The 122275-nt window shown below is 43.9% G+C and overlaps 3 protein-coding genes and 1 pseudogene across 4 annotated transcripts; all 4 read right to left on the bottom strand.

Annotated features, from left to right (window-relative positions):
- Nucleotides 1–1686: 1686 nt before the first annotated feature.
- On the bottom strand, nucleotides 1687–37370 carry LOC311125172 (exocyst complex component 6B-like; the record flags this gene model as incomplete). Its single annotated transcript, XM_084199227.1, has 4 exons — nucleotides 37278–37370; nucleotides 3106–3271; nucleotides 2693–2740; nucleotides 1687–1777 (listed from the first exon to the last, which is right to left on the bottom strand). Coding segments are annotated over exons 1-4 (394 nt in total), but the record flags the coding sequence as incomplete, so codon positions are not given.
- Nucleotides 37371–54699: 17329 nt separating this feature from the next.
- LOC311125169 lies at nucleotides 54700–70406 on the bottom strand (annotated as a pseudogene). Its single transcript has 4 exons — nucleotides 70205–70406; nucleotides 57902–58351; nucleotides 56272–57033; nucleotides 54700–55701 (listed from the first exon to the last, which is right to left on the bottom strand). The product of its transcript is annotated as an uncharacterized misc_RNA (transcript).
- A 30506-nt stretch (nucleotides 70407–100912) lies between these two features.
- Nucleotides 100913–102241, bottom strand: LOC311125171 (beta-1,3-galactosyl-O-glycosyl-glycoprotein beta-1,6-N-acetylglucosaminyltransferase 3-like; the record flags this gene model as incomplete). Its single annotated transcript, XM_084199226.1, has 1 exon — nucleotides 100913–102241. One exon carries the CDS (start codon nucleotides 102239–102241, stop codon nucleotides 100913–100915), a length of 1329 nt encoding a protein of 442 aa, XP_084055352.1.
- A 9261-nt stretch (nucleotides 102242–111502) lies between these two features.
- Nucleotides 111503–112831, bottom strand: LOC311125170 (beta-1,3-galactosyl-O-glycosyl-glycoprotein beta-1,6-N-acetylglucosaminyltransferase 3-like; the record flags this gene model as incomplete). The annotated part of the gene is made up of 1 exon (XM_084199225.1): nucleotides 111503–112831. One exon carries the CDS (start codon nucleotides 112829–112831, stop codon nucleotides 111503–111505), a length of 1329 nt encoding a protein of 442 aa, XP_084055351.1.
- Between the last annotated feature and the right edge of the window lie 9444 nt (nucleotides 112832–122275).

Genomic DNA, 122275 nt, shown 5'->3' with positions numbered 1-122275 from the left:
TTATCTGCTATGTAATGTAATGTGTTATAGTTTATCTGCTATGTGATGTGTTATAGTTATCTGCTATGTGATGTGTTATAGTTATCTGCTATGTGATGTGTTATAGTTATCTGCTATGTAATGTAATGTATTATAGTTATCTGCTATGTGATGTGTTATAGTTATCTGCTATGTAATGTGATGTGTTATAGTTATCTGCTATGTAATGTATTATAGTTATCTGCTATGTAATGTAATGTGTTATAGTTATCTGCTATGTAATGTGTTATAGTTATCTGCTATGTAATGTGATGTGTTATAGTTATCTGCTATGTAATGTAATGTGTTATAGTTATCTGCTATGTAATGTATTATAGTTATCTGCTATGTAATGTGTTATAGTTATCTGCTATGTAATGTGATGTGTTATAGTTATCTGCTATGTAATGTAATGTGTTATAGTTATCTGCTATGTAATGTGTTATAGTTATCTGCTATGTGATGTGTTATAGTTATCTGCTATGTAATGTAATGTATTATAGTTATCTGCTATGTAATGTAATGTGTTATAGTTATCTGCTATGTAATGTAATGTGTTATAGTTATCTGCTATGTAATGTAATGTGTTATAGTTATCTGCTATGTAATGTAATGTGTTATAGTTATCTGCTATGTAATGTAATGTGTTATAGTTATCTGCTATGTAATGTGTTATAGTTATCCTGCTATGTAATGTAATGTATTATAGTTATCTGCTATGTGATGTGTTATAGTTATCTGCTATGTGATGTAATGTGTTATAGTTATCTGCTATGTAATGTAATGTGTTATAGTTATCTGCTATGTAATGTAATGTGTTATAGTTATCTGCTATGTAATGTAATGTAATGTTATAGTTATCTGCTATGTAATGTAATGTTATAGTTATCTGCTATGTAATGTAATGTGTTATAGTTATCTGCTATGTAATGTAATGTGTTATAGTTATCTGCTATGTAATGTAATGTTATAGTTATCTGCTATGTAATGTAATGTGTTATAGTTATCTGCTATGTAATGTGTTATAGTTATCTGCTATGTAATGTGATGTATTATAGTTATCTGCTATGTAATGTGTTATAGTTATCTGCTATGTAATGTAATGTATTATAGTTATCTGCTATGTAATGTGTTATAGTTATCTGCTATGTGATGTGTTATAGTTATCTGCTATGTGATGTGTTATAGTTATCTGCTATGTAATGTAATGTATTAATAGTTATCTGCTATGTAATGTGTTATAGTTATCTGCTATGTGATGTGTTATAGTTATCTGCTATGTATGTAATGTATTATAGTTATCTGCTATGTAATGTAATGTGTTATAGTTATCTGCTATGTAATGTAATGTGTTATAGTTATCTGCTATGTAATGTAATGTGTTATAGTTATCTGCTATGTAATGTGTTATAGTTATCTGCTATGTAATGTAATGTATTATAGTTATCTGCTATGTAATGTGTTATAGTTATCTGCTATGTAATGTAATGTGTTATAGTTATCTGCTATGTAATGTGATGTGTTATAGTTATCTGCTATGTGATGTGTTATAGTATCTGCTATGTGATGTGTTATAGTTATCCAGATCCTTGTCCATGTGTGTGTGTGTGTGTGTGTGTGTGTGTGTGTGTGTTGTGTGTGTGTGTGCGTGTGTGTGCGTGTGTTTACCTGGTAGACAGTGTGTGAACTTGTCGATGGATGTGGCGATGTTTCTCTGTTGCAGGCGACACAGTCTCAACTCATCCATACAGGTCAGGAGCTAGAGAGGGAGAGGAGAGGGTGAGGGGAGGAGAGGGGAGGAGAGGGGAGGAGGAGAGCGGGGGAGAGAGAGAGATAGAGAGAGGAGAGGGTGAGGGGAGGAGGAGGAGAAGGAGAGCGGGAGGAGAGGAGGAGGAAGGAGAGGGTGAGGAAATGGAGAGGAGAGGAGAGGGTGAGGGAGATGGAGAGGAGAGGGTGAGGGGAGGAGAGCGGGAGGAGAGCGGGAGAGAGGGAGATGAGAGGAGAGGGTGAGGGAGGAGAGGAGGAGGAGAGCGGGAGGAGAGGGAGATGGAGAGGAGAGGGTGAGGGAGATGGAGAGGAGAGGGTGAGGGGAGGAGAGGAGGAGGAGAGCGGGAGGAGAGGGAGATGGAGAGGAGAGGGTGAGGGAGATGGAGAGGAGAGGGTGGAGGGGAGGAGAGGAGGAGGAGAGCGGAGGAGAGGGAGATGGAGAGGAGAGGGTGAGGGGAGGAGAGGAGAAGGAGAGCGGGAGGAGAGGGAGATAGAGAGGAGAGGGTGAGGGGAGGAGGAGGAGAAGGAGAGCGGGAGGAGAGGGAGATGGAGAGGAGAGGGTGAGGGAGATGAGAGGAGAGGGTGAGGGGAGGAGAGGAGGAGGAGAGCGGGAGGAGAGGGAGATGGAGAGGAGAGGGTGAGGGGAGGAAAGGAGAAGGAGAGCGGGAGGAGAGGGAGATGGAGAGGAGAGGAGAAGGAGAGCGGGAGGAGAGGGAGATGGAGAGGAGAGGGTGAGGGGAGGAGAGGAGAAGGAGAGCGGGAGGAGAGGGCGATGGAGAGGAGAGGATGAGGATTGGAGAAGCGAGGTGGAGAAAGAAGAGATTCATCTTGAAATTATATTAATCAAGTGTCAAATGATCTGTTTTGACAAGGATGTTGGTTATGATGTCATAGGATGATGTCATACCCCTTTCCCGTCGTCCTGGAGACGTTGATTGGTCTCGGTCACCTGACTCTGAAACAGAGGAAAACAACCAATCAGAGAGAATCCCACTCCCATTCTCTCCTCTCCTCTCTGCAACTTGCTCCTTTCTCCCGGTCTTCCTCCTCTCCTCCTATCCTCCTGGAGTCAACAAAGTCTCGAAGTATCGCACTCCTCCTCTTCCCTCATCCCACTCTCCTCTCCTCCTCTTCCCTCATCCCCCTCTTCCCTCATCCCCTCTTCCGTCATCCTCCTCTTCCCTCATCCTCCTCTTCCCTCATCCCACTCTCCTCTCCCCCTCTCCCTCATCCCACTCTCCTCTCCCCCTCTTCCCTCATCCTCCTCATCCCCCTCTCCTCTCCTCCTCTTCCCTCATCCCCCTCTCCTCTCCTCCTTACCTTGAGTTTCTGTGCCTCTCCCCTGACTTTGAGTAGTTCAGTGATGGAGTCAACGAAACCTTGGAAGTGGTGGTTACACATCTTCTCAATGTCTCTGTCATGGTTACGGATCCTCCCGTCCAGCTTGGCCATAAACAACCCCTGTTCCTGGCCATCATACACAGACCTGGAGAGAGGTCAAACAAGAAAAACACAATTTAGCAGACGCTTTTATCCAAAGAGATTTACAGTCTCAGGGAGACATTTTTTGTACCGGGTGTCCCCAAAGGGAATCAAAACACAAAACACCTGGCATTGCACCGGACTCTACAAACTGAGGCACGGAGGAGGGAACACTTTTAGCAATGATGAAAAATATATCTTGATGAAAAAACATACAGTATCTTGACCCACTCCCATGGCTTCTAATATGCACCATTACACCATCTATCCATCAGGTGGCACCATTACACCATCTACTATCTATCCAGTAGATAGCGCCATTACACCATCTATCCAGTAGATGGCACCATCACACCATCTATCCATCAGGTGGCACCATAACACTAAAGCGGGTCCAAAAAAACACTCTCTATATCCCGGTCTTGGTCCTAAGCCCTTGATGTTTGCAGTGGTGGATATGTATGGTCTGGATGGGAATAATCAGTGTAGTGGTGGATCTGTAGGGTCTGGATAGGTATAATCAGTGTAGTGGTGGATCTGTAGGGTCTGGATAGGTATAATCAGTGTAGTGGTGGATCTGTAAGGTCTGGATGGGTATAATCAGTGTAGTGGTGGATCTGTAGGGTCTAGATAGGTATAATCAGTGTAGTGGTGGATCTGTAGGGTCTGGATAGGTATAATCAGTGTAGTGGTGGATCTGTAGGTCTGGATAGGTATAATCAGTGTAGTGGTGGATCTGTAAGGTCTGGATAGGTATAATCAGTGTAGTGGTGGATCTGTAGGGTCTGGATAGGTATAATCAGTGTAGTGGTGGATCTGTAGGGTCTGGATAGGTATAATCAGTGTAGTGGTTGGATCTGTAGGTCTGGATAGGTATAATCAGTGTAGTGGTGGATCTGTAGGGTCTGGATAGGTATAATCAGTGTAGTGGTGGATCTGTAGGGTCTGGATAGGTATAATCAGTGTAGTGGTGGATCTGTAGGGTCTGGATAGGTATAATCAGTGTAGTGGTGGATCTGTAGGTCTGGATAGGTATAATCACTGTAGTGGTGGATCTGTAGGGTCTGGATAGGTATAATCAGTGTAGTGGTGGATCTGTATGGTCTGGATAGGTATAATCAGTGTAGTGGTGGATCTGTAAGGTCTGGATAGGTATAATCAGTGTAGTGGTGGATCTGTAGGGTCTGGATAGGTATAATCAGTGTAGTGGTGGATCTGTAGGGTCTGGATAGGTATAATCAGTGTAGTGGTGGATCTGTATGGTCTGGATAGGTATAATCAGTGTAGTGGTGGATCTGTAAGGTCTGGATAGGTATAATCAGTGTAGTGGTGGATCTGTAAGGTCTGGATAGGTATAATCAGTGTAGTGGTGGATCTGTAGGGTCTGGATAGGTATAATCAGTGTAGTGGTGGATCTGTAGGGTCTGGATAGGTATAATCAGTGTGAGTGGTGGATCTGTAAGGTCTGGATAGGTATAATCAGTGTAGTGGTGGATCTGTAAGGTCTGGATAGGTATAATCAGTGTAGTGGTGGATCTGTAAGGTCTGGATAGGTATAATCAGTGTAGTGGTGGATCTGTAGGGTCTGGATAGGTATAATCAGTGTAGTGGTGGATCTGAAAGGTCTGGATAGGTATAATCAGTGTAGTGGTGGATCTGTAGGGTCTGGATAGGTATAATCAGTGTAGTGGTGGATCTGTAGGGTCTGGATAGGTATAATCAGTGTAGTGGTGGATCTGTAGGGTCTGGATAGGTATAATCAGTGTAGTGGTGGATCTGTAGGGTCTGGATAGGTATAATCAGTGTAGTGGTGGATCTGTAAGGTCTGGATAGGTATAATCAGTGTAGTGGTGGATCTGTAAGGTCTGGATAGGTATAATCAGTGTAGTGGTGGATCTGTAGGGTCTGGATAGGTAATAATCAGTGTAGTGGTGGATCTGTAGGTCTGGATAGGTATAATCAGTGTAGTGGTGGATCTGTAGGGTCTGGATAGGTATAATCAGTGTAGTGGTGGATCTGTAGGGTCTGGATAGGTATAATCAGTGTAGTGGTGGATCTGTAGGGTCTGGATAGGTATAATCAGTGTAGTGGTGGATCTGTAGGGTCTGGATAGGTATAATCAGTGTAGTGGTGGATCTGTAAGGTCTGGATAGGTATAATCAGTGTAGTGGTGGATCTGTAGGTCTGGATAGGGTATAATCAGTGTAGTGGTGGATCTGTAGGGTCTGGGATAGGTATAATCAGTGTAGTCGTGGATCTGTAAGGTCTGGATAGGTATAATCGTGTAGTGGTGGAATCTGTAAGGGTCTGGATAGGTATAATCAGTGTAGTGGTGGATCTGTAGGGTCTGGATAGGTATAATCAGTGTAGTGGTGGATCTGTAGGGTCTGGATAGGTATAATCAGTGTAGTGGTGGATCTGTAGGGTCTGGATAGGTAATAATCAGTGTAGTGGTGGATCGTAGGGTCTGGATAGGTATAATCAGTGTAGTTGGTGGATCTGTAGGGTCTGGATAGGTATAATCAGTGTAGTGGTGGATCTGTAAGGTCTGGATAGGTATAATCAGTGTAGTGGTGGATTCTGTAGGGTCTGGATAGGTATAATCAGTGTAGTGGTGGATCTGTAGGGTCTGGATAGGTATAATCAGTTGGTGGATCTGTAGGGTCTGGATAGGTATAATCAGTGTAGTGGTGGATCTGTAGGGTCTGGATAGGTATAATCAGTGTAGTGGTGGATCTGTATGGTCTGGATAGGTATAATCAGTGTAGTGGTGGATCTGTAGGGTCTGGATAGGTATAATCAGTGTAGTGGTGGATCTGTAGGGTCTGGATAGGTATAATCAGTGTAGTGGTGGATCTGTAGGGTCTGGATAGGTATAATCAGTGTAGTGGTGGATCTGTAGGGTCTGGATAGGTATAATCAGTGTAGTGGTGGATCTGTAGGGTCTGGATAGGTATAATCAGTGTAGTGGTGGATCTGTAGGGTCTGGATAGGTATAATCAGTGTAGTGGTGGATCTGTAAGGTCTGGATAGGTATAATCAGTGTAGTGGTGGATCTGTAGGGTCTGGATAGGTATAATCAGTGTAGTGGTGGATCTGTAGGGTCTGGATAGGTATAATCAGTGTAGTGGTGGATCTGTAGGGTCTGGATAGGTATAATCAGTGTAGTGGTGGATCTGTAGGGTCTGGATAGGTATAATCAGTGTAGTGGTGGATCTGTATGGTCTGGATAGGTATAATCAGTGTAGTGGTGGATCTGTAGGGTCTGGATAGGTATAATCAGTGTAGTGGTGGATCTGTAGGGTCTGGATAGGTATAATCAGTGTAGTGGTGGATCTGTAGGGTCTGGATAGGTATAATCAGTGTAGTGGTGGATCTGTAGGGTCTGGATAGGTATAATCAGTGTAGTGGTGGATCTGTAAGGTCTGGATAGGTATAATCAGTGTAGTGGTGGATCTGTAGGGTCTGGATAGGTATAATCAGTGTAGTGGTGGATCTGTAAGGTCTGGATAGGTATAATCAGTGTAGTGGTGGATCTGTAAGGTCTGGATAGGTATAATCAGTGTAGTGGTGGATCTGTAAGGTCTGGATAGGTATAATCAGTGTAGTGGTGGATCTGTAAGGTCTGGATAGGTATAATCAGTGTAGTGGTGGATCTGTAAGGTCTGGATAGGTATAATCAGTGTAGTGGTGGATCTGTAAGGTCTGGATAGGTATAATCAGTGTAGTGGTGGATCTGTAAGGTCTGGATAGGTATAATCAGTGTAGTGGTGGATCTGTAAGGTCTGGATAGGTATAATCAGTGTAGTGGTGGATCTGTAGGGTCTGGATAGGTATAATCAGTGTAGTGGTGGATCTGTAAGGTCTGGATGGGTATAATCAGTGTAGTGGTGGATCTGTAAGGTCTGGATAGGTATAATCAGTGTAGTGGTGGATCTGTAGGGTCTGGATAGGTATAATCAGTGTAGTGGTGGATCTGTAGGGTCTGGATAGGTATAATCAGTGTAGTGGTGGATCTGTAAGGTCTGGATGGGTATAATCAGTGTAGTGGTGGATCTGTAAGGTCTGGATAGGTATAATCAGTGTAGTGGTGGATCTGTAGGGTCTGGATAGGTATAATCAGTGTAGTGGTGGATCTGTAGGGTCTGGATAGGTATAATCAGTGTAGTGGTGGATCTGTAGGGTCTGGATAGGTATAATCAGTGTAGTGGTGGATCTGTAGGGTCTGGATAGGTATAATCAGTGTAGTGGTGGATCTGTAGGGTCTGGATAGGTATAATCAGTGTAGTGGTGGATCTGTAGGGTCTGGATAGGTATAATCAGTGTAGTGGTGGATCTGTAAGGTCTGGATAGGTATAATCAGTGTAGTGGTGGATCTGTAAGGTCTGGATAGGTATAATCAGTGTAGTGGTGGATCTGTAGGGTCTGGATAGGTATAATCAGTGTAGTGGTGGATCTGTAAGGTCTGGATAGGTATAATCAGTGTAGTGGTGGATCTGTAAGGTCTGGATAGGTATAATCAGTGTAGTGGTGGATCTGTAAGGTCTGGATAGGTATAATCAGTGTAGTGGTGGATCTGTAAGGTCTGGATAGGTATAATCAGTGTAGTGGTGGATCTGTAGGGTCTGGATAGGTATAATCAGTGTAGTGGTGGATCTGTAGGGTCTGGATAGGTATAATCAGTGTAGTGGTGGATCTGTAGGGTCTGGATAGGTATAATCAGTGTAGTGGTGGATCTGTAAGGTCTGGATAGGTATAATCAGTGTAGTGGTGGATCTGTAGGGTCTGGATAGGTATAATCAGTGTAGTGGTGGATCTGTATGGTCTGGATAGGTATAATCAGTGTAGTGGTGGATCTGTAGGGTCTGGATAGGTATAATCAGTGTAGTGGTGGATCTGTAGGGTCTGGATAGGTATAATCAGTGTAGTGGTGGATCTGTATGGTCTGGATAGGTATAATCAGTGTAGTGGTGGATCTGTAGGGTCTGGATAGGTATAATCAGTGTAGTGGTGGATCTGTAAGGTCTGGATAGGTATAATCAGTGTAGTGATGGATCTGTAGGGTCTGGATAGGTATAATCAGTGTAGTGGTGGATCTGTAGGGTCTGGATAGGTATAATCAGTGTAGTGGTGGATCTGTATGGTCTGGATAGGTATAATCAGTGTAGTGGTGGATCTGTAAGGTCTGGATAGGTATAATCAGTGTAGTGGTGGATCTGTAGGGTCTGGATAGGTATAATCAGTGTAGTGGTGGATCTGTAGGGTCTGGATAGGTATAATCAGTGTAGTGGTGGATCTGTAAGGTCTGGATAGGTATAATCAGTGTAGTGGTGGATCTGTAGGGTCTGGATAGGTATAATCAGTGTAGTGGTGGATATGTAGGGTCTGGATAGGTATAATCAGTGTAGTGGTGGATCTGTAAGGTCTGGATAGGTATAATCAGTGTAGTGGTGGATCTGTAGGGTCTGGATAGGTATAATCAGTGTAGTGGTGGATCTGTAGGGTCTGGATAGGTATAATCAGTGTAGTGGTGGATCTGTAAGGTCTGGATAGGTATAATCAGTGTAGTGGTGGATCTGTAGGGTCTGGATAGGTATAATCAGTGTAGTGGTGGATCTGTATGGTCTGGATAGGTATAATCAGTGTAGTGGTGGATCTGTAGGGTCTGGATAGGTATAATCAGTGTAGTGGTGGATCTGTAGGGTCTGGATAGGTATAATCAGTGTAGTGGTGGATCTGTATGGTCTGGATAGGTATAATCAGTGTAGTGGTGGATCTGTAGGGTCTGGATAGGTATAATCAGTGTAGTGGTGGATCTGTAAGGTCTGGATAGGTATAATCAGTGTAGTGGTGGATCTGTAGGGTCTGGATAGGTATAATCAGTGTAGTGGTGGATCTGTAGGGTCTGGATAGGTATAATCAGTGTAGTGGTGGATCTGTATGGTCTGGATAGGTATAATCAGTGTAGTGGTGGATCTGTAAGGTCTGGATAGGTATAATCAGTGTAGTGGTGGATCTGTAGGGTCTGGATAGGTATAATCAGTGTAGTGGTGGATCTGTAGGGTCTGGATAGGTATAATCAGTGTAGTGGTGGAGCTTCCACTATATAGATTCCACCTTACAGAGCTGCAAACATTGAAGTGTTAAGGCCAAGGGAAGGTATCATATTGGGACACTGAGGGGGGAATCACTTCACAAAAACACACGTGTATACAAATCAATCACACGTGTTCACACACACACACACACACACACACACACCAGTGGCGGTCGGTGCCGTTTAAGATGAGGGAGGACAATTACATTATTCTATGAGCATGGCCTTATTTCTATTACAGCGTATTGGATGACTGTCATTCATATTCCATTCACCCAGTTCAATGTAACATCGATAGGTTTAGGCTACTACATGATACTCAAATTTGCCCCTATACCCATCATGAGGTTGCTACAACCTAGTCTACAAATTAAAGTTTACAACGCAGGTGCACAGGCCGAGAGAGAAATTGGAGTAATCCGTTTGACAGACAGTGACCCCGTTTAGTTCCGTTTAACAACAGAATTGGCGGAATAAATACACCCCAAATCACCTGCACACACAGTTTACTGTCATAGCAGCCAAAACAAAAGGCATCATCACGTCTACAGAGCCGTCTATGACCAGGCGAAAACTTCATACCATAACCGCTACACACAGCCAACGTCGTTGTCACCATATTAGTTAACGTCACAGTCAACATAGCCACAAGAACTAACGCATTAGTAAACCCACAATCCAATCCCATGTGTACATTCACGCAGTAGTGTACAGCAAGCAGTTTAGTAGTTACACAGGCGGGAACCAGAGGCAATACATTTATAAAACCGAAAGCTTACCTTGAGTTGGGAGTGTTGGATATCCTTAGCCGGCTAGCTAACATAAACATAATTTCTACTCTGAGTCAGGTTGTCGAGTAGGCTAAATTAGCTGCATTAGCTAGCGTGAAACTGAAGGGAAAAAAATGAAAACTCTTCCGCTTTAAAACAGCAAAATGATCTGTGGCCAAGAGGGCCTCTAATATTTTCCGCTAAATGTTTTATTCATTTTGGAGTAGAATTTTTCCTTTAAAAAAAAAGACACCATAAGTAACATTTTCACAGTCGTTGTACAACAACAACAAAAATCACGGGGGTGCATGCCCCCGGAACCCCATGGCAAAAGTAAACACTGGTTGTAACACACCACCTTCCTGTGGTTGAGGAAATGCCCGGCGAGTACAATGGAGAGGGTCTGACGCAATTACAACTTCCTCCTACACACACACACACACACAAAGGCAGTTCTAAATGCAGTACCTTTTGTATAATATCAGAAGGTGTGTATGTGTACAGTGAGGGAAAAAGTATTTGATCCCCTGCTGATTTTGTACGTTTGCCCACTGACAAAGACATTAAATCAGTCTATAATTTTTATGGTAGGTTTATTTGAACAGTGAGAGACAGAATAACAACAACAAAAATCCAGAAATACGCATGTCAAAAATGTTATAAATTGATTTGCATTTTAATGAGGGAAATAAGTATTTGACCCCCTCTGCAAAACATGACTTAGTACTTGGTGGCAAAACCCTTGTTGGCAATCACAGAGGTCAGACGTTTCTTGTAGTTGGCCACCAGGTTTGCACACATCTCAGGAGGGATTTTGTCCCACTCCTCTTTGCAGATCTTCTCCAAGTCATTAAGGTTTCAAGCCTGACGTTTGGCAACTCGAACCTTCAGCTCCCTCCACAGATTTTCTATGGGATTAAGGTCTGGAGACTGGCTAGGCCACTCCAGGACCTTAATGTGCTTCTTCTTGAGCCACTCCTTTGTTGCCTTGGCTGTGTGTTTTGGGTCATTGTCATGCTGGAATACCCATCCACAACCCTTTTTCAATGTCCTGGCTGAGGGAAGGAGGTTCTCACCCAAGATTTGACGGTACATGGCCCCGTCCATTGTCCCTTTGATGCGGTGAAGTTGTCCTGTCCCCTTAGCAGAAAAACACCCCCAAAGCATAATGTTTCCACCTCCATGTTTGACGGTGGGGATGGTGTTCTTGGGGTCATAGGCAGCATTCCTCCTCCTCCAAACACAGCGAGTTGAGTTGATGCCAAAGAGCTTGATTTTGGTCTCATCTGACCACAACACGTTCTCCTCTGAATCATTCAGAAGTTCATTGGCAAACTTCAGACGGGCATGTATATGTGCTTTCTTGAGCAGGGGGACCTTGCGGGAGCTGCAGGATTTCAGTCCTTCACGGCGTAGTGTGTTACCAATTATTTTCTTGGTGACTATGGTCCCAGCTGCCTTGAGATCATTGACAAGATCCTCCCGTGTAGTTCTGGACTGATTCCTCACCGTTCTCATGATCATTGCAACTCCACGAGGTGAGATCTTGCATGGAGCCCAAGGCCGAGGGAGATTGACAGTTCTTTTGTGTTTCTTCCATTTGCAAATAATCGCACCAACTGTTGTCACCTTCTCACCAAGCTGCTTGGCGATGGTCTTGTAGCCCATTCCAGCCTTGTGTAGGTCTACAATCTTGTCCCTGACATCCTTGGAGAGCTCTTTGGTCTTGGCCATGGTGGAGAGTTTGGAATCTGATTGATTGATTGCTTCTGTGGACAGGTGTCTTTTATACAGGTAACAAACTGAGATTAGGAGCACTCCATTTAAGAGTGTGCTCCTAATCTCAGCTCGTTACCTGTATAAAAGACACCTGGGAGCCAGAAATCTTTCTGATTGAAAGGGGGTAAAATACTTATTTCCCTCATTAAAATGCAAATCAATTTATAACATTTTTGACATGCCTTTTTCTGGATTTTGTTGTTGTTATTCTGTCTCTCACTGTTCAAATAAACCTACCATAAAAATTATAGACTGATCATTTCTTTGTCAGTGGGCAAACGTACAAAATGAGCAGGGGGTCAAATACTTTTTTCCCCTCACTGTATATGTGTTCCCCACTAGCGTTCAGAATCAAATAGCACCTGAGCAAGGCAAAGGAGAAAACCTGGCCTACTCTAAGTGCTAGGGAAAACACAGCACTCTAGTTAAACTACAAGGTCTCCTGCTGCAGACCTAGCCTAAATGACTTAATTATCCCTGTAGAAAAGACAAGAGAGGCAGAGATGAGACGGACCACAGTCAACATTCCATTCATCTCCTACTAGACCCACACCATGACATCATCACCGCTCCACTCCAGTCCGGACTTTACATTGAACTTAGGTCGAGACCTAAGGCAAGGCACTGTGCGGATTAGCTCATCTTGACCACAGAGTAGGAGTGCTGGCCTAGGATCAAGTTGCCCTCCTGTCCAAGTAATCTTACCTATTGTGATCTGTAAAGCAAAACTGATCGAAGATCAGCACTCCTACTCAGACGCGATACATATTGCCCCTGTTCTCCACAGCTCCTTCTAGCTGTTCTCTGAATCCTACTGAGATACATATTGCCCCTGTTCTCCACAGCTCCTTCTAGCTGTTCTCTGAATCCTACTGAGATACATATTGCCCCTGTTCTCCACAGCTCCTTCTAGCTGTTCTCTGAATCCTACTGAGATACATATTGCCCCTGTTCTCCACAGCTCCTTCTAGCTGTTCTCTGAATCCTACTGAGATACATATTGCCCCTGTTCTCCACAGCTCCTTCTAGCTGTTCTCTGAATCCTACTGAGATACATATTGCCCCTGTTCTCCACAGCTCCTTCTAGCTGTTCTCTGAATCCTACTGAGATACATATTGCCCCTGTTCTCCACAGCTCCTTCTAGCTGTTCTCTGAATCCTACTGAGATACATATTGCCCCTGTTCTCCACAGCTCCTTCCAGCTGTTCTCTGAATCCTACTGAGATACATATTGCCCCTGTTCTCCACAGCTCCTTCTAGCTGTTCTCTGAATCCTACTGAGATACATATTGCCCCTGTTCTCCACAGCTCCTTCTAGCTGTTCTCTGAATCCTACTGAGATACATATTGCCCCTGTTCTCCACAGCTCCTTCTAGCTGTTCTCTGAATCCTACTGAGATACATATTGCCCCTGTTCTCCACAGCTCCTTCTAGCTGTTCTCTGAATCCTACTGAGATACATATTGCCCCTGTTCTCCACAGCTCCTTCTAGCTGTTCTCTGAATCCTACTGAGATACATATTGCCCCTGTTCTCCACAGCTCCTTCTAGCTGTTCTCTGAATCCTACTGAGATACATATTGCCCCTGTTCTCCACAGCTCCTTCTAGCTGTTCTCTGAATCCTACTGAGATACATATTGCCCCTGTTCTCCACAGCTCCTTCTAGCTGTTCTCTGAATCCTACTGAGCTGCTTTTAGCAACCTGGGTGTATTTACATACGCTAGCGTTGCTTTATATTGTATTGGGTTACACAAAAACAGTCAGTGGGAAGCCAGAAGTTAAATACAATTCCATTTCAACTTATTGTAACGGTGGGTAGGACGGTTGGTCATTACGACAGGGGGAATTTGAGACAAAATATCTAAAAGGATCGTATTATTAAACAGTCTATTGCAGATCCACTTCCTCTCTGCTAACCTCGTCAAACTAAAAGTCCCCCACAAATTATTCCTATCATGTCCACATATGGCGCACGTGCAATACTTTTATTTCTCCATTCAACACATACACACACGTTGTATCTCATATTTCATGACACTTCCCATGCTAGTGAAACACACACACACACACACACACACACACACACACACACAGAGCGAGAGAGAGCACGTACACACACAAACATAAGCATGCATTCGCTCATAGATAGCTTGGTGCCTGGCACAGCATAGTACAGTGTTAGATGGGAGTAGCTATGTTGACATGAACTAGAAGGCAGAAACAAGCAGGCGCTCACAATAACAAGAACATGTATCCCTTCGTTACCTTACCACTGCGGCTGTGAGAAACATGCGGCGCTAAATGACAATAATAACAATCATGTGGTTTAAATGGAGTACATCGGAGAACAGCCCCACAGCTGGGTCCAACCTATACTGAACAAAAATATAAACGCAATGTAATTGTGTTAGTTGTCCTTAGCTTACGCCTGCCCATACCATAACCCCACAGCCACCATGGGACACTCTGTTCACAACGTTGACATCAGCAAACCGCTCGCCCCCACACGACGCCATACACACGTGGTCTGCGGTTGTGAGTCCAGGTTGGACGTACTGCCAAATTCTCTAAAATGATGTTCAGGCGGCTTATGGTAGAGAAATTAACATTCAATTCTCCGGCAATAGCTCTGGTGGACATTGCTGCAGTCAGCATGCCAATTGCACGCTCCCTTAAAAACTTAAGACATCTGTGGCATTGTGTTGTGTGACAAAACTGCACATTTTAGAGCACCTGTGTAATGATCATGCCGTTTAATCAGCTTCTTGATGTGCCACACCTGTCAGGTGGATGGATTATTTTAGCAAAGGAGAAATGCTCACTGACAGGTGATGTAAACAAATTAGTGCACAACATTTTGAGAGAAATAAGCTTTTTTGTGCGTATGGAACATTTCTGGGATCTTTTATTTCAGCTCATGAAACATAGGGACCAACACTTTACAGTTTATATTTTTGTTCAGTAATAATACACCAGCTGGACAAACAAGCTATCAGTATGGAGAGAGGAGGGAGAGACAACACACTCCGTAGCTGTAGAACCTGTTGGTCCCTTGAGCTGCATCGAGTCGGAGTTCCAATTCAACTGAGTGATGGGGTAGTACCCTTTTCAGCCCTCTAAGTTGGCCCTCCAAACGAAGTGAATCGACGTGCAGACTTCCTATCACAACTCCCATAATGCACTGCGACCCCAAGGCTCTAAAAGCTGCTCCAGGCAGATGGCTGACAGAAATACTAGAACGGAAACAGATGTCAGTAATTATAACTTCACAACGATCCATGCAAAACAATGTACAGTTAAAAGAGGAATATGTCAGTTAATGTAGGGGCGGCAGCTTAGTGGTTAAGATGGTTGTGCCAGTAACCGAAAGGTCGCTGGTTCTAATCCCCAAGCCGACTAGGTGAAAAATCTGTCGATGTGCCCTTGAGCAAGGCACTTTACCCTAATTGCTCCTGTAAGTCGCTCTGGATAAGAGTGACTAAAATGACTAAAATGTAAATGTAGAGACAAATGATTATGCATTTTTTGGAGTTGTACAGTTAATTTACAAAAATCGCTATTTAACAAGCTAGCTGACTAGACAACATTGGTCAACTAGCTATACAGTAAACCAGGCTGTCATCTTGTGAAACGTTAGCTAGCTAAAGCATGTATTGCAAATTGAATGTACAATTTTGTAACATTGTAAACTATTTTCTTGCTTATTGTGTAGTGGAGGATATAGTGATATAAACATTTAAATCAGTTGTCATTGTTCTTTATGGGGTGGGATCCTTAAAGTTAAGAAAAATCTAACCGAAAAAGTGTATTTGTTTTAGATTCTCCCCCCCCCCTCCCCTCCACAAAATGTAAAATCACCCCCCCCCCCCCCCCCCCACCCAAATTTTAGATAGGCCTAGTGCAGGGTTCTGACTGTCTGTCTGGTGGCTGACCTGCCTATACTGATAGATATACCTAGTGCAGGGTTCTGACTGTCTGTCTGGTGGCTGACCTGCCTATACTGATAGATAGGCCTAGTGCACGGTTCTGTCTGTCTGGTGGCTGACCTGCCTATACTGATAGATAGACCTAGTGCACGGTTCTGACTGTCTGTCTGGTGGCTGACCTGCCTATACTGATAGATATGCCTAGTGCACGGTTCTGACTGTCTGTCTGGTGGCTGACCTGCCTATACTGATAGATAGGCCTAGTGCACGGTTCTGTCTGTCTGGTGGCTGACCTGCCTATACTGATAGATAGACCTAGTGCACGGTTCTGACTGTCTGTCTGGTGGCTGACCTGCCTATACTGATAGATATGCCTAGTGCACGGTTCTGTCTGTCTGGTGGCTGACCTGCCTATACTGATAGATATGCCTAGTGCACGGATCTGTCTGTCTGGTGGCTGACCTGCCTATACTGATAGATAGACCTAGTGCACGGTTCTGACTGTCTGGTGACCGACCTGCCTATACTGATAGATAGACCTAGTGCACGGTTCTGACTGTCTGGTGGCTGATCTGCCTATACGGATATAGGCCTAATGCACGGTTCTGACTGTCTGGTGGCTGACCTGCCTATACTGATAGATAGGCCTAGTGCACGGTTCTGACTGTCTGGTGGCTGACCTGCCTATACTGATAGATAGACCTAGTGCAGGGTTCTGTCTGTCTGGTGGCTGACCTGCCTATACTGATAGATATGCCTAGTGCACGGTTCTGACTGTCTGTCTGGTGGCTGACCTGCCTATACTGATAGATAGGCCTAGTGCAGGGTTCTGACTGTCTGTCTGGTGGCTGACCTGCCTATACTGATAGATATGCCTAGTGCACGGTTCTGACTGTCTGTCTGGTGGCTGACCTGCCTATACTGATAGATAGGCCTAGTGCACGGTTCTGACTGTCTGTCTGGTGGCTGACCTGCCTATACTGATAGATATGCCTAGTGCACGGTTCTGACTGTCTGTCTGGTGGCTGACCTGCCTATACTGATAGATAGGCCTAGTGCAGGGTTCTGACTGTCTGTCTGGTGGCTGACCTGCCTATACTGATAGATAGGCCTAGTGCACGGTTCTGACTGTCTGTCTGGTGGCTGACCTGCCTATACTGATAGATATGCCTAGTGCACGGTTCTGTCTGTCTGGTGGCTGACCTGCCTATACTGATAGATATGCCTAGTGCACGGTTCTGTCTGTCTGGTGGCTGACCTGCCTATACTGATAGATAGACCTAGTGCACGGTTCTGACTGTCTGGTGACCGACCTGCCTATACTGATAGATAGACCTAGTGCACGGTTCTGACTGTCTGGTGGCTGACCTGCCTATACTGATAGATAGACCTAGTGCAGGGTTCTGTCTGTCTGGTGGCTGACCTGCCTATACTGATAGATAGGCCTAGTGCACGGTTCTGACTGTGTCTGGTGGCTGACCTGCCTATACTGATAGATAGGCCTAGTGCACGGTTCTGTCTGTCTGGTGGCTGATCTGCCTATACTGATAGATAGGCATAGTGTACGGTTCTGTCTGTCTGGTGGCTGACCTGCCTATACTGATAGATAGGCCTAGTGCAGGGTTCTGTCTGTCTGGTGGCTGACCTGCCTATACTGATAGATAGGCCTAGTGCACGGTTCTGACTGTCTGGTGGCTGACCTGCCTATACTGATAGATATGCCTAGTGCACGGTTCTGACTGTCTGTCTGGTGGCTGACCTGCCTATACTGATAGATAGACCTAGTGCAGGGTTCTGACTGTCTGTCTGGTGGCTGACCTGCCTATACTGATAGATAGGCCTAGTGCACGGTTCTGACTGTCTGGTGGCTGATCTGCCTATACTGATAGATAGGCCTAGTGCACGGTTCTGTCTGTCTGGTGGCTGATCTGCCTATACTGATAGATAGGCCTAGTGCACGGTTCTGTCTGTCTGGTGGCTGACCTGCCTATACTGATAGATAGGCCTAGTGCACGGTTCTGTCTGTCTGGTGGCTGATCTGCCTATACTGATAGATAGGCCTAGTGCACGGTTCTGTCTGTCTGGTGGCTGATCTGCCTATACTGATAGATAGGCCTAGTGCACGGTTCTGTCTGTCTGGTGGCTGACCTGCCTATACTGATAGATAGGCCTAGTGCACGGTTCTGTCTGTCTGGTGGCTGACCTGCCTATACTGATAGATAGGCCTAGTGCACGGTTCTGTCTGTCTGGTGGCTGACCTGCCTATACTGATAGATAGGCCTAGTGCACGGTTCTGTCTGTCTGGTGGCTGACCTGCCTATACTGATAGATAGGCCTAGTGCATGGTTCTGTCTGTCTGGTGGCTGACCTGCCTATACTGATAGATAGGCCTAGTGCCCGGTTCTGACTGTGGCTGACCTGACCGTCTGTCTGGTTGCTGACATGCCCCCTAAGGGGGGTATTGGGATTGAGCCTTAGCGTTTAGAGTGGTTTAAAACAAAATAGCTACCAGACTAAGTGTTTGTTTATATACATAATGATGCACCCAAAACACATTCCTGCAGATAGAGATAACAGACAAACAGAGAGGGAGGGAGGGAGTGATAGGAGCCGGCGGAGGAGGCCGAGTCCAGGAGACACGGATCAGAGAGCATCTTGGGACACCCCATGGTGCCGTGCCCTAGAATCTAGAGGATTCACTGTCTAGGAACAACTATTTGTAAAAGTACTAGAGGCCACAACACAATATCATATCCATCGTGGGACTGTCACTGTACCATCGTGACACAGTAGGGGATATTGGTCAAGAGTTTACATTTTTTGTCATTTTAGCAGACGCTCTTATCCAGAGGGGGCCTCTACTGTCTCTTCTTAGGCCCTAGAGCAAGGCATTTTTCATACTGGAATCGAACCCACAGCCCTGGCGTTGCAAACGCCGCGCTCTACCAACTGAGCTACATCCCTGCTGGCCATTCCCTCCCCTATCCTGGACAACGCTGGGCCAATTGTGCACCGCCCCATGTTTAACTATAGATTAATCTATAAGGATAATGAATATTTGTTATAAAGAAAAATCGGGGGCACCAGTCCATTACTGGACAATGATATGGTATTGTACGAAGGCCTGACATATGCGTTATCTTAACAATAACACAAAAATAGTAATAATTGATTCATCTGAAGATATATCTGATGAGCCTAATATCAGATTTGTGAATTGGTAGCGTTTTCTAGAGCTTGTCTTGTATCAGAGAAACACAACAGGTCAAATACAAAAGCTGAATAATAAAAAAAAAAGAGTCAAATGAATCAATGGTTGCAGGATGAATGATAATTGCATATGACCAATACAGGAGAAAATTATTGTTTATTATTGTTTACCAGCAAATTGTTAGAGGGCGATATTCTTAATTTGGATGGAGCAACATTTACACACTCAATACTATTCCTTAACAGGTCACACAGGGGCACACCACGAAGGAATGGAGGAAACATTGTGAATGTGAAAAGCGTTGTGGAAATCTGTTGCAGCTCAAGTTGACAACAAAACCCACAATGCAATGCTCTCTATGGGCTTGATAGCTAGTAGGTAACTTTGACAATAATGTCAAAGTCAATATCAGCATGTGAAGTAGCTATACTAGTTAGCTGTAAAATCGCCTAAACAAACTGCACTATCAATGTAGGAGTCTACACTCTCACCATGTTCAACCTGCAGATCGATGTGCCTCGCAGAGTGGAGTCTGACATTCACAACGGCACCATGCAACGCACCCTGGACTGAAGAGGCAGACAAACAGGAGGAATGTGTTGGACTCTCTGTTAAAATTACACATTTCTCAAGGTAGGAATAACGCTAAAAATATGATCAATGGCTCATTGGAGAGAAAACAACCACCTGCGTTATGACAATCGGCCAGTATTGAAATCTGACATGTATGATAGACGTTTTCACGATCTAAAAGTCGTATTCCTATTAACTTCCAGTGTAGTGGGAGCAGCGTTATCGCAGTGCCTACTTGAACGGTAATAGCTCAGGAGATACACATGAAAACATGTAATGACCCCGGAAACCGATAGATTTGATGCACAAAAACAATATAAAACATTCAAAATGGGTGAATCTTTACTTTAAGTTTCGTTTTTTTTTGCATCTTTTGCTTTCAGTTTTGTACACCAGCTTCAAAAACAGCTGAAAACACAATATTATTTGGTCATGGAAAATATATTTCACAGCGGTTTAGATGGTACAACGATTCTCTACACTGCACTTGCTTGTTTTGTCACAAATTGAAATGAGGTGAACTATTAAGAATTTCTAGCAACCACGAAATGGCGGAGCGATTTCTGCATAGTGCATCTTCAGTGTTAAAGTTATGCAGTTCCTTAACCTAAAAGAGCGACAACATTACACATCATGCCAGTGCAAGAGAGAAAAGGGCAATTAGCTGTATAGTTACAGAAGTCAATAGATGGAATGGGGGTCTCTGGTCAGATGACAGCACTATCTGACGGTGAGTCGGCTTCACGCAAGGAGACTCAGAAAGGCGCGCCGACGCCGGGTAGTCCAAGGCTGCGCAAGGTGGAACAGGGTCCAACGTCGGTTTGGCGAGGAATGATAGCGATCTAGACGGGATCAGTCGGATGCGAGCTGATGATCCGGATTCCTTAGCTCGGCTTCAAATGGAAAAACTCGCAAGAGTAAGTCTTTGGGTGGTTTGTCCAGAAGTCGTTTCGACAGTCACGTCTGTCAGACAGAACATTCACTGGAACTGAGGTGCGAAACATTCCATTTGAGGGAGGTGCTCAAAATGTCCCGCCAAACCATCTAACCATTTTACATTACATTTTACATTTACATTTACATTTTAGTCATTTAGCAGACGCTCTTAACCAGAGCGACTTACAGGAGCAATTAGGGTTAAGTGCCTTGCTCAAGGGCACATTAACGTCATTTAGCAGACGCTCTTAGCCAGAGCGACTCACAAATTGGTGCGTTCACCCTATAGCCAGTGGGATAACCACTTTACAATTTGGGGGGGGGGGGGGGGGGTTAGAAGGAATACTTTATCCTATCCCAGGTATTCCTTAAAGAGGTGGGGTTTCAAATGTCTCCGGAAGGTGGTGAGTGACTCCGCTGTCCTGGCGTCGTGAGGGAGCTTGTTCCACCATTGGGGTGCCAGAGCAGCAAACAGTTTTGACTGGGCTGAGCGGGAGCTGTGCTTCCGCAGAGGAAGGGGAGCCAGCAGGCCAGAGGTGGATGAACGCAATGTCCTCGTTTGGGTGTAGGGACTGATCAGAGCCTGAAGGTACAGAGGTGCCGTTCCCCTCACTGCTCCATAGGCAAGCACCATGGTCTTGTAGCGGATGCGAGCTTCAACTGGAAGCCAGTGGAGTGTGCGGAGGAGGGGGGTGACGTGAGAGAACTTGGGAAGGTTGAACACCAGACGGGCTGCGGCATTCTGGATGAGTTGTAGGGGTTTAATGGCACAGGCAGGGAGCCCAGCCAACAGCGAGTTGCAGTAGTCCAGACGGGAGATGACAAGTGCCTGGACCAGGACCTGCGCCGCTTCCTGTGTAAGGCAGGGTCGCACTCTCCGAATGTTGTAGAGCATGAACCTGCAGGAGCGGGTCACCGCCTTGATGTTGGCGGAGAACGACAGGGTGTTGTCCAGGGTCACGCCTAGGCTCTTCGCACTCTGGGAGGAGGACACAGCGGAGTTGTCAACCGTGATGGCGAGATCATGGAACGGGCAGTCCTTCCCCGGGAGGAAGAGCAGCTCCGTCTTGCCAGGGTTCAGCTTGAGGTGGTGATCCGTCATCCATACTGATATGTCTGCCAGACATGCAGAGATGCGATTCGCCACCTGGTTATCAGAAGGGGGAAAGGAGAAGATTAGTTGTGTATCGTCAGCGTAGCAATGATAGGAGAGACCATGTGAGGATATGACAGAGCCAAGTGACTTGGTGTATAGGGAGAAAAGGAGAGGGCCCAGAACCGATCCCTGGGGGACACCAGTGGTGAGAGCACGTGGTGCGGAGACAGCTTCCCGCCACGCCACTTGGTAGGAGCGACCGGTCAGGTAGGACGCAATCCAGGAGTGAGCCGCGCCGGAGATGCCCATCTCGGAGAGGGTGGAGAGGAGGATCTGATGGTTCACAGTATCAAAGGCAGCAGACAGGTCTAGAAGGACAAGAGCAGAGGAGAGAGAGTTAGCTTTAGCAGTGCGGAGAGTCTCCGTGACACAGAGAAGAGCAGTCTCAGTTGAATGACCAGTCCTGAAACCTGATTGGTTTGGATCAAGAAGGTCATTCTGAGAGAGATAGCAAGAGAGTTGGCTAAAGACGGCACGCTCAATAGTTTTGGAAAGAAAAGAAAGAAGGGATACTGGTCTGTAGTTGTTGACATCAGTGGGGTCGAGTGTTGGTTTTTTGAGGAGGGGAGCAACTCTCGCTCTCTTGAAGACGGAAGGGACATGGCCAGCGGTCAAGGATGAGTTGATCAGCGAGGTGAGGTAGGGGAGAAGGTCACCGGAGATGGTCTGGAGAAGGGAGGAGGGGATGGGGTCAAGCGGGCAGGTTGTTGGGCGGCCTGTAGTCACAAGTCGCAGGATTTTATCTGGAGAGAGAGGGGAGAAAGAAGTCAAAGCATAGGGTAGGGCAGTGTGAGCAGGACCAGCAGTGTTATTAGACTTAACAAACGAGGATCGGATGTCGTCAACCTTCTTTTCAAAGTGGTTGACGAAGTCATCCACAGAGAGAGAGGAGGGGGGGGGGGGGGGGGGGAGGATTCAGGAGGGAGGAAAATGTGGCAAAGAGCTTCCTAGGGTTAGAGGCAGATGCTTGGAATTTAGAGTGGTAGAAGGTGGCCTTAGCAGCAGAAACAGATGAAGAAAATGTAGAGAGGAGGGAGTGAAAAGATGCCAGGTCGGTAGGGAGTTTAGTTTTCTTCCATTTCCTCTCCGCTGCCCGGAGCTCTGTTCTGTGAGCTCGCAGTGAGTCATCAAGCCACGGAGCTGGGGGGGAGGACCGAGCCGGCCGGGAGGATAGGGGACACAGAGAGTCAAAGGATGCAGAAAGGGAGGAGAGGAGGGTTGAGGAGGCAGAATCAGGAGATTGGAGGGAGAAGGATTGAGCAGAGGGAAGAGATGATAGGATGGAAGAGGAGAGAGTAGTGGGAGAGAGAGAGCGAAGGTTGCGGCGGCGCATTACCATCTGTGTAGGGGCAGAGTGAGTAGTGTGGGAGGAGAGCGAGAGAGAAAAGGAAACAAAGTAGTGGTCGGAGACTTGGAGGGGAGTTGCAGTGAGATTAGTAGAGGAGCAGCATCTAGTGAAGATGAGGTCAAGCGTATTGCCTGCCTTGTGAGTAGGGGGGGACGGTGAGAGGGTGAGGTCAAAAGAGGAGAGGAGTGGAAAGAAGGAGGCAGAGAGAAATGAGTCAAACGTGGACATAGGGAGATTGAAATCCCCCAAAACTGTGAGGGGTGAGCCATCCTCAGGAAAGGAACTTATCAAGGCGTCAAGCTCGTTGATGAACTCTCCAAGGGAACCTGGAGGGCGATAGATGACAAGGATATTAAGCTTAAATGGGCTAGTGACTGTGACAGCATGGAATTCAAATGAGGAGATAGACAGATGGGTTAGGGGAAAAATTGAGAATGTCCACTTGGGAGAGATGAGGATTCCTGTACCACCACCCCTCTGACCAGATGCTCTCGGGGTATGCGAGAACACATGGTCAGACGAGGAGAGAGCAGTAGGAGTAGCCGTGTTTTCAGTGGTGATCCATGTTTCCGTCAGCGCCAGGAAGTCGAGGGACTGGAGGTTGGCATAGGCTGGGATGAAGTCAGCTTTGTTGGCAGCAGAACGGCAGTTCCAGAGGCTGCCTGCGACCTGGAACTCCAGGTGAGGGGTGCGAGCAGGGACCACCAGGTTGGAGAGGCAGCAGCCGCGCGGTGTTGTGCGTTGTTTGTGTAGCCTGTGCAGAGAGGAGAGAACAGGGATAGGCAGAGGCATAGTTGACAGGCTGTAGCAAATGGCTACAAAAATGCAGAGGAGATCGGAATGAAATGAGCTAAGCATCTGGGAGAGGAGAGAGGGGGGCCTCCCTCACCAAAAACTTCTACCTCAGAAACTAAAATTGTTTCACTGAACCACCCGAACAAAAACTCTCCCAACTTCCACCTTTAGAAATCAGAATTGTTGTGAACCACAGTTGTTCAATGTTTAAAGGAATAAACTCAAACCCACTTTATTCAGCTAGCCAACTATGACACCATAGCTGACTAGCATGCTAGCATCCAATAACACACAGTTTAACACACAGTTAAGCACCAATACTCACAACAAACCACCAATAGTGTGTTAACTAGCTAACCAGCATGCCAGCATCCAGTAACACACAGCCAAGCACAAACACTTGGTCACAGCAAACCACCAATAGTGTGATAACACACTAAACAGATCATTCGTGTCTGTGTCAAGTTCCTTTCATGACGCAGCAATGATTCAACATTGGCTAGCTAGGACAAGTATATTGTAATTAGCTACTACCGTACCGTTCGCTGGTCAACCCTGCTGATTGGTTCAAGCGCAAAAAAGGGGAAGAGAGTCATCCAAGCTGACCTCTGACCTCTCCTAGCACTGGCATGTTTGTGCCAATTGGAGAAATTAGGGATTTGTCAATAAGTGTCCATAGCATGTTCTTCATGTACCATACACTCACAGAAACAGTCCAATAGCGATTGTAGGCCTTGGTTAGGTTACACATTGCATGGTTACTTGTAATAAGTATATTTTACCTTGTAATAACATAGGAAAAACTCAATATCACACAGCATACTTTACACATTTTATGAGTCCTTCAGGTTTGATATGCTGTGTTTTAGACGACATATTGGTCCATTGTTGAATGAGTAGGCCTATTTTCTTAGAAAAAGGCTTGCCACCATCTGTGGTCAAGAGGTGGTATGTGGATCTGGACTTTTATTGTCCTGTCATATACTGGGGCAAAAAGCATTCCAGCTTGGGCTCTTCCGGTCTGTTTAGAATACGTGATATAGCCCTGGATTAGGATAGCAGGCTGATTGGTGCTATATCCTGGCCCTGCTGGTCTTCAAAAGGGGACTTCTTCTGGCCAACGGAGACAACCTGGGTTCCTGGTCTGAACGGGGTTGATAGGCCCCTGTCAAGAAAAACGTCACAAACTGCTAAACACTAGTCTACAACCCAATGATGTCCAAAACAGGTGACCTGTAATTGTGACATCATTAACATCTATCATGGTGACATCACGAACTGCCGAGCCATCTTTGTGACAAACTGCCAAGCCAAACTGCAGAGCCATCTTCGTGACATCACAAACTGCACAGCAATCTTTGTGACATCACAAACTGCAGAGCCATCTTTGTGATCATCAAACCTCCGAGCTATCATTATGACATCATCACAAACTGCTGAGTGATGATTGTGACATCACTAACAACAGCAGGGTTGAGTGTGTCAGTGTGACTTCATAGAAAAAGGTTTAACGGTGGGATTTGGACATCAGGACAGCTATCTAACTGGGGTCTATAAGGCTTTACCCCCACTACGCACCTCTCAACAGCTGTGTGTGTGTATGTATGTATGTGTGTCTCTCAACAGGGTTGTGCTAGTGGGAGGGGATCATCACTACGGTGCTACACTCTCCTGAGTCATCCCTCTGTACTTAGACAAACACCACTTATAGCCTTTATCCACGCTCACAACATGGAAGCTCAGCGCTATAAAAAAAAGTGCTGAGGGCTTTAACAGTGTTAGAGCAGTCCGCACGTGTGTGTATGGGAGACAGTGGTTAGGCGGCTCGGAGGGAGACACTAGCGTAGCTAGACAACATAATGATAATGTATCCTCACTGCTCTGTAATCACTATGCATATTACAGACTACCGTTCAACCACATACAGGCCAATACACCCATACTGATGCACGCGTGTTGGGTGGGGATCACAAATGGCTGGGGACGTAGGGGGGAAACAAATGGCTGGGGACGTAGTGGGAAACAAATGGCTGGGGACGTAGGGGGAAACAAATGGCTGGGGACGTAGTGGGAAACAAATGGCTGGGGACGTAGTGGGAAACAAATGGCTGGGGACGTAGGGGGAAACAAATGGCTGGGGACGTAGGGGGGAAACAAATGGCTGGGGACGTAGTGGGAAACAAATGGCTGGGGACGTAGGAGGGAACAAATGGCTGGGGACGTAGGAGGGAAACAAATGGCTGGGGACGTAGTGGGAAACAAATGGCTGGGGACGTAGTGGGAAACAAATGGCTGGGGACGTAGGGGGAAACAAATGGCTGGGGACGTAGTGGGGAAACAAATGGCTGGGGACGTAGGAGGGAACAAATGGCTGGGGACGTAGGGGGGAAACAAATGGCTGGGGACGTAGGGGGGAAACAAATGGCTGGGGACGTAGGGGGGAAACAAATGGCTGGGGACGTAGGGGGAAACAAATGGCTGGGGACGTAGTGGGAAACAAATGGCTGGGGACGTAGGGGGAAACAAATGGCTGGGGACGTAGTGGGAAACAAATGGCTGGGGACGTAGTGGGAAACAAATGGCTGGGGACGTAGTGGGGAAACAAATGGCTGGGGACGTAGGAGGGAACAAATGGCTGGGGACGTAGGGGGGAAACAAATGGCTGGGGACGTAGGGGGGAAACAAATGGCTGGGGACGTAGTGGGAAACAAATGGCTGGGGACGTAGGGGGGAACAAATGGCTGGGGACGTAGGGGGGAAACAAATGGCTGGGGACGTAGTGGGAAACAAATGGCTGGGGACGTAGGGGGAAACAAATGGCTGGGGACGTAGTGGGAAACAAATGGCTGGGGACGTAGTGGGAAACAAATGGCTGGGGACGTAGGGGGGAAACAAATGGCTGGGGACGTAGTGGGAAACAAATGGCTGGGGACGTAGGAGGGAACAAATGGCTGGGGACGTAGGGGGAAACAAATGGCTGGGGACGTAGTGGGAAACAAATGGCTGGGGACGTAGTGGGAAACAAATGGCTGGGGACGTAGTGGGAAACAAATGGCTGGGGACGTAGTGGGGAAACAAATGGCTGGGGACGTAGGAGGGAACAAATGGCTGGGGACGTAGGGGGGAAACAAATGGCTGGGGACGTAGGGGGGAAACAAATGGCTGGGGACGTAGTGGGAAACAAATGGCTGGGGACGTAGGGGGGAACAAATGGCTGGGGACGTAGGGGGGAAACAAATGGCTGGGGACGTAGGGGGGAAACAAATGGCTGGGGACGTAGGGGGGAACAAATGGCTGGGGACGTAGGGGGGAAACAAATGGCTGGGGACGTAGGGGGGAACAAATGGCTGGGGACGTAGGGGGGAACAAATGGCTGGGGACGTAGGGGGGAACAAATGGCTGGGGACGTAGGGGGAAACAAATGGCTGGGGACGTAGGAGGAAACAAATGGCTGGGGACGTAGGGGGGAACAAATGGCTGGGGACGTAGGGGGGAAACAAATGGCTGGGGACGTAGGGGGGAAACAAATGGCTGGGGACGTAGTGGGAAACAAATGGCTGGGGACGTAGGGGGGAACAAATGGCTGGGGACGTAGTGGGAAACAAATGGCTGGGGACGTAGGGGGGAACAAATGGCTGGGGACGTAGGAAGAAACAAATGGCTGGGGACGTAGGGGGGAACAAATGGCTGGGGACGTAGGGGGGAAACAAATGGCTGGGGACGTAGGGGGGAAACAAATGGCTGGGGACGTAGTGGGAAACAAATGGCTGGGGACGTAGGGGGGAACAAATGGCTGGGGACGTAGTGGGAAACAAATGGCTGGGGACGTAGTGGGAAACAAATGGCTGGGGACGTAGGGGGGAACAAATGGCTGGGGACGTAGGGGGAAACAAATGGCTGGGGACGTAGGGGGGAAACAAATGGCTGGGGACGTAGGGGGGAAACAAATGGCTGGGGACGTAGGGGGGAAACAAATGGCTGGGGACGTAGGAGGAAACAAATGGCTGGGGACGTAGGGGGGAAACAAATGGCTGGGGACGTAGGGGGGAAACAAATGGCTGGGGACGTAGGGGGGAAACAAATGGCTGGGGACGTAGGGGGAAACAAATGGCTGGGGACGTAGGGGGGAAACAAATGGCTGGGGACGTAGGGGGGAAACAAATGGCTGGGGACGTAGGAGGAAACAAATGGCTGGGGACGTAGTGGGAACAAATGGCTGGGGACGTAGGGGGAAACAAATGGCTGGGGACGTAGTGGGAAACAAATGGCTGGGGACGTAGGGGGGAACAAATGGCTGGGGACGTAGTGGGAAACAAATGGCTGGGGACGTAGTGGGAAACAAATGGCTGGGGACGTAGGGGGGAACAAATGGCTGGGGACGTAGTGGGAAACAAATGGCTGGGGACGTAGGGGGGAACAAATGGCTGGGGACGTAGGGGGGAACAAATGGCTGGGGACGTAGGGGGGAACAAATGGCTGGGGACGTAGGGGGGAACAAATGGCTGGGGACGTAGGGGGAAACAAATGGCTGGGGACGTAGGGGGGAAACAAATGGCTGGGGACGTAGGAGGGAAACAAATGGCTGGGGACGTAGGGGGGAAACAAATGGCTGGGGACGTAGGGGGGAACAAATGGCTGGGGACGTAGGGGGGAACAAATGGCTGGGGACGTAGTGGGAAACAAATGGCTGGGGACGTAGGGGGGAAACAAATGGCTGGGGACGTAGGGGGAAACAAATGGCTGGGGACGTAGGGGGAAACAAATGGCTGGGGACGTAGGGGGGAAACAAATGGCTGGGGACGTAGGGGGGAAACAAATGGCTGGGGACGTAGGAGGGAAACAAATGGCTGGGGACGTAGGGGGGAAACAAATGGCTGGGGACGTAGGGGGAAACAAATGGCTGGGGACGTAGTGGGAAACAAATGGCTGGGGACGTAGTGGGAAACAAATGGCTGGGGACGTAGGGGGGAACAAATGGCTGGGGACGTAGGGGGAAACAAATGGCTGGGGACGTAGGGGGGAAACAAATGGCTGGGGACGTAGTGGGAAACAAATGGCTGGGGACGTAGGGGGAAACAAATGGCTGGGGACGTAGTGGGAAACAAATGGCTGGGGACGTAGGGGGGAACAAATGGCTGGGGACGTAGGGGGAAACAAATGGCTGGGGACGTAGGGGGGAAACAAATGGCTGGGGACGTAGTGGGAAACAAATGGCTGGGGACGTAGGGGGAAACAAATGGCTGGGGACGTAGTGGGAAACAAATGGCTGGGGACGTAGTGGGGAAACAAATGGCTGGGGACGTAGGGGGGAACAAATGGCTGGGGACGTAGGGGGGAACAAATGGCTGGGGACGTAGGGGGAAACAAATGGCTGGGGACGTAGGGGGGAACAAATGGCTGGGGACGTAGTGGGAAACAAATGGCTGGGGACGTAGTGGGGAAACAAATGGCTGGGGACGTAGGGGGGAACAAATGGCTGGGGACGTAGGGGGGAACAAATGGCTGGGGACGTAGGGGGGAACAAATGGCTGGGGACGTAGGGGGGAACAAATGGCTGGGGACGTAGGGGGGAACAAATGGCTGGGGACGTAGGGGGGAACAAATGGCTGGGGACGTAGTGGGAAACAAATGGCTGGGGACGTAGGGGGGAACAAATGGCTGGGGACGTAGGGGGGAACAAATGGCTGGGGACGTAGGGGGGAACAAATGGCTGGGGACGTAGGAGGGAACAAATGGCTGGGGACGTAGGAGGGAAACAAATGGCTGGGGACGTAGGGGGGAAACAAATGGCTGGGGACGTAGGGGGGAACAAATGGCTGGGGACGTAGTGGGAAACAAATGGCTGGGGACGTAGGGGGGAACAAATGGCTGGGGACGTAGGGGGGAACAAATGGCTGGGGACGTAGGGGGGAACAAATGGCTGGGGACGTAGGAGGGAACAAATGGCTGGGGACGTAGGAGGGAAACAAATGGCTGGGGACGTAGGGGGGAAACAAATGGCTGGGGACGTAGGGGGGGAAACAAATGGCTGGGGACGTAGGGGGAAACAAATGGCTGGGGACGTAGGGGGAAACAAATGGCTGGGGACGTAGGGGGAAACAAATGGCTGGGGACGTAGGGGGAAACAAATGGCTGGGGACGTAGGAGGGAACAAATGGCTGGGGACGTAGGGGGGAACAAATGGCTGGGGACGTAGGAGGGAACAAATGGCTGGGGACGTAGGGGGGAACAAATGGCTGGGGACGTAGGGGGAAACAAATGGCTGGGGACGTAAGGGGAAACAAATGGCTGGGGACGTAGGGGGGAAACAAATGGCTGGGGACGTAGGAGGGAAACAAATGGCTGGGGACGTAGTGGGGAACAAATGGCTGGGGACGTAGTGGGAAACAAATGGCTGGGGACGTAGTGGGGAACAAATGGCTGGGGACGTAGTGGGGAAACAAATGGCTGGGGACGTAGGGGGGAAACAAATGGCTGGGGACGTAGTGGGGAAACAAATGGCTGGGGACGTAGGGGGGGAAACAAATGGCTGGGGACGTAGTGGGGAAACAAATGGCTGGGGACGTAGGGGGGGAAACAAATGGTTGGGGACGTAGTGGGGAAACAAATGGCTGGGGACGTAGGGGGAAAACAAATGGCTGGGGACGTAGGGGGGGAAACAAATGGCTGGGGACGTAGTGGGGAAACAAGTATTTCCTCAACAGTATTGTATGCAGGTTAATTGCTGTTGACTGTGAAGAGCTAAGAACTTCCTCTACGACCATGAGAGAGAGAGGGTCGAGAGAGAGGGTCGAGAGAGAGAGAGAGAGAGAGAGAGAGAGAGAGAGAGAGAGAGAGAGAGAGAGAGAGAGAGAGAGAGAGAGAGAGAGAGAGAGAGAGAGAGAGAGAGAGAGAGAGAGAGGGTCGAGAGAGGGAGAGAGGGTCGAGAGAGAGAGGGTCGAGAGAGAGAGAGAGACCCAGGGGCCCCCGGAAAGCAACACAATTAGACCCAACCAAATCATGAGAAAACAAAAAGATAATTACTTGACACATTGGAAAGAATCAACAACAAAAAAACAGAGCAAACTAGAATGTTATTTGGCCCTAAACAGAGAGTACACAGTGGCAGAATACCTGACCACTGTGACTGACCCAAAATTAAGGACATCTTTGACTATGTACAGACTCAGTGATCATAGCCTTGCTATTGAGAAAGGCTGCTGTAGGCAGACCTGGCTCTCAAGAGAAGACAGGCTATGTGCACACTGCCCACAAAATGAGGTGGAAACTGAGCTGCACTTCCTAACCTCCTGCCAAATCTATGACCAAATGTATGAGACATTAACTTCCCTCAGATTACACAGACCCACAAAGAATTTGAAAACAACTCCCTTTTCTATTGGGTGAAATACCACAGTGTGCCATCACAGCAGCAAGATTTGTAACCTGTTGCCACAAGAAAAGGGCAACCAGTGAAGAACAAACACCATTGTAATTACAACCTATATTTATGTTGATTTATTTTCCTTTTTGTAACTACTTGCACATCATTATAACACTGGTTGAGAGAGTGTGCAAAGCTGTCATCAAGGCCAAGGGTGGCTATTTGAAGAATCTCAAATATATTTTGATTTGTTTAACACTTTTTTTGGTTACTACATGATTCCATATGTGTTATTTCATAGTTTTGATGTCTTCACTATTATTCCACAATGTAAAAAATTGTAAAAATATACTTTTGACTGGTAGTATATATATATATATATATACTACCAGTCAAAAGTATATTTTTACAATTTTTTACATTGTGGAATAATAGTGAAGACATCAAAACTATGAAATAACACATATGGAATCATGTAGTAACCAAAAAAAGTGTTAAACAAATCAAAATATATTTGAGATTCTTCAAATAGCCACCCTTGGCCTTGATGACAGCTTTGCACACTCTCTCAACCAGTGTTATAATGATGTGCAAAAGTATATATATACACACACATATACACACACACACACACACACACACACACACAGTATGTCACAAAAGTGAGTACACCCCTCACATTTTTGTAAATATGAGTATATCTTTTCATGTGACAACACTGAAGAAATGACACTTTGCTACAATGTAAAGTAGTGAGTGTCCAGCTTGTATAACAGTGTACATTTGCTGTCCCCTCAAAATAACACAACACACAGCCGTTAATGTCTAAACCGTTGGCAACAAAAGTGAGTACACCCCTAAGTGAAAATGTCCAAATTGGGCCCAATTAGCCATTTTCCCTGCCCGGTGTCATGTGACTCGTTAGTGTTACAAGGTCTCAGGTGTGAATGGGGAGCAGGTGTGTTCAATTTGGTGTCATCGCTCTCACACTGGTCACTGGAAGTTCAACATGGCACCTCATGGCAAAGAACTCTGAGGATCTGAAAAAAAGAATTGTTGCTCTACATAAAGATGGCCTGGGCTCTAAGAAGATTGCCAAGAACCATGAACGCCAACATGTACGGTGACATACTGAAGCAGAGCATGATCCCCTCCCTTCGGAGACTGGGCCGCAGGGCAGTATTCCAACATGATAACGACCCCAAACACACCTCCAAGACGACCACTGCCTTGCTAAAGAAGCTGAGGGTAAAGGTGATGGACTGGCCAAGCATGTCTCCAGACCTAAACCCTATTGAGTATATGTGGGGCATCCTCAAACGGAAGGTGGAGGAGTGCAAGGTCTCTAACATCCACCAGCTCCGTGATGTCGTCATGGAGGAGTGGAAGAGGACTCCAGTGGCAACCTGTGAAGCTCTGGTGAACTCCATGCCCAAGAGGGTTAAGGCAGTGCTGGGAAAAGATGGTGGCCACACAAAATAGACACTTTGGGCCCAATTTGGACAGCGGTTGCCAGCGGTTTAGACATTAATGGCTGTGTGTTGTGTTATTTTGAGGGGACAGCAAATGTACACTGTTACACAAGCTGTACACTCACTACTTTACATTGTAGCAAAGTGTAATTTCTTCAGTGTTGTCACATGAAAAGATATACTCAAATATTTACAAAAATGTGAGGGGTGTACTCACTTTTGTGAGATACTGTATATATAAATGCTCGACTAAAACAATCTCGACCAACAGCCTAACGACCATACGATCGACCAGTCTACTAATTGGGGTCAGCCCTAGACCAGACACACACACACACAGACCAGACACACACACACACACACACACACACACAAACACACACCAAGATCACCATGAGCAATGCCAAGCGTCGGCTGTAGTGGTGTAAAGCTTGCGGCATATTGGACTCTGGAGCAGTGGAAACGCGTTCTCTGGAGTGATGAATCAAGCTTCACCATTTGGCAGTCTGACAGACAAATCTGGGTTTGGCGGATGCCAAGAGAACGCTACTTGCCCCAATGCATAGTGCCAACTATAAAGTTTGGTGGAGGAGGAAAAATGGTCTGGGGCTGTTTTTCATGGTTCTGGCTAGGCCCCTTAGTTCCAGTGAAGGGAAATCTGCTACAGCATACAATGACATTCTATACGATTCTGGGCTTCCAACTTCGTACCAACATTTTTGGGGAAGGCCCTTTCCTGTTTCAGCATGACAATGCCCCCACGCACAAAGCGAGATCCATACAGAAATGGTTTGTCGAGATCGGTGTGGAAGAACTTGACTGGCCTGCACAGAGCCCTGACTTCAACCCCATCGAACACCTTTGGGATGAATTGGAACGCCGACTGGGAGCCAGGCCTAATCGCCCAACATCAGCACTCAACCTCACTAATGCTTTTGTGGCTGAATGGAAGCAAGTCCCCGCAGCAATGTTCCAACATCTAATGGAAAGCATTCCCAGAAGAGTGGAGGCTGTTATAGCAGCAAAGGAGGGGGGGGGGGGGGGACCAACACCATATGAATGCCCATGATTTTCTGAATGAGGTGTTTGACAAGCAGGTGTCCACATACTTTTGGTAATGTAGTGTATGAGCATTAGCTCAGCTATGGACACACACACACACACCTCCTTCAAAATGACATGATATGATACTGATAAAGGAATGTACGACGACCAAAGCCTTCAGGAAACGACCAATTGCCAAGACGACTATACTTCCCCTGGAGAAAAAACAAGGAAGTGCAATGACTGAGGATCATATGTAACAACAACCTTAGGCTGCATCTAAAATGGCCTCAGCCCAGGCCCTATGTAACCTCATTCACAAAACATGGGGATGTGAAACTGGCATTACAGATCCATTCCCACCACTCCCTGTTGGATCGAGGATCCAAAATGACCTCACAGTTTCCCCAGAGCAAGCACATAGTCAATACAGCATTGTGCAACTGTAGCTATGTAGCCAGGTGACTCACACAGGGAGTGGCACTCCTAGTTTATTATATGTAAAGGAATAATAGCTTTGAGTAGAGTTAGTAAACACTGGATTGTAGTTCAGTGGTACATGACACTGCCTGAAAGCTGTGTTTTTGGATAGTTGTGTTCTGTTGTTGTTGCTGTTGTGTTTTGAGTGTAGCTAGCTAGGGAGCTTGGTCCGTGGATCAACTGGGATTCATACCAAGACCTGGGGAAATGGATTGGAAAGCAAAGTGTGCACATACAGCCCTTTACAGAGCTCAAGATTCTCTCGACATCATAGCTATGATGAGCCAGCAATTACAATACAATGACACACAAGTTGACTAGTAGGGATGTAACGATTCACATCGCTCCCCAATTCAAATGTTCAAAAGCTCAGACACACCGGTAGGATTGTCAAACGTTTGCCTGCAGACAATACTCAGCACCTCTGAACAGGGTCGACAGTCAATCTCCTTTGTGTTCACACAGCAAAGACCTTGAAAGTCGTCAGCCACTCATCCTTGTTAAAAATACTCCGAACCAGAAGGTGGCAGTAGCGTTGTTTGGCAATGCATGGTTGTGCGTATTGCTTATGGTCTAGATTCCAAGCTATCTGCGTTAATGTTGCCATTTTCTAGAAAGGCCTTGTTGATACTAGCCAGATGGCCACAGCTAGATAACTACCTAGCTTAGAAAGTTCAATTCTGTGGGACATCCTTTTTTATGAAACCCGCAAATTCGGTTTGTTCATACATAGCAGGTTACAAAGTAGAGCTTCGTAGCTACATTTTGGTGTATGGGTTGTCAGGGACTGGTCTAAATTCACGTGTCGCCACCCATTTTTCACGACGAGATGCTAGCTAGCTGTGTGAGGGAGTGTTTGTTGGCTTGACGCTGTTCGCTGAGGCAACGCTCCGGGAGAGAGGCAGCGCTCCGGGAGAGAGGCAGCGCTCCGGGAGAGAGGCAGCGCTCCGGGAGAGAGGCAGCGCTCCGGGAGAGAGGCAGCGCTCCGGGAGAGAGGCAGCGCTCCGGGAGAGAGGCAACGCTCCGGGAGAGAGGCAGCGCTCCGGGAGAGAGGCAGCGCTCCGGGAGAGAGGCAACGCTCCGGGAGAGAGGCAGCGCTCCGGGAGAGAGGCAGCGCTCCGGGAGAGAGGCAGCGCTCCGGGAGAGAGGCAACGCTCCAGGAGAGAGAGGCAGCGCTCCGGGAGAGAGGCAGCGCTCCGGGAGAGAGAGGCAGCGCTCCGGGAGAGAGGCAACGCTCCAGGAGAGAGAGGCAGCGCTCCGGGAGAGAGGCAGCGCTCCAGGAGAGAGGCAACGCTCCGGGAGAGAGGCAGCGCCGCTCTGAAGTGGCTGTAATGGTGCTGCAGCGAATTTCGTGAACGATCGTTTTTATTATTTGAAGTGTAAAACTACCAGAATTCAGCGGCTACAGTCCTATAAAAATAGAGCTAAATAGCAGTGAATTGAAAATGTGTCCCATCCATCTTGCTGTGCAGCTGGCAGCTTACCACTACCGTAGAAGTAAGCTATGTTATTAGACTAGTAGTGTAGCCTTCTGTGTTACAGTTTAGATTTAGTGAGAAGTGTGTGTGTGTCTGTGTTAGGCTATGTGATGTGTGTATGCAGGTGGCACGGCACAGGTTTGGGCAGGTTATTTGGCACTCTAGGCCTAATCAGTTAGGCTACTGAATACAACGTAACTGTGATATATAGCCTAACTGTTACTAACATGTAAATAGTTAACCTGCTTTATGTTACGTAATCCCAATTATATATATATATATATATACACTCTGTTATAACCCCTGGTGTGTGTGCATGGATGGCACCTTACTCCGTAGTGTAAACATTCTTCATTGTTAAAGCATACAGCACTTTACACTTTATGTATTCTATTTTCTTATTTACTTATGTATATAACCTGTTACCAATGCTGCTACTGCTCCTCATGTTTAATGTACACTTATGACCATATATGTCGCCCTTGCTGCACTGAGTACAATATTAATGCACCTACATATGAGAGAGAGAGACATGTTGCTGTGTGTATGGGGAAGGGGCTCTATTTTTTAGACATATAGTGTGTATGTGTGCCATTCAGAGGGTGAATGGGCAAGACAGAAGATTTAAGTGCCTTTGAACAGGGTATGGTAGTAGGTGACAGGCGCACCTGTTTGTGTCAAGAACTGCAACGCTGCTGGGTTTTTCACACTGAACAGTTTCCCGAAGTGATTGGAACGTTGCAATTCACTAACTAATTTGCGTAAAGTAGTTTCATTCTAATTTAATAAATGGTTTCAAACGCTCAGTATTGCATAAACCATAAATATGTGTTAATAATATGGCCACCCTACCTTCAGATATTGGACAAAACGTGCTGAATTGAAGAATCCAGACAGGTGATTTGGTGTCATTATTGACTAGGGATTAAGGTTGACCTGTCCGCGACCTTTTTTGATCACTAGAAAATAAGATACTGTATCTCAGCAATGGTAAATCCTCCTATCCTCGTGAAATAAAGTGTTCTGTGTTCCTCAGAAGCTTTTCCATAACATGAATACAAAATATAACACCAGAACCACATTTTCATTTTGACCCCAAACACCCTAATAATACATTGTGACGTGTTAGAAGTTGTTTTGGCAGTTCGTCAGTTTTGTCGTCACTTTGGCTAACTAACGTTAGCTAGCTGCTAACTACTTAACACAGCTAATCGGATGTCAGTGTTACTCCCTATTTTGAAAATATTAACTGAAAACATATGTTCATTATCCCTGTAATTTAGGCTTTGGCCAGAATAACAATTGTGTTTGTGATTAAGCTAGTCAACACAACTAGCTAACGTTAGCTAGCTAGCTACAGTGCTAGCTTCTTCAACAAGTTTGAACCGGCTAGCAACACTGGTCCCGAAGGAGATGCTAGCTAACTTCACCAACTGCAATGCTAACTTCACGTTAGCTAGCCGAAGAGAGGGAGAGATCGACTCTAGTCGCTGTCAACTGTTCCCCAGTAACGGGAAAATACCTTTACACAAAGCGGCGGAAATGTAATAATACGTCCCGAGTACCGGACTCTTTCTTACCGGAGTGTCGGCCCGATACAGTTCGTGTCTGTGCTCTCTATCTCCCGTAGGATGCGTTCGTGTTCCGCTGCTATTTCAACGCTCGCCATGTTTCCATATCCCACCGTAGAACACACACACACTACAGGGGCGTATTCATTACGGAAACCGTTCACCGAAGCCAACAGCAAAACGAGATTTTCTATTGGACAAATTCAGGTAGGTCCCTCCCCGTTTCGTTCCGCTTTCTTCTGTTTAAGAAACGTTTTGCGGCGGAATGAATATACGCACCCCAGGACAGAGAAGAAACGCCGTTCCTTGTGTCACCTAAAAATAAAAAATAAACGCAGATAGATACTCCTTTGATATATCTCTGTATACACTCCAATATGTTTTAATCATTATTTTGTTACACCTTGGTCTGATAAGGTGTTTGTTAAATTGAGGGAGAAAGGGCTGGACACAATTGAAGACTCATACATAGACAAGCAATTTGCATACTTTAACCAGTTAAAGAGCACATTTGAACTGTCTAATAATAATTATTTTTTTATCCATGTTTTACAAGTCACATTTCCATATTCTGACCATAAACTTGTCTTTGGTGGCAGTAGCACTCCTCCTATCGTCCATTATGCATGGTGTATTGGATTTAAGTGAGGTAACGGCAATGTTCCGTTCCCTTCCCTTTGCAAATTCATTGATAATGAATGCTGCCAATCAATAAAGTTGGAGTTTGGAAAGTGACACTTCCACTTCGCGTTTTTTTAAACCACGGCCGGTGGCAGGTGGGCGTGCGTGAGAGGAAGAAGCGAAGCGAGAGGGATAACTGGGCCCAAAACCTGTCTTCTCCAGCAGGTGTCATTTTTTTCGCTCACTAAACGAGGAGTTTATGTAGGAGGTGAATGTCGGATTTGGTTAACACAAAATGTAATGGCTTATTTGCTACTTGTGGCTTATTTGATCAAATATACGTTTTGTAATGATTTGGTTGTTATGAGTGTACTGATATAGATCCCTTTCTGGGTGTACAAACAAATAAATAAATAAAAAAAACATTGCAGCAAGTTGGTGGCAGAACAAGAGTTCTTATAGCAAAAAAAAGCCTCTTTTGACATGTTGCTTATGAGTGCATTTCACACTACTTTTGGATTATAATTGGATGTTAAGGCTCGTATGAACGTCCTGCTTAATATAATGTTTGTGTCATCATCGCAAATTAACTGCATTATACTTTAGAAACACTTAAACTTCAACCAGTAAAATGGCTCGTTGGCTAGCTTTTGCTACAGCCTATATCAATGTGCGTTAGCATTCTAGCTAACAACTGCTGCATCCAAAATAGTTATTTTGCAAAGATCACAACCAAATACAATACCGGTCAAAAGTTTTAGAACACCTACTCATTCAAGGATTTTTCTTTATTTTTACTATTTTCTACATTGTAGAATAATAGTGAAGACATCAAAACTATGAAATAACACATATGGAATCATGTAGTAACCAAAAAAGGTGTTAAACAAATGGAGATTCTTCAAATAGCCACCCTTTGCCTTGATGACAGCTTTGCACACTCTTGCCTCAACATACGACACCTTCTGCACTACTCTGGCTCTGGCCACCTCAACCTGCCGCTCTCGCACCGGACACTTCCGATCCCCAGCAACATGGGCACCCCTAGAGTTGACACACACAACTTTATCCACCGAAACTAAACAATCCTCTGTCCCATGGCCTCCTGCACACTTCCCACATCTTGGAATCTCCCTCCTACACACTGCTGCAACATGACTGTAAGCGTGGCACCTGAAACACCACAGTGGATTCGGCACAAAAGCTCTGACAGGATAACTGATATATCCTAACATGACTTTGTCAGGTAAAGACTCTGATTCAAAACTATAAAAAAAAGGACAGACTGTGACACCTCTGTTTCACCACGCTCCCCACCGGGTCTGAATCGCGCCAAATCGACAGGCGTTACTTCCCCTTCAATGGCTCCACCTCTACACTTAACGCTACCCCAGAAATCTCTCCTTCCAATGGTGCCCTGTTCCTAAGAGTAAATCAAGAAAAATATATTGACCCGAGTTGCGTGGCACGGAGCACCCTCTCCCTCTGGGCGGAAGAAACACAAACAAACAAGTCCACTTCGGGTTATGTTCACCCATTTAACGGTACCCAACCTGATATCACATATGGACCAGCCAAAAGGCCTGGATCCACTTTCTCCAAGAATCTCACTCCCACCGGGCCAAACTCATCTTTATCATAACCATGTCCATCGATGCAAGGCTCGGGTTCCACGCTTCTCACCACACCTTCCACCTCAATTAAATCTTCCTCATTCCCTTCTATTCCACCTCCAGAACTTGTTCTGGTGGACGTCTCACTCCGTTTGTACTTGACCCCAGTCTTCTTTCGACACACCATCTCCCTTTTTATCGGCATCTTCATCAAATTCAATCTCTGCTTTCCACTTCGACCTCTTCTTCTTCTTCTTTTTCCTCCTCCATTCCTCCTCCTCCTCCCTGTCCCAATATTCCTCTTCTCCCGGCTTTGCTAGCGGCCCAGTAGCATTCCAACGTAACTCCATCTCATAATTGTCCTGCTCACCTCGGGAAACGTGTCTTCTCTGTGTGCGGACATTTTGAGAGGGTGAGCAGTGGCACAACTCCCAACCTTTTTTTTTATTTTATCTTGCCTCCTCCCCGACTACCTTCCATTTTTTTGAAGACATTTATTTTATTGTTAGAGCGGCTACTAGAATATCTGGTCAATATAATGGATAATCTGTGGTGAGGTTCAACGTGCAAAGCGTTGGAAGAAAACAACAGCAGAAGCATGGAGGTAAAACAACTGTCTAAAGCAGGGGTGTCAAACTCATTTTAGCTCAGGGGCCACATGGAGGAAAATCTATTCCCAAGTGGGCCGGACCGTAAAAATCATGGTATATATAACTTAAAAACAACAACTTCAGATTGTTTTCTTTGTTTTAATACGATCAACATACAACATAAAGCTGGAGCCTGAGGACAGTGTGTCCAAAATAGTACAAGCACAACATCACTATTAATCATAAAACACGTCAAGTTTATTTGAAAATTCTAAAGAAAAAGAACACACAAACACACAATGCCTCAGTGATTAACAGAACTGTTTCACAGATCACAGAACTATATCAGGGTGTCATTTCTCAGGCAGAAATGTAGATAAAAATAATGAAATCCTGTTCCCCAAACAAGTGCAAGAACCACAGAGTCAAGAATAGGTTAAATATACAAATAAAATAAAATCAATTAAAAACAATAGCACATCAACATAAAAACATATAAACATAAAGCTGGAGCCTGAGGACAGTGTCCAAAAGCACAACATCACTATTAATCATAAAACACCTCAAGTAATTTGAAAGTTCTGAGGACAAAGAACACACAAACACACAATGCCTCAGTGATTCACAGAAGTACATCACAGATCACAGAACTATATCAGGGTGTCATTTCTCAGGCAGAAATGTAGATAAAAATAATGAAATCCTGTTCCCCAAACAAGTGCAAGAACCACAGAGTCAAGAATAGGTTAAATATACAAATAAAATAAAATCAATTAAAAACAATAGCACATCAACATAAAAACATATAAACATAAATCTGAAAGCGTTGCTCAAACTCCCGTAACAGTCCAGTTATTTTATATTTGAACCGCTTCATGTCTGCCACATGTTGGGTCGCGCACACATTTTTCAGACAGGGGAAGTGAGCTGCATCACCACCGGCAAGTTGCGTCTCCCACAATGACAGCTTCAACTTGAAAGAACGTATGCTGTCATAATACTGCGTGACAACTTTGTTGCGCCCTTGCAGCTGTTTGTTCAAGTTATTCAGGTGCTCTGTAACATCCACCATAAATGCAAGGTCCGGCATCCATTCTGCGGAATGAAATTCTAACACTGGTTTGCCCTTTTCTTCCATGAACTGTTCAATTTCTTCTCGTAAATCAAAGAAACGCCTCAGCACAGCACCTCGGCTTAACCATCTTACCTCAGTGTGGTATGGCAGGCCATAGATGTGGTCTTTCTCTCTGAGAAGGCTGTCAAACTGACGGTGATTCAGGCTTCTGGATCGGATGAAATTAACAGTTTGGATGACCACCTTCATGACGTTATCCATCTTTAATGACTTGCAACACAAAGCCTCCTGGTGCAAAATACAGTGAAAAGTCAAAAAATCACGTCCTCCATTTGCAGATTACACTTTCTCTCTGAACTTTGTCACAACGCCTGCTTTTTTCCCGATCATTGAGGGCGCACCATCTGTAGCCAGGCTGACAGCGCGGGACCAGTCCACTCCGACCCTGTCCAGCGCCCCAACGAGTGCGGTAAAAATATCAGCTGCTGTCGTTGTATCTGTCATTGGCACCAACTCCACGAACTCCTCGGTGACGGTCAATGTGTCATCAACTCCGCGGATGAAAAAATGGCCAGTTGTGCAACATCTGTAATGTCCGTGCTTTCATCAATTGCAACCGAAAACGCAATAAATGACTTTACTTTTTGCTTCAACTGGCTGTCCAAATCCACTGAAAGATCGGAAATCCTGTCTGCAACTGTGTTTCTTGTCAGGCTGATATTTGCAAAAGACTGCCGCTTTTCAGGGCACACAATCTCCGCTGCCTTCATCATGCATGTTTTTACAAATTCACCCTCACTAAATGGTTTTGAAGCCACTGCGATTTCATTAGCAATGAGGTAGCTAGCTTTCACTGCAGCGTCACTGATGTCTCGGCTGTGAGTAAACACAGACTGCTGTTTCTTCAGACCCGCCAACAGTTCATTCACCTTCTCTCATCTCCGCTGTCCTTGAAAGTTGTCATATTTGTCGGCATGAAGACTCACATAGTGGCGATGAAGGTTATATTCTTTCAGCACTGCAACATGCTCTGAACACACCAAACATACAGCTTTCTCATTCAATTCCGTGAATAAATAGGATGACAATTTTTCTTGGAACACTCTGCACTCTGCGTCCACTTTTCTCTTTTTTGACAGAGACATATTGGGGCAATGAGGGTGCCAAAGCACATAATGTTAAAAGTAGAAGCCGTAATAAATATTGCGGGCAAAACAAAGTAGCTCATTGGCTGCACGTGCTTGACCTACTTGCTCTGCCTCGCTATAAACAGTTTGTTTGCTTAACACAATTGCTATTGCGCCATCCAGTCGACGCAATTGGAACAGCAGTTTATTTTATTGAAAAATTGCAGCGCATTTTTATACTTTAAAAAAATAAAATAATAATCATCATCATCTCGCGGGCCGGATTAAACCCGTTTGCGGGCCTGATCCGGCCCGCGGGCCGTACGTTTGACACCCCTGGTCTAAAGAATCTCTAAACCCACTTCAAAAATGTACACATTAACTACCTGTTTCAATAGAAAGTCACGAAATGCTGCAAATACATTGTCTTGGGATGCTTTTGACCTGAGTAGCCTGCAGAACTGTTGGCCATTCATGTGTGCATGTAAGACGCCTGTTCTTTTGTCATTAGTGGAAATGGACAAATTTAGCTAACGAGAGGCTCAGGCCTTCAATCTTTGGTGACTTGTTTTGGACAGTTTTAAATTATATTGTTTTATACAGTATTACATTATCTTGTTTTGTACAGAATTGTATTATATTGTGACTGTGATTTTCTGACTATTAGAACGGTCTTGTTTTTTACAGTATTAAATGCAGTGGAGGTTGAAATGAAAAAAAAATGAAAAAAAGATATGCAAACATTTTCCTTAAAGTATTTGTTTTGAGACTACTAATGTTACGGTCCCCACAACAAAAGAAAAATACTTAAATACATGGAATTTTGTCCATGAAATACTATAGAATTCCATTCATTCCTATGGAGGACTGCTCCTACTGGGGAGTGGCAATATGGCCGACCGGTGGATTCAAAGCCTCTGATTGGCTACAGCTCTCCTATGGTGAACTAATATTTATTATGATTAACTAGTATTTATTCAGCAATTTTTTTCATAGCCTTTCGTACAGCTAGGCTACTACTACTCCTACCATGGATGACATCTGAGGTAAACAGTTTTTCTATTTTTTTTTTACTTAACACTTTTTTTTTTTTTTGCAGAAAAGCAGGTTGATTTTGTTTAGTTAATTTCTTTTTGATAGTTTGGATGATATTTTATTTATTTTTACCCACATTATTTCATTTTTTTGGCATCTTCTTATCCAACCGCACAGTAAGGGAACGCACATCCGATTGTTGCGAACGCCATTATACCATAGAAGAAGAAGTATTAAAGGTGATCGTCAATCAGTATTGCAAGCCATGAGGCTGCTGGTTTTGTTTGGTGTTTTCACTTTGAACCTTTAGTTTAGGCGTGCCTGTTTGTACTTTCCTTTCTTGTATTTATAGTTATTTTATTACCATCTGAACAAATAATAATCAGCTTGAGCTCACCAACCCAAAGGAGTCAAGACTGAGCTGGCCCTGGACCAAGGTAAGGTTGCTGTCTCCCTGGACCAAGTTAAGGTTGCTGTCTCCCTGGACCAAGTTAAGGTTGCTGTCTCCCTGGACCAAGTTAAGGTAGCTGTCTCCCTGGACCAAGTTAAGGTAGCTGTCTCCCTGGACCAAGTTAAGGTTGCTGTCTCCCTGGACCAAGGTAAAAAAAATAATAATAAATGTGGAGTGGAGCTTATAGTTATGTTTTTAGCAAGTATTTATGAAACTACCTATAAAAAAAAGCCTTTTACACACAAAATGATATTGGTGAATAAAAAAATAGTGGTTAGATTAATCCTGAAAGCTGCCATATTCAGTTGTTCAATCCAGGAAATATTGGAAAAGGGGTAAAAGTAAACGATTAGTGGTTGAACAATAGTCCTGTAAATCTACTCTAATCCTCATTGATCATGGAACTGTGATGACATCATGGAACTGTGATGACATCATGGAACTGTGATGACATCATGGAACTGTGATGACAACGGGTCCAGTCCTCGTGAACCAGGTTTAAACTGCTGTGTTCGGTCTGTGTTCCACCATAATTTGCAAAAAAATTCATAAAAAATCCTACAATGTGATTTTCTGGATTATTTTTTCTCATTTTGTCTGTCGTAGTTGACGTGTACCTATGATGAAAATTACAGGCCTCTCTCATCTTTTTAAGTGGGAGAACTTGCACAATTGGTGGCTGACTAAATACTTTTTTTCCCCCCACTGTAAACTATCTGGACTTGTGGATCATTAAAGATCCTAAAACTCAAAGATGGTGGATAAATGCAGATAGTTCACTCAGATGCCAACCGCCGATAAACCCCACTGAAGAAGAAGAAGAAGAAGAAGAAGAAGAAGAAGAAGAAGAAGAAGAAGAAGAAGAAGAAGAAGAAGAAGAAGAAGAAGAAGAAGAAGAAGAAGAAGAAGAAGAAGAAGAAGAAGAAGAAGAAGAAGAAGAAGAAGAAGAAGAAGAAGAAGAAGAAGAAGAAGAAGAAGAAGAAGAAGAAGAAGAAGAAGAAGAAGAAGAAGAAGAAGAAGAAGAAGAAGAAGAAGAAGAAGAAGAAGAAGAAGAAGAAGAAGAAGAAGAAGAAGAGCAGCATTTGTTTGTTGGATGCAGATAGTTCACTCAGGCCGTTTATCATTGAAAATAAAATAGTCAGTTCCGTTCTACTTAACAAGGTGGGTCTCCCATAGACACCAATGCAATAGAGTACCACTGTATGAGTAATAATACCCATAAAACCTAGCGGTCAAACAAGGAAATGGTTCCTGGCAGCTGCTTTACAAGTGGGATGCACTGTTGAGAGCTACATCCCGAGGGGTTTGTGCTGATTGTACGGAGATTGTGACAGCCGGTTAAATGGCGTCCCTTGACAAGGCAAGAACTAGATGTATGTCAGGAGAAGTGTAGTATTATTTTACATTTTTTTTACATTTACGTCATTTAGCTGACGCTCTTATCCAGAGCGACTTACAGTTAGTGCATACATTATTATTTTCATACTGGCCCCCCGTGGGAAACGAACCCACAACCCTGGCGTTGCAAACGCCATGCTCTATCAACTGAGCTACCTCCCTGCCTGCCATTCCCTCCCCTACCCTGGACGACGCTGGGCCAATTGTGCGCCGCCCCATTGGTCTCCCGGTTGCGGCCGGCTACAGCAGAGCCTGGATTCGAACCAGGATCTCTAGTGGCACAGCTAGCACTGCGATGCAGTGCCTTAGACCACTGCGCCACTCGGGAGGCTTTATTATCCTTATTATCATAAGGAGACGTATACTTGGAACAGGGAGGAGGAATGGAGGGGAAAAGAGAGGCAGAGGAGGTCTAAGAGAGAGAGAGGGAGGAAGATTGTGAGCTTGAGTCTGGAAAAAATGGCGGGGAAAAGGGAGAAGGTTTGTTAAAGAAGAACGGTAGAAAATGTAAGCAGAGTGAGCTGAAGACAGGAGGAGAAATGGAAGAGAATGAGGGTGAAGTATCGGAGGTGGTAGGTGTGGTGATGTATCGGAGGTGGAAGGTGTGGTGAAGTATCGGAGGTGGTAGGTGTGGTGAAGTATCGGAGGTGGTAGGTGTGGTGAAGTATCAGAGGTGGTAGGTGTGGTGAAGTATCGGAGGTGGTAGGTGTGGTGAAGTATCAGAGGTGGTAGGTGTGGTGAAGTATCGGAGGTGGTAGGTGTGGTGAAGTATCGGAGGTGGTAGGTGTGGTGAAGTATCGGAGGTGGTAGGTGTGGTGAAATATCGGAGGTGGTAGGTGTGGTGAAGTATCGGAGGTGGTAGGTGTGGTGAAGTACTCAGAGGTGGTAGGTGTGGTGAAGTACTCGGAGGTGGTAGGTGTGGTGAAGTACTCGGAGGTGGTAGGTGTGGTGAAGTATCGGAGGTGGTAGGTGTGGTGAAGTATCGGAGGTGGTAGGTGTGGTGAAATATCGGAGGTGGTAGGTGTGGTGAAGTACTCAGAGGTGGTAGGTGTGGTGAAGTATCGGAGGTGGTAGGTGTGGTGAAATATCGGAGGTGGTAGGTGTGGTGAAGTACTCAGAGGTGGTAGGTGTGGTGAAGTATCGGAGGTGGTAGGTGTGGTGAAATATCGGAGGTGGTAGGTGTGGTGAAGTACTCAGAGGTGGTAGGTGTGGTGAAATATCGGAGGTGGTAGGTGTGGTGAAGTACTCAGAGGTGGTAGGTGTGGTGAAGTATCGGAGGTGGTAGGTGTGGTGAAGTATCGGGGTTGGTAGGTGTGGTGAAGTATCAGAGGTGGTAGGTGTGGTGAAGTACTCGGAGGTGGTAGGTGTGGTGAAGTATCGGAGGTGGTAGGTGTGGTGAAGTATCGGAGGTGGTAGGTGTGGTGAAGTATCGGAGGTGGTAGGTGTGGTGAAATATCGGAGGTGGTAGGTGTGGTGAAGTACTCAGAGGTGGTAGGTGTGGTGAAGTATCGGAGGTGGTAGGTGCCAGTACAGAGGGATAGGCCAACAAGTGATATATGTTTCAGTAAGATTGGATTTGTGGCATTTATAGCAAATGGTTATCAACTGTACTGCAGGGATGGAACGTAAGTCGCAGAAAATAGAGGTTGTGGTGGCAGCTGCAGAGAGGTAATTGGGTGTGCGAGACTTGACGTCAGAAGAGTTACAGGGTGTGTTAAGTGGTGGTGTCCCATCCTTTCAGGCTGAAGTAGGAATACATAGATTTAAAATAGTGGAGTAGGTATTTTTCTTTTTTCTTTTCTTGTGAGTGTTAGATGGTATTTGTTGTATTTATTTCTTATTTATTTATTTAGTATTTTTTTTTCAAGCCAAGTATAAGGGAGTTATTCTCCAGTCCAGGAGGTGGCGGTAATGCAAACATTTATAGAAGAAGAAGGAAATGGTTCCAATCATTTTTCTACCATTCATTTTTCCCATAGGGGACACTTTAAATAAGGGCTTTGTTTCGTGTAGGCTTACCCTAGCAGCTAATTAGCTGCTAATGTGGCTATCATAAAGAACCACAAATGCCATGATGAGCTGGACAAGATTGCCGAATCAAGGCAAAGGTGAGAATCTCTGGATAAACTATCTATTGTTAGCTATATTTAGTAATAAATAAATTGACTAAATTCATTTAAATTGACAATTCTGTGAATGTTTGTAAGTTTTTTTAATTGACACAATACCTGTTAGCAAAGGTGTCCGCTAGAGAGCTTGCAGGGATTTGTAGTCTTGCATGATGTTTACTTTTATGCTAATTAGCATTTTCAAATCTGAGAGTAAATAGAACCGAATACATTGATAAAAGTCACCTTGTCTGAGAGAGATTTACATGGTTATCAAAACATCAGTATATATAGTAATACTACAGTATTTAGACCATAGTATACTACAGCATTTAGACCATAGTATACTACAGTATTTAGACCATAGTATACTACAGTATTTAGACCATAGTATACTACAGTATTTAGACCATCGTATACTATAGTATTTAGACCATAGTATACTACAGTATTTAGACCATAGTATACTACAGTATTTAAACCATAGTATACTACAGTATTTAGACCATAGTAATACTACAGTATTTAGACCATAGTAATACTACAGTATTTAAACCATTGTATACTATAGTATTTGGACCATAGTATACTACAGTATTTAGACCATCGTATACTATAGTATTTAGACCATAGTATACTACAGTATTTAGACCATCGTATACTATAGTATTTAGACCATAGTATACTACAGTATTTAGACCATAGTATACTACAGTATTTAGACCATAGTATACTACAATATTTAGACCATAGTAATAATACAGTATTTAGACCATAGTATACTACAGTATTTAGACCATAGTATACTACAGTATTTAGACCATCGTATACTATAGTATTTAGACCATAGTATACTACAGTATTTAGACCATAGTATACTACAATATTTAGACCATAGTAATACTACAGTATTTAGACCATAGTAATACTATAGTATTTAGACCATAGTATACTACAGTATTTAGACCATAGTAATACTATAGTATTTAGACCATAGTATACTACAGTATTTAGACCATAGTAATACTACAGTATTTAGACTATAGTAATACTATAGTATTTAGACCATAGTATACTACAGTATTTAGACCATAGTAATACTACAGTGTTTAGATCATAGTAATACTACAGTATTTAGACCATAGTAATACTATAGTATTTAGACTATATTAATACTATAGTATTTAGACTATAGTAATACTATAGTATTTAGACTATAGTAATACTATAGTATTTAGACTATAGTAATACTGTAGTATTTAGACCATAGTAATACTATAGTATTTAGACCATAGTAATACTATAGTATTTAGACCATAGTAATACTATAGTATTTAGACCATAGTAGTACTATAGTATTTAGACCATAGTAATACTATAGTATTTAGACCATAGTCATACTATAGTATTTAGACCATAGTCATACTATAGTATTTAGACCATAGTCATACTATAGTATTTAGACCATAGTCATACTATAGTATTTAGACCATAGTCATACTATAGTATTTAGACCATAGTAATACTATAGTATTTAGACTATAGTAATACTATAGTATTTAGACCATAGTAATACTATAGTATTTAGACCATAGTAATACTACAGTATTTAGACCATAGTAATACTACAGTATTTAGACCATAATAATACTACAGTATTTAGACCATAATAATACTACAGTATTTAGACCATAGTAATACTACAGTATTTAGACTATAGTAAGCACTACAGGATTGACGGGGAACCTCAGGAAATCCCCAGCATGAGCTCCCCAAGGAAAGCAAGTTCAAATCAAAACAGCTAGCAGCTGGCAGTAAAGCTAGCTAGCAGCTGGCAGTAAAGCTAGCTAGCAGCTGGCAGTAAAGCTAGCTAGCAGCTGGCAGTAAAGCTAGCTAGCAGCTGGCAGTAAAGCTAGCTAGCAGCTGGCAGTAAAGCTAGCTAGCAGTCCAATCGATCTAAAAGTAAGCACAGCACCATCAAGGGGGATACTGCAGAGTGTCGTGTAATATTCTACAGTATAGTACAACATTCTAAAGTACTGTATTTTACAGATAGAAAGATGAAACAAGTATTTATCCACAATCTGGTCCGAGTAAATCCGGTCCTGGAGTGTCATAACAAAAGGAAACCAAAATATTTAGGCTGACTCCATCTGGTGTCCAGGCAGAAATGGATTTGGGGTTCATGCAAACTTAATGACATCAAATCATTTGCATATTTTATACATTTCCAGAAATATTGTGTGGTGTCGAGACAACGATGCTGATTATGCTGTGATGACAAGAAATCCGCTGACACTGTCCTTGATTATAATGGTTTATTACATCAAAGATTACAGTATCAATTTACAGACTCCTGCAGAAATCCGGAGAACAACTGACCCAATCTCTAATATGTTATTCTCTCCGTCCTTTGTTCAAAACATGGTATTTATATCCTATGTAACATAAGATGGGTGGTTTTTGATAGACTAATCCCTGGCCTCTAAATATCCCCAAATGTCCTCTATTCCAAGAAGCCTATGTAGTAATGCTTTCCAGATGTTTCAGCAGAGTAGAGTTAATCTATCACACCATTTGCAAACGTCAGCAAAATCATACTTTCAGATACTACAATTGCAATACAAAAAAAGTATTGTATTTGTGTCTATATTCAACTGGTAAAAGTTGATTGCGATATGACTAAGATCCCTGTTAGGCTGTAGTGTCTGGTCTTAAGAAAGATCCCAGCCTTGTTTACAAGTTCAAACACTGGAATGTCAGATGAGATCCTCATTTTCAATATGAGCGTCATTATTTATATATAGCCTACACTTTCTCGTTCTTAACTTCTAAACACGAGTGGGACGGGTGTGGCTTCATGACAGTAGGCAGGTTTCCATTGACCCAGGTTTATTTTGACAAAAGCAATGTCGCAAATAAAATCATTGCGACATGTGTAATGGAAATAGCAGATATAGTAGGGAATTTCGAAAGACAAAAAATGTATTTGTTTCGACAGGTGGATTGTTATTTTGCCTAACTTTCCTTATTGCGACAAATGATGATGGAATCTTTAAAAAAATATACTTTTTAAGGTACTCTGGGCAAAAACTGGTTAAAACAACATTGTTTCTATGTCATTTCAACACAAGAAATCAATGTGAGACGTTGATTCAACGTGGAAAATCAACGTTTTTTTTATTTTTTTCATACAATTTTTCATCTATTATCCAACGAGATGGTGACATTTGTTGTTGATTTTCACGGTTAGTTGACAACTCAACCAAATGTATATCAAAACTAGATGTTGAACTGACGGTCTGTGCCCAGTGGAATGGCTCCAGCTGCATTTGCAAATAAATAATTTTTCTGCATGAAATCCATAGCCTAATATGTAAACGTAGGGTGACAGTTGAGCAATTGACAGTTAGCTGTGAGCAACGTAAACATAGACGGGAAGTTGACAATAATTACTTATTAATAGGCATTAATAAATTCTATTTCTATGGTTGCAGTCCTCAAAGATTGAATTGTATTGAATGAGATCCAATGATTTACTGCCCGTATGGCGGGGTGACGTTATTTTAGTTCTAAATGCCTTGGCTACTGCTTGCAAATGTAAAAAAAAAAATTCAAATGGCCTATAAAAAGAATGTTTCTTTGCAGGACAAGGATTGCCCTTGACTTCCAAGAATGCCTAAATTGCTTCGCATTGCTCTTTTGGTTGGCTGGCAAGTTTCACCATGCAATTATTTTAGATCTACAAGAGTGCAGATTTCACCATGGCACAGAACGTGGCGATATATTGGCGCATGAGAATTAGGCTATTAGAATATGGCAAATATTAATCAATGTTTGCATTCTATCCATGCTGGCTTTGCTAGGCCTACCTGAAACATGAAACTGATAGTTGGGAGGGCATACAGGCTGTTGGCAATTTATTAATGCGCAATTTGCCTAAATGGGTAATGGAAACACATCAACCACTTCATTTTTCTTCAACACTAGGTTGTTGCGATTTCTTTCTTCATTTAGGTGTGATGTCATTTCGTGAAGCTGTTTTTTTTATCCACACAAGATAGTTAAATGGAAACGCACCGCAGTAGTCAATTGTCACACCTCTTTTCTATGCCAATGCAGTTACACCTCCGACACCTCCCAAAACATCAGCTATGCGGGTGTCGGCTATTGCCGGTTAACCCTTGATCTGATAGAACCTTGGCCTGAGTGTTGGATGAAGATGGTATACTTCAATGAGTCGGCGGCGCAGGACATACTGCTCACCTCGGACCAGTCCCCGACACCGGGAAAAGAAAGAGATGGTGTAAGAGAGGCGGAAGTGACGAAACCATGTCTGAGAAAAAGAAAAAAAAAAACTCTACAAGATCTACGAGACCGCACTCAACGAGCTGTATATGTAGAGTGCATTCGGAAAGTATTCAGACCCCTTCACTTTTTCCACATTTTGTTACTTTACAGCCTTATTCTAAAATGGATTAAATGAAATTGTTTCCTCATGAATCTATGCTACACACAATACCCTATAATGACAAAGCGAAAACAGGTTTTTATAATTTTTTTTGCAAATGTATTAAAAAACAGAAATACTTTATTTACATAAGTATTCAGACCCTTCGCTATGAGACTCGAAATTGAGCTCAGGTGCATCCTGTTTCCATTGATCATCCTTGAGATGTTTCTACAAGTTGATTGGAGTCCACTTGTGGTAAATTCAATTGATTGGACATGATTTGGAACATTACACACCTGTCTATATAAGGTCCCACAGTTGACAGTGCATGTCAGAGCAAAAACCAAGTCATGAGGTCGAAGGAATTGTCCATAGAGCTCCAAGACAGGATTGTGTCGAGGCACAGATCTGGGGAAGGGTACCAAAAAACTTCTGCAGCATTGAAGGTCCCCAAGAACACAGTGGCCTCCATCATTCTTAAATGGAAGAAGTTTGGAACCACCAAGACTCTTCCTAGATCTGGCTGCCATGCCAAACTGAGCGATCGGGGGAGAAGGGTCTTGGTCAGGGAGGTGACCAAGAACCTGATGGTCACTCTGACAGAGCTCCAGAGTTGAACTCTTTGGTCTGAATGCCAAGCGTCACATCTGTAGAAAATGTGGCACCATTCCTACGGTGAAGCATGGTGGTGGCAGCATCATACTGTGGGGATGTTTTCCAGCGGCAGGGATTGGGAGACAAGTCAGGACCGAGGCAAAAGATGAACGGAGCATAGTACAGCGAGATCCTTGATGAAAACCTGCTCCAGAGTGCTCAGGACCTCAGACTGGGGCGAAGTTTTCACCTTTCAACAGGACAACGACCATAAGCACACAGCCAAGACAACGCAGGAGTGGCTTCGGGACAAGTCTCTGAATGTCCTTGAGTGGCCCAGCCAGAGCCCTTCAACCCGATCTAATATCTCTGAAAATTGCTGTGCAGCGACGCGCCCCATCCAACCTGACAGAGCTTGAGAGGATCTGCGGAGAAGAATGGGAGAAACTCCCCAAATACAGGTGTGCCAAGCTTGTAGTGTCATACCCAAGAACACTCAAGGCTGTAATCGCTGCCAAAGGTGCTTCAACAAAGTACTGAGTAAAGGGTCTGAATCCTTATGCAAATGTGATATTTCAGTGTTCAAAGCTCTCCCTCCTCACCATTCCTGCTTACAAGCAAAAACTCAAACATGAAGTACCAGCTCAATACGGAAGTGGTCCGATGAATCGGATGCTAAGCTACAGGACTGTTTTGCGAGCACATGACATTTTAGTCATTTAGCAGATGCTCTTATCCAGAGACACACGTTAGTTAATTCATCTTAAGATAGCTAGGTGAGACAACCACATATCACAGTCATAGTAAGTACACTTTTCCTTAATGAAGTAGCTATCAGCAAAGTCAGAGCTAGTAAGGGGGGGGAAAAAAGTGTGTAAGCTCGCAATGAGTCACTCAGCCACGGAGCAGGAGGGGAAGGCCGAGCCGGACAGGAAGAAAGAGGACAGTGCGAGTCATAGGATGCGGAAAAGGAGGAGAGTAGGGTCGAAGAGGCAGAATCGGGAGACAGGAGGTAGAATGATTTAGCAGTAGGGAGAAATGATAAGATAGAAGAGGACAGAGTAGTGGGAGAAAAGAGCAAAGATTGCGACGGTGCATGACCATCTGGGTAGAGTGGTTAGGGTTGGAGGAGAGGGAGACAGAAAAAGGAAACAAAGTAGTGATCAGAGACCTGGAGGGGGGTTGCAGTGAGATTAGTAGGAGAGCAGCCTCCAGTAAAGATGAGGTCAAGAGTATTGCCTGCCTTGTGAGTGGGAAAGGGTGAGGCCAAAAGAGGCAAGGAGGGGAAAGAAATTAATCAAAGACAGACGTCGGGAGGTTGAAGTCGCCCAGTACAAAGAGCAGGATGCCATCGTCAGGAAATTAGCTTATGAAGGTGTCAAGCTCATTGAGAAATTTCTCTAAGGGCACCTGGTGGGCGATAGATGATGACAATGTTAAGCTTGAGTGGACAAGTGACAGTGACTGCATGGAAAATCAAATGAGGAGACGGAGAGGTGAGTGAGGGAGGGAAAAATAGAAAAGTGGAGAAATGAGTAAAGCCCCGTGCCGCCACCGCGACGACCAGATGCTCTCAGACTACGAGTCAGATGCAGAGAGAGCAGCTGGAGTAGTATCTGGGGGGGATCCATGTCTCCGTCAGGGCCATAAAAAGTCTAGGGACTGAAGGGCAGCACAACAGGCTTAGAAGCTTCTGGGAGTCATCCAATGGCACTGGGGAGTTTACCACATCAGTCGCCGGCTTCATTATATTAAGTGCATCGACGATGTTGTCCCCACAAACCGTACGTACATATCAATACAGGACTAAGATCGAATCCTACTACACCGGCTCTGACGCTCGTCTGCACTGATACGGTCAATTGTGCAATATTTCAGAATGGGAAAGCAGGTTGGGATGGGTTTCTATTAGCACGTTAAAAGGGAAAATCTGCATTTGGTAGATCCATTTTATTGTTTTATTTTTTAAATTAATGATATACTCATTGCTTCTTGAAGAATATAACTTTTATAAATGCCTCACGAGCTCAGTTCAACGGTCATACCCCATCAGAACACAAAATATCATAAATCTGTCTGAATTTGAGTGTTTACATTTCTCCAACCCTATCCCTCAGCTGTTTAGCAAAACAGTGGCAGGGTACCCAATTTGTTGTTGTTTGAACTGCAAAGGAGTTTACTACAAAGCAGGATCAATGAGTTAGCCAGCTAACTTTGATAAGCAACCAGAAATAACTATTGATTTTCTGATTCATTAAGAAACCTACACTTAGATATTCGTTTTTGGTTGTTGAGTCAATTAGGCCATGACCCTTTCATGCTTATCTTTCTAAAACATTATTTCAGAATATTTTGGCAACTTAACTGGCTTACTTGCCAAATACTGCATTGTAGTACACCCCTCTAATTGCCCCTTTAATTAACAAAGCAGCTACAGGCAAATTAGATCCATTAGATCCATAGTTTGACATCTTGCAACCATCTATCGGTCTATGAATTTGAGTGCTTTACAATTCTCCAACCCCATCCCTTGTTTACCTGTTGTCTGAACTGCAGATTGCCCCTTTTCATGAACAAAGTAGCAACAGGGACATAGATAGATTAGATCATTAGCGTGACATTGGACTGAGCAGGATAAGGAGGACCAGTTAGAGTCCACAGGTGATCTTGGGTGTATCTCAATACTCCCTTAGTCCACTCTCTGTGTGTATCTCCATACTCTTAGTCTCTCGTGTCCTAATTTTCTTTCTTAATTCCTTTTTTGACCTGTTTTATTTCTTTGTGGTTATTTTTGACATGCCTCAGCAGATTCGTTTTCTGAGTGTATATTTTACCACAGACTGAGCAGCCATGACGTTTCTCTCCCGTGTGAGTCAGTTTGTGCTTGGTTAGGTTCCTCTTGACACTAAATATTTTCCCACAGTCACCACAGCTATATTGTTTCTCTCCAGTGTGAGTCAGTTTGTGCCTCCTTAGGACCCCCTTTTGACTGAAGCTTTTCCCACAGTCACCACAGCTAAATGGTTTCTCTCCTGTGTGAGTCAGAATATGCCTCCCTAGGACCCCCTTCTGAGTGAAGCTTTTCCCACAGTCACCACAGCTAAATGGTTTCTCTCCTGTGTGAGTCAGTATATGCTTATTTAGGTGGTCCTTCAGACTGAAGCTTTTCCCACAGTCACCACAGCTAAATGATTTCTCTCCTGTGTGAGTCAGTATGTGCCTCCCTAGGACCCCCTTCTGACTAAAGCTTTTCCCACAGTCAAAGCAGATAAATGGTTTCTCTCCTGTGTGAGTACGTATATGATTATTTAGGTGGGCCTTCTGACTGAAGCTTTTCCCACAGTCACCACAGCTAAATGGTTTCTCTCCTGTGTGAGTCATTATATGCACGGTTAAGTGCTTCTTCAGACTGAAGCTTTTCCCACAGTCACCACAGATAAATAGTTTCTCTCCTGTGTGAATCAGTATATGTGCCTTAAGGGACCCCTTCTGATTAAAGCTTTTACCACAGTCACCACAGATAAATGGTTTCTCTCCTGTGTGAGTCAGTATATGCACGGTTAAGTGTTCCTTGCGATAAAAGTTTTTCCCACAGTCACCACAGCTAAAAGGTTTCTCTCCTGTGTGAGTCCATATATGTTTGGTTAGGGACCCCTTGTGTCTGAAGCTTTTATCACAGTCATCACAGCTAAATGGTTTCTCTCCTGTGTGAATCAATATATGCCTCCCTAGGTCCCCCTTCTGATTGAAGCTTTTCCCACAGTAACCACAGCTAAATGGTTTCTCTCCAGTGTGAATCAGTTTATGCATTGTTAGGTTCGTCTTGATACTGAAGCTTTTCCCGCAGTCACCACAGCTGAATAATTTCTCCCCTGTGTGAGTCCGTATATGCATGGTTAGGTTCTCCTTGCGATTGAAGCTCTTCCCACAGTCACCACAGATAAATGATTTCTCTCCTGTGTGCATCCTGATGTGTCTGGACAGATATTTTTTTAGTTTGAAGGTCTTGCCACAAACAGGGCAGGTGAAGGGTTTCACACCGTGACAGAGTCTGACATGAGCCTTCAGTTTACAGGTGGAGTTGTAGCGTTTTTTGCAGAAGCAGCATTCAATGGGTCTCTTCTTGGGGAGAGTCACATGCCTCTGCAGGTCAGCTTTCAGAGCAAACGTTTCACCACAGTCACAGCAGTGGTGAGTTTTTATCGATGTGAGGCTGAGTTTGGAACACTGTTCCCCCATTGACGTGTTTGGATCCAATGGTGGGCTGCTGTCAAGTCCTACTGGGTCTCTGCTTATGGCTGAGCTGTGGCTGGAGGCATTGTTCTGATTATCTGGAGGGTCACAGGGAATGTCCAGACCCTTTAGGTGGGTCACAGTGCCAAAAGGTTTGACATCCACTGGTTTAGAGTCACTCTCTCTGTTCTCCACAGTCTGGGTTTGGGGAAGAGTCAAGGACTGAAGTGGGTCCTCCTGATCACATTCACTTTTCACACAGGGAGGCGTGAACATGGAGTCTTTGGTATCAAAGGGCCCTTGAAGCTGCTCTTCCTCCTGACTGGTCCTGAGTTCCTCCTGTTCCTCTTTAATCTGTGTGGGCTCTGGGTCCTCCTGCCCCAGACTGGGGCTCCACTCCTGCTCACAGTGCTGCTGCTCAGGGGGAACCTCCTCTTCAGAAACAGAGAGAGAGAGCTGCAGGGAGTCTGGAGGGAAGGAGAGCAGAGTAGAGGTTATCTATATAGCACATCATTAAATAGAACACTTGAATCATACACGTGAATTATGTGCAGATAGCTAGGTATTTACTCTCCTTCACTTGGGTTCTCATGCCTACAATGGAAGACACCACGGCCAACGTGTACAAAAGCCCAGCTGACTTTCTGTCTAACCGCTCTTTAATCCTTGCTTGCACAATGGTTTTGGAAACCTTAGAAACGTTACTTTCATATTTCCCCAAATAACTTTACAGACAAAAAAGAAACACTTACTGTACACAAATTTAAAGGTATTTTGCGTTGCACATTTACCTGAACTATGACACTTCCTGAGCTAACGTAAACAAGGGAGGGAACAACATATAGTCTTGTAGCTGTTACATCAAAACACCTCTGTGGAAATCGGTGGTAAAACAGCTAACAGTAAGTGTATCTTTTGTTTTTGTAAAGTTATTTAGGGAAAACTATGAAGTTGTGTGTCCGAGGTTTCCAAAACCTTATTGCAAACAAGGATCGATTGTTTCTAGAAAAAGCGTTTTCACACTTGACCAAATCATCGTCCTCAGCTAATCAAAATGGACGTTGAATAACTCCAATGGAGCACTGGAGTCTGAAGGGCAACAGAAGGACCAACTTTCTGGAAAATAGTTCAAATAGAATTTTATTCAACATTTGTCAATGGACAAATATGTGACACTGCTGTCCAAATAAGGGAATGCACGTCAGTGCTACTTTGATCCATTCACGGTAAAAGTATTTAAAAAAAGCTACTACTTAAAATTGTCTGAAAGCCTAAAAAGTGTAATCATTGGGTAGAACTCTAGCGAACTATCAGTAGATCTAATAACATACAAACCTATTCTACATAGTTGTATCTCCGGCGTGATCCGCAGCAGTCTCCGTAGCCGATCATTCTCCTCCTGGTACTCCACTACCGTTTTCTCAACTGCCCCGAAAATCTCCACAGCAGCAGACGTCTTTAAACATTCATTTAAATACACACCTAACGACTGTAGTTTAGACGTTTTCAGTGGACTGAGAGTTGGGTATTCAGCTAGTATGGCTTCTTGACATGGGTCCTCCTGATCACATTCACTTTTCACACAGGAAGGAGTGAACACGGAGTCTTTGGTATCAAATAGCACTTGAAGCTGCTCTTCCTCCTGACTGGTCCTGAGTTCCTCCTGTTCCTCTTTAATCTGTGTGGGCTCTGGGTCCTCCTGCCCCAGACTGGGGCTCCACTCCTGCTCACAGTGCTGCTGCTCAGGGGGAACCTCCTCTTCAGAGACAGAGAGCTGCAGGGAGTCTGGAGGGAAGGAGAGGAGGAGCAGAGGTTATCTATATAGCACAGCATTAAATAGAACACTTGAATCATACACATGAATTATAGAACTCTATGATCTATATAGCCAAGTGGACTCAAACCTCCAATGCCATAGATAAAGCTTGTGCCTGAGGTCGAGCAGAGGGTCCATTGAAAATACGACTATCACTATCACTATCGCTACCACTATCACTATCACCACCACTATCACTACCGCTATCACTACCACTATCGCTACCACTACCACTACCACTACCGCTACCACTATCGCTACCACTATCGCTACCACTATCACTACCGCTACCACTATCACTACCACTATCGCTACCACTACCACTATCGCTACCACTACCACTACCACTACCGCTACCACTATCGCTACCACTACCGCTATCGCTACCGCTACCACTATCGCTACCACTATCGCTACCACTATCGCTACCACTATCACTACCGCTACCACTATCACTACCACTATCGCTACCACTATTGCTACCACTACCACTACCGCTACCACTATCGCTATCACTATCACTACCGCTACCACTACCACTACCGCTACCACTACCACTACCGCTATCACTACCACTACCGCTACCACTACCACTATCACTACCACTACCACTATCGCTACCACTATCACTACCGCTACCACTATCACTACCACTATCGCTACCACTATTGCTACCACTACCACTACCGCTACCACTACCACTATCGCTATCACTACCGCTACCACTACCACTACCGCTACCACTATCGCTACCACTACCACTACCGCTATCACTACCACTACCGCTACCACTACCACTACCGCTACCACTATCGCTACCACTATCGCTACCACTATCGCTACCGCTACCACTATCACTACCACTATCGCTACCACTATTGCTACCACTACCGCTACCACTATCACTAACACTACCGCTACCACTACCACTATCACTACCGCTACCACTACCACTACCACTACCACTACCGCTACCACTACCACTACCCCACTATCACTACCGCTACCACTACCACTATCACTACCACTACCACTACCGCTACCACTACCACTACCATTACCACTATCACTATCACTATCACTATCACTACCGCTACCACTACCACTACCCCTCTATCACTACCACTACCGCTATCACTACCACTATAGCTATCACTATCACTACCGCTACCACTACCACTACCACTATCACTACCACTATCACTACCACTACCGCTATCACTACCACTACCGCTATCACTACCACTACCGCTATCACTACCACTATCACTATCGCTACCGCTATCACTACCGCTACCGCTACCGCTACCACTATCGCTACCGCTACCACTATCGCTACCGCTACCACTATCGCTACCGCTACCACTACCACTACCACTACAACTATCACTATCACTATCACTACCACTACCGCTATCACTACCACCACCACTACCACTATCACTACCACTATCACTATCACTACCACTACTACTACCACTATCACTATCACTACCGCTATCACTACCGCTATCGCTACCACTACCGCTACCACTATCGCTACCACTACCACTATCACTACCGCTACCACTATCACTATCACTACCACTACCACTACCGCTACCACTATCACTACCACTATCGCTACCACTATCGCTACCACCATCACTACCGCTACCACTATCACTACCACTATCGCTACCACTACCACTATCGCTACCACTACAACTACCACTATCGCTACCACTATCACTACCACTATCACTACCACTACCGCTACCACTATCGCTACCACTATCACTACCACTACCACTATCGCTACCACTATCACTACCACTATCACTACCGCTACCACTATCGCTACCACTATCACTACCACTACCAACCACCACTACCACTACCACTATCGCTACCACTATCACTACCACTACCACTATCACTACCACTATCACTACCGCTACCACTATCGCTACCACTATCACTACCACTACCACTACTACTACCAACCACCACTACCACTACCGCTACCACTATCGCTACCACTATCACTACCACTACCACCACCACTACCACTATCACTACCACTACCACCACCACCACCACTACCACTACCACTATCGCTACCACTATCACTACCACTACCACTACCACTACCACCACCACTACCACTACCACTACCACTACCACTATCACTACCACTACCACCACCACTACCTACCACTACCACTGCCACACTTCATTCCACCAGGGCCAGAAGCCAGCAACCAGGTCCAAGTGCTGTGCTGCCAAGCCTTGATAAGCACATCAGGTGCAGCCAATTTAGGTGATCGTCAATCAGTATTGCTGCTGGTTTTGTTTGGTGGCCATAAGGTCTTTTATTTTCACTTTGAACCTTTAGTTTAGGCGTGCCTGTTTGTACTTTCCTTTCTTGTATTTATAGTTATTTTCATCATCTGAACAAATAATAATCAGCTTGAGCTCGCCAACCCAAAGGAGTCAAGACTGAGCTGGCCCTGGACCAAGGTAAGGTAGCTGTCTCCCTGGACCAAGTTAAGGTTGCTGTCTCCCTGGACCAAGATAAGGTAGCGGTCTCCCTGGACCAAGGTAAGGTTGCTGTCTCCCTGGACCAAGGTAAGGTTGCTGTCTCCCTGGACCAAGGTAAGGTTGCTGTCTCCCTGGACCAAGGTAAGGTTGCTGTCTTCCTGGACCAAGTTAAGGTTGCTGTCTCCCTGGACCAAGTTAAGGTTGCCGTCTCCCTGGACCAAGTTAAGGTTGCTGTCTCCCTGGACCAAGTTAAGGTTGCTGTCTCCCTGGACCAAGGTAAGGTTGCTGTCTCCCTGGACCAAGGTAAGGTTGCTGTCTCCCTGGACCAAGGTAAGGTTGCTGTCTTCCTGGACCAAGGTAAGGTAGCTGTCTCCCTGGACCAAGTTAAGGTTGCTGTCTCCCTGGACCAAGATAAGGTTGCCGTCTCCCTGGACCAAGTTAAGGTTGCTGTCTCCCTGGACCAAGTTAAGGTTGCCGTCTCCCTGGACCAAGGTAAGGTTGCTGTCTCCCTGGACCAAAGTAAGGTTGCTGTCTCCCTGGACCAAGTTAAGGTTGCTGTCTCCCTTGTCACCTACGCTTACTTTTCACATTAATGCACACATTCATTCTGATTCCAGAACCATTAGGCAAGCCTAGAACCCCTAGACTTAGCGAGTACAGTGTTAAAAGTAGGCTGTCTAGACACTCCTGTAACACTTGATAATACTTGGGTTGATCCACCAATTGAGTACCTTTTGGGTACATTAACTTGGTCAAAAAAAAACAACGTTTATTTTACTTATTTTGTAATATTCTGTCAAAGAAAACGTTCTACTTAATAAAAATATGTTTTCCCATCTCGAGGTTAAATACAAAAATACTATAGTAAGGGCCTATTAAGTACCAAGTAACAAGGTTGACCGTAACATGGTTGACCGTCACATGGTTGACCGTCACATGGTTGACCGTAGCATGGTTGACCGTAACATGGTTGACCGTAACATGGTTGACCGTAACAAGGTTGACCGTAACATGGTTGACCGTAACATGGTTGACCGTAACATGGTTGACCGTAACATGGTTGACCGTAACAAGGTTGACCGTAACATGGTTGACCGTAACATGGTTGACCGTAACATGGTTGACCGTAACATGGTTGACCGTAACATGGTTAACGTAACATGGTTGACCGTAACATGGTTGACCGTAACATGGTTGACCGTAACATGGTTGACCGTAACATGGTTGACCGTAACAAGGTTGACCGTAACATGGTTGACCGTAACATGGTTGACCGTAACATGGTTGACCATAACATGGTTGACGATTTCATCCTAAAATCAGCCATGAATCCCCTTGTGATTCTGCAGGAGCTGTGTTGATTGTGGATCTATTCCGGGACAATGTGGACCGTCCGGACTTTCAACGTAACAACTGTTTGCTTGCAGAGGACTACAGGGGTGAAGTGGCCACTCTTAGCAAACAAGTAGCAAACTTCCACAAGCTACTGGGGAATCCATGCCCAACAAGTAGCGAACTTTCACAAGCTACTGGGGAATCCATGCCCAACAAGAAGCGAACTTCCACAAGCTACTGGGGAATCCATGCCCAACAAGAAGCGAACTTCCACAAGCTACTGGGGAATCCATGCCCAACAAGAAGCGAACTTCCACAAGCTACTGGGGAATCCATGCCCAACAAGTAGCGAACTTCCACAAGCTACTGGGGAATCCATGCCCAACAAGTAGCGAACTTCCACAAGCTACTGGGGAATCCATGCCCAACAAGAAGCGAACTTCCACAAGCTACTGGGGAATCCATGCCCAACAAGAAGCGAACTTCCACAAGCTACTGGGGAATCCATGCCCAACAAGAAGCGAACTTCCACAAGCTACTGGGGAATCCATTCCAGCCTACTTTCCCTTCTACTCCAGTAGCTGGAGGCCTCTCTGGCCTGGTGTGAGTGTCGCCGTCGTGTCGTCTCTCCACAGGCGACTGGCCGGTGCTCTGCAGGGATCCCTCCCCGAAGGGGTCTCCCTCTTCCCAGGAGAATGGAGTGTGTAGGTTGCTTCTGGATGACTTTAGTGGATGTTCCTATTCTTGACCCTACCAACCAGCCATGGAGGCACATCACCTACCATGAAAGTAGAAAGCAGCGGCCTTTGGCAATAGGGGCCTCCCTAGAGGCCTCCCCTACAGACTTCAAACAGCTTTGCCACCCTGGATTCAGAGGTTCTGGCGCCTTCATCCCTGGGGGCTTCCGCTTCGAGATCGGATCCGGAGGTACCTGCGCCTTCATCCTCTGTTCTGTCTCCTTCTACCTCGGGTTTAGATCTTCAGAGCACGACAATGGACCTCAGGATCTCGTCATGGTATCTCTGTGTATTCTAATTGCCATCGATAAAATGCAATTGTGTTCGTTGTCCGTAGCTTATGCCTGCCCATATCATAACCCCACAGCCACCATGCGGAACTCTGTTCACAACGTTGACATCAGCAAACCGCTCGCCCACACAACGCCATACATGTGGTCTGTGGTTGTGAGGCCGGTTGGACACACTGCCAAATTCTCTAAAACTACGTTGGAGGCAGCTTATGGTAGAGAAATGAACATTCAAGTCTCTGGCAACAGCTCTGGTGGACAATCCTGCAGTCAGCATGCCAATTACACGTTCCCTCAAAACTTGAGACATCTGTGGCATTGTGTTGTGTGACAAAACTGCACATTTTAGAGTGGCCTTTTATTGTCCCCAGAACAAGGAGCACCTGTGTAATGATCATGCTGTTCAATCAGCTTCTTTGTATGCCACACCTGTCATGTGGATGGATTATCTTGGCAAAGGAGAAATGCTCACTAACAGGGATGTAAAGTAATTTGTTCACAAAATTTGAAAGAAATTAGCTTGTTGTGCATATGGAACATTTCTGGGATCTTTTATTTCAGCTCATGAAACATGGGACCAACACTTTACATGTTGCGTTTATATTTTTGTTCAGTGTCAAGTTTGGTAGCGTCGATTCTCTCAACCTGTCCATGGTGTCTTCCCCGCGAGAATGTTATTTTTGCAATAAAATTATAATTTTGGAATTATGTTTACCGGTCAGTTTTTGTTCACTCTGGTAATCAATCCGCATCTATTTCCTTGACAACGTCCTCACTGGAAGACTCATACAGACATAGAATTAGGAATAGCATTTTAATAGGATTTCTGAATGATCAGTGCCCAGATTCACATAGACAACTTAAGAAGCTCGGGCCTCATTTATAAAACCGTTGTGTACATTTTACACTAAATATCTGCACACGATTCTACGGCTGCACACGTATACAAATATTGAGATTGATCAACTTGATGCTTGCCATACATACGCATGTTTCCCGTTATAAAAACTTTTGAGCGTGTGAGCGAGCATTATAACTGAAAAACTCCCATCATTCACCCTTTATGGTGACAATAACGCCCTTATTTTGCTGTATACTTTGGAAGTATTGGAATTAGGCCCGAGACAGTATCTAAAAGAAATGGCGAACTTGGAGGTGTTGGCAGAATGTTTTCTATTTGCAGTGACATTTTGCTGTAGCCTATTTGACCATTTGTGAAAGACAAACAATTGCACATTTTAGTGGGACCTGTAAACAGATTGTTTAAATTCAATAATGTTTTGCATTTACTTTACCCACACCTTTAATAATGCTGCACTGCCCGCGAATTCTGAAACATTTTCTACTCGGATTATTTTGTGTTACTACAGTAGGCTATACTTACAGTGGTTGCCTGTAACACTTCAATGCAAAATATCAACTGTCTGTTCAACTGTATGTTATAAACCGCACTCCCATTCGGAGAGCAAAAACGTAATCGTACCTAATAGGCCCAATTAAATGAGAGATGTGCATGGTCATTTGTTGTATGGCTACTTCGGCAAAAAGGTTGAGGAACTTATTATGCAATGGTTGTGATATACTCTGAGTGTACAAAACATTAAGAACACCTGGTCTTTCCATGACATACATTGGGCTTGCGAAAGTATTCACCCCCCCTTGGCATTTTTCCTACTTTGTTGCCTTACAACCTGGAATTAAAATGGATTTTTTGGGGGTTTGTATCATTTGATTTACACAACATGCCTACCACTTTGAAGATGCAAAATATTTTTTATTGTGAAACAAACAAGAAATAAGACAAAAAAAACTGAAAACTTGAGCGTGCATAACTATTCACCCCCCCCAAAGTCAATACTTTGTAGAGCCACCTTTTGCAGCAATTACAGCTGCAAGTCTCTTGGGGTATGTCTCTATAAGCTTGGCACATCTATCCACTGGGATTTTTGCCCATTCTTCAAGGCAAAACTGCTCCAGCTCCTTCGTTTTGGATGGGTTCTGCTGGTGTACAGCAATCTTTAAGTCATACCACAGATTCTCAATTGGATTGAGGTCTGGGCTTTGACTAGGCCATTCCAAGACATTGAAATGTTTCCCCTTAAACCACGCAAGTGTTGCTTTAGCAGTATGCTTAGGGTCATTGTCCTGCTGGAAGGTGAACCTCCGTCCCAGTCTCAAATCTCTGGAAGACTGAAACAGGTTTCCCTCAAGAATTTCCCTGTATTTAGCGCCATCCAGCATTCCTTCAATTCGGACCAGTTTCCCAGTCACTGCCGATGAAAAACATCCCCACAGCATGATGCTGCCACCACCATGCTTGTTGGATTTGTGCCAGACATAGCATTTTCCTTGATTTTACATTTTAGTCATTTAGCAGACGCTCTTATCCAGAGCGACTTACAGTTAGTGAGTGCATAAATTTTTCATACTGGCCCCCCATGGGAAACGAACCCACAACCCTGGCGTTGCAAGCGCCATGCTCTACCAACTGAACTACAGGGGATGGCCAAAAAGCTCAATTTTAGTCTCATCTGTCCAGAGTACCTTCTTCCATATGTTTGGGGAGTCTCCCACATGCCTTTTGGCGAACACCAAACATGTTTACTTATTTTTTTCTTTAGGCAATGGCTTTTTTCTGGCCACTCTTCCGTAAAGCCCAGCTCTGTGGAGTGTATGGCTTAAAGTGGTCCTATGGACAGATACTCCAATCTCCACTGTGGAGCTTTGCAGCTCCTTCAGGGTTATCTTTGGTCTCTTTGTTGCCTCTCTGATTAATGCCCTCATTGCCTGGTCTGTGAGTTTTGGTCGGCTGCCCTCTCTTGGCAGGTTTGTTGTGGTGCCATATTATTTATATTTTTTAATAATGGATTTAATGGTGCTCCATGGGATGTTCAAGGTTTCGGATATTTTTTTATAACCCAACCCTGATCTGTACTTCTCCACAACTTTGTCCCTGACCTGTTTGGAGAGCTCCTTGGTCTTCATGGTGCCGCTTGCTTGGTGGTGCCCCTTGCTTAGTGGTGTTGCAGACTCTGGGGCCTTTCAGAACAGGTGTATATATACTGAGATCATGTGACAGATCATGTGACACTTGTGGACTTTATTTAACTAATTATGTGAAGGTAATTGGTTGCACCAGATCTTATTTAGGGGTTTCATAGCAAAGGGGGTGAATACATATACACGCACCACTTTTCCGTTATTTATGTTTTAGAATTTTTTGAAACAAGTTATTTTTTTCATTTCACTTCACCAATTTTGACTATTTTGTGTATGTCCATTACATGAAATCCAAATAGAAATCCATTTAAATTACAGGTTGTAATGCAACAAAATAGGAAAAACATCAAGGGGGATGAATACTTTTGCAAGGCACTGTAGACTGACCAGGTGAATCCAGGTGAAAGCTATGATCCCTTATTGATGTCACTTGTTAAATCCACTTCAAATCAGCGTAGATGAAGGGGAGGAGAAAGGGTTAAAGAAGGATTTTTTTTTGTAGCTTTGATAAAACTGAGACATGGATTGTGTATTAGTGCCATTCAGAGGGGGACAAAAGAATAAAGTTCCTTTGAACGGGGTATGGTAGTAGGTGGCAAATGCAGCATTTGCTATAGCGGTCCAACCGTTTCAATTAATGGATTTGGACAATGCTAGCTAATTATGCTAACTCCAGGCTGAAGTAAACAATGTCTTATTGTGGATTCGGACACCGCAACCCAGGGTAAGGGGCATTTCACGCAAATATGATTTTATCCCTTTGATAAACTATCCCTGAAGGGTTCTACTTCCTCCTCTCTGCCACAACAAATGAATTCAGACACGGGCCTCATTACGAGAAGAAAAAAAATGCCATCATTGAGGCATTTAATCACCATTTTATTTCAACGGGCTCTCTCTTTGGAATAACGTCTAAGCCAATACTCACAATGATTGGGCTGGATGCCGATAAGGGAAAGTTGCTGAATGATCTGAGAAATGACAGTCAAAGCTTTTCTTTTAGGCTATTTACAGAAGAAGAAGTCCTGGATGCTTTGATAGCAATAGACAATAAGAAATCCCCAGGAGCCGACCAATTGGATCCAGGTCTGCTTCAGTGTGCAGCGCCCATCATTGTTGGCTCGATAACCCACTTTTTTTTTATTTAACATTGTTATCAGGAAGTATTCCTAAAGTATGGAAATCAGCTCTTGTGCTGTCACTCCATAAGGGCCGGGATAGTAGTGATCTTAATAATTATCACCCCATTTCAAGGCTTCCTTGTCTGGCTGAGATTCTTGAATCCTTGGTAAATGTACAACTTTGCTCCTTTTTTTAATCTGAGAAATGTATTTTGAATGTCAACCAATCAGCGTTTAGGCCTGGGCATAGCACTAGTACAGCAACCACTATAGTTTTTTAATGATTTTTGTCAATACTTTAGACACTAAAATGAAATGTGCTGCTTTGTTCATGGAGCTGTCAATAGCTTTTTGATACTGTTGATCATGCTCTGACACCTGCTCATGGTTTCGTGATAATCTTAGTGACAGAACTCAGGCCATCGTGATTGATGGGGTTAAGTCTGAATTTATTGACGCACAGAAAGGTGTTCTGCAGGACCTGTTCTTTTCACTATTTATATAAATGCTATTGGTCAATCTGTTAAAAAATTGTACATTTCAACTATATGCGGATGATACTATTTTGTACACAATTGCCCCGACCGCTGACCATCGAGAGCATCCTGACTGGTTGCATCACCGCCTGGTATGGCAACTGCTCGGCCTCCGACTGCAAGGCACTACAGAGGGTAGTGCGTACGGCCCAGTACATCACTGGGGCCAAGCTTCCTGCCATCCAGGACCTCTATACCAGGCGGTGTCAGAGGAAGACCCTAAAAATTGTCAAAGACTCCAGCCACCCTAGTCATAGACTGTTCTCTCTGCTACCGCACGGTAAGCGGTACCGGAGCGCCAAGTCTAGGTCCAAAAGGCTTCTCAACAGCTTCTACCCTCAAGCCATAAGACTCCTGAACTGCTAATCATGGCAACCCGGACAATTTGCACTGCCCCCCCCACACCACCCCATCCCCCTCTTTTTACGCTGTTTATTATTTATGCATAGTCACTTTAACTCTACCTACATGTACATATTACCTCAACTACCTCGACTAGCCGGTGTCCCCGCACATTGACTCTGCACCGGTACCCCCTGTATATAGCCTCCCTACTGTTATTTTATTTTACTGCTGCTCTTTAGTTAATTTTTTTAGCTTAACACTTTTTTAGTTAATTCTTTTACTTTGCATTGTTGGTTAAGGGCTTGTAAGCATTTCACTGTAATGTCTACACCTGTTGTATTCGGCGCATGTGGCAAATAAAATTTGATTTGATTTGACCTGGCTGTGACAATGCTACAGTCCGATTTTGCAGTCGTGCAGGAAGCCCTTACTGATTTTAAAAACGTGTACTTAGTTCTCGTCAGATTGTTTCAGATGGATTACATATTTACTCATCGGCTGGTTCTATAATTAAACAAGTCCCTGTATACAAATACCTTGGTATTTGGGTTGACAATGATTTATCGTAAAAAAAACAAAAAAACATACGAATGAGCTTGTTAAGAAACAGATCTTGTCTCTCTCTAGTTAGCAGGAAGCAGATTGCGCAGTCAACCCTTCTCCCTGTTATTTATGATTATGGTGATACTATTTATCAAAGTGCAGCTGCCTCTACTCTTAAACACTTCGATACCGTTTGTCATAGCTTTATCTTGGCCAGGTCGCAGTTGTAAATGAGAACTTGTTCTCAACTGGCTTACCTGGTTAAATAAAGGTGAAATTAAAATTAAAATAAAATAAAAAAATAGCACCCTTCGTTTTATTACAGTTTAATTACTCATCACTGTATTCTTTACCAAAAAATTGGCTGGACCTCTTTTGAAGTCATTTAGATCACATCATTACGCCCTTTTTGTTTACAACGCCCTGCTCCGCAAGCTTCCGACTTATCTAACATCACTGTTAAGATTTAAAATGACAAGGTACCAAACCTGTTCACAGGGTTGTTTAACTCTGGAGACTCCTTTGGTGTCTAGAGAATTAGGTAAATCTGCCTTTAATTTCCTTGCACTTTACGTGTGGAATGATCTACAATACACTTTAAAACTGGAGGAATTGGTGCCTCTAGGGCAGTGTTTCCCATCTCCAATCCTCAGCACACATTTTTGTTGTAACCCCGGACAAACTCACTTGATTCAACTAGTCAATTAATCATCAAGCCCTGGATGCATTGAATCAGGTGATTCTTGTAGCCCAAGCCCAATTTGTCCTTGGGCTACAAGGAAAAACATGTGTTGTTGGGGGTACTTGAGGACTGGAGTTGGGAAACACTGCTCTAGGGCATTTCAGAAGGTTGCTAGGATACCCCCCCCAAAAAAATAAATAAATAAATAAATAAATAAAACTTTCCTTAACCAACACTTGCACCGACGTCTGCATTGGCCTTGCAGCATTTACGGTGACATGGCCTCTGCAGAAGTCAGGGCATTCATCCTTCTTGGCTTCGCAGAGCTGTTGTCAAGCCTACCGTCAACTAATCATGTCAATGCGGAGCTATAAGGCGCTCTCCGCATTGCTACAACATTTGAGAGGTGCACGGCAATGCCATACAGAACTCAATTTAGCCTCTGGGGGGCTTCACAATTGCGTCACACCATTCATACGACGCCTCCAATCACATTTTCGGATCAAGCATAAATTGGCGCTTAGCCAGCCTTTTTTTGACATAACTGAGTGCAGATAAGCTGTATGCTATTTCAAAATCAGCTTTTCGTGACAAAGACAACTGTAAAAGTATATGTTTTTTTATTCTTAAATTGTTGAAATGGTGATCTCTTAAATGGTTAATTAATTGAGTAGCACTATAGCTAACTATCAGTAGATCTACATACGAACCTATCCGACATAGTTGTATCTCCGGTGTGATCCGCAGCATTCTCCGTAGCCGATCATTCTCCTCCTGGTACTCCACTACCGTTTTCTCAACTGCCCCGAAAATCTCCACATCAGACGCCGTTAAACGCTCATTTAAAAACACACTCAACGACTGTAGTTTAGACATTTTTCAATTGAATGAGAGCTGGGTAGACTATTTAGTTTAGTCAGTGTGTCTCTCTTCACTCTACAAAAGGAATGCAAAATCAAAACAAACTCGTCTCCAATCCCACTTCCGTGGTCTAGTGAAATTATTGCAGAAAACTCATTGGTTCTAGTGAGCAGCGCCGCCAGCTGGATGGGAGTTTACTGTGCAAGGCAGCCTACAGACCAGTAGGAAAGGAAAACGATGACTACATGTAGATAAACAGTGGTTATCATTACTATAGGATGATCTGGGAGAATCAATTATTCATCAGGAGTCAACTGTTTATCATTACTCCATACAAGATTAAATCAACATCATCAATGAGCAGCATTAGGTCAAAATTGATAAGAAACACCATTGGACAAATGCAAGACGTTTTCCTGAAAGCACATTTGAAATGTATCAATATTTGTTAAAGTATGAATAATCAGGGGTTTTACTAAAAGGTACAGACCAGTAATAATGGAATAGATAACTACATGAGGGGAAACAGTACTGGGGTGACTTTTTTGTTGTTGTTGCAATTGCAATTGTTGGGTTTCCCTGACGTGTTAGACACTGACTCCCCCCTGTGGCTAAATATGGAAGTCAGGATCACAACAAAATTAGTAATAATAATAATATGCCATTTAGCAGACGCTTTTATCCAAAGCGATTTACAGTCATGTGCGCATACATTTTTACGTATGGGTGGTCCCGGGGATCGAACCCACTACCCTGGCGTTACAAGCGCCGTGCTCTACCAATTGAGCTACAGAGGACCAGAGGAGTCTTTTCCAGACTTGATTTTCTCCAAGGCAGATTGTTCAAACAAATTTACAGGCAATAACTTTGTTTGAGAAATTGTTTTAAGCATTCTAAACCAGATTGAAGACGTTTTACAAGGTGCCAGATATCTCTGTATACACTCCAATATGTTTTAATCATTATTTTTGTTACACCTTGGTCTGATAAGTCGCTGTAAGTCGCTCTGGATAAGAGCGTCTGCTAAGTGACCAATTATTTATTTATTATTATAAGGTGTTTGTTGAATAGAGGGAGAAGGGGCTGGCCACAATTGAAGACCCATACACAGACAAGCAATTTGCATCATTTAACCATAATATTAAGCAATATTCCACTTTTTTGTTTTGAATTGTAAAGAACATACGTTATAACAAATAAAATAACAAATACATATGTGTGTGTGTATACAGCTCTGGAAAAAATTAAGAGACCACTGCAAAATTATCAGTTTCTCTGGTTTTACTATTTATAGGTATGTGTTTGGGTAAAAATAACATTTTTGTTTTATTCTATAAACTACTGACAACATTTCTCCCAAATTCCAAATAAAAATATTGTCATTTAGAGCATTTATTTGCAGAAAATGACAACTGGTCAAAATAAGACCTCGAATAATGCAAAGAAAATAAGTTCATGTTCATTTTTAAACAACACAATACTAATGTTTTAACTTAGGAAGAGTTCAGAAATCAATATTTGGTGGAATATCCCTGATTTTCAATCAGCTTTAATGCGTCTTGGCATGCTCTCCACCAGTCTTTCACATTGATGTTGGGTGACTTTATGCCACTCCTGGCGCAAAAATTCAAGCAGCTCGGCTTTGTTTGATGGCTTGTGACCATCCATCTTCCTCTTGATCACATACCACAAGTTTTCAAATGGGGTTCAGGTCTGGAGATTGGGCTGGCCATGACAGGGTCTTGATCTGGTGGTCCTCCATCCACACCTTGATTGACCTGGCTGTGTGGCGTGGCACATTGTCCTGCTGGAAAAACCAATCCTCAGAGTTGGGGAACAATGTCAGAGCAAAAGGAAGCAAGTTTTCTTCCAGGACAACCTTGTACGTGGCTTGATTCATGCATCCTTCACAAAGACAAATCTGCCCGATTCCAGCCTTGCTGAAGCACCCCCAGATCATCACCGATTCCCCACCAAATTTCACAGTGGGTGCGAGACACTGTGGCTTGTAGGCCTCTCCAGGTCTCCGTCTAACCATTACACGACCAGGTGTTGGGCAAAGCTGAAAATTGGACTCATCAGAGAAGATTACCTTATTCCAGTCCTCTATGGTCCAATCCTTATGGTCTTTTGCAAACCTCAGCCTGGCTTCTCTTTGCTTCTCATTGATGAAGGGCTTTTTTCTAGCTTTGCACGACTTCAGCCCTGCCCCTAGGAGCCTGTTTCGAACCGTCCTCGCCGTGCACTTCACCCCAGCTGCCGTTTGCCATTCTTTTTGTAGGTCACTTGATGTCATCTTACGGTTGTTGAGTGACATTCGAATGAGTTGGCGGTCATCCCGGTCAGTAGAGAGTCGTTTTCGCCCTCTGCCGGTCTGTAGCTTTGTTGTCCCCAATGTCTGCTGCTTGAACTTGTTCTTATGAACCGCCATCACTGAAATTTTAAGGATGGAAGCAACCTGACGCTCACTGTATCCCTCTGCCAGTAAAGACACAAATGAACCCTTCTTTTCCTCACTCAAAACATTCCCTTTCAACTCTTTTGGCATGGTCAATAGTTATTTTTTGATTAATTTTACTTTTGAGGTACTATTAGCACTGTTTTTGCCATCCAGCTGGTCCTATTGCAAGAGGATAGTGATGACCACAGCAGTGGTTTTTATACTTTTCCTCGTTAAATAAGATTTGGTTCAGGTGATCACCTAATCAGTACCTAATTCAGTAGAATGAGGTGTGCCTGTGTTGGAATTCAACAGACACTGGAATGGAATAGCTGTCATACATGTAGAGATGCTGATTTAAGAAACATTTGCAGTGGTCTCTTAACTTTTTCCAGAGCTGTATATCTCAGTGGAAGTCGGTGCCGTCTAAGGTAGGTAGCTTAGTGGTTAAGAGCGTTGTGCCAGTAACCGAAAAGTCGCTGGTTCTAATCCCCGCGCCGACTAGGTGAAAAATCTGTCGATGTGCCCTTGAGCAAGGCACTTAACCCTAATTGCTCATGTAAGTCGCTCTGGATAAGAGCGTCTGCTAAATGACTAAAATGTAAGATGAGGGAGGAAGATTTTGTTATTTTTTATGAGCGTGGCCTTATTTCTATTACAGCGTATTGGATGACTGTCATTCATATCCCATTCACCCAGTTCAATGTAACATCGATAGGTTTAGGCTACTACATGATACTGAAATGTTCCCTGTACCCATCATGAGGTTGCTACAACCTAGCCTAGGAATGAATGTTGACAACGTAGGTGCACAGGTCGAGAGAAATTAAAGTAATCAAGGGAACAGATATTGACACATTCAATACCGCCTTGCACACGCTTGCCTGCATCTAGCTGATCTAGGGCATCCCGGGGGTTTGTGGTATATGGCCAATATACCACGGCTAATGGCTGTATCCAGGCACTCCGCGTTGCATCGTGCATAAGTACAGCCCTTAGCCATGGTATATTGGCCATATACCATACCCTTGTGCCTTATTGCTTAATCATAGCAGTCAAACAAGTTAAATCAACATCCATTGATGGAAAATGATCTGGCGAGTTTAACCTCTACGGGATCGGTGGCCCGTATACGGGACGGTTGAGCTAACGTGCGCTAATGTGATTAGCATGACTGTTGTAAGTAACAGCAAACTTTCCAGGACATAGACATGTCTTATATGGGCAGAAAGCTTACATTATTGTTAATCTAACTGCACTGTCCAATTTACAGTAGCTATTACAGTGAAAAAATACCATCCTATTGTTTGAGGAGAGTGCACAACAACAAAAAACTTATCACGGCAACTGGTTTGATACATTCACCTCTGAAGGTAAATCATGTACTTACATTCAGTAATCTTGCTCTGATTTGTCATCCTGAGGGTCCCAGAGATAAAATGTAGCATAGTTTTGTTTGATAAAATCCATTTTTATATTCAAATGTAGGAACTGGGTTCTACAGTTTGAACCCTTGCTGTCTCTGGCTCCACACCCACCCCGCCCGGGGTATAAGCTAATGATCCATCATGTATGACATTCCTGGGAGTGTGTAAACTTACATTTTGTATTACCATATCATATTTGTATGTTCTCTATAGTTATGTACTTGAAAATGTATCAATTGACCAATTCGGCACATTTGGGCAGACTTGATTAAAAATAGTCCAGTATTGCAATGCTTCACTGGATCAATCTGAAACTTTGCACACACACACTGCTGCCATTTAGTGGCCAAAATCTAAATTGCGCCTAAACTGCAATATTATATTGTGGCCTTTCTCTTGCATTTCAAAGATGATGGAACAAACATTTTTTTGAAAAACACATGTTTTTTTTGTTTGTATTATCTTTTAATAATAATAATAATAATAATATGCCATTTAGCAGACGCTTTTATCCAAAGCGACTTACAGTCATGCGTGCATTCATTTTTGTGTATGGGGTGGTCCCGGGGATCGAACCCACTACCTTGGCGTTACAAGCGCCGTGCTCTACCAGTTGAGCTACAGAGGACCACTTTTAACAGATCTAATGTGTTATATTCTCCTACATTAATTTAACATTTCCACAAACTTCAAAGTGTTTCCTTTCAAATGGCATCAAGAATATGCAGATAGATTGTAACTTCCATCAATGTAATTGTCTGCATCACTTCCAATCCCCCATATGTTTTTTTTCTCTCGCACATACAGTGAGGGAAAAAAGTATTTGATCCCCTGCTGATTTTGTACGTTTGCCCACTGACAAAGACATGATCAGTCTATAATTTTAATGGTCGGTTTATTTGAACAGTGAGAGACAGAATAACAACAAAAAAATCCAGAAAAATGCATGTCAAACATTTTATAAATTGATTTGCATTTTAATGAGGGAAATAAGTATTTTATTCCTCTGCAAAATATGACTTAGTACTTGGTGGCAAAACCCTTGTTGGCAATCAGAGGTCAGACGTTTGTTGTAGTTGGCCACCAGGTTTGCACACATCTCAGGAGGGATTTTGTCCCACTCCTTTTTGCAGATCTTCTCCAAGTCATTAAGGTTTCGAGCCTGACGTTTGGCAACTCGAACCTTCAGCTCCCTCCACAGATTTTCTATGGGATTAAGGTCTGGAGACTGGCTAGGCCACTCCAGGACCTTAATGTGCTTCTTCTTGAGCCACTCCTTTGTTGCCTTGGCCATGTGTTTTGGGTCATTGTCATGCTGGAATACCCATCCACGACCCATTTTCAATGCCCTGGCTGAGAGAAGGAGGTTCTCACCCAAGATTTGACGGTACATGGCCCCATCCATCGTCCCTTTGATGCAGTGAAGTTGTCTTGTCCCCTTAGCAGAAAAACACCCCCAAAGCATAATGTTTTCACCTCCATGTTTGACAGTGGGGATGGTGTTCTTGGGGTCATAGGCAGCATTCCTCCTCCTCCAAACACGGCAAGTTGAGTTGATGCCAAAGAGCTCGATTTTGGTCTCATCTGACCACAACACTTTCACCCAGTTCTCCTCTAAATCATTCAGATGTTCATTGGCAAACTTCAGACGGGCCTGTTATGTGCTTTCTTGTGCAGCGGGACCTTGCGGGCGCTGCAGGATTTCAGTCCTTCACGGCGTAGTGTGTTAAAAATTGTTTTCTTGGTGACTATGGTCCTAGCTCCCTTGAGATCATTGACAATATCCTCCCGTGTAGTTCTGGGCTGATTCCTCACCGTTCTCATGATCATTGCAACTCCACGAGGTGAGATCTTGCATGGAGCCCCAGGCCGAGGGAGATTGACAGGTCTTTTGTGTCCATTTGCGAATAATCGCACCAACTGTTGTCACCTTCTCACCAAGCTGCTTGGCGATGGTCTTGTAGCCCATTCCAGCCTTGTGTAGGTCTACAATCTTGTCCCTGACATCCTTGGAGAGCTCCTTGGTCTTGGCCATGGTGGAGAGTTTGGAATCTGATTGATTGATTGCTTCTGTGGACAGGTGTCTTTTATACAGGTAACAAGCTGAGATTAGGAGCACTCCCTTTACGAGCTCGGGGTGTTTTTCTGCTAAGGGGACAGGACAACTTCACCGCATTAAAGGGACGATGGACGGGGCCATGTACCGTCAAATCTTGGGTGAGAACCTCCTTCCCTCAGCCAGGGCATTGAACATGGGTCGTGGATGGGTATTCCAGCATGAAAATGACCCAAAACACATGGCCAAGGCAACAAAGGAGTGGCTCAAGAAGAAGCACATTAAGGTCCTGGAGTGGCCTAGCCAGTCTCCAGACCTTCATCCCATAGAAAGTCTGTGGAGGGAGCTGAAGGTTCTAGTTGCCAAACATCAGCCTCGAAACCTTAATGACTTGGAGAAGATCTGCAAAGAGGAGTGGGACAAAATCCCTCCTGAGATGTGTGCAAACCTGGTGGCCAACTACAAGAAACGTCTGACCTCTATGATTGCCAACAAGGGTTTTGCCACCAAGTACTAAGTCATGTTTTGCAGAGGGGTCATATACTTATTTCCCTCATTAAAATACAAATCAATTTATAACATTTTTGACATGTGTTTTTCTGTTGTTATTCTATTGAAATAAACCTACCACAAAAATTATAGACTGATCATTTCTTTGTCAGTGGGCAAACGTACAAAATCAGCAGGGGATCAAATACTTTTTTCCCTCACTGTACCACGCTCCATCTTGTGTAGAGCCCCTAAAGGTCGACTTTGGGCACAAGAAACGGTCCAACTCTGCCTCTTTCTCAATTTTCAAACAGAAATGGGGTGTTTCATCGACGTGGCCACTGTAGCTAGCCAAGCTAGCCACTGTAGCTAGCCAGTAATTCATCCAGTATGTGTTGATGTGACGTAGCTAGTTCATTAGCTAAGCTAGCCACTGTAGCTAGCCAGTAATTCCTCCAGTATGTGTTGAAATGACGTAGCTAGTTCGTTAGCTAAGCTAGCCACTGTAGCTAGCCAGTAATTCCTCCAGTATGTGTTGATGTGACGTACCTAGTTCGTTAGCTAAGCTAGCCACTGTAGCTAGTCAGTAATTCCTCCAGTATGTGTTGAAATGACATAGCTAGTTCATTAGCTAAGCTAGCCACTGTAGCTAGCCAGTAATTCCTCCAGTATGTGTTGGTGTGACGTACCTAGTTCGTTAGCTAAGCTAGCCACTGTAGCTAGCCAGTAATTCCTCCAGTATGTGTTGAAATGACATAGCTAGTTCATTAGCTAAGCTAGCCACTGTAGCTAGCCAGTAATTCCTCCAGTATGTGTTGAAATGACGTAGCTAGTTCGTTAGCTAAGCTAGCCACTGTAGCTAGCCAGTAATTCCTCCAGTATGTGGTGATGTGACGTACCTAGTTCGTTAGCTAAGCTAGCCACTGTAGCTAGCCAGTAATTCCTCCAGCATGTGGTGATGTGACGTAGCTAATTCATTAGCTAAGCTAGCCGCTGTAGCTGGCCAGTAACTCCTGCCAGAAATGGCACTTATGTAGCCAAATATTATATTCATCTATTTTGGGGGGGGGGGTTTAAGCATTACATTACCTGGTATTATGGTGCATTGATCAGTTATACAGTTGAAATACGTTATTTTTGCGTTTTTTGCCCAAAGTCGGCCCTTAAGAACTATTCTCAGACAGGTCATCCTACATTCTCTCCTTATCTGACAACTCCAGACCATGTGGTCAACTCCATCCATCTCATGATAATGAGTGTTTTTTCAAAAATGGGACCGAAACCGAACCAACCTCAAAAAGCACTAATAGCCCAGACAAAGACACACACAGTTAATTGACAAAATCCACATATTCAGATGTCAACAGATATGCAGAGAGTCTCTCTCTCTCACTCTCACACTCACACTCACACTCACACTCACACTCACACTCACATCTTCAATTTAAGCCTACTAGATAGTGTGTCCTTCAGGCCTGGAGGGAAGCAAAAGTTATTCCCCTACCTAATAATATTAAAGTCCCCTTTACTGGCTCAAATACCCCAACAATCAGCATGTTACCAACCCTTGTGTGTTTGACCAGATACAATGCTATTTTACAGTAAACAAATTGACAACAGACTTTCAGCACGCTTATAGGGAAGGACATTCAACAAGCACAGCACTTATACAAATGACTGATGATTGGCTGAGAGAAATTGATGAAAAAAGATTGTGGGGGCTGATTTTGTTAGACTTCAGTGCGGCTTTTGACATTATCGATCATAGTCTGTTGCTGGAAAGACGTATGTGTTATGGCTTTACACCCCCTGCTATATTGTGGATAAAAAGTTACCTGTCTAACAGAACACAGAGGGTGTTCTTTAATGGAAGCCTCTCCAACAAAATCCAGGTTGAATCAGGAATTCCCCAGGGCAGCTGTCTAGGCCCCTTACTTTTTTCAATCTTTACTAACGACATGCGACTGGCTTTGAGTAAAGCCAGTGTGTCTATGTATGCAGATGACTCAACACTATACACATCAGCTAATACAGCAACTGAAATGACAGCAACACTCAACAAAGAGCTGCAGTTAGTTTCAGAATGGGTGGCAAGGAATAAGTTAGTCATAAATATTTCACAAAAAAAAAAGCTTTGTATTTGGGACAAATCATTCACTTAACCCTAAACCTCAACTAAATCTTGTAATGAATAATGTGGAAATTGAGCAAGTTGAGGAGACTAAACTGCTTGGAGTAACCCTGGATTGTAAATTGTCATGGTCAAAACATATTGATACAACAGTAGCTAGCAAGGGGAGAAGTCTGTCTATAATAAAGTGCTGCTCTGCATTCTTAACAGCACTATCAATAAGGTAGGTCCTACAGGCCCTAGTTTTGTTGCACCTGGACAGTCGTGTGGTCAGTTGCCACAAAGAGGGACTTAGGAAAATTGCAATTGGCTCAGAACAGGGCAGCACGGCTGGCCCTTGGATGTACACAGAGAGCTAACATTAATAATATGCATGTCAATCTCTCCTGGCTCAAAGTGGAGGAGAGATTGACTTCATCACTACTTGTATTTGTGAGAGGTATTGACATGTTGATTGCACCGAGCTGTCTGTTTGAACTACTGACACCCATGCATACCCCACAAGACATGCCACCAGAGGTCTCTTCACAGTCCCCAAGTCAAGAACAGACTATGGGAGGCACACAGTACTACATAGAGCCAAGACTACATGGAACTCTATTCCACATCAAGTAACTCATGTAAGCAGTAAAATTAGATTTAAAAACAGATAAAAATACACCTTATGGAACAGCGGGGACTGTGAAGCAACACAAACATAGACACAGACACATGCACACACACACACGATAACATACACACTATGCACACACGTACACATGGATTTTGTGTTGTAGATATGTGGTAGTAGAGTAGAGGCCTGAGGGCACACACTTAATATGTTGTGAAATCTGTTATGGATGTATTGTAATGTTTTAAAAAATGTATAAATGACTTAATTTTGCTGGACCCCGGGAAGAGTAGCTGCTGCCTTGGCAGGAACTAATGGGGATCCATAATAAATACAAATACAAATACACACAGAGAAAGTTCTGCCTCAGTCAACAGTAGCCATAAGAGTTAGATTAAATTACCCTGTAAAACGCAGCAGAGATGTTGACTTGTAAAGCTCCTCTGTGGCTGCAGAAGCCTAGTTCTGGGTTGACGACTACTATACTTACACAGTACACTGCACTTCCTTATGCAGTGGGTCCTACACCGCCATCTGGTGGTTGCTTGGTGCTATTACTGCACTGATACTAAGTTGAGCAATAGTTCAGAATGGGGAAGCAGGTCAAGAAAAGTTTAATTAGGAAAATGTTAAAAGGGGCATTCTGCATTTGGCACATCCATTATTTATTTATTTTACTTTTAAAATGACTTATACACTGAGTGTACAAAATATTAGGAACACCTTCCTAATATTGAGTTGCATCCCCTTTTGCCCTCAGAACAGCCTCAATTCGTCGGGGCATGGACTCTATAAAAGGTGTCGAAAGCATTCCACTGGGATGCTGGCCCATGTTGACTCCAATGCTTCCCGCGGTTGTGTCAAGCTGGATGTCCTTTGGGTGATGGACCACGTTTGGTATACTCAATGTAGACTACACAGAAACTCACCTTGATGGGAACTAACATGCTTACATAAAAAAGTATAGTGTTTATCTAAAAACTAATTGGACCAGGATGAGAGACAAAAATGTTGTCATGTGTCTGAGATATGTTGTTGTATTGTAAATAAATTATTCTAATTTAAAAAAATAAAAACCGAACTTGCTAAGATTGTTTTACTCCATGGGAACGTTTTGTGGCTTTAGTATAAAGTGTAAGCAATGTAATTGGTAACAAACACTTTATACTATAGCCACAAAACGTTCCCATTCTAACTGAAGCTTTCTCAGTCACCACAACTAAATGATTTCTCCCGTGTGTGAGTCAGTTTGTGCGTGGTTAAGGTCTCCTTGCCATTGAAGCTCTTCCCACAGTCACCACAACTAAATGATTTCTCCCGTGTGAATCTGTACATGTTTGCTTAGGGTCGACTTCTGATTGAATCTTTTCCTGCAGTCTCCACAGCTAAATGATTTACCTCCTGTGTGTGTCAGTTTATGCATGGTTAGGTCCTTTTTGAAACAGAAGCTTTTCCCTCAATTTTTACTTTAGTTTAGTCAACTCTCTGTTTTCTTTCTTCTACCAGTTTTCATCCTGTTTTCTTTCTTTGTGGACGGAATCCGCATGCTTCAGCAGATGATTCTTACGAGTGAATATTTTCCCACAGACTGAGCAGCCATGTTGTTTCTCTCCTGTATGAGTCAGTTTATGAGCGGTTAGGTTCCCCTTCTGACTGAAGCTTTTCCCACAGTCACCACAGCTAAAAGGTTTCTCTCCTGTGTGAGTCAGTTTATGCTTCCTTAGGTTCCCATTCTGACTGAAGCTTTTCCCACAGTCACCACAACTGAATGGTTTCTCTCCTGTGTGAACCAGTTTATGCTTCTGTAGGTCCCCTTTCTGAATGAAGCCTTTCCCACAGTCACCACAACTAAATGGTTTCTCTCCCGTGTGAGTCAATATGTGCAATGTTAGGTGTGCCTTGCGACTGAAGCTCTTCCCACAGTCACCACAGCTAAATGGTTTCTCTCCTTTGTGAATTGTCAAGTGTCTCGACAGAACTCCTTTGTGTTTGAAGGTCTTTCCACAAACAGGGCAGGTGAAGGGTTTCCCACTGTGACAGAGCCTGACATGGGCCTTCAGTTTACAGGAAGAGTTGTAGTGTTTTTTGCAGAAGCAGCATTCAATGGGTCTCTTCTTGAGGAGAGTCACATGCTTCTGCAGGTCAGCTTTCAGAGCAAAAGTTTCACCACAGTCACGGCAGTAGTGAGTTTTTATCGATGTGAGGCTGAGTTTGGAACACTGTTCCCCCATTGACGTGTTTGGATCCAATGGTGGACTGCTGTCAAGTCCTACTGGGTCTCTGCTTACGGCTGAGCTGTGGCTGGAAGCATTGTTCTGATTATCTGGAGGGTCACAGGGAATGTCCAGACCCTTTAGGTGGGTCACAGTGCCAAAAGGTTTGAGATCCACTGGTTTAGAGTCACTCTCTCTGTTCTCCACAGTCTGGGTTTGGGGAAGTGTCCAGGACTGAAGTGGGTCCTCCTGATCATATTCACTTTTCACACAGGAAGGAGTGAACATGGAGTCTTTGGTATCAAAGGGCCCTTGAAGCTGCTCTTCCTCCTCACAGTGCTGCTGCTCAGGGGGAACCTCCTCTTCAGAGACAGAGAGAGAGAGCTGCAGGGAGTCTGGAGGGAAGGGGAGGAGGAGCAGAGGTTACCTATACAGCCTTTAGACATCAGGGTTGGCGTCAATTCGAATTTAAGTCAGTAAATTCAAGAAGTAAATGGAAAATTCCAATTCGATAATACACTGCTAAAGCAATGACGTCACAAGCCATCAAAATGTAACCAAAACGAGCACTGGAGACAAGCAACTTTTTTTTCCTCTAACGCTATTTACCCATTGAAATGCACTGCAGCGTGCTGGTTTTCATTGCATTTCTCTTACTTTGAGATGAGCTAAAGCTGCTGCAAGAGGTAGAAAATGGTCTATAATGCCGGCCATGTTAATATTTGTCAGGACAGGAAGTAGCTAGCCATAATAAAGGTTTGTTTTTAGCCACCTAGCTACTAGCTAGTTTACATTTCTGTCACAGTTACTCAGCCAACAAAATGTTAATTTAAAAAAAAAAGAGCGTATTATTGACATAAAAAGTTAGCTGTCTAAACTAAGCTTAACTGCATTAGCCCAGTCTCTAGCTTTACCCAGGGCTAGTGATAGAGGCCGTCCATGTAAAAGGACCCCATGAGCACCAACACGTGAAGTTTATAGGAGCGTATCACCCAAATCATTTGGGTTCCTGGATCCTTTCGCAGCGTTATAAGGCTGCTTTTGAGACGATGACTTATCAATGACCCAAGCCCAGCTCAGCTAATCCCTGCCATTGTGACGCAGAGTTGTCATAATGCTTCAGCAAATGTACATTACACCAGTCTACAAAACAGCCCCGAGAATTCCAGGTGGGAGACAAGGTGCTGGTCTTAATCCCAACGGCAGAAAGTAAGTTCCTGGCAACACGGCACGGGCCGTACGAGGTGATCGAGAAGCTGGGACCCGTCAATTACTGCGGATGGCAGTGGGGGAGACGGAAACCCCAACAGATTTACCACGTGGACCTATTGAAGATGTGGCATGAAAGGACAGCCTTGGCCGTGTTATGGTCGGGACCAAGGATGCCAACGGTACCAGTGGTGGTCCCGAGCAATGAGGACCTCGACCCGGCCCAGAAGCAAACGCTCCGGGAGCTCGTCGATCGGAAACTGTTCAGGGGAAGGGACACAAACGATCGGGTCACCAGGTGGTTCTTGTCCCTTCAACGCTTCTCTTTTTCTGTCGTGCACAGGTCAGGGACGAAGCATGGGAACGCGAATGCCCTATCGAGAACGGAGACATACGTCACACTGACGACAGCCCCCTACCCAACAGAGCTGGGGGGGGGGGGGGGGGGGGGGTACAGCAGGTTAGCCACCAGGGGGAGACTCGTCGAGGCCTGGTGACAGACGGAGTCTACATCACGCGGCGATGGCTCCTTCTGCTGGACGTGCCAGGTCTCGACGGGCTCTGCGGCCAGGACTAATTGGGGCTGATTGTGGTTGGTGAGTAATCAAGGGGCTGATTGCTCACCAGCTGGACGAGTCCCATTAAGCTGCCAGAAGGGCAGCACACAGGGGTGGGGACTGGGGAAGAGAGGTTACTTCCGTACAGTCGTGCTCAGTACCAGAGATAACGGAGAGAGCTCGGTTTTGTTCCCCACAGGATACACCAAGATCCCGGAGCCCAGCAGACGGTATCCTGGAGGTGGTCTCCTGGAGGACACCGATTATTTTCTCTTTGTTAATTATTTAAATAAACACCCTTGAAACTGAGCTGTCCGTGTCTGATCTGTGTAAACGTCTTGACCAAACCCCCCGGGACCTTCACGCTAAGTGATGGGTTTAACAGCACTTACAGTCGACCGGGGTAGCTCTAGCAGGGCAGAAATTTGACTGTCTTGTTGGAAAGGTGGTATCCTGTGACGGTGCCACGTTGAAAGTCACTGAGCTCTTCAGTACGGGCATTCTACTGCCAGTGTTTTTTTTTGGGAGTAGATCAGCTTAATATTGCAGATTGTAACTTCCATCAATGTAATTGTCTGCATCACTTCCAATCCCCCATGTTAATATATATATATATATATATATATATATATATATATATATATATGTTTACATATACAGTGGGGAGAACAAGTATTTGATACACTGCCGATTTTGCAGGTTTTCCTACTTACAAAGCATGTAGAGGTCTGTAATTGTTATCATAGGTACACTTCAACTGTGAGAGAAGGAATCTAAAACAAAAATCCAGAAAATCACATTGTATGATTTTTAAGTAATTAATTTGCATTTTATTGCATGACATAAGTATTTGATACATCAGAAAAGCAGAACTTAATATTTGGTACAGAAACCTTTGTTTGCAATTACAGAGATCATACGTTTCCTGTAGGTCTTGACCAGGTTTGCACACACTGCAGCGGGGATTTTGGCCCACTCCTCCATACAGACCTTCTACAGATCATTCAGGTTTCGGGGCTGTCGCTGGGCAACACAGACTTTCAACTCCATCCAAAGATTGTCTATGGGGTTGAGATCTGGAGACTGGCTAGGCCACTCCAGGACCTGGAAATGCTTCTTACGAAGCCACTCCTTCGTTGCCCGGGCGGTGTGTTTGGGATCATTGTCATGCTGAAAGACCCAGTCACGTTTCATCTTCAATGCCCTTGCTGATGGAAGGAGGTTTTCACTCAAAATCTCACGATACATGGCCCCATTCATTCTTTCCTTTACACGGATCAGTCGTCCTGTTCCCTTTGCAGAAAAACAGCCCCAAAGCATGATGTTTCCACCCCCATGCTTCACAGTAGGTATGGTGTTCTTTGGATGCAACTCAGCATTCTTTGTCCTCCAAACACGACGAGTTGAGTTTTTACCAAAAAGTTCTATTTTGGTTTCATCTGACCATATGACATTCTCCCAATCCTCTTCTGGATCATCCAAATGCACTGAATGATTAGTAAAATGCAAATCAATTTATAACATTTTTGACATGCGTATTTCTGGATTTTTTTGTTGTTAATCTGTCTCTCACTATTCAAATAAACCTACCAATAAAATTATAGACTGATCATTGTCACGCTCGTCGGGAACAGAGGAGGACTAAGGCGCAGCGTTGCAGGCAAACATACTCTTTATTTAGCGATATTATGACAAAACAAACAAAACGATAACGTGACAGTTCACGGTCTAACACAAACCAACTAGAAACAAGATCCCACAACAACTGTGGGAAAACAGCCTGTATAAATATGGTTCCCAATCAGAGACAACCAGCAACAGCTGACACTCGTTGCCTCTGATTGGGAACCAATCTGGCCAACATAGAAATGCAACTACTAGATAAACAAATGAAACGCACACCCTGGCTCAACATACAAGTGTCCCCAGAGCCAGGGCGTGACAGTACCCCCCCCCTAAAGGCGCGGACTCCGACCGCGTCAACTAAATACCACAGGGGAGGGACCGGGTGGGCACTCCGCCTTGGCGGCGGATCCGGCTCCGGGCCTGATCCCCACTCCCTCTCCAACCCCCCAAAGTACCCCTGGTCCGGTCTGGCCCCGCTGACCGGAGCTGGACTGCACACTGGTGGAGCGGATTGCTCTAGCTCCGGCGTGAAGCAGCTGACCGGTGCCGGACCAGGCACCGGTGGAACAGGCACGGGCCGTGCCGGACTGACGACGCGTACCATAGACTTGGTGCGGGGAGCAGGAGCGGGCCTGACCGGACTGGCGACGCACACCACTGGCTTGGTGTGGGGAACAGGCACGGGCCGTGCCGGACTGACGACGCACACCACTGGCTTGGTGTGGGGAGCAGGAGCGGACCGGACCGGGCTGGCGACGCACACCACTGGCTTGGTGTGGGGAACAGGCACGGGCCGTGCCGGACTGACGACGCACACCACTGGCTTGGTGTGGGGAGCAGGAGCGGGCCGGACCGGGCTGGCGACGCACACCACTGGCTTGGTGTGGAGAACAGGCACGGGCCGTGCCGGACTGACGACGCACACCACTGGCTTGGTGTGGGGAGCAGGAGCGGGCCGGACCGGGCTGGCGACGCGCACCATAGGCTCGGTGCGGGGAGCAGGAACAGGCCGGGCCGGGCTGGCGACGCGCACCATAGGCTCGGTGCGGGGAGCAGGAACAGGCCGGGCCGGGCTGGCGACGCGCACCACAGGCTCGATGCGAGGAACAGGAACGGGCCGGACCGGACTGGTAACACACCCCAGTACCTCTCGCCGTGCCTCTACACCTTCCTTCCCCTCTTCGACCAGTGGCCCCCGTAACCTGGCGGACTCCTCTGCCAACCCGCTGGGCTGCTCTGTCGCGGTCTCCTGCTGGCCCGTCGTCCACGGCGTTAGCCCCCCCCTAAAAATTTTATGGGCTTCACTCCTACCCGTGGACCAGCTCTCCATACTTTTTGCCAGCCTTTCGCCCTTCTGCTTCCACGTCAAGCCCCTCTCTTCCTCACATGGCTTGACCCAGTCGAGGAGGCGAAGGAGATCCGCTAGAGATCTCTCAGGCGATGGCTCCTGGACTTGCTGCTTGGTCCAGTCTTGGTGGGATCTTCTGTCACGCTCGTCGGGAACAGAGGAGGACCAAGGCGCAGCGTTGCAGGCAAACATACTCTTTATTTAGCGATATTATGACAAAACAAACAAAACGATAACGTGACAGTTCACGGTCTAACACAAACCAACTAGAAATAAGATCCCACAACAACTGTGGGAAAACAGCCTGTATAAATATGGTTCCCAATCAGAGACAACCAGCAACAGCTGACACTCGTTGCCTCTGATTGGGAACCAATCTGGCCAACATAGAAATGCAACTACTAGATAAACAAATGAAACGCACACCCTGGCTCAACATACAAGTGTCCCCAGAGCCAGGGCGTGACAATCATGTCTTTGTCAGTGGGCAAACGTACAAAAACAGCAGGGGATCAAATACTTTTTTCCCTCACTGTGTATGTATATATATATATATATATATATATATATATATATATATATAATATATATATACACATATCCTTTAAAAAAAAAATATATATATATATTCCCCTTTTATTACTTTCCAACCCCGCCACCCTTTCCCCACTTGGAGTAAACTAGTGAGCAACAACACCTAGGCCTCTACTTCCAGCCCATACCCACTATCTACATTTTATGGACACAGTCAATTTTACAGTAATTACATTTTGTTTGTTCTTTCTCCTGAATTTCTTCTACTCTCAACCTCTCCGATCATTTTCATGATGTCCATCCGGTTTGCTTCTATATGCCATATCTTTCTAACTGTGCTCCTTCACAAAAGCTCCCAACCTACAACCCATCCACTTATTATGGACACAGTATGCCTAAATTATTAGTTATCTTGTTATTGTTTGTTGTTAGTTGTTATTAGTCCCATCCTTCAATTCCATTCAACACCTCCCATCTATCTTTTAACACCATCCATATAGGATTTCTATTTGCCATATATATTTTAACCGTACTGTGATGTCTTACAAAAGTTCTGAACCTTTCTATTCTCATTGTTTCTACAGATTGTGAATTGAAAATAAACATTTTTGCTAATAGTATTATTATGTTATTGATCGATTGACTATGACTTTTCAGATCATCCAGTAATGCTATCTGCAGGGTTAGCTCCAGGTAAATATTGCAACCCTTTAGCCATTCCTGGACCTGTGTCCAAAAGCTACAAATGGACAGTACCAAAACAAATGATCTAATGATTCTGTCTCTTCGCAGCAAAATCTGCAGAGCTGGGAAGATTGTATCCCTCATATAAATAACATTCTATTGGTAGCAAGAATTTTATATAATAATTTAAATTGAAAGATTCTAAGTTTTGAATCCGGTGTCGTTTTGCGTATCAGTTCATAAACACTATGCCATGGGATCGGTACGTCAAAAATCTCTTCCCAACTATTTTGCATCTATATGGGACGGCTGTCAATCCTTTGGTCCTTAAATGAAACTTTTTATTTATCACAGTTTTCCTTAACCAATTATGTTCTTTAATGCAAGGCCGACAGACAAGTTCCTTACTTTCTCCTCCTTCCATTTTCCTCTTCCATTTTTGCGGTAAGGCTGCAATTATTTGGTTGTAATTTTGGGTAGAGCAGACATTTCCATATGTTTTTGTTAGCTGCATGTGCGACATAACTCCACCAGTCCTACCGATGATATCATTTACAAAGACTATAAATTTTTTAAACATTTTGTCAAAAAAAAAAAATGGTTTTGTCAATTAGTATATTTGAGTTTAACCACAATATTTGTTGCATTATTTGTTCTGTCATTTCTACTGCCAGTGTTTGTCTATGGAGATTCCATGGCTGGATGTTATACACCGGTCAGCAACGGGTGTGGCTGAAATAGCCGAATCCACTAATTTGAAGGGGTGTCCACACACTTCTGTATACAGTGGCTTGCGAAAGTATTCACCCCCCCCCCCCCCCCTTGTCTTTTTTTCCTATTTTGTTGATTACAACCTGGAATTAAAATAGATTTTTTTGAGGGTTTGTATCATTTGATTTACACAACATGCCTACCACTTTGAAACAAACAAGAAATAAGACAAAAAAAAACAGGAAACTTGAGCGTGCACAACTATTCACCCCCACCCCCCAGTACAGTATAGTTCAGCACAGTAGAGCATTTATTTTTGAGTATTTAGCATATTATTATTATTATTATTATTATTATTATTACACTAGAGTAGAGAAAAGCAGTCCAGTATATTTAAATATTTATATTTAAATCTAGTAGAGTTCAGTCCAGTAGAGTTCAGAACAGTATAATGTAATGTGGGACTGTACTGAACTATACTCTACTTTTATTTACTGTACTCCACTGAGCTCTACTGTGATGTCCAAACTTGTGAAAACATAAGACGTCTATGATTGGTACAGATTTGGTCCGGTCTGGACCAACCAGATTGGGTAAAATAATAGCCAGTGTGTAGAATAATACCCAAACATGCAAAAGGAGGATATTACATGTCTCTACCTTTTATTCAGGACACGTCACCGGGAAGAGAATTACATTCATATCCATAATGATGCATTTCTGTATAGAACAGATCCGGGGACCCATGATGTCATTCAGCTACCATCATTGTGTTACCGGGTGTTGATCTACTTCACTTACTGTAGTTCAATAACCAAAATAGATTATTTTTTCCCCAAAAAAAAGGTGTCATATCATAGCTGACACCCCATTCTTTCTGCAGACATATTTGAGTCTTAATTCACAGCAGATATTTAAGAGTTTTTGGAAAACGTGGTCACAAAAAACGGAGGGAGATTTTGTTACCAAATTTTGCATCCAGTATCTGAATTTCTACAATTTATAGTTGGTTTGAGGTTAAGTCATTGAACTTTGGAGCTATTGACCTTTTAGAAATATATTGTCAAAAATATAATGAACAAAAATATAAACGCAACATGCAACAATTTCAAAGATTTTACTGAGTTACAGTTCATATAAGGAAATCAGTCAATTGAAATAAATGTATTAGGTTGGATTTGCACTGAATTAATTTAAAGGGGCAATCAGCAGTTGCTACATCCATTTATGGACTTATAAATTAAATTAGATGTACACATTGATTCTTGAAGAATAAAACGTATAAATGCCTCATGAGCTCAGTTCAACTGTCGTACCCCATCAGAACCCCAAATATAAGCTTGTTCTACTCCAACGTTTGTAAACAAAGAAAATGTAAACAAACACTATATAGCCCCAAAACATGGTTAAAAATATAAATGTTGATATTATGGATGATCAGTCCTTGCATCCATCCATAGTTCTGTCTATGAATGTGAGAGTGGTTACATTTGTCCAGCCCCAACACGCCACTTTTTACAGAAAACAGTGGCAGAGAAATGCTTTGTTATTGTTTCAACCGCTGATTGCCCCTTTACAGGGTTGGATTTCCACAAAACAATTTCATGTCGGCGTGTAACAAATCTGGTATATGGATAGCTCCACAATAGTTTAGGTATGTTTTCTCTGCTTCAGGTGTACTGGCCCCGTGTAGCTCAGTTGGTAGAGCATGGCACTTGCAACGCCAGGGTTGTGGGTTCGATTCCCATGGGGGGCCAGTATGAAAATGTATGCACTCACTAACTGTAAGTCGCTCTGGATAAGAGCGTCTGCTAAAATGACGTAAATATAATGTACAATGAGACAAGGGATGTAATGCGGTGATACTGTAGGCCTATGGTTGCATTGGTATGCACGCCATTATGATAAGCTGCTAAATGGTTCACCTGGCTGATATCCTGAGACAGAGTGACAATCAAATAAAACCCATTGGAGAACTCACAACTGGACAAGAAGGGAATGGTCATATGAGAATAAAACTTTAGAGACATACACCCTTCCTCTCTTTATTGTGAGTAGTGATTCATCAACATCATTGTTGTGACCCTAGTTCATTTTGAATAATAGTTTTAACACAAGTTAAAACACTTCACTTTAAAAGAATCAACACTTTATTCCCAATTTCAAAATGTACAAACACGCTAACTCGTATGTTAAGGTTAGACATCTTACTCCAAACAACAATTAGGCTATTATTTCTCAAGTAAATTAAGGCGGGACAAGAACAACAAAAGTCCATACCAGCGTTTGACCAACTCACTGATCCCTGAGAGCTTCCGTTCAATAGCACACAGGTTTGATACTGTGCATTCGGAAAGTAGCTAAGATGCGGAAATAACATTGAAACATGAAAGCTGTCTGGTATCACCTGTTGTCATCCTCTATCATGTTGTATCCTCATGTCAACTCAACCCTCCCCCTTTTTTTATTAAGAGGAAGCCATACCAGAGTTGGAGATACAGTGCATTCAGAAAGTATTCAGGCCCCTTCCCTTTTTCCACATTTTGTTACGTTACGGCCTTATTCTAAAATTGATTAAATAACTTTTTTCTCCCTCAATCTACACACAATACCCAATAATGACAACGTGAAAACAGGTTTAGAAATTTTTGCAAATTTATAAAAAAAAAAAAAAACATACCTTATTTACATAAGTATTCAGACCCTTTGCTATGAGACTAGAAAATGAGCTCAGCTGCATCCTGTTTCCATTGATCATCCTTGAGATGTTTCTACAACTTGATTGGCGTCCACCTGTGGTAAATTCAATTGATTGGACATGATTTGGAAAGGCACACACGTGTTTCTATAAGGTCCAACAGTTGACAGTGCATGTCAGAGCAAAAACCAAGCCATGAGGTCGAAGGAACTGTCCGTAGAGCTCCGAGATAGGATTGTGTCGAGGCACAGATCCGGGGAAGGATACCAAAAAATGTCTGCAGCATTGAAGGTCCCCAAGAACACAGTGGCCTCCATCATTCTTAAAATGGAAGAAGTTTGGAACCACCAAGACTCTTCCTAGAGCTGGCCGCCCGGCCAAACTGAGCAATCGGGGGAGAAGGGCCTTGGTCAGGGAGGTGACCAAGAACCCGATGGTCATTTTGACAGAGCTCCAGAGTTCCTCTGTGGAGATGGGAGATCCTTCCAGAAGGACAACCATCTCTGCAGCACTCCACCAATCAGGCCTTTATGGTAGTGGCCAGACGGAAGCCACTCCTCAGTAAAAGGCACATGACAGCCCGTTTCGAGTTTGCCAAAAGGCACCTAAATGACTCTCAGACCATGAGAAACAAGATTCTCTGGTCTAATGAAACCAGTATTAAACTCTTTGGCCTGAATGCCAAGCGTCACGTCTGGAGGAAACCTGACACCATCCCTACGGTGAAGCATGGTGGTGGCAGCATCATGCTGTGTGGATGTTTTTTCAGCGGCAGGGACTGGGAGACTAGTCAGGATCGAGGGAAAGATGAACGGAGCAAAGTACAGAGAGATCCTTGATGACAACCTGCTCCAGAGCACTCAGGACCTCACACTGGGGCGAAGATTCACCTTCCAACAGGACAATGACCTTAAGCACACAGCCAAGACAACGCAGGAGTGGCTTCGGGACAAGTCTCTGAATGTCCTTGAGTGGCCCAGCCAGAGCCCGGACTTGAACCCGATCTAACATCTCTGGAGAGACCTGAAAATAGCTGTGCAGCGACGCTCCCCATCCAACCTGACAGAGCTTGAGAGGATCTGCAGAGAAGAATGGGAGAAACTCCCCAAATACAAATCAAATCAAATTTTATTGGCCACATGCACCAAATACAACAGGTGCAGACATTACAGTGAAATGCTTACTTACAGCCCTTAACCAACAGTGCATTTACTTTTAATAAAAAAGTAAAATAAAACAACAAAAAAGTGTTGAGAAAAAAAGAGCAGAAGTAAAATAAAATAACAGTAGGGAGGCTATATATATACAGGGGGGTACCGGTGCAGAGTCAATGTGTGGGGGCACCGGCTAGTTGAGGTAATTGAGGTAATATGTACATGTGGTAGAGTTAAAGTGACTATGCATAAATAATTAACAGAGTAGCAGCAGCGTAAAAAGGATGGGGTGGGGGGTGGGGGGGCAGTGCAAATAGTCTGGGTAGCCATGATTAGCTGTTCAGGAGTCTTATGGCTTGGGGGTAGAAGCTGTTGAGAAGTCTTTTGGACCTAGACTTGGCACTCCGGTACCGCTTGCCGTGCGGTAGCAGAGAGAACAGTCTATGACTAGGGTGGCTGGAGTCTTTGACAATTTTGAGGGCCTTCCTCTGACACCGCCTGGTATAGAGGTCCTGGATGGCAGGAAGCTTGGCCCCAGTGATGTACTGGGCCGTACGCACTACCCTCTGTAGTGCCTTGCGTTCGGAGGCCAAGCAGTTGCCATACCAGGTGGTGATGCAACCAGTCAGGATGCTCTCGATGGTGCAGCTGTATAATTTTTTGAGGATCTGAGGACCAATGCCAAATCTTTTCAGTCTCCTGAGGGGGAATAGGCTGTGCCAAGCTTGTAGCGTCATACCCAAGAAGACTTGAGGCTGTAATCGCTGCCAAAGGCGCTTCAACAAAGTACTGAGTAAAGGGTCTGAATACTTATGTAAATGTGATATTTCAGTTTTCTATTTTTTATACATTCGCAGAGATTATGGGGTATTGTGCGTAGATTGATGAGGGAAAACAACAATGTAATAAATTTTAGAATAAGGCTGTAACGTAACAAAATGTGTAAAAAGTCAAAGGGGTCTGAATACTTTCCGAATGCACTGTAAGTTGAATCAGGTGTCTTAATGCTGGGCTGGAACAGAACCCTGCACCCTTTGCTGACAGCTGGAGCTGCAATTTCACCCTCTTCCAAGGCGGTTATCTATAAATGCATGTAGCGCTTGTGTTTTTAATTTACAATGATATGGATCACAGCTGGCTCAATGTGAACTAAAATCCCGACGCTCTGTTTTAACATTTAGAAGAGTTAATAAACCTTTGGAACTTAATTTTTCTAACACAAAAGATACAGTGGGGGAAAAAAGTATTTAGTCAGCCACCAATTGTGCAAGTTGCATTTACTTACAGAAAACGTTTGACCTGTGTCGTTGCCAACAACGGGTATATAACAAAGTATTGAGAAACTTTTGTTATTGACCAAATACTTATTTTCCACCATAATTTGCAAATAAATTCATTAAAAATCCTACAATGTGATTTTCTGGATTTTTTTTCTCATTTTGTCTGTCATAGTTGACGTGTACCTCTGATGAAAATTACAGGCCTTTCATCTTTTTAAGTGGGAGAACTTGCACAATTGGTGGCTGACTAAATACTTTTTTTCCCCACTTTCAGTTGCTTTCAGCAGGCGACGTAAAACACTTCCACCTTACGCTCACTCTTCCATTGCAGCGCAACTGGGGAGGAAGTAGTTGTTATTCAGAACAGTGTGCAGCTGTGCTAAATCTGAGCACAGTAAGTGTATTTTTAGTATTAGATAACTAAGAAAATTAAGTTCCAAATGTTTCCAAAACCTTATCGAAAGCGAGGCGTATTAACGTTCAGACAGAGCATTGGGACAGCAGATAGATTTATGAATAGACTGTATACAGTGTCTTCAGAAAGTATTCACACCCCTCGACTTTTTCCAAATCACACACAATAACCCATAATGTCAAAGTGGAATTATGATTTTAGAAATGTTCATAAATTCATAAAAAAATTAAAAGCTGAAATGTCTTGAGTCAATAAGTATTCATGGCAAGCCTAAATAAGTTCTGGAGTAAAAATGTGCTTAACAAGTCAAATAATAAGCTGCAGGGACTCACTGTGTGCAATAATTGTGTTTAACATGATTTTTGAATGACTACCTCATTTCTGTACCCCACACATACAATTATCTGTAAGGTCCCTCAGTCGAGCAGTGAATTTCAAACACAGATTCAACCACAAAGACCTGGGAGGTTTTCCAATGCCTCACAAAGAAGGGCACCTATTGGTAGATGGGTAAAAATTAAAAATAATAGTGAAGTTATTAATTACACTTTGGATGGTGTATCAATACACCCAGTCACTACAAAAGATACAGGCGTCCTTCTTAACCGCTCAGGGATTTTACCATGAGGCCAATGGTGACATTAAAACAGTTATAATGTAATGGCTGTGATAGGAGAACTGAGGATGGATCAACCTGTACAGAATAAAATATTCCAAAACATGCATCCCATTAGCAATAAGGCACTAAAGTAAAACTGAAAAAATGTGTCAAAGAAATTAACTTTATGTCCTGAATACAAAGCGTTATGTTTGGGGCAAATCCAACACAACACATCACTGAGTACCACTCTTCATATTTTCAAGCATGGTGGTGGCTGCATCATGTTATGGGTATGCTTGTCATCGGCAAGGACTAGGACGTTTTTTAGGATAAAAAGAAAACGGAATAGAGATAAGCACAGGCAAAATCCTAGAGGAAAACCTGGTTCAGTCTGCTTTCCAACAGTCACTGGGGGTGTTTCTCGAAATGCATACTACCGTGCTCCGAGCACGCAAATTCGAGCACGGTAGGGTCGGAGTACGAGTCCAAATTAAAATTAATGTGAAACGGAGCATGGAGGGCACTTCTCGAATGCATACTCAGTTTGTACATATTTTGAAGCATGCGTCGAGGCTTCAACGGAAAGTATGCAAATAAATATTATTTAAATATGACGCAACCACAAACTATTACGCACATTTTCTTGAAATCAATGGTGGCGAGAGCTGAAGCGAGAGAAAATACTTCTCCAACTTCGGAATTAAAATGTTGTCTATTCACATCTCATATGTTGCCTGACTACAATATTTTATCTTGATAAGTTAATAAATACATGCTGTGTTAATTTTGGCACGGTTACCTGCCTACAATACCCATAAACAGCAAGCCCATAGTAAGTCATTAGGGCTAACTGGCTAGCTACTAGCTACTGTTAGCTAGCCAGATAGCCACGAAGAATCGTTAGCTAGCTACCCAGCAAGAATTGATATATACCTTGGATAACGTTGGTTTTAGGTCATTTTTGCCTGTTATACTATCTGGTTAGCTACACTATTTTACGATTCATATATAGCTAGCTGATAATTATGAAGTAAAACGTTTGCTTTGTGTACATCTTGTTTCGTCTCTATTGCCATTGTCCTGGCTAGAAGGAGGAAGGTTCGGTGAATGGGTAAGTCCATAGTAAGTCAATAGGGCTAACTAAAACTAAAAAATTATGTATGCACTAACTGTAAGTCGCTCTGGATAAGAGCGTCCGCTAAATGACTAAAATGTAAATGTAAATTAACCTTTAACTGTTGGTTAGAATTTTTACTTATATTCATTATTATACAACAGAAATGTGTATTTATACTACCACAGTACCCAACCCTCTGATATGTGTATTTATACTACCACAGTACCCAACCCTCTGATATGTGTATTTATACTACCACAGTACCCAACCCTCTGATATGTGTATTTATACTACCACAGTACCCTACCCTCTGATATGTGTATATATACTACCACAGTACCCAACCCTCTGATATGTGTATTTATACTACCACAGTACCCAACCCTCTGATATGTGTATTTATACTACCACAGTACCCAACCCTCTGATATGTGTATTTATACTACCACAGTACCCAACCCTCTGATATGTGTATTTATACTACCACAGTACCCAACCAGGAGCTGCCTACAGTGCTCACAGTTCATCACTGTCCTTGCCCTTGTGGGGTGAAGACCAGAAGAGGGTGATGTCCTTCCTGCCTCCAAGACCAGAAGAGGGTGATGTATTGTCCAGAAATGACCTCATTGGACAGAAAGGGGCACTCCTCCCCACACTCATGAGTAAACACATATGTTTCCCTGAAACAAAGGATTTCTGTATTTTCATGAAATAAGACATTGATTCATAGTATATCATACGTCCCACAAGCCAACATTCAAGGCAACACTTTATGTAAATAATTAGCAAATAAATGTCCACACCTTTAAATCCCAAATAGAAAGGTAATTTTACATGAAGTAAAATTGTGTAACCTGCTTCAGCTCTTTAAAACTGTTATGGTAGTTGAAGTTAAAAATGTTTTACTTTAGCAAAGCAGTCACTTTAAATATTATACATGAAGGTAGGGTAGCCTGGGGAACATAGTAACACAGGGTCAGTTGTAACCGCTAAATAACTCCAATTAGAAACCACTTAAAGCTCTTATTCAAGGTGCTAATGCTTGGTTAGTGTCTCTACATGCCCAAGAGGTTTTGTTTAAATCCATTAATTACTTTTAGTTTTATTGACATAAAAAGTGATTTGAGGCCCTAAAGTAAATATACTTGCCGCCTCTACTTTTATTTATTTATTATTGACCTGTGTAACATTTGCCTACTGGGTCTATTGTAACATTTAACTTAAATAACATTTTCATAATAAGCAAAAGCCTAAAAGTGTTACTTTGTTCCCCAGTCTCCCCTACTCTTACTGAGAAAAGGCCTCCTCAACTGGAGAATCTACAGCTGCTGAGGTGTTAATCAGCCCAGTGCTGCTCTGACCACAGTGTTGTTATTAAACACATTTTCTAACACTACATACACAGCCTTGTCAACTCTAACTGTGAACTACTTCTATTACTGGAAATAAACTCAGCAGTGTTCAGACTACAGAATACACCAAGCTAAACAACACATAGAAATGAAACATCCATTATATGCCATCTTCTGGTTTCCAGTTAGTGTGTTAGAGGCAAAATCATAGGTGGAAAGTTGATTGACATTTGATTGCTTCCTCCATTTCATTCAGTTGTTTACATCTTCCTCAATTTGATTCAGTTGTAAACATCTTCCTCCATTTCATTCAGTTGTATACATCTTCCTCCATTTCATTCAGTTGTATACATCTTCCTCCATTTCATTCAGATGTACACATCTTCCTCCATTTCATTCAGATGTACACATCTTCCTCCATTTCATTCAGATGTACACATCTTCCTCCATTTCATTCAGTTGTACACATCTTCCTCCATTTCATTCAGTTGTATACATCTTCCTCCATTTCATTCAGTTGTACACATCTTCCTCCATTTCATTCAGTTGTATACATCTTCCTCCATTTCATTCAGTTGTGTACATCTTCCTCCATTTCATTCAGTTGTAAACGTCTTCCTCCATATCATTCAGATGTATACATCTTCCTCCATTTCATTCAGATGTATACATATTTGTAATGAATGTGAGGCCTTTATGAGACGTCATACTAAATATTTTGACTTGCTGGTCAAGGGAAATGCAAGTGTTACTTCTTTGAGTTGCTGAGTCAGAGGCGCTAGGCCTTGTGGGATATTAATGAATGTGAACTCAGCAACCGTAATTCCAAAACAGTCCCACTGTTGTAATAGTGTGATGCGTAACTTCTGACCCACGCTATGCTGAGTAAAGTAAAGGTTTTCTACCAAAACCAAAGTGTGGATGCATTCACTTTTTAGAGCAGTCTCCCCCCTTTTTATTCCTTCATTACAGATTGAGGTAGACATGTCACATGTATGATTTCCAGGTAGAAATGTCACATGTATGATTTCCAGGTATAAAAGAGAGGAAGCCATACCAGAGTTGGAGGTACAGCGCATTCAGAAAGTATTCTTCCCTTTTTCCACATTTTGTTACATTACGGCCTTATTCTAAAATGGATTAAATAACTTTTTTCTCCCTCAATCTACACACAATACCCCATAATGACAACGTGAAAACAGGTTTAGAAATTTTAGCAAATGTATTAAAAATAAAAAAACTGAAATACCTTATTTACATAAGTATTCAGACCCTTTGCTATGAGACTCGAAATTGAGCTCAGCTGCATCCTGTTTCCATTGATCATCCTTGAGATGTTTCTACAACTTGATTGGAGTCCACCTGTGGTAAATTCAATTGATTGGACATGATTTGGAAAGGCACACACGTGTTTCTATAAGGTCCAACAGTTGACAGTGCATGTCAGAGCAAAAACCAAGCCATGAGGTCGAAGGAACTGTCCGTAGAGCTCCGAGATAGGATTGTGTTGAGGCACAGATCCGGGGAAGGATACCAAAAAATGTCTGCAGCATTGAAGGTCCCCAAGAACACAGTGGCCTCCATCATTCTTAATTGGAAGAAGTTTGGAACCACCAAGACTCTTCCTAGAGCTGGCCGCCCGGCCAAACTGAGCAATCGGGGGAGAAGGGCCTTGGTCAGGGAGGTGACCAAGAACCCGATGGTCATTTTGACAGAGCTCCAGAGTTCCTCTGTGGAGATGGGAGAACCTTCCAGAAGAACAACCATCTCTGCAGCACTCCACCAATCAGGCTTTTATGGTAGAGTGGCCAGACAAAAGCCACTTCTCAGTAAAAGGCACATGACAGTCCGCTTGGAGTTTGCCAAAAGGCACCTAAATGACTCTCAGACCATGAGAAACAAGATTATCTGGTCTAATGAAACCAATGTTAAACTCTTTGGCCTGAATGCCAAGCGTCACGTCTGGAGGAAACCTGACACCACCCTACGGTGAAGCATGGTGGTGGCAGCATCATGCTGTGTGGATGTTTTTTCAGCGGCAGGGACTGGGAGACTAGTCAGGATCGAGGGAAAGATGAACGGAGCAAAGTACAGAGAGATCCTTGATGACAACCTGCTCCAGAGCACTCAGGACCTCACACTGGGGCGAAGATTCACCTTCCAACAGGACAACGACCCTAAGCACACAGCCAATACAACCCAGGAGTGGCTTTGGGACAAGTCTCTGAATGTCCTTGCGTGGCCCAGCCAGAGCCCGGACTTGAACCCTATCGAACATCTCTGGAGAGACCTGAAAATAGCTGTGCAGCGACGCTCCCCATCCACCCTGACAGAGCTTGAGAGGATCTGCAGAGAAGAATGGGAGAAACTCCCCAAATACAAATCAAATCAAATTTTATTGGCCACATGCGCCGAATACAACAGGTGCAGACATTACAGTGAAATGCTTACTTACAGCCCTTAACCAACAGTGCATTTACTTTTAATAAAAAAGTAAAATAAAACAACAAAAAAGTGTTGAGAAAAAAAGAGCAGAAGTAAAATAAAATAACAGTAGGGAGGCTATATATATACAGGGGGGTACCGATGCAGAGTCAATGTGTGGGGGCACCGGCTAGTTGAGGTAATATGTACATGTGGTAGAGTTAAAGTGACTATGCATAAATAATTAACAGAGTAGCAGCAGCGTAAAAAGATGGGGTGGGGGGTGGGTGGGCAGTGCAAATAGTCAGGGTAGCCATGCTTAGCTGTTCAGGAGTCTTATGGCTTGGGGGTAGAAGCTGTTGAGAAGTCTTTTGGACCTAGACTTGGCACTCCGGTACCGCTTGCCGTGCGGTAGCAGAGAGAACAGTCTATGACTAGGGTGGCTGGAGTCTTTGACAATTTTGAGGGCCTTCCTCTGACACCGCCTGGTATAGAGGTCCTGGATGGCAGGAAGCTTGGCCCCAGTGATGTACTGGGCCGTACGCACTACCTTCTGTAGTGCCTTGCGTTCGGAGGCCAAGCAGGTGGTGATGCAACCAGTCAGGATGCTCTCGATGGTGCAGCTGTATAATTTTTTGAGGATCTGAGGACCAATGCCAAATATTTTCAGTCTCCTGAGGGGGAATAGGCTGTGCCAAGCTTGTAGCGTCATACCCAAGAAGACTTGAGGCTGTAATCGCTGCCAAAGGCGCTTCAACAAAGTACTGAGTAAAGGGTCTGAATACTTATGTAAATGTGATATTTCAGTTTTCTATTTTTTATACATTCGCAGAGATTATGGGGTATTGTGCGTAGATTGATGAGGGAAAACAACAATGTAATCCATTTTAGAATAAGGCTGTAACGTGACAAAATGTGTAAAAAGTCAAAGGGGTCTGAATACTTTCCGAATGCACTGTAAGTTGAATCAGGTGTCTTAATGCTGGGCTGGAACAGAACCCTGCACCCAGCAGACCTCCAAAAGCAGGGTAATGGGTTTATACATATTCTGTGTTTTTTTGTATACAACATTTGCTAACATAGGTACCCATATAACCACCAGAATCACAAGGATGTTCCCTTATTCTTTTAGGACATTCATTGGGACCTCTTCATCTGCAGACGGGGTAAGTGTGTGGCAAGAACTGCAACGCTGCTGGGTTTTTCATTCTCAACAGTTTACCGTGGGTATCAAGAATGGTCCACCACCAAAAGGACATCCACCCAACTTGACACAACTGTGGGAAGCATTGGAGTCAACATGCTTTCGACACCTTGTACAGACCATGACTCGAGGAATTGAGGCTGTTCTGAGGGCAAAAGGGGGTGCAACTCAATATTAGGAAGGTGTACAACCCTCTTTACAGTACCATCAGAAATATACAACATTTCAAAACATATTTAAATAAATACACATGAACGTACTTACGACTTTTAACATTTCATCGTTTTTGTAAGAGACTCTCAGATTCCGCTGTCCTTCGTGATACACGGTATGTAGCTTTAAAGCGCAGGTACGACTCCAGGCACCTGATAGCCACGTCATCCACCTCAGGGTCAAACTTGTTAGCGATGAGGTGGTGATGCTGTAGGAGCCACCGGAGATCTCCAGCCCCGTAGACACAAATGGACCTCCTGGAGACACCCGAGCAGGGTGGATATGGGGCTCCTTTCCTCACATCTCCTTCCAGGTAATGCCACTTCACGATGCGAGCAATGGCGTTCATGTCTGATTCATGGTACTTGATGTGGGAAGGGTTAGATCCTGGCACAGAGGGCATGCGCTGCAGGGTGGCCCACAGGTGTTCATCGGGACTGTAGGTGTCCTTCTCCCACTCCAACAGCGCCCGGACCTCCTGAGACTCCATCACGTGACGGACAAAGGCCCTGGAGACCAGGAAGTAGGCGTTGCCAGAGAACATGGGGGTGCTGATTGGAGGAGGGCTCTTTCTTACGTTCGTCTTGACCACCATGTTGCTGGTGATTTTGTGGTGGAACTGCCATCTGCTGTTTTTATAGTCGTTGGTGGTCTCTGACTCCATGCTGTTTCTCCCGTTCTGCAGCTTGAGGGCCTGAACCATCTCAGCGTTGGTCTTAATGGGGAAGTCTGATCCACAGGTGTTGATCAGGTACCTCCACTGGACAGGTGACTTCAGGAGATCCTCCATACAGTTCAGATCAGCCTGCACTCTGGACCAGGAGGCGTAGACCACACTCTCTAACTTACTGGCCACAAACACATTAGGCAGACAAGACACGATAGCCCTCACTGCCGTCCTGAAGTCCTCAGATGACTTCTGGTCGATGTGGACGCAGTACACGTTCTGAGGAGTGTACACGGCACGCAGGAGCCGCTCAAACATCTCGATCCTCTCGTGGACGACCATGGAGTAGGCGATGGGGAACTCCTTCTCCTCCTGGCTGAGAGGAAGGGTGATAAACCCTCTTTCTGTAACGTACCTCTGACAGTCCTGAGTCACATTGTGGTAGAACGCCTCTGACAACGGCTGCTGCTTCTTCTTGGTCTTCAGCAGGAGGCTGAGCTGCTCCCTCTCCAGACCCTCCAGGTCTCCCTGGATGATGGCTGAGCAGGCCGGCAGGTCGGCAGCGTAGCCCAGGGGCAGGAGGTCCAGAGCGGGGAGAGGACTCCTGTCAGAGCCCGTCGGGCGTCTGAGAGCGGCCCACAGGAGCAGAGAGACGGATCCACTCAGTAGGATCAGAGATAAGTTCCTGAAGAATCTCTGAGACCCGGACAACCGAACACAAGCCATGACTTGTCGGGTATTATCTTTCTATGTCAGGGTTCTCCTCAAAGAATGTAAGAGTTGCGCTGCGCCACCTTGTGGACTGGCTGCTCCACTGTGATTTTTTAAACTTAATTTGTTATCATTTAAGGCACCACACCCTAATAGAGTATTTCTTTGCTTTAGACTGCAGGAAATGTCCTCCATCCCGCTGTACTCAGTAGCACCACCTTGTTAAAAAAAAATCATTGAACCCTGTATGTGGTATTTTCTTTGTGGTATTAGTATCTATTAACACCACAGCTAAGGAGCAGGAGTTGCACACGGCTGATCAACAGAAGGATGTGTCTCAGCAGCAGCTCACAGCTTAAATAGACACACGCTTCTCACACGCCTCAGTTGAAAAGGAAGAGGTGTAATCATTGACTCTAGTGGGCGTGGTCTATGGACATGGCGTATACACTCTAGTGGGTGTGGCTTTACTGTATACACTCTATGGGCGTGGCAGACCAGGGATGAAAAGCTCTGTAGCAGCCAAGTTGTGGTTTTCCCTGTATGTGGCTTGTTTCCTGGTCAGCGTTGTGACACATGCCGGGCGTGAAGTCCTAACATGGCTGAGCCTCTCACGTTAAACAACCGTCTTTCCTCTAGTTTTGAGCTGTGGTTCAAAGCAGCCTCATAAACTTGTTCAGTCAGAAAAATCCGACACATTTTCATCACAAAAGAAAACAAGCTGCATTATACTCAAAGTTAGTTGCTAATATCTCTCTGTCCTCATAATTCACCTAGGGACTGGAGCTGGAGATTATTTTCATAATGTCCTCCCACTAAATGACCTGCCCTATCCAGTAGCCTACACTCTCCCTTTGCTGACAGCTGGAGCTGCAATTTCACCCTCTTCCAAAGAGGTTATCTATAAATGCATGTAGCGCTTGTGTTTTTAATTTACAATGATATGGATCACAGCTGGCTCAATGTGAACTAAAATCCCGACGCTCTGTTTTAACATTTAGAAGAGTTAATAATCCTCCCTTGCGATACGGTTTTGGAAACCTTTGGAACTTAATTTTTCTAACACAAAAGATACAGTTGCTTTCAGCAGGCGACGTAAAACACTTCCACCTTACGCTCACTCTTCCATTGCAGCGCAACTAGGGAGGAAGTTGTGTTATTCAGAACAGTGTGCAGCTGTGCTAAATCTGAGCACAGTAAGTGTATTTTTAGTATTAGATAACTTTCATATCAGCGAGAAAATTAAAGTTCCAAATGTTTCCAAAACCTTATCGAAAGCGAGGCGTATTAACGTTCAGACAGAGCATTGGGACAGCAGATAGGTTTGTGAATAGACTGTATACAGTGTCTTCAGAAAGTATTCACACCCCTTGACGTTTTCCAAATTTGTTGTTACAGCCTGAATTTAAAATAGATTAAATTGATATGTTTGTGTCACACACAATAACCCATCATGTCAAAGTGGAATTATGATTTTAGAAATGTTCATAAATTCATAAGAAAATGAAAAGCTGAAATGTCTTGAGTCAATAAGTATTCATGGCAAGCCTAAATAAGTTCTGGAGTAGAAATGTGCTTAACAAGTCAAATAATAAGCTGCAGGTGTAGCCGGCGCGGTCTGCTCCTTGCCGACCACTGCGTTGTGTTCCGGTGCACTGAAGACAAGACACTGGCGTACTTGAAGGCACTTTATTGTGTACAACTCTCTCAATCTGTTCAACATCAAGGAGAGAAAATGTTCAAAACTCGACCAGAATCCGCCTCCCTCAGTCGAGTAGAATGCAGACTCAATATAATCACATTCAAAAATCCAAGGAATAAAATACAACATAATTGGAAAATAAACATTGCATCTGGTGTATATCTTATGTATGTGTCATATTGCATGTTATCTCTGCCAAAAACTCTGAGCTTTTAGCCTTTACATTAATACTGTGCAACATGACATAAACCATCTTTCAAATAGGTAATACATACAGTAATATGCACGAAGCAACATGTAATCCTTCACATTTGAGCTTTTCAGTGCCATTAAACACTAATCAATACATGAAAACATTTTAAATGAACACATATTTTTAACCTGATATAGGGAATACATACCTGTTCAACATCAAGGAGAGAAAATGTTCAAAACTCTACCCTCGACCAGAATCCGCCTAACATAAAAAGAACAACGTGGGCTTCAACACAAGAGGATAGACGATTGCTAACTTACAGCTAAACAAAACACGAGGTTAGCTAAGTTAGCAATTTCTCAAACTCTCAAAAATAGCTAAATTCACGACACAGCTTGATTAAATGTGCGTACACTCATCATATAATATACATACAAGTTACTATGTGCACTGAAACGTTTTAGTTTTAACAGGTATATCAAGTTTATATCACGCCGAAGTGAACACATACCTCCCTCAGTCGAGTAGAATGCAGACTGAGAAAAGCATGACACCACTCCGCATATAACCAAACCAGCTCTAGAGGGCGCACTTACACAACTAACTCTCCCAATATCTGTAGACTACACGAAATGCTGAACAATACAATATTTTGGTGAAATCAACTCACAAAATAAAATAAAAAATAGAAAATGAACGGTTGCAAAAATCTGTAATTATTTGACCTGTTACACAGGGACTGTGTGCAATAATTGTGTTTAACATGATTTTTGAATGACTACCTCATTTCTGTACCCCACACATACAATTATCTGTAAGGTCCCTCAGTCGAGCAGTGTATTTCAAACACAGATTCAACCACAAAGACCTGGGAGGTTTTCCAATGCCTCACAAAGATGCCTCTACCTATTGGTAGATGGGTAAAAATAAAATGGGTAAAAATAAAAAATCATAGTGAAGTTATTAATTACTCTTTGGATGGTGTATCAATACACCCAGTCACTACAAAAGATACAGGCGTCCTTCTTAACTCCGTTACGTGAGAGGAAGGAAACCTCTCAGGGATTTTACCATGAGGCCAATGGTGACATTAAAACAGTTAGAATTTAATGGCTGTGATAGGAGAACTGAGGATGGATCAACCTGTACAGAATAAAATATTCCAAAACATGCATCCCATTAGCAATAAGGCACTAAAGTAAAACTGAAAAAATGTGTCAAAGAAATTAACTTTATGTCCTGAATACAAAGCGTTATGTTTGGGGCAAATCCAACACAACACATCACTGAGTACCACTCTTCATATTTTCAAGCATGGTGGTGGCTGCATCATGTTATGGGTATGCTTGTCATCGGCAAGGACTAGGACGTTTTTTAGGATAAAAAGAAAACGGAATAGAGATAAGCACAGGCAGAATCCTAGAGGAAAACCTGGTTCAGTCTGCTTTCCAACAGTCACTGGGGGTGTTTCTCGAAATGCATACTACCGTGCTCCGAGCACGCAAATTGGAGCACGGTAGGGTCGGAGTACGAGTCCAAATTAAAATTAATGTGAAACGGAGCATGGAGGGCACTTCTCGAATGCATACTCAATTTGTACATATTTTGAAGCATGCGTCGAGGCTTCAACGGAAAGTATGCAAATAAATATTATTTAAATATGACGCAACAACAAACTGTTACGCACATTTTCTTGAAATCAATGGTGGCGAGAGCTGAAGCGAGAGAAAATACTTCTCCAACTTCGGAATTAAAATGTTGTCTATTCACATCTCATATGTTGCCTGACTACAATATTTTATCTTGATAAGTTAATAAATAAATGCTGTGTTAATTTTGGCACGGTTACCTGCATAGACAGCAAGCCCATAGTAAGTCATTAGGGCTAACTGGCTAGCTACTAGCTACTGTTAGCTAGCCAGATAGCCACGAAGAATCGTTAGCTAGCTACCCACCAAGAATTGATATATACCTTGGTTTTAGGTCATTTTTGCCTGTTATACTATCTGGTTAGCTACACTATTTTACGATTCACATATAGCTAGCTGATAATTATGAAGTAAAACGTTTGCTTTGTGTACATCTTGTTTCGTCTCTATTAAAATTGTCCTGGCTAGAAGGAGGAAGGTTCGGTGAATGGGTAAGTCCATAGTAAGTCAATAGGGCTAACTAAAACAAAAAAATTATGTATGCACTAACTGTAAGTCGCTCTGGATAAGAGCGTCCGCTAAATGACTAAAATGTAAATGTAAATTAACCTTTAACTGTTGGTTAGAATTTTTACTTATATTCATTATTATACAACAGAAATGTGTATTTATACTACCACAGTACCCAACCCTCTGATATGTGTATTTATACTACCACAGTACCCAACCCTCTGATATGTGTATTTATACTACCACAGTACCCAACCCTCTGATATGTGTATTTATACTACCACAGTACCCAACCCTCTGATATGTGTATTTATACTACCACAGTACCCAACCCTCTGATATGTGTATTTATACTACCACAGTACCCAACCCTCTGATATGTGTATTTATACTACCACAGTACCCAACCCTCTGATATGTGTATTTATACTACCACAGTACCCAACCAGGAGCTGCCTACAGTGCTCACAGTTCATCACTGTCCTTGCCCTTGTGGGGTGAAGACCAGAAGAGGGTGATGTCCTTCCTGCCTCCAAGACCAGAAGAGGGTGATGTATTGTCCAGAAATGACCTCATTGGACAGAAAGGGGCACTCCTCCCCACACTCATGAGTAAACACATATGTTTCCCTGAAACAAAGGATTTCTGTATTTTCATGAAATAAGACATTGATTCATAGTATATCATACGTCCCACAAGCCAACATTCAAGGCAACACTTTATGTAAATAATTAGCAAATAAATGTCCACACCTTTAAATCCCAAATAGAAAGGTAATTTTACATGAAGTAAAATTGTGTAACCTGCTTCAGCTCTTTAAAACTGTTATGGTAGTTGAAGTTAAAAATGTTTTACTTTAGCAAAGCAGTCACTTTAAATATTATACATGAAGGTAGGGTAGCCTGGGGAACATAGTAACACAGGGTCAGTTGTAACCGCTAAATAACTCCAATTAGAAACCACTTAAAGCTCTTATTCAAGGTGCTAATGCTTGGTTAGTGTCTCTACATGCCCAAGAGGTTTTGTTTAAATCCATTGATACTTTTAGTTTTATTGACATAAAAAGTGATTTGAGGCCCTAAAGTAAATATACTTGCCGCCTCTCCTTTTTTATTTATTTTTATTATTGACCTGTGTAACATTTGCCTACTGGGTCAATTGTAACATTTAACTTAAATAACATTTTCATAATAAGCAAAAGCCTAAAAGTGTTACTTTGTTCCCCAGTCTCCCCTACTCTTACTGAGAAAAGGCCTCCTCAACTGAAGAATCTACAGCTGCTGAGGTGTTAATCAGCCCAGTGCTGCTCTGACCACAGTGTTGTTATTAAACACATTTTCTAACACTACATACACAGCCTTGTCAACTCTAACCGTGAACTACTTCTATTACTGGAAATAAACTCAGCAGTGGTCAGACTACAGAATACACCAACATAAACAACACCAGTAAATTAAACATCCATTATATGCCATCTTCTGGTTTCCAGTTAGTGTGTTAGAGGCAAAATCATAGGTGGAAAGTTGATTGACATTTGATTGCTTCCTCCATTTCATTCAGTTGTAAATATCTTCCTTCGTTTCATTCAGTTGTTTACATCTTCCTCAATTTGAATCAGTTGTAAACATCTTCCTCCATTTCATTCAGTTGTATACATCTTCCTCCATTTCATTCAGTTGTATACATCTTCCTCCATTTCATTCAGATGTACACATCTTCCTCCATTTCATTCAGATGTACACATCTTCCTCCATTTCATTCAGTTGTACACATCTTCCTCCATTTCATTCAGTTGTATACATCTTCCTCCATTTCATTCAGTTGTGTACATCTTCCTCCATTTCATTCAGTTGTACACAGTACATCTTCCTCCATTTCATTCAGTTGTATACAGTACATCTTCCTCCATTTCATTCAGATGTACACATCTTCCTCCATATCATTCAGATGTATACATCTTCCTCCATTTCATTCAGATGTATACATATTTGTAATGAATGTGAGGCCTTTATGAGACGTCATACTAAATATTTTGACTTGCTGGTCAAGGGAAATGCAAGTGTTACTTCTTTGAGTTGCTGAGTCAGAGGCACTAGGCCTTGTGGGATATTAATGAATGTGAACTCAGCAACCGTAATTCCAAAACAGTCCCACTGTTGTAATAGTGTGATGCGTAACTTCTGACCCACGCTATGCTGAGTAAAGTAAAGGTTTTCTACCAAAACCAAAGTGTGGATGCATTCACTTTTTAGAGCAGTCTCCCCCCTTTTTATTCCTTCATTACAGATTGAGGTAGAAATGTCACATGTATGATTTCCAGGTAGAAATGTCACATGTATGATTTCCAGGTATAAAAGAGAGGAAGCCATACCAGAGTTGGAGGTACAGCGCATTCAGAAAGTATTCTTCCCTTTTTCCACATTTTGTTACGTTACGGCCTTATTCTAAAATGGATGAAATAACTTTTTTCTCCCTCAATCTACACACAATACCCAATAATGACAACGTGAAAACAGGTTTAGAAATTTTAGCAAATGTATGAAAAATAAAAAAACTGAAATACCTTATTTACATAAGTATTCAGACCCTTTGCTATGAGACTCGAAATTGAGCTCAGCTGCATCCTGTTTCCATTGATCATCCTTGAGATGTTTCTACAACTTGATTGGAGTCCACCTGTGGTAAATTCAATTGATTGGACATGATTTGGAAAGGCACACACGCGTTTATATAAGGTCCCCCAGTTGACAGTGCATGTCAGAGCAAAAACCAAGCCATGAGGTCGAAGGAACTGTCCGTAGAGCTCCGAGATAGGATTGTGTTGAGGCACAGATCCGGGGAAGGATACCAAAAAATGTCTGCAGCATTGAAGGTCCCCAAGAACACAGTGGCCTCCATCATTCTTAATTGGAAGAAGTTTGGAACCACCAAGACTCTTCCTAGAGCTGGCCGCCCGGCCAAACTGAGCAATCGGGGGAGAAGGGCCTTGGTCAGGGAGGTGACCAAGAACCCGATGGTCATTTTGACAGAGCTCCAGAGTTCCTCTGTGGAGATGGGAGAACCTTCCAGAAGAACAACCATCTCTGCAGCACTCCACCAATCAGGCTTTTATGGTAGAGTGGCCAGACAAAAGCCACTTCTCAGTAAAAGGCACATGACAGTCCGCTTGGAGTTTGCCAAAAGGCACCTAAATGACTCTCAGACCATGAGAAACAAGATTATCTGGTCTAATGAAACCAATGTTAAACTCTTTGGCCTGAATGCCAAGCGTCACGTCTGGAGGAAACCTGACACCACCCTACGGTGAAGCATGGTGGTGGCAGCATCATGCTGTGTGGATGTTTTTTCAGCGGCAGGGACTGGGAGACTAGTCAGGATCGAGGGAAAGATGAACGGAGCAAAGTACAGAGAGATCCTTGATGACAACCTGCTCCAGAGCACTCAGGACCTCACACTGGGGCGAAGATTCACCTTCCAACAGGACAACGACCCTAAGCACACAGCCAATACAACCCAGGAGTGGCTTTGGGACAAGTCTCTGAATGTCCTTGCGTGGCCCAGCCAGAGCCCGGACTTGAACCCTATCGAACATCTCTGGAGAGACCTGAAAATAGCTGTGCAGCGACGCTCCCCATCCACCCTGACAGAGCTTGAGAGGATCTGCAGAGAAGAATGGGAGAAACTCCCCAAATACAAATCAAATCAAATTTTATTGGCCACATGCGCCGAATACAACAGGTGCAGACATTACAGTGAAATGCTTACTTACAGCCCTTAACCAACAGTGCATTTACTTTTAATAAAAAAGTAAAATAAAACAACAAAAAAGTGTTGAGAAAAAAAGAGCAGAAGTAAAATAAAATAACAGTAGGGAGGCTATATATATACAGGGGGGTACCGATGCAGAGTCAATGTGTGGGGGCACCGGCTAGTTGAGGTAATATGTACATGTGGTAGAGTTAAAGTGACTATGCATAAATAATTAACAGAGTAGCAGCAGCGTAAAAAGATGGGGTGGGGGGTGGGTGGGCAGTGCAAATAGTCAGGGTAGCCATGCTTAGCTGTTCAGGAGTCTTATGGCTTGGGGGTAGAAGCTGTTGAGAAGTCTTTTGGACCTAGACTTGGCACTCCGGTACCGCTTGCCGTGCGGTAGCAGAGAGAACAGTCTATGACTAGGGTGGCTGGAGTCTTTGACAATTTTGAGGGCCTTCCTCTGACACCGCCTGGTATAGAGGTCCTGGATGGCAGGAAGCTTGGCCCCAGTGATGTACTGGGCCGTACGCACTACCTTCTGTAGTGCCTTGCGTTCGGAGGCCAAGCAGGTGGTGATGCAACCAGTCAGGATGCTCTCGATGGTGCAGCTGTATAATTTTTTGAGGATCTGAGGACCAATGCCAAATATTTTCAGTCTCCTGAGGGGGAATAGGCTGTGCCAAGCTTGTAGCGTCATACCCAAGAAGACTTGAGGCTGTAATCGCTGCCAAAGGCGCTTCAACAAAGTACTGAGTAAAGGGTCTGAATACTTATGTAAATGTGATATTTCAGTTTTCTATTTTTTATACATTCGCAGAGATTATGGGGTATTGTGCGTAGATTGATGAGGGAAAACAACAATGTAATCCATTTTAGAATAAGGCTGTAACGTGACAAAATGTGTAAAAAGTCAAAGGGGTCTGAATACTTTCCGAATGCACTGTAAGTTGAATCAGGTGTCTTAATGCTGGGCTGGAACAGAACCCTGCACCCAGCAGACCTCCAAAAGCAGGGTAATGGGTTTATACATCTTCTGTGTTTTTTTGTATACAACATTTGCTAACATAGGTACCCATATAACCACCAGAATCACAAGGATGTTCCCTTATTCTTTTAGGACATTCATTGGGACCTCTTCATCTGCAGACGGGGTAAGTGTGTGGCAAGAACTGCAACGCTGCTGGGTTTTTCATTCTCAACAGTTTACCGTGGGTATCAAGAATGGTCCACCACCAAAAGGACATCCACCCAACTTGACACAACTGTGGGAAGCATTGGAGTCAACATGCTTTCGACACCTTGTACAGACCATGACTCGAGGAATTGAGGCTGTTCTGAGGGCAAAAGGGGGTGCAACTCAATATTAGGAAGGTGTACAACCCTCTTTACAGTACCATCAGAAATATACAACATTTCAAAACATATTTAAATAAATACACATGAACGTACTTACGACTTTTAACATTTCATCGTTTTTGTAAGAGACTCTCAGATTCCGCTGTCCTTCGTGATACACGGTATGTAGCTTTAAAGCGCAGGTACGACTCCAGGCACCTGATAGCCACGTCATCCACCTCAGGGTCAAACTTGTTAGCGATGAGGTGGTGATGCTGTAGGAGCCACCGGAGATCTCCAGCCCCGTAGACACAAATGGACCTCCTGGAGACACCCGAGCAGGGTGGATATGGGGCTCCTTTCCTCACATCTCCTTCCAGGTAATGCCACTTCACGATGCGAGCAATGGCGTTCATGTCTGATTCATGGTACTTGATGTGGGAAGGGTTAGATCCTGGCACAGAGGGCATGCGCTGCAGGGTGGCCCACAGGTGTTCATCGGGACTGTAGGTGTCCTTCTCCCACTCCAACAGCGCCCGGACCTCCTGAGACTCCATCACGTGACGGACAAAGGCCCTGGAGACCAGGAAGTAGGCGTTGCCAGAGAACATGGGGGTGCTGATTGGAGGAGGGCTCTTTCTTACGTTCGTCTTGACCACCATGTTGCTGGTGATTTTGTGGTGGAACTGCCATCTGCTGTTTTTATAGTCGTTGGTGGTCTCTGACTCCATGCTGTTTCTCCCGTTCTGCAGCTTGAGGGCCTGAACCATCTCAGCGTTGGTCTTAATGGGGAAGTCTGATCCACAGGTGTTGATCAGGTACCTCCACTGGACAGGTGACTTCAGGAGATCCTCCATACAGTTCAGATCAGCCTGCACTCTGGACCAGGAGGCGTAGACCACACTCTCTAACTTACTGGCCACAAACACATTAGGCAGACAAGACACGATAGCCCTCACTGCCGTCCTGAAGTCCTCAGATGACTTCTGGTCGATGTGGACGCAGTACACGTTCTGAGGAGTGTACACGGCACGCAGGAGCCGCTCAAACATCTCGATCCTCTCGTGGACGACCATGGAGTAGGCGATGGGGAACTCCTTCTCCTCCTGGCTGAGAGGAAGGGTGATAAACCCTCTTTCTGTAACGTACCTCTGACAGTCCTGAGTCACATTGTGGTAGAACGCCTCTGACAACGGCTGCTGCTTCTTCTTGGTCTTCAGCAGGAGGCTGAGCTGCTCCCTCTCCAGACCCTCCAGGTCTCCCTGGATGATGGCTGAGCAGGCCGGCAGGTCGGCAGCGTAGCCCAGGGGCAGGAGGTCCAGAGCGGGGAGAGGACTCCTGTCAGAGCCCGTCGGGCGTCTGAGAGCGGCCCACAGGAGCAGAGAGACGGATCCACTCAGTAGGATCAGAGATAAGTTCCTGAAGAATCTCTGAGACCCGGACAACCGAACACAAGCCATGACTTGTCGGGTATTATCTTTCTATGTCAGGGTTCTCCTCAAAGAATGTAAGAGTTGCGCTGCGCCACCTTGTGGACTGGCTGCTCCACTGTGATTTTTTAAACTTAATTTGTTATCATTTAAGGCACCACACCCTAATAGAGTATTTCTTTGCTTTAGATTGCAGGAAATGTCCTCCATCCCGCTGTACTCAGTAGCACCACCTTGTTAAAAAAAATCATTGAACCCTGTATGTGGTATTTTCTTTGTGGTATTAGTATCTATTAACACCACAGCTAAGGAGCAGGAGTTGCACACGGCTGATCAACAGAAGGATGTGTCTCAGCAGCAGCTCACAGCTTAAATAGACACACGCTTCTCACACGCCTCAGTTGAAAAGGAAGAGGTGTGATCATTGACTCTAGTGGGCGTGGTCTATGGACATGGCATATACACTCTAGTGGGTGTGGCTTTACTGTATACACTCTATGGGCGTGGCAGACCAGGGATGAAAAGCTCTGTAGCAGCCAAGTTGTGGTTTGTTTCCTGGTCAGCGTTGTGACACATGCCGGGCGTGAAGTCCTAACATGGCTGAGCCTCTCACGTTAAACAACCGTCTTTCCTCTAGTTTTGAGCTGTGGTTCAAAGCAGCCTCATAAACTTGTTCAGTCAGAAATATCTAGCCGACACATTTTCATCACAAAAGAAAACGAGCTGCATTATACTCAAAATTAGTTGCTAATATCTCTCTGTCCTCATAATTCACCTAGGGACTGGAGCTGGAGATTATTTTCATAATGTCCTCCCACTAAATGACCTGCCCTATCCAGTAGCCTACACTCTCCCTTTACTGACAACTGGAGCTGCAATTTCACCCTCTTCCAAGGCGGTTATCTATAAATGCATGTAGCGCTTGTGTTTTTTAATTTTCAATGATAAATACATCAAAAGATAGCTAGCTGATAGGAAGTTAGCTGATTATATTTAATTCACTTAGCTAGCTATATACAAGTCAAGTTAGCTAACGTTAGCTAGCTATGGCAGCTCATTTGAGTTACCTAAAGTAGGCCACTGTGTAGGCTAACTATTTAGTTAGCTAATAGCACTTTTTTTTAAATGAAGTTACTTACTTGAATATGTTCTCATACTGCCTCAGTTTTATAATAATAATAATAATATGCCATTTAGCAGACGCTTTTATCCAAAGCGACTTACAGTCATGCGTGCATAATTATTATTTTTTTGTGTATGGGTGGTCCCGGGGATCGAACCCACTACCTTGGCGTTACAAGCGCCGTGCTCTACCAGCTGAGCTACAGGGGACCACAACTTTTATTTCAGCTCATGGAATATGGGACCAACATTTTGAATAGACTGTATACAGTGTCTTCAGAAAGTATTCACACCCCTCGACTTTTTCCAAATGTGTTGTTACAGCCTGAATTTAAAATTGATTAAATGTATGTGTTTGTGTCACACACAATAACCCATAATGTCAAAGTGGAATTATGATTTTAGAAATGTTCATAAATTCATAAAAAAATGAAAAGCTGAAATGTCTTGAGTCAATAAGTATTCATGGCAAGCCTAAATAAGTTCTGGAGTAGAAATGTGCTTAACAAGTCAAATAATAAGCTGCAGGGACTCACTGTGTGCAATAATTGTGTTTAACATGATTTTTGAATGACTACCTAATTTCTGTACCCCACACATACAATTATCTGTAAGGTCCATCAGTCGAGCAGTGAATTTCAAACACAGATTCAACCACAAAGACCTGGGAGGTTTTCCAATGCCTCACAAAGAAGGGCACCTATTGGTAGATGGGTAAAAATAAAAAATCATAGTGAAGTTATTAATTACACTTTGGATGGTGTATCAATACACTCAGTCACTACAAAAGATAGAGTCAGTCACTACAAAAGATAGAGGCGTCCTTCTTAACTCCGTTACGTGAGAGGAAGGAAACCGCTCAGGGATTTTACCATGAGGCCAATGGTGACATTAAAACAGTTAGAATGTAATGGCTGTGATAGGAGAACTGAGGATGGATCAACCTGTACAGAATAAAATATTCCAAAACATGCATCCCATTAGCAATAAGGCACTAAAGTAAAACTGAAAAAATTTGTCAAAGAAATTAACTTTATGTCCTGAATACAAAGCGTTATGTTTGGGGCAAATCCAACACAACACATCACTGAGTACCACTCTTCATATTTTCAAGCATGGTGGTGGCTGCATCATGTTATGGGTATGCTTGTCATCGGCAAGGACTAGGACGTTTTTTAGGATAAAAAGAAAACGGAATAGAGATAAGCACAGGCAAAATCCTAGAGGAAAACCTGGTTCAGTCTGCTTTCCAACAGTCACTGGGGGTGTTTCTCGAAATGCATACTACCGTGCTCCGAGCACGCAAATTGGAGCACGGTAGGGTCGGAGTACGAGTCCAAATTAAAATTAATGTGAAACGGAGCATGGAGGGCACTTCTCGAATGCATACTCAGTTTGTACATATTTTGAAGCATGTGTCGAGGCTTCAACGGAAAGTATGCAAATAAATATTATTTAAATATGACGCAACCACAAACTATTACGCACATTTTCTTGAAATCAATGGTGGCGAGAGCTGAAGCGAGAGAAAATACTTCTCCAACTTCGGAATTAAAATGTTGTCTATTCACATCTCATATGTTGCCTGACTACAATATTTTATCTTGATAAGTTAATAAATACATGCTGTGTTCATTTTGGCACGGTTACCTGCCTACAATACCCATAAACAGCAAGCCCATAGTAAGTCATTAGGGCTAACTGGCTAGCTACTAGCTACTGTTAGCTAGCCAGATAGCCACGAAGAATCGTTAGCTAGCTACCCAGCAAGAATTGATATATACCTTGGATAACGTTGGTTTTAGGTCATTTTTGCCTGTTATACTATCTGGTTAGCTACACTATTTTACGATTCATATATAGCTAGCTGATAATTATGAAGTAAAACGTTTGCTTTGTGTACATCTTGTTTCGTCTCTATTAAAATTGTCCTGGCTAGAAGGAGGAAGGTTCGGTGAATGGGTAAGTCCATAGTAAGTCAATAGGGCTAACTAAAACTAAAAAATTATGTATGCACTAACTGTAAGTCGCTCTGGATAAGAGCGTCCGCTAAATGACTAAAATGTAAATGTAAATTAACCTTTAACTGTTGGTTAGAATTTTTACTTATATTCATTATTATACAACAGAAATGTGTATTTATACTACCACAGTACCCAACCCTCTGATATGTGTATTTATACTACCACAGTACCCAACCCTCTGATATGTGTATTTATACTACCACAGTACCCAACCCTCTGATATGTGTATTTATACTACCACAGTACCCAACCCTCTGATATGTGTATTTATACTACCACAGTACCCAACCCTCTGATATGTGTATTTATACGACCACAGTACCCAACCCTCTGATATGTGTATTTATACTACCACAGTACCCAACCCTCTGATATGTGTATTTATACTACCACAGTACCCAACCCTCTGATATGTGTATATATATACTACCACAGTACCCAACCCTCTGATATGTGTATTTATACTACCACAGTACCCAACCCTCTGATATGTGTATTTATACTACCACAGTACCCAACCCTCTGATATGTGTATTTATACTACCACAGTACCCAACCCTCTGATGTGTATTTATACTACCACAGTACCCAACCCTCTGATATGTGTATTTATACTACCACAGTACCCAACCCTCTGATATGTGTATTTATACTACCACAGTACCCAACCCTCTGATATGTGTATTTATACTACCACAGTACCCAACCCTCTGATATGTGTATATATACTACCACAGTACCCAACCCTCTGATATGTGTATTTATACTACCACAGTACCCAACCCTCTGATATGTGTATATATACTACCACAGTACCCAACCCTCTGATATGTGTATTTATACTACCACAGTACCCAACCCTCTGATATGTGTATATATACTACCACAGTACCCAACCCTCTGATATGTGTATTTATACTACCACAGTACCCAACCCTCTGATATGTGTATTTATACTACCACAGTACCCAACCCTCTGATATGTGTATTTATACTACCACAGTACCCAACCCTCTGATATGTGTATTTATACTACCACAGTAACCAACCCTCTGATATGTGTATTTATACTACCACAGTACCCAACCCTCTGATATGTGTATTTATACTACCACAGTACCCAACCCTCTGATATGTGTATTTATACTACCACAGTACCCAACCCTCTGATATGTGTATTTATACTACCACAGTACCCAACCCTCTGATATGTGTATTTATACTACCACAGTACCCAACCCTCTGATATGTGTATTTATACTACCACAGTACCCAACCAGGAGCTGCCTACAGTGCTCACAGTTCATCACTGTCCTTGCCCTTGTGGGGTGAAGACCAGAAGAGGGTGATGTCCTTCCTGCCTCCAAGACCAGAAGAGGGTGATGTATTGTCCAGAAATGACCTCATTGGACAGAAAGGGGCACTCCTCCCCACACTCATGAGTAAACACATATGTTTCCCTGAAACAAAGGATTTCTGTATTTTCATGAAATAAGACATTGATTCATAGTATATCATACGTCCCACAAGCCAACATTCAAGGCAACACTTTATGTAAATAATTAGCAAATAAATGTCCACACCTTTAAATCCCAAATAGAAAGGTAATTTTACATGAAGTAAAATTGTGTAACCTGCTTCAGCTCTTTAAAACTGTTATGGTAGTTGAAGTTAAAAATGTTTTACTTTAGCAAAGCAGTCACTTTAAATATTATACATGAAGGTAGGGTAGCCTGGGGAACATAGTAACACAGGGTCAGTTGTAACCACTAAATAACTCCAATTAGAAACCACTTAAAGCTCTTATTCAAGGTGCTAATGCTTGGTTAGTGTCTCTACATGCCCAAGAGGTTTTGTTTAAATCCATTGATACTTTTAGTTTTATTGACATAAAAAGTGATTTGAGGCCCTAAAGTAAATATACTTGCCGCCTCTCCTTTTTTTTTATTTTTTATTATTGACCTGTGTAACATTTGCCTACTGGGTCAATTGTAACATTTAACTTAAATAACATTTTCATAATAAGCAAAAGCCTAAAAGTGTTACTTTGTTCCCCAGTCTCCCCTACTCTTACTGAGAAAAGGCCTCCTCAACTGAAGAATCTACAGCTGCTGAGGTGTTAATCAGCCCAGTGCTGCTCTGACCACAGTGTTGTTATTAAACACATTTTCTAACACTACATACACAGCCTTGTCAACTCTAACTGTGAACTACTTCTATTACTGGAAATAAACTCAGCAGTGGTCAGACTACAGAATACACCAACATAAACAACACCAGTAAATTAAACATCCATTATATGCCATCTTCTGGTTTCCAGTTAGTGTGTTAGAGGCAAAATCATAGGTGGAAAGTTGATTGACATTTGATTGCTTCCTCCATTTCATTCAGTTGTATACATCTTCCTCCATTTCATTCAGATGTACACATCTTCCTCCATTTCATTCAGATGTACACATCTTCCTCCATTTCATTCAGATGTACACATCTTCCTCCATTTCATTCAGATGTACACATCTTCCTCCATTTCATTCAGTTGTACACATCTTCCTCCATTTCATTCAGTTGTATACATCTTCCTCCATTTCATTCAGTTGTGTACATCTTCCTCCATTTCATTCAGTTGTACACAGTACATCTTCCTCCATTTCATTCAGTTGTATACATCTTCCTCCATTTCATTCAGATGTACACATCTTCCTCCATTTCATTCAGATGTATACATCTTCCTCCATTTCATTCAGATGTATACATATTTGTAATGAATGTGAGGCCTTTATGAGACGTCATACTAAATATTTTGACTTGCTGGTCAAGGGAAATGCAAGTGTTACTTCTTTGAGTTGCTGAGTCAGAGGCACTAGGCCTTGTGGGATATTAATGAATGTGAACTCAGCAACCGTAATTCCAAAACAGTCCCACTGTTGTAATAGTGTGATGCGTAACTTCTGACCCACGCTATGCTGAGTAAAGTAAAGGTTTTCTACCAAAACCAAAGTGTGGATGCATTCACTTTTTAGAGCAGTCTCCCCCCTTTTTATTCCTTCATTACAGATTGAGGTAGACATGTCACATGTATGATTTCCAGGTAGAAATGTCACATGTATGATTTCCAGGTATAAAAGAGAGGAAGCCATACCAGAGTTGGAGGTACAGCGCATTCAGAAAGTATTCTTCCCTTTTTCCACATTTTGTTACGTTACGGCCTTATTCTAAAATGGATGAAATAACTTTTTTCTCCCTCAATCTACACACAATACCCAATAATGACAACGTGAAAACAGGTTTAGAAATTTTAGCAAATGTATGAAAAATAAAAAAACTGAAATACCTTATTTACATAAGTATTCAGACCCTTTGCTATGAGACTCGAAATTGAGCTCAGCTGCATCCTGTTTCCATTGATCATCCTTGAGATGTTTCTACAACTTGATTGGAGTCCACCTGTGGTAAATTCAATTGATTGGACATGATTTGGAAAGGCACACACGCGTTTATATAAGGTCCCCCAGTTGACAGTGCATGTCAGAGCAAAAACCAAGCCATGAGGTCGAAGGAACTGTCCGTAGAGCTCCGAGATAGGATTGTGTTGAGGCACAGATCCGGGGAAGGATACCAAAAAATGTCTGCAGCATTGAAGGTCCCCAAGAACACAGTGGCCTCCATCATTCTTAATTGGAAGAAGTTTGGAACCACCAAGACTCTTCCTAGAGCTGGCCGCCCGGCCAAACTGAGCAATCGGGGGAGAAGGGCCTTGGTCAGGGAGGTGACCAAGAACCCGATGGTCATTTTGACAGAGCTCCAGAGTTCCTCTGTGGAGATGGGAGAACCTTCCAGAAGAACAACCATCTCTGCAGCACTCCACCAATCAGGCTTTTATGGTAGAGTGGCCAGACAAAAGCCACTTCTCAGTAAAAGGCACATGACAGTCCGCTTGGAGTTTGCCAAAAGGCACCTAAATGACTCTCAGACCATGAGAAACAAGATTATCTGGTCTAATGAAACCAATGTTAAACTCTTTGGCCTGAATGCCAAGCGTCACGTCTGGAGGAAACCTGACACCACCCTACGGTGAAGCATGGTGGTGGCAGCATCATGCTGTGTGGATGTTTTTTCAGCGGCAGGGACTGGGAGACTAGTCAGGATCGAGGGAAAGATGAACGGAGCAAAGTACAGAGAGATCCTTGATGACAACCTGCTCCAGAGCACTCAGGACCTCACACTGGGGCGAAGATTCACCTTCCAACAGGACAACGACCCTAAGCACACAGCCAATACAACCCAGGAGTGGCTTTGGGACAAGTCTCTGAATGTCCTTGCGTGGCCCAGCCAGAGCCCGGACTTGAACCCTATCGAACATCTCTGGAGAGACCTGAAAATAGCTGTGCAGCGACGCTCCCCATCCACCCTGACAGAGCTTGAGAGGATCTGCAGAGAAGAATGGGAGAAACTCCCCAAATACAAATCAAATCAAATTTTATTGGCCACATGCGCCGAATACAACAGGTGCAGACATTACAGTGAAATGCTTACTTACAGCCCTTAACCAACAGTGCATTTACTTTTAATAAAAAAGTAAAATAAAACAACAAAAAAGTGTTGAGAAAAAAAGAGCAGAAGTAAAATAAAATAACAGTAGGGAGGCTATATATATACAGGGGGGTACCGATGCAGAGTCAATGTGTGGGGGCACCGGCTAGTTGAGGTAATATGTACATGTGGTAGAGTTAAAGTGACTATGCATAAATAATTAACAGAGTAGCAGCAGCGTAAAAAGATGGGGTGGGGGGTGGGGGGGCAGTGCAAATAGTCCGGGTAGCCATGATTAGCTGTTCAGGAGTCTTATGGCTTGGGGGTAGAAGCTGTTGAGAAGTCTTTTGGACCTAGACTTGGCACTCCGGTACCGCTTGCCGTGCGGTAGCAGAGAGAACAGTCTATGACTAGGGTGGCTGGAGTCTTTGACAATTTTGAGGGCCTTCCTCTGACACCGCCTGGTATAGAGGTCCTGGATGGCAGGAAGCTTGGCCCCAGTGATGTACTGGGCCGTACGCACTACCCTCTGTAGTGCCTTGCGTTCGGAGGCCAAGCAGTTGCCATACCAGGCGGTGATGCAACCAGTCAGGATGCTCTCGATGGTGCAGCTGTATAATTTTTTGAGGATCTGAGGACCAATGCCAAATCTTTTCAGTCTCCTGAGGGGGAATAGGCTGTGCCAAGCTTGTAGCGTCATACCCAAGAAGACTTGAGACTGTAATCGCTGCCAAAGGCGCTTCAACAAAGTACTGAGTAAAGGGTCTGAATACTTATGTAAATGTGATATTTCAGTTTTCTATTTTTTATACATTCGCAGAGATTATGGGGTATTGTGCGTAGATTGATGAGGGAAAACAACAATGTAATAAATTTTAGAATAAGGCTGTAACGTAACAAAATGTGTAAAAAGTCAAAGGGGTCTGAATACTTTCCGAATGCACTGTAAGTTGAATCAGGTGTCTTAATGCTGGGCTGGAACAGAACCCTGCACCCTTTGCTGACAGCTGGAGCTGCAATTTCACCCTCTTCCAAGGCGGTTATCTATAAATGCATGTAGCGCTTGTGTTTTTAATTTACAATGATATGGATCACAGCTGGCTCAATGTGAACTAAAATCCCGACGCTCTGTTTTAACATTTAGAAGAGTTAATAAACCTTTGGAACTTAATTTTTCTAACACAAAAGATACAGTGGGGAAAAAAAGTATTTAGTCAGCCACCAATTGTGCAAGTTGCATTTACTTACAGAAAACGTTTGACCTGTGTCGTTGCCAACAACGGGTATATAACAAAGTATTGAGAAACTTTTGTTATTGACCAAATACTTATTTTCCACCATAATTTGCAAATAAATTCATTAAAAATCCTACAATGTGATTTTCTGGATTTTTTTTCTCATTTTGTCTGTCATAGTTGACGTGTACCTCTGATGAAAATTACAGGCCTTTCATCTTTTTAAGTGGGAGAACTTGCACAATTGGTGGCTGACTAAATACTTTTTTCCCCCACTTTCAGTTGCTTTCAGCAGGCGACGTAAAACACTTCCACCTTACGCTCACTCTTCCATTGCAGCGCAACTGGGGAGGAAGTAGTTGTTATTCAGAACAGTGTGCAGCTGTGCTAAATCTGAGCACAGTAAGTGAATTTTTAGTATTACATAACTAAGAAAATTAAGTTCCAAATGTTTCCAAAACCTTATCGAAAGCGAGGCGTATTAACGTTCAGACAGAGCATTGGGACAGCAGATAGGTTTGTGAATAGACTGTATACAGTGTCTTCAGAAAGTATTCACACCC

Source organism: Coregonus lavaretus (genome assembly GCF_964263955.1).
Source record: "Coregonus lavaretus genome assembly, contig: HAP1_SCAFFOLD_1434, whole genome shotgun sequence".
Lineage (NCBI taxonomy): Eukaryota > Metazoa > Chordata > Actinopteri > Salmoniformes > Salmonidae > Coregonus > Coregonus lavaretus.
Note: the sequence above shows the minus strand (reverse complement) of the source record. Positions and strands in the feature narration are given on the sequence as shown.